This window comes from Pelophylax lessonae (genome assembly GCF_965119305.1).
Source record: "Pelophylax lessonae genome assembly, chromosome: 9".
NCBI classification, from domain to species: domain Eukaryota; kingdom Metazoa; phylum Chordata; class Amphibia; order Anura; family Ranidae; genus Pelophylax; species Pelophylax lessonae.
This window is the reverse complement of record NC_138776.1, coordinates 127,584,350-127,713,718: the sequence shown is the minus strand read 5'-3', so window position 1 is coordinate 127,713,718 and position 129,369 is coordinate 127,584,350. Positions and strand designations below refer to the sequence as shown.

General features: G+C 43.8%; 1 protein-coding gene across 2 annotated transcripts; it reads left to right on the top strand.

Moving 5' to 3' along the window:
• Positions 1-46,758: 46,758 nt before the first annotated feature.
• On the top strand, positions 46,759-128,634 carry PANK1 (pantothenate kinase 1). 2 transcript variants are annotated; one of them, XM_082269140.1, is made up of 7 exons: positions 46,759-47,000; positions 91,898-92,250; positions 107,332-107,585; positions 112,155-112,331; positions 116,925-117,048; positions 125,187-125,312; positions 128,375-128,634. In XM_082269140.1, exons 1-7 carry the CDS (start codon positions 46,787-46,789, stop codon positions 128,432-128,434), a joined length of 1,308 nt encoding a protein of 435 aa, XP_082125266.1. In that variant the 5' UTR covers positions 46,759-46,786; the 3' UTR covers positions 128,435-128,634. The 2 variants fall into 2 exon arrangements, with proteins under 2 accessions (XP_082125266.1, XP_082125267.1); XM_082269141.1 differs by lacking the exon at positions 46,759-47,000 and adding an exon at positions 61,383-61,594.
• The last annotated feature ends 735 nt before the right edge of the window (positions 128,635-129,369 follow it).

Here is a 129,369-nt window from a genome sequence, read left to right as displayed (position 1 = left end):
AGACTATCCCCCAATTTAACTGATCCCCAAAGGTTTTTGATTAAATAGCGGAATAGAAAATATGATCCAAAAAAAGTGTATGTATATCACACGTACACAACCACACTAGGCCCCAATTACTATTGTTTGTACCCCTAAAAGGCTAGATGAGGAGTAGGGGGAGTATGGAACAGGCAGCACCCTCAAACCTTCAGAAGTATGAGATGAACCCCAACAACTTGGAAAGGTGGATCTCTCTCACACGTACCAACACAGACTATCCCCCAATTTAACTGATCCCCAAAGGTTTTTGATTAAATAGCGGAATAGAAAATATGATCCAAAAAAAGTGTATGTATATCACACGTACACAACCACACTGGGCCCCAATTACTATTGTTTGTACCCCTAAAAGGCTAGATGAGGAGTAGGGGGAGTATGGAACAGGCAGCACCCTCAAACCTTCAGAAGTATGAGATGAACCCCAACAACTTGGAAAGGTGGATCTCTCTCACACGTACCAACACAGACTATCCCCCAATTTAACTGATCCCCAAAGGTTTTTGATTAAATAGCGGAATAGAAAATATGATCCAAAAAAAGTGTATGTATATCACACGTACACAACCACACTAGGCCCCAATTACTATTGTTTGTACCCCTAAAAGGCTAGATGAGGAGTAGGGGGGGTATGGAACAGGCAGCACCCTCAAACCTTCAGAAGTATGAGATGAACCCCAACAACTTGGAAAGGTGGATCTCTCTCACACGTACCAACACAGACTATCCCCCAATTTAACTGATCCCCAAAGGTTTTTGATTAAATAGCGGAATAGAAAATATGATCCAAAAAAAGTGTATGTATATCACACGTACACAACCACACTAGGCCCCAATTACTATTGTTTGTACCCCTAAAAGGCTAGGAGTAGGGGGAGTATGGAACAGGCAGCACCCTCAAACCTTCAGAAGTATGAGATGAACCCCAACAACTTGGAAAGGTGGATCTCTCTCACACGTACCAACACAGACTATCCCCCAATTTAACTGATCCCCAAAGGTTTTTGATTAAATAGCGGAATAGAAAATATGATCCAAAAAAAGTGTATGTATATCACACGTACACAACCACACTAGGCCCCAATTACTATTGTTTGTACCCCTAAAAGGCTAGATGAGGAGTAGGGGGGGTATGGAACAGGCAGCACCCTCAAACCTTCAGAAGTATGAGATGAACCCCAACAACTTGGAAAGGTGGATCTCTCTCACACGTACCAACACAGACTATCCCCCAATTTAACTGATCCCCAAAGGTTTTTGATTAAATAGCGGAATAGAAAATATGATCCAAAAAAAGTGTATGTATATCACACGTACACAACCACACTAGGCCCCAATTACTATTGTTTGTACCCCTAAAAGGCTAGGAGTAGGGGGAGTATGGAACAGGCAGCACCCTCAAACCTTCAGAAGTATGAGATGAACCCCAACAACTTGGAAAGGTGGATCTCTCTCACACGTACCAACACAGACTATCCCCCAATTTAACTGATCCCCAAAGGTTTTTGATTAAATAGCGGAATAGAAAATATGATCCAAAAAAAGTGTATGTATATCACACGTACACAACCACACTAGGCCCCAATTACTATTGTTTGTACCCCTAAAAGGCTAGATGAGGAGTAGGGGGAGTATGGAACAGGCAGCACCCTCAAACCTTCAGAAGTATGAGATGAACCCCAACAACTTGGAAAGGTGGATCTCTCTCACACGTACCAACACAGACTATCCCCCAATTTAACTGATCCCCAAAGGTTTTTGATTAAATAGCGGAATAGAAAATATGATCCAAAAAAAGTGTATGTATATCACACGTACACAACCACACTAGGCCCCAATTACTATTGTTTGTACCCCTAAAAGGCTAGATGAGGAGTAGGGGGGGTATGGAACAGGCAGCACCCTCAAACCTTCAGAAGTATGAGATGAACCCCAACAACTTGGAAAGGTGGATCTCTCTCACACGTACCAACACAGACTATCCCCCAATTTAACTGATCCCCAAAGGTTTTTGATTAAATAGCAGAATAGAAAATATGATCCAAAAAAAGTGTATGTATATCACACGTACACAACCACACTAGGCCCCAATTACTATTGTTTGTACCCCTAAAAGGCTAGGAGTAGGGGGAGTATGGAACAGGCAGCACCCTCAAACCTTCAGAAGTATGAGATGAACCCCAACAACTTGGAAAGGTGGATCTCTCTCACACGTACCAACACAGACTATCCCCCAATTTAACTGATCCCCAAAGGTTTTTGATTAAATAGCGGAATAGAAAATATGATCCAAAAAAAGTGTATGTATATCACACGTACACAACCACACTAGGCCCCAATTACTATTGTTTGTACCCCTAAAAGGCTAGGAGTAGGGGGAGTATGGAACAGGCAGCACCCTCAAACCTTCAGAAGTATGAGATGAACCCCAACAACTTGGAAAGGTGGATCTCTCTCACACGTACCAACACAGACTATCCCCCAATTTAACTGATCCCCAAAGGTTTTTGATTAAATAGCGGAATAGAAAATATGATCCAAAAAAAGTGTATGTATATCACACGTACACAACCACACTAGGCCCCAATTACTATTGTTTGTACCCCTAAAAGGCTAGGAGTAGGGGGAGTATGGAACAGGCAGCACCCTCAAACCTTCAGAAGTATGAGATGAACCCCAACAACTTGGAAAGGTGGATCTCTCTCACACGTACCAACACAGACTATCCCCCAATTTAACTGATCCCCAAAGGTTTTTGATTAAATAGCGGAATAGAAAATATGATCCAAAAAAAGTGTATGTATATCACACGTACACAACCACACTAGGCCCCAATTACTATTGTTTGTACCCCTAAAAGGCTAGATGAGGAGTAGGGGGGGTATGGAACAGGCAGCACCCTCAAACCTTCAGAAGTATGAGATGAACCCCAACAACTTGGAAAGGTGGATCTCTCTCACACGTACCAACACAGACTATCCCCCAATTTAACTGATCCCCAAAGGTTTTTGATTAAATAGCGGAATAGAAAATATGATCCAAAAAAAGTGTATGTATATCACACGTACACAACCACACTAGGCCCCAATTACTATTGTTTGTACCCCTAAAAGGCTAGGAGTAGGGGGAGTATGGAACAGGCAGCACCCTCAAACCTTCAGAAGTATGAGATGAACCCCAACAACTTGGAAAGGTGGATCTCTCTCACACGTACCAACACAGACTATCCCCCAATTTAACTGCTCCCCAAAGGTTTTTGATTAAATAGCGGAATAGAAAATATGATCCAAAAAAAGTGTATGTATATCACACGTACACAACCACACTAGGCCCCAATTACTATTGTTTGTACCCCTAAAAGGCTAGGAGTAGGGGGAGTATGGAACAGGCAGCACCCTCAAACCTTCAGAAGTATGAGATGAACCCCAACAACTTGGAAAGGTGGATCTCTCTCACACGTACCAACACAGACTATCCCCCAATTTAACTGATCCCCAAAGGTTTTTGATTAAATAGCGGAATAGAAAATATGATCCAAAAAAAGTGTATGTATATCACACGTACACAACCACACTAGGCCCCAATTACTATTGTTTGTACCCCTAAAAGGCTAGGAGTAGGGGGAGTATGGAACAGGCAGCACCCTCAAACCTTCAGAAGTATGAGATGAACCCCAACAACTTGGAAAGGTGGATCTCTCTCACACGTACCAACACAGACTATCCCCCAATTTAACTGATCCCCAAAGGTTTTTGATTAAATAGCGGAATAGAAAATATGATCCAAAAAAAGTGTATGTATATCACACGTACACAACCACACTAGGCCCCAATTACTATTGTTTGTACCCCTAAAAGGCTAGATGAGGAGTAGGGGGAGTATGGAACAGGCAGCACCCTCAAACCTTCAGAAGTATGAGATGAACCCCAACAACTTGGAAAGGTGGATCTCTCTCACACGTACCAACACAGACTATCCCCCAATTTAACTGATCCCCAAAGGTTTTTGATTAAATAGCGGAATAGAAAATATGATCCAAAAAAAGTGTATGTATATCACACGTACACAACCACACTAGGCCCCAATTACTATTGTTTGTACCCCTAAAAGGCTAGATGAGGAGTAGGGGGGGTATGGAACAGGCAGCACCCTCAAATCTTCAGAAGTATGAGATGAACCCCAAAAACTTGGAAAGGTGGATCTCTCTCACACGTACCAACACAGACTATCCCCCAATTTAACTGATCCCCAAAGGTTTTTGATTAAATAGCGGAATAGAAAATATGATCCAAAAAAAGTGTATGTATATCACACGTACACAACCACACTAGGCCCCAATTACTATTGTTTGTACCCCTAAAAGGCTAGATGAGGAGTAGGGGGAGTATGGAACAGGCAGCACCCTCAAACCTTCAGAAGTATGAGATGAACCCCAACAACTTGGAAAGGTGGATCTCTCTCACACGTACCAACACAGACTATCCCCCAATTTAACTGATCCCCAAAGGTTTTTGATTAAATAGCGGAATAGAAAATATGATCCAAAAAAAGTGTATGTATATCACACGTACACAACCACACTAGGCCCCAATTACTATTGTTTGTACCCCTAAAAGGCTAGGAGTAGGGGGAGTATGGAACAGGCAGCACCCTCAAACCTTCAGAAGTATGAGATGAACCCCAACAACTTGGAAAGGTGGATCTCTCTCACACGTACCAACACAGACTATCCCCCAATTTAACTGATCCCCAAAGGTTTTTGATTAAATAGCGGAATAGAAAATATGATCCAAAAAAAGTGTATGTATATCACACGTACACAACCACACTAGGCCCCAATTACTATTGTTTGTACCCCTAAAAGGCTAGGAGTAGGGGGAGTATGGAACAGGCAGCACCCTCAAACCTTCAGAAGTATGAGATGAACCCCAACAACTTGGAAAGGTGGATCTCTCTCACACGTACCAACACAGACTATCCCCCAATTTAACTGATCCCCAAAGGTTTTTGATTAAATAGCGGAATAGAAAATATGATCCAAAAAAAGTGTATGTATATCACACGTACACAACCACACTAGGCCCCAATTACTATTGTTTGTACCCCTAAAAGGCTAGATGAGGAGTAGGGGGAGTATGGAACAGGCAGCACCCTCAAATCTTCAGAAGTATGAGATTGTGTTCACTGTACCCCACAAAGATTGAGTTCACTGCACCCCACAATGATTGTGTTCACTGCACCCCACAAAGATTGTGTTCACTGCACCTCACAAAGATTGTGTTCACTGTACCCCCCAAAGATTGTGTTCACTGCACCCCACAAAGATTCTGTTCACTGTACCCCACAAAGATTGTGTTCACTGCACCCTAAAAGGATGTTGTTCACTGCACCCCACAAAGATTGTGTTCACTGCACCCTAAAAGGATGTTGTTCACTGCACCCCAAAAAGATTGTGTTCACTGTACCCCCCCAAAGATTGTGTTCACTGCACCCCACAAAGATTGTGTTCACTGCACCCCAAAAAGATTGTGTTCACTGTACCCCCCAAAGATTGTGTTCACTGCACCCCAAAAAGATTGTGTTCACTGTACCCCCCAAAGATTGTGTTCACTGCACCCCACAAAGATTCTGTTCACTGTACCCCACAAAGATTGTGTTCACTGCACCCCAAAAAGATTGTGTTCACTGTACCCCCCCAAAGATTGTGTTCACTGCACCCCACAAAGATTCTGTTCACTGCACCCCACAAAGGATTGTGTTCACTGCAGCCCAAAAAGATTGTGTTCACTGCACCCCAAAAAGGATTTTGATCACTGCACCCCAAAAAGGATGTTGTTCACTGCACCCCAAAAATGATTTTGTTCACTCCACCCCAAAAAGATTGTGTTCACTGCACCCCACAAAGATTGTGTTCACTGCACCCCAAAAAGATTGTGTTCACTGTACCCCCCAAAGATTGTGTTCACTGCACCCCACAAAGATTCTGTTCACTGTACCCCACAAAGATTGTGTTCACTGCACCCCAAAAAGATTGTGTTCACTGCACCCCAAAAAGGATGTTGTTCACTGCACCCCAAAAAGGATGTTGTTCACTCCACCCCAAAAAGATTGTGTTCACTGCACCCCACAAAGATTGTGTTCACTGCACCCCAAAAAGATTGTGTTCACTGCACCCCAAAAATGATTTTGTTCACTGCACCCCAAAAAGGATTTTGTTCACTGCACCCCAAAAAGGATGTTGTTCACTCCACCCCAAAAAGATTGTGTTCACTGCACCCCAAAAAGATTGTGTTCACTGCACCCCACAAAGGATTTTGTTCACTGCACCCCAAAAAGATTGTGTTCACTGCACCCCAAAAAGGATGTTGTTCACTGCACCCCAAAAAGGATTTTGTTCACTGCACCCCAAAAAGATTGTGTTCACTGCACCCCACAAAGGATTTTGTTCACTGCACCCCACAAAGATTGTGTTCACTGCACACCAAAAAGGATTGTGTTCACTGCACCCCAAAAAGATTTTTTTCACTGCACCCCAAAAAGATTGTGTTCACTGCAGCCCAAAAAGATTGTGTTCACTGCAGCCCAAAAAGATTGTGTTCACTGCAGCCCAAAAAGATTGTGTTCACTGCAGCCCAAAAAGATTGTGTTCACTGCAGCTCACACACAGAAAAATGGATGTGGATCACTGACACCTGCCTATCTCCAATCCCACACCACACAGCAATATCGATTGTAGTTTGTAGAACACAGTTTCCCTAAAATTCAGCAGACTCTGTCCCTAACAGGATTGAGAAGAGATCGTAGATCAGGATTGAGTGCAGATTCACCCCACCCCCCACACAGCAATATCGATTGTAGTTTGTAGAAGACACTGACCCTATAATTCAGCAGACTCTATCCCTAAAATGCCTACAACTCGCCCTGCCTAAACACTCCGACCTGTCCCTCAATTCTATCCGGACACAAATGGTTTTTTCCTGCCTATCTTTCCCTAATCAGCAGCCAGCACATTGATGTGTGCTCTGTCCCTTAGCTAAGCAGCAGAATGACGCTGCTGCGGCGGCTGCCTCGAACTTATAAAGACTTGGTCACATGCTTCAGACGGCCAATCACAGCTACTAAGACATTTGCAGGCATGGCTGGGATGGCTTAAGGCACACCAGTTAAACGATTGTTGATTGGCTGTTGAAAGCCCGCCATGAAAAGAGCGCCAAAGCATGCAAAACCCGGAAATAAAACGACCGAACACGGATTTTTACCCGAACATACAGTAAAGTGTCCGTGTCCGTGTTCGGGTAAAAAAAATCCAATTATTCGGTACGAACACGAATAATACAGTCCGTGTTCGCTCAACACTAATATCTGGCCAGCACAATTCACATGTGAAGTGATTTTCTCAAACAGCAACCCCAAATTATAACTGAGAATTACCTTGAATATTTACTTGTTTTTTAGCATTGATAAACCCAACCCATATCAGTTAATTCTGACCTCTCATAAAATCAATAACTTGTTCCAACCTGAATTATTTCTGTCCCATCTGCTTTTGTGTCTTGGTGCAAAACAATTGTGCCTTCGTGGTGATACCTCACACGTGTGGGATGATCACTGTTTGCGTGCAGAACCAAAGCGTTTTTTTTGTTTTTTTTTAAGTATTTATCTATTTATTTTACACTGTTGCTTTATTTATTTATTTATTTTGATCACTTTTATTGCTTTTACAAGGAATGTAGACATCCCTGAACAAGCAATAGGAATGTGACAGGTTATCTTTATAGAGAGATCTAGGGACTTTAGGACCTCAAATCCGTCCTCTACACTTAAAAGCATTTAAAATACCAAGAACTGTGTTTCTTAATGCTTTTCATTTTTAAAAAATGGTGCCGATTGTTTCCGAGTAAACTGGAAATTATTTCATGTCGCTTCCAGTTTACTGTTGCAATTATGTTTTATTTAAATGTTATATAGTCATGCTTAATTGAATGATTGGAGTTATGCTTTAACTTTTACATTTTAATGAAAATCTCTCTCTTTGTAACATTTTTGCTGTTGAGGATGTTTTTTGTTTTTTAGTTGTGAGAATATTTTTTGGTTGCACAGTATTTTGCTATTTGGAGATGTTTCTTTCCTGAGTTTGCTTTCCTGTTTTGTATACATCTGTTTCCTACTATGTATAAGTTATGTCCATTGTGCTTAAATATTATATGTATATTGGTCTGGGAAAATAATGTTGTCTCCCCTTTATGAACTCTATATAAGCTGTCCTGATCTGAATCCAGTCAAATACAGACTGAAAGATCATACCTGTCTTGATGTCTTATTTCCGAGTGCTTGTACTTTACAGGTTGAAGGGAGGCTGGCCAGCAGAAGTGTACCTACCATGGAATATTACCTTTCAGTTACTGTTACGAACCTCATCAAATAAGATACCAGCTTTGCTTGGCTAATCAGCCAGCTGGCAGATGCGCCGGCTGGTCGCTCGGGTCTCAAGGTAGGACAGAAGAGCCTGAGAGAGCAGCGGAAGGCGGTGGGAGGGGGAGAAACGTCCCCTTGCTGCTTGTAATAGCAATCCGCTGGCTAATTAGTTGCCCTGATTGCTATTACAAGAGAGCTGACCGCCAGCTCCAAAAAATAACCACTGTAAGTCCAGTGATATACAGGTACATCGCTGGATGGGAAGTGGTTAAAGCAGTTGTAAAGATTCTTTTTTTTTCCTGAAAATAATTAACATGTTATACTTTCTGCTCTGTTCAGCTGTGCTGTGCTATAGCTATGCAAAGAGCGTCCCCGAACCTCCTCCTCTCTGGGGTCCTCTGCCAGTGCTGTCCACTCCTTTTCTTCTCTGAGTGCCCCCATAGCAAGCCAGCTGCTATGGGGGGCGCTCATGTGGGCACGCACCTGAGCCGGGCTGTGTGCAACTATAGGGGAAACACAGACAGCACTGGATCGCGATTGTTCTCAGGTAAGTGATTAAGTGGAGCAGAGCTGCTGTAATATATCACAGGGCCCTATTACAGCCTACCTGACAAGCCCCCCCCCCCCCCCAATAATATCCAAACAATATTTTCACCATAAATTTCACTAAAATCGTTATTTAGCAGACACAAACATTACATGCCTTTTGGCATTTTTTGCCATAACCAAGGATTGTAAGTCACATTTTCTCACTGTTTTTCATACTTTTTTCCATTTAGATTCTACTGGGCTCTCATTCATTCTCTCCTTACTCTTTGTTTCTGCACATTTTAACCACTTGCCGACCACCGCACGACTATCTACGTCGGCGGTCAGCCCCTCACAGGCAAACTAACGTAGGGCTACGTTGCTTGCTTGTGAGGGTCTAGGGAGCGAGCGCGCGCCGCCGGAGGCGCGCTCCCGCTCCCGTGTGGTCACGGACCCCCCCGCGCGTGTGACCAGCGGACCCGATGTCCGCCGGCCACTCGGCGATCGGCGGGGGAGAGGGAGAATGTCAGGCAGCTTGTGTAAACAAGCCACCTGTCATTCTCCTCGCTGTAAAGACACTGATCACATGGATCTACTATGTAGATCCATTGATCAGTGTCCTTACAGCTCAAGCCACAGCCAATCACAGTAGAAAGCACGCCCCTAGGGACACACACAGCCCCTCCCTCCCAAATAAAGTTAACCCCTTCACTACCAGTGTATTTTTACAGTAACAGTGCATATATATAGCACTGATTACTGTAGAAATGTCACTGGTAACCCCAAAAGTGTCAAAAATGTCAGTCAAGGGTCCGATCTGTCCGCTGCAATGTCGCAGTACCGCAAAAAAAATCGCAGATCGCCGCCATTACGCGTTAAAAAAAAAACCAACAAAAATGACAAAAATCTTTCCCTTTGTTAGTAAACGCGATAACTTTTGCGCAAACCAATCAAAATACGATTTTTGCAATTTTTTTTACCAAACATAGGTAACATAAAACAAATTGGCCGAAAATGTTAAAAAATTTTGATTTTTACTTTTTTTTGGGGGGAATTTCATATAAAAAAATGTGAAAAATATTGCTATTTTTGCAAAATTGACGCTCTTTTTTTGTTTATAGCACGTGATCAAAAAATCGCACAGGTGATCAAATACCACCAAAAGAAAGCTCTGTTTGTGGGAAAAAAAGGACGCCAAATTCGTTTAGGTACATCGTCGCACGACCGCGCAATTGTCCGTTAAAGTCACGCAGTGCCGAATCGCAAAATACCCCCTGGTCGGAATGGGGGTAAAATCTTCCGGGGCTTAAGTGGTTAACTTAGTTAGGCTCAATCCTTATTGCATGTGCCCTAGCACCTTTTGTACCATCATACTCCTTTACTTATTTTTGGGACCTCACATACAAGCAGCACTATGCACTATATTTAAGCCTATACCACTGCTAATTCCTAAGGTAAGCTTGTATGCTGCTGAGCTTATCATTAATGATCACCACCTTTTATCTTTTCTCCCAGTTGTGCCATGCCCGTACCCTTGCTCGCCCGCTTTTTTGCGCCCCCACAGCTCCTGGGTGGGATGTATCTTCGGCCGTGTCCAGCATTTATGTCAGCATGTTTTGCAGGAGTTGAGCTATGTTGTAAGTTGATTGGAGTTGTTTTTTCCCCTCTCCTTTAACCAGTATACCACATTGGTATTTCTTTGATATACATGTTTTTTGCAGATACGCATCATATACTTTCTCCTGATGAAGTGGAATACAGTCCACAGAAACGCGTTGGGCCTATTTTGATGCAGTTCTATGATATATATGTATCTACAGTCATACTACTTTATTACTGTGCGCAACAATGTTTGTATTTGTGATTCTGGAAAATGTATACTAGCTCATATCTTTCAATTTATTACCAAGATTTTTATATTGATTATATGTCATATGTATTACTATTGCAACAATAAACATGCCATACTCCGTATCACACGCCTAATTTAAAGTCTCAAATTTTTCTTGTTTTCAAACATTACATAACTTACAAAAATCCTGCTAAATCTAAAGGATAAAATTGTATTAAGTTAATAAAGTTATGTGTGTAAAGTTATGTGTGTAAATGAGGTTTTTACATTCACATGTGTGCTGTGGCCTGTACAGTGTGAATCTGCTTTTTTTTTTTTTATGTGACTATTGTTTTGTGCAGACAACCTATGTTACGCTATTGGGATGCAGCAGCTGTATGCTGTCTAATTTGACAGTATGCATTCGGGGCTACTCACCCATACCTGGACACCTATTAAATTAGAGTTCATGTTGCCGCTGCATTCACATAGAGTAACAGGCGGCAACAAACCACTCGATCAACCTGTGTGAATAAGCCCTTCATTTTTTTAATGATTCTCTACAATTTAAAAAATATATATTTTTTACTACCGTATTTGTTTTTTTTTTTTTTTCTTTTTACTTTTTTAAATTATTTTTTACATGTTTTTTCAAGGCTGTTGGGGGAGGGGGGCTTGGGCAAAATATCAGGCAATATACAGACCCCTGACATCTCACCTTTGAGACAGAGAAAGGAATTAAGGACACAGATTCTTCAATTCCTTTCTCAGCAGCATCAGCATTGAAGATGAATGAACAGGAGACAGAGGCTCCAGTTCATTCATAAACGGAAGCATAGTAAACACAGGAAGGGGCATCAGTAAATTACAAATATACCGGCCCCTTTCCCTGCTCTCAGTTATAACAGCCGACATTTCACCATGTGTACTCGCAGCAGCCAGCGGGAGAGGAAAGCAAGCAGTGCTGTGAGGAGGGCACAGGAACATGGGGGGATGATGATCAGATGTGGGCAGGACAAGGAGGAGGATCGGTGTGGCCAATTACAGCTGGCTGATAGCTGGCAGGAAGAAAAAGGGGGAGAAACCGGCTTTCAGCTGCTGCAGGGAAAGATACAGTGCATCATTCCTGTAATTGGCCGCACCAATCCTCCTCCCTGTCCAGGCCCCCCTGTGTGCCTGGGCCACATACAGTAGGAGCCGTGGTCCCCCCCATTTGTGGCCCTGAAGGGGGGGCTGGAGGGAGCAACTATGAGACTGCATTGAAGGTTAAAACCTTTTGCCTTTAAAGTGTTTCTAAACCCAAAACGGTAAAATCAGTCTGTATATGCAGTAAAGAAGGCTTGTTATACTCACTGTGGAACCCAAGGGATTAATCCTCTGCATTATGTAAAAAGGCACAGATCCTTCCCTTCTTGCATTGTCCCCATAACATGTCTGGATAAGACAGAGTTACTGGAGTCAGGCTGCACATGCTCAGTTTGGTGTGTATTGCTACAGAGTTTTTTTTTCTTGGGAGAATGCATATGATCAGCACAGGGCCAATCAGCACTGTTCAGACAGAGGGCCAGGGGTCAAGTGCAGTATGAAAACTCCTCCTACAAGCTTTAACCAGGCACTGATAGAAGTGACAAGACTGCTACTGTATATACTGCTGTTGAGAAAAGGTATTTAGAAGTTTAAATTTACTAAAATGATTGTATTTCCATGTTCTGTGTAATGTGGGAGAACAGATAATGTGAATGCAGGGTCCTGGGTTTAGTAACATTTCAAACCACTTTAATTGTCCCCCCCTTTCTTCACAACGGTGTGTCTCCATGTTTTCACTGAAGGGCATTACAGTAGACACGCTTCCTGTCTGCACATAGTCAGCCTCCCACATGACCCACTAACTGTCTTAGATACACCCCTTGGGGTGTCAGTCACTTTTGCTGTGTGCCATGCAGTATATACAACTTCCACAGAGTAGGTTTCATCTGGATGAATAAGAGATACTGCGGAGCCTTATGTACACTTAGGTGCAAGCTTTCATTTCTAACCTCAATGAGGTTTTCAGGATGGCCTCCATGGGCTAATACAAGTTGCACTGCCTTTACCAAATAGACAAATGGGTATTGTCAATAGAACATTTGAAGCTGACACTTCAAACCTCATCCAATTCTGTTCCTGGCCCTGCAGTTGAAGGAGAAAATGATGTCATCCCAAGAAACAGCATTGTATGTGGGGGACCTGTCCTAGGTAGGGGCACCGCCAGCTTTATTATCATACCCAATCTTCCACTTGGTTCTGGTTCTCTTATTTACCTACAGATTTATCACAATATCTTGTTTGGGGTGGCCATTTATCATAACTCCCCCAAAAGAGGGCTGCACTAGAAAGAATGAATTCACAAAAAAATATAAAGGTAAGGGAAAGAAAACTTCTTACATAAGTCAAGGTGGACTTTTGCACCACTGAACCACTGCCTATCTCACTTAGCCTGCTAGCCTAGGAATTATGCGGTGCCTTCATTAGGACAATGCAAGCATCTGGGATGCTGATACAATCATTAACAGAGAGAAGAAAAAAAATACTGCTATGCATTGGGCTTGATTTACTAAAACTGGAAAGTGCAAAAACTGGCCCAGCTCTGCACAGAAACCAATCAGCTTCCATGTTTTTTTTTTGTTTGTCAAAGCTTAATTGAACAAGCTGAAATTAGAAGCTGATTGGCTACCATGCACAGTTTCACCAGATTTTGCCGTTTACAAAATAAATACATATATAGGTGTGTAGAGGAGAAAGGGTTAACAACTCTTCATTGCTATACCAGCCTAAATACTGGCAGGTCACCCGCCCACAACAAGGTAATAGAACCAATATATAGAAATGAACAGGGCATATACAAAATGCGTATGATAGCACTGCAATCAGATTTACTATATATACAGTACTAATGTCAGAAGTATGGGTTGGGAGCAATTCCAAGTCATAGGGTATCATATATGTTCCAATCCAAACTACTATACAGCAAGTGAAAAGTACATTTCATACATCTAATTCTATCACAGGAATATTTTATTAGCACTGGAAACCAAGCAAAAGAAAAGGAAGATTGCTGATGACTAGCCTAGTCTCACACCAACAAAAGGCAAAAGCCAGAGCCAACACTAACTTATATAATTTCCAAGGTACATGAGATAGATTTACCCATAGAACTCAACAATAAAGTGATATTAAAGGCAAAAGAAAAAAAAATTACAAACGTCATACCTACCTGCTCTGTGCAGTGGTTTTGCACAGAGGAGCCCTGATCCTCCTCTTCTGGGGTCCCCCGTCAGTGCTCCTGGCCCATCCTGTTGAGTGCCCCCAAAGCAAACAGCTTGCAATGAGGCACCAAAGCAGGTGCGCTCCTGAGCCACTGCTGTCCATTCAGACACGGAGCCAAAGCTTGGCCCCGCCCTGCCCCCTCTCCCTCCTCATTGGCTCACTGGCTGTGATTGAAAGCAGCGGGAGCCAATGAGTCCCTGGAGAACCGAGCCTCTGGTGCACATCGAAAGGGAGTTCAGGTAAATATTAGGGGGGGGGGGGGGGGCTTCTGCACACTGAAGATTTTTTACCTTTATGCATAGAATGCATGAAGGTAAAAAACCTTCAGCCTTCAGAACCACTTTAGTATAAGAAACTATAATACCATCCATCCGTGTATGCAGAGTCACCACATACCTCCAAGCTCTCGACACATGCTGGTTTTGTACTCGAACAGGGAGGCAGAATGGCGGTCTGCCTACAGGGAAGCCATCAGAAATGTTGAGGCCCCTTACACACCACCAGGTTATATCCTCCTCCTCCTCTGCGGGGGCCTGTGAATGCATATGATTGGCTGCTAGGATGCCAGGAGGTCCTAGAAACCAATCATTTTGACAGCGGTGGCCAGCGGCAGGATGGAAGTCAGGAGCCAGTGCAGCGGGTGGCACCAGCAGGAGTCGGGACTGCCTGTCAGTGTAGGGGAGGTAAGGAATAAAAGAGGAGGTGCTAACTTGGAGCCCGGGGCATCCCTCGGGAGTGGGCCCCTCGGGACACCCGGGCCTCTTACATCTATATGGACTGTACCCCCCTGATGGCGGTCCTGTCTGCCTATGTAAACAAGGAAGATCGCTGTTCTGACAGGAGAGAAGGCATGAATTCTGTGTCTCTCAAAAGCAGGGACTAGGATCCATATCTTCCCTTAGTAAAAGCACCTCCCACAGTTTAGTAAAACACATGTTAGGCACACAGTTAACCCTTTGGTTGTCCCTGATGTTAACCCCTTCCCAGCCAGTGTCATTAGTACAGTGACAAAGCATATTTTTAGCATGATCATTGTATTAATGTCATTGGTCCCCAAAAAATGTCAGTTAGTGTCAGAATTTCCCCTGCAATATCACAGTCCTGCTATAAGTCGCTGATCGCCGCCATTACTAGTAAAAAAATAAATAAAAATATCCCATAGTTTCTAGATGCTAAAACTTTTGCACAAACCATTCAATATACACTTATTGGGATTTTCTTTACCAAAAATATGTAGCAGAATACATACTGGCCTAAATTTGTACAGAAATTAGATTTTTTTTCTATTTTCTTTTAGATATGTTTTATAGTAGAAAGTGAAAAATATATATATACTTTTTTTAAATTGTCAATCTTTTTTTGTTTATAGCGCAAAAAAAAAAAGCAGGGGTGATCAAATACCAACTCGCATGACCGCACATTTGTCAGTTAAAGTAATGCAGTGCCGTAGCGTAAAAAATGGTTAGGTCACAATGGGGGGTAAATCTTCCAGAAGTCAAGTGGTTGAACTGTTCACTGTTCTATGCTGTGCTGCGTGTGACATCACATCCCTGCCTCCTTACTTCTGGAGATCAGAAATGCTGTGTAAACTCTGTACTTTAAATGGCTGTGGGGAAGAGAAGACTGCAGATCAGTGGCGGCCGGTATATAGGGGGCGCAGGGGCGCCGCCCCCCCCCCCCCAATCTGTTGGCAAATAAAAAAAAAGAAAACAAAAAAAAAAATCCCATCTTCAGCCCACTAGGGGCGCCGGACTGACTGGTGGCTATGGGGGGGCTTGCACCCCACGTGAGTGCAGCAGAGGCGCCAATTGGCGGCCCTCTGGGGGTCATCGGGGCGCAGAGCAATGTGCCCCGACACTCCCCTCTTTAGTGAAGTCCTGGCTGTGACCAATCATAGAGGACATCCCGGGTGACGTCGCGTGGGGGGTGGTGCGTGCGTTAGTAAGAGGAGGGCAGTGGCGCGCATGCGGAGGTCGAGGAGGAAGCAGACGTCCGAGTCCGACCGAGTCTCCGAGGAGCGGAAGAAGAAGACATCCGAGACCCACCGAGTCTCCGAGGAGCGGAGGAAGAAGACATCCGAGTCCGACTGAGTCTCTGAGGAGGAAGAAGACGTCCGAGTCCGACCGAGTCTCCGAGGAGGAAGAAGACGTCCGAGGCCCGACTGAGTCCCGAGCAGCACGCCAGGCATGGTGACGGCACCAGTGTGAGGTAAGTGAAGTGATGCCTCAGGGGGGGTCACACACTGCTTTGAAGGGGGCACGCACGCACGCTGGTCTCTGCATTGAAAGGGGACATGTATACTGGTCACTACATTGAAAGGGGCATGTATACCGGTCACTACATTGAAAGGGGCATGTATACTGGTCACTACATTGAAGGGGGCATGTATACCGGTCACTACATTGAAAGGGGCATGTATACTGGTCACTGCATTGAAAGGGGGCCTGTACTGTGGGGTTTGTGCTAGGGGGCCTGTACTGTGGGGTTTGTGCTAGGGGGCCTGTACTGTGGGGTTTGTGCTAGGGGATCTGTACTGTGGGATTAGTGCTAGGGGGCCTGTACTGTGGGGTTTGTGCTAGGGGGCCTGCACTGTTAGATTAGTGCTAGGGGGTCTGTACTGTGGGATTAGTGCTAGGGGGCCTGTACTGTGGGGTTTGTGCTAGGGGGCCTGTACTTTGGGGTTTGTGCTAGGGGGCCTGCACTGTTAGATTAGTGCTAGGGGGTCTGTACTGTGGGGGTTGTGCTAGGGGGCCTGTACTGTGGGGTTTGTGCTAGGGGGCCTGTACTGTGGGGTTTGTGCTAGGGGATCTGTACTGTGGGATTAGTGCTAGGGGGCCTGTACTGTGGGGTTTGTGCTAGGGGGCCTGCACTGTTAGATTAGTGCTAGGGGGTCTGTACTGTGGGATTAGTGCTAGGGGGCCTGTACTGTGGGGTTTGTGCTAGGGGGCCTGTACTTTGGGGTTTGTGCTAGGGGGCCTGCACTGTTAGATTAGTGCTAGGGGGTCTGTACTGTGGGGGTTGTGCTAGGAGGCCTGTACTGTGGGGTTTGTGCTAGGGGGCCTGTACTGTGGGGTTTGTGCTAGGGGGTCTGTACTGTGGGATTAGTGCTAGGGGGGCTGTACTGTGGGGTTTGTGCTAGGGGGGCCTGTACTGTGGGATTAGTGCTAGGGGGTCTGTACTGTGGGGTTTGTGCTAGGGGGTCTTTACTGTGGGGTTTGTGCTAGGGGGTCTTTACTGTGGGGTTTGTGCTAGGGGGCCTGTACTGTGGGGTTTGTGCTAGGGGGCCTGCACTGTTGGATTAGTGCTAGGGGGTCTGTACTGTAGGGTTTGTGCTAGGGGGTCTGTACTGTGGTATTAGTGCTAAGGGGCCTGTACTGTGGGGTTTGTGCTAGGGGGCCTGCACTGTTGGATTAGTGCTAGGGGGTCTGTACTGTAGGGTTTGTGCTAGGGAACCTGTACTGTGGGATTAGTGCTAGGGGGTCTGTACTGTGGGGTTTGTGCTAGGGGGCCTGTACTGTGGGGTTTGTGCTAGGGGGCCTGTACTGTGGGGTTTGTGCTAGGGGGCCTGTACTGTGGGGTTCTTGCTAGGGGGCCTGTACTGTGTGGTTTGTGCTAGGGGGTTTGTGCTTGAGGGGTTTGTGCAGGGTTTGTGCTTGAGGAGTTTGTGCTGGGGGGGTCTGTACTGTGGGGTTTGTGCTAGGGGGTTTGTGCTTGAGAGGTTTGTGCTGGGGGGTCTGTACTGTGGGGTTTGTGCCACTCTCAGTCAGTGTATCCCATAATAGGGTGTCTCTCACAGTATATCCCATAATGGGGTGTGATATATTGGGAGAATTTGTTCACGCAAGCAAAATACAGGGGACAAAATGGGTGGAGTCTAAGGGGTGGGGCTTCTGAGAAATGGGAGGGGTCAAAATGGAAGGACGGGGTCTTGCGCCCCACCATCTTAAAACTTCACCAGCCGCCACTGCTGCAGATAATTAGGTACAGCTTATGTAGGAGGATTTGTTTCATCTCTGTGTATCACCTGAGGCTACTCACGTCATAGGGTATATGCGTAGCAATGTTTCCAGGCCTGTGGCCTGATGTGGGTCTGCCATTAGTACCGGTACTCTCTCCAGCCCATGTGAGCTGTGACCCTGGGTGTGACAACTGAAGCAGCGACAACTCCGGCATCTTTGTTTGTGGTTTTTTTTTTTTTTTGATTAAAGGGGATGGGAGAAGTACTCACGTCCTGTGTAAGCTTTCCTGGGACTGGACCCCTCTCTCTCTCCGCAGGCTCTCGGCACACCGGATCCCCTCAGCTCACTCAGCATCCTCTGGACACTCAGACGACACCCCAAGACATCCACCTTCCTCAGACAGGAGGAGAGACAGCCACACTCTCCTTCCTGGGACTCTGCTCCCGCCAAAGACATTGTGTCATGTGCCACCCCCAAACTTATACCCACTCCCAGAATCCTTTGCAGCACAATCTGCCTCCTGGGGTAGTTACAAGTCTGGATGTGTCCCCTGATTGGGTTTCCTCCACCGCCCTATGAGAAGCCTCTCACAGGAGCCAGTGGGGAGACTCCCCCTTCAGCAGGCACACGTGGAAACCATGACACCCTGACTATTAAATCACAGCCCTGCTGTTAAGCAGACAAGGCCCACTATACATTTACCTAGCACCTACCTGTAGGGTGCTACATATGTGTGGGTTTACAACCACTTCAATCTAGGATGCAGTAAATGGCCTTACATGACGTACATGCTTCCTTAGACTCTGGTTCTTAAGACTCTGCATTGCTTTTCTGAAAAGAAAGGAGAGCTTACATTCTGGGACACCCTAAATACTCTTTATAACAGCTGATTTGTTTGTTTTTTTTCCATTTGTTCCCACAGTATATATGTGGGTTTCCTCCAGGCAGTCTGCATTCTTTCTACATTCTTTATACTGGTAGGTAAGGGATAAGTCTACCCAGCAATGTGGCCACACCGGCTTGCTCTTGTATATAAAATATCAGATTTTGACTAGCATAGCAGAGACTTCTAGCAAGATGAAGAATGCCTGGCAAATTAGATTATGTGTAGACATTTGACAGTTCCTACCGCCCTCTGAAAATGGATCTACATTGGTGAAAAGAAGAGCAGAAAAGATTTGTCATTAGTGAGTCCTACGGTAGAGTAAGAAACTGTACATTACTTACATCATCTGGCCCCCATACTTCTGTCTGGGAACCTGCAAGCGTCCTGCTATGAAGGCAATGGCAATTCTCTGCTAGTCTTTTAGAAGATTAAGGCCCCTTTTACACAATCGGTTCCGCCTGCATGTGCAGTGTTGCTACCACAGCTGCAAAAGTTTCATCAATCACCTTTGGCTTGTTTACTATGCTTCTGTTTGATCCTTACCTGCTAAATGTGCTACTGGACTCCAGCTTGCTAACCTCCTAGTGGGGCAATCCTGAGGGCCCCGACCTGGTACTAACACACAGCTAAACCCATCTCCACCATCAGACGCTCTGGTGAAAAGAGGTTAGTACATAGACTTCGGACCTCAGGTGAGCCTTTGTTATATGCCAGGGTGACCTGCTTGTATATCAATCATGCTGGTTGGTGGGAGTCCTCCTACTGCTATAGCTACTGGTCTCCAAGCCTGACCACAGACTATGACACTTATTTTTCTCTTATTTTTCCTATTAACCAACATAGCCTCCCTATTTTTAGATCCAATATGGGAAATATCCAACTCCAAATGCTCCTCTTGGCTTGGACATCAAAATCCTTCACCCGAGAGCACTTACGTCTACGCATAAATTGGCTATTGTGTACTGATTGCAGCCAAGACCAGTTATAGCAACTATCCATGAAGCTGACAGAGTTGCAATCTGTGAATTAAAAAAAAGTGCTGGTAACTAGATTGTTATTCGTCACCCTTAGTTTAAGATCTAGAAAAAAAATCTCCTCTAAACGCACCTCATATGAGAGGAAAATACCATGATTGTTCAAATTCAACTCTCATTCACATCTCCAGGGATTCCTCATCACCTTTAAAGAGGATGAGGATGTCGTCTATAAACCTAGCCCTTCGGTTGTCTTGATTGGCCGGTTTAGGATGACGTCACTACTGCAGGAGTCCAGACCATCCCACCAAACAGGCAGTGTATTGGATTGTGTTGTAGATTTTTTTGGAAGTACAGGTACAGCTACCTGTCCCTAGTTAGTCAGTGAGGCCAAATTGGAAGACATATCCTACACTATGGTAGATCAGACACAGAAATCCAATATATGCTGGAACTGTCTTGGTTTATTACAGATTTGACATGTGTATTTTTGACAGAAAAGATGCAAGTCATGCACTCTTTGGTAATTAGTCAGATGTTTGATCGGATACTGCTGATTATAATCAGGTGTTGGTGACGATTGGTCATCATTTTAAATGACTTCATGAATGATTTTCCGCTGGACTTTCCCCCCCACTGTTTGGATATATTTTAAGTATATGTTTATGATGTAATATCACCCGATTTTGCACTGATCCCTTGTGGTTACGGGTTACGACACTCAAATGTTTATGTACAATAAACAGAAGAAGAAGTAAAAGCAGACTTTAGTTTCAGTAACTATCTTAAAAAATCATCAGTAGTTATTTTTAAGTTTAAGTAAAGGCAATTTTTTTTTCTTTTTTAATTTTGAATAAAGTGGAGAGGGATTAGAACACTTGTCAGATTTTATTAATCTCCATGCAACGATCAGGAAGATTCACCCTCTTAAATCTCACATTTTGGGTTGACATCAGAACAATAATAGAGGGGAAATCATCCAATGGGGACACCAGTTCTGGTGATCCTGGTAACATGCCAGGATTCCTTCTCCCTGCTTTGGCTATGAGACCAGTATCAAAGGGAAATCTCTCTAGTGGGACACAGATGGCAAAAAAAAAAAAAAAAAAAAACTAACAGGGTTTATATCCCTTCCTTTCTTTATTCAAAACATAAAAAAAAGAAAAGTTTTACTTTTAGTTACACTTTAAGGGTATACAACGATATATCAAGGTATGTAAAGGTATATCCTGCCACAACACCTTCTGTTCTGGACATTTTATAGACAGGCATTTCCTATCCTCACATTGATCTGTTTTATTTGATGCAATTGAAGGCTTTTATACACATGATTACATAGGTATCATAATAATATTACAATTGTACTTTTATGGTTACAAGGGGCATAACATACGCAGTCTAAATCTAATCGGGACTCGAAAAAAATGCAAACATTTACAGGGAGTGCAGAATTATTAGGCAAATGAGTATTTTTGAGGATTAATTTTATTATTGAACAACAACCATGTTCTCAATGAACCCAAAAAAACTCATTAATATCAAAGCTGACTATTTTTGGAAGTAGTTTTTAGTTTGTTTTTAGTTTTAGCTATTTTAGGGGGATATCTGTATGTGCAGGTGACTATTACTGTGCATAATTATTAGGCAACTTAACAAAAATCAAAGATACAGTATACCCATTTCAATTATTTATTTTTACCAGTGAAACCAATATAACATCTCAACATTCACAAATATACATTTCTGACATTCAAAAACAAAACAAAAACAAATCAGTGACCAATATAGCCACCCATCTTTGCAAGGACACTCAAAAGCCTGCCATCCACGGATTCTGTCAGTGTTTTGATCTGTTCACCATCAACATTGCGTGCAGCAGCAACCACAGCCTCCCAGACACTGTTCAGAGAGGTGTACTGTTTTCCCTCCTTGTAAATCTCACATTTGATGATGGACCACAGGTTCTCAATGGATCAGGTGAACAAGGAGGCCATGTCATTAGCTTTTCTTCTTTTATACCCTTTCTTGCCAGCCACGCTGTGGAGTACTTGGACACGTGTGATGGAGCATTGTCCTGCATGAAAATCATGTTTTTCTTGAAGGATGCAGACTTCTTCCTGTACCACTGCTGGAAGAAGGTGTCTTCCAGAAACTGGCAGTAGGACTGGGAGTTGAGCTTGACTCCATCCTCAACCCGAAAAGGCCCCACAAGCTCATCTTTGATGATACCAGCCCAAACCAGTACTCCACCTCCACCTTGCTGGCGTCTGAGTCGGACTGGAGCTCTCTGCCCTTTACCAATCCAGCCACGGGCCCATCCATCTGGCCCATCAAGACTCACTCTCATTTCATCAGTCCATAAAACCTTTGAAAAATCAGTCTTGAGATATTTCTTGGCCCAGTCTTGACGTTTCAGCTTGTGTGTCTTGTTCAGTGGTGGTCGTCTTTCAGCCTTTCTTACCTTGGCCATGTCTCTGAGTATTGCACACCTTGTGCTTTTGGGCACTCCAGTGATGTTGCAGCTCTGAAATATGGCCAAACTGGTGGCAAGTGGCATCTTGGCAGCTGCACGCTTGACTTTTCTCAGTTCATGGGCTGTTATTTTGCGACCCTGTTGATAATTTTGAATGAAATGCTTGATTGTTCGATGATCACGCTTCAGAAGCTTTGCAATTTTAAGAGTGCTGCATCCCTCTGCAAGATATCTCACTATTTTTGACTTTCTGAGCCTGTCAAGTCCTTCTTTTGACCCATTTTGCCCAAGGAAAGGAAGTTGCCTAATAATTATGCACACCTGATATAGGGTGTTGATGTCATTAGACCACACCCCTTCTCATTACAGAGATGCACATCACCTAATATGCTTAATTGGTAGTAGGCTTTCGAGCCTATACAGCTTGGAGTAAGACAACATGCATAAAGAGGATGATGTGGTCAAAATACTAATTTGCCTAATAATTCTGCACTCCCTGTAATGAAAACATTATTAGGGCCGTTTGCACAATTATTGCAGTGTGCAATACATACAAAATAAAATACAATAATATACAGGATGTACAAAGTTCCTTTACAATCTCTCCTCTTTTGATCAATATTTTGATCAATATTTTGATCACTAACCATACCTACTATCACCTTTAACCTGGAACCTCCACACGCTTAGGTGGAAGTAATCTTGGCCAAAGAGGCAAACTCCATTGTGGAGAATAATAGCTGAGAGCAGCTTTTTCATTACAAAATGACTTCTCATTGTAAAAAACGATTGATAAAAAATATTTACAGAGTAATTGGCTGTACACTCCTGTGGCCAGAATGGCTTTCTAGCTTAACTGTGGACATGCTGACTTATTAGCATAGGTAAACACAGACAATTCTACAGAAAATGGAAGACGTATAGAAGACAATATGACTTCAGCATGACTGAACAACTTTTCAAATCACATTAAATATACTGTATATATTTATATTACTTACAATCAAAGCATTTGAATAAATAGTACCCCAAACTGTGATTCCAAGAGGAAAACAAATCAAACACAGAAATACTTTCATTCAGTCATTTTTGGAGTGGCTCCAGGTGACTTTTCCTTCAAGTTTTGTAAACTTTACTTGAAATAGACGCTGTATTGTGTCTCAACACATTTTCTTATATATAAATGTCTCTTAACAATCCACAAGTCACCTGGCTTTAGTTTATGAGATCCTTCCAAACTTTCAAGGATCTGGAATTGGGGAGAAAACACATAAATGAGTTTGTCAAAATCTTAAACGATTAGCAACATTCTCGGTGAGATCTGAGTGGTGGCCTTCAGCTGCTGAGACAAATACAGTGCCTTGCGAAAGTATTCGGCCCCCTTGAACTTTGCGACCTTTTGCCACATTTCAGGCTTCAAACATAAATATATAAAACTGCAATTTTCTGTGAAGAATCAACAACAAGTGGGACACAATCATGAAGTGGAACGAAATTTATTGGATATTTTAAACTTTGTTAACAAATAAAAAACTGAAAAATTGGGCGTGCAAAATTATTCAGCCCCTTTACTTTCAGTGCAGCAAACTCTCTCCAGAAGTTCAGTGAGGATCTCTGAATGATCCAATGTTGACCTAAATGACTAATGATGATAAATAGAATCCACCTGTGTGTAATCAAGTCTCCGTATAAATGCACCTGCACTGTGATAGTCTCAGAGGTCCGTTTAAAGAGCAGAGAGCATCATGAAGAACAAGGAACACACCAGGCAGGTCCGAGATACTGTTGTGGAGAAGTTTAAAGCCGGATTTGGATACAAAAAGATTTACCAAGCTTTAAACATCCCAAGGAGCACTGTGTAAGCGATAATATTGAAATGGAAGGAGTATCAGCCCACTGCAAATCTACGAAGACCTGGCCGTCCCTCTAAACTTTCAGCTCATACAAGGAGAAGACTGTTCAGAGATGCAGCCAAGAGGCCCATGATCACTCTGGATGAACTGCAGAGATCTACAGCTGAGGTGGGAGACTCTGTCCATGGGACAACAATCAGTCGTATACTGCACAAATCTGGCCTTTATGGAAGAGTGGCAAGAAGAAAGCCATTTCTTAAAGATATCCATAAAATGTGTTGTTTAAAGTTTGCCACAAGCCACCTGGGAGACACACCAAACATGTGTAAGAAGGTGCCCTGGTCAGATGAAACTAAAATTGAACTTTTTGGCAACAATGCAAAACGTTATGTTTGGCGTAAAAGCAACACAGCTCATCACCCTGAACACACCATCCCCACTGTCAAACATGGTGGTGGCAGCATCATGGTTTGGGCCTGCTTTTCTTCAGCAGGGACAGGGAAGATGGTTAAAATGATGTGAAGATGGATGGAGCCAAATACAGAACCATTCTGGAAGAAAACCTGATGGAGTCTGCAAAAGACCTGAGACTGGGACAGAGATTTCTCTTCCAACAAGACAATGATCCAAAACATAAAGCAAAATCTACAATGGAATGGTTCACAAATAAACATATCCAGATGTTAGAATGGCCAAGTCAAAGTCCAGACCTGAATCCAATCGAGAATCTTTGGAAAGAACTGAAAACTGCTGTTCACAAACGCTCTCCATCAAACCTCACTGAGCTTGAGCTGTTTTGCAAGGAGGAATGGGCAAAAATTTCAGTCTCTCGATCTGCAAAACTGATAGAGACATACCCCAAGCGACTTACAGCTGTAATCACAGCAAAAGGTGGCGCTACAAAGTATTAACTTAAGGCTGCTGAATAATTTGCACGCCCAATTTTTCAGTTTTTTATTTGTTAAAAAAGTTGGAAATATCCAATAAATTTCGTTCCACTTCAAGATTTGATTATGTCCCACTTGTTGTTGATTCTTCACAAAAAGTTAGTTTTATATCTTTATGTTTGAAGCCTGAAATGTGGCAAAAGGGCAAAAAGTTTAAGGGGGCCGAATACTTTCGCAAGGCACTGTATATGCGTGTGAGCAACACACTTCCTAACTAAATCTCATAGGGAGAGAGTTCAATATCCCCTTATGGGTAAAAAAAAAAAATATATAGACATTCAGGCAACAGTTTTCTATTCTCTTACTCTACTTTTTCCACTACATTGTAGATAGTAAGAGGTGTAAAATAAAACCTCAAAACCTTTTGTAAGGACTTTCCCATAAAAATAGTTCCTCTGTCACTCTCTCTAGCTTCTGGGGCTCTGTACATACAAACTACTGCTAAAAACACTTTGTACTGTGGCCTTTGCAATAGCATTTGCCATTGGCCAAAACTTCCTGCCATCCAGAAACTTCCATACAGATAAAATGCATACTTGTTAGATCCTGACTTAGGCATCTGGATATATATTTTTGTAATCTCTGGAAGGGATGTTCAGCTTTTGGTAACACCTTTGGTAATTGGTAAAACGAGAAATGGTCATTATAAAAACAACTGTGTTGAAATTTGGAACAATCCCACACTCATTTACTAACTGCCTTTGACTTATGACACCGTTGATGTGTCAAGCTGGAGGGAAATGAGTGGCAGGCAAACATGAAAGATCACTTTTTTCAAAGTCTTGTTTCATAAGAAGTTGCCCCCTGTGCACCACTTGTTCTTCTTGTTCTGGGGTCCTTAAAGTTAAAATATTATTCCCAGCTCTACTTGGCCAAAACTAGGGTGGAATCTGTAAGTTGCACAGACCCAGCAAGTGTCCGGGGCTGTAATGCAGCATTCTTAGTCGCCTGGTCTGCTTCCATGTGTGAGTTTTAATGTTAGTATGCCTACCTCAGCAAAAAGCTGGAAGGCTGAAGACAGCCAATCAATTAACCTAACATGTTTGATTGATTTACCTGCTGAAGTAAAAACAAACTTCTGGCCCTTCAAATGGAGCAAAAAGTTCTCTAAGGCTCCTTTCACGTGGTCCGCATTCCGTTGCGGACCGTTCTCTGCTCAGCGGGGATCGATCAGCCGATCCCCGCTGAGCAGGCAAGTGACATCTTCGTCTCCGCACTGTGTACGGGGAGGGAGGTGTCAGAGCCCCGCTGCTCTCTATGGGGAATCGGATGAGAGCGGACCGCCTGTACGATCCCCTGGACGGATGGAAAATAGGGTTTCCACATCCGAATTTCACGGACAGGATCAGATGCGGATGTTAGCAGGTGTCAGCGGACATGTCTCTGCTGACATCCGCTGCCCCATAGGGATGCATGGAGGATCCGATCAGATCCGCCTAAAAAACTGACAGGCGGATCTGATCGGATCGTTCGTGTGAAAGGACCCTTAATCTCTACTATCTATATAAATGTATACTCTTTTGCTAGGCAATAAGGTGGCTGGGTTCAAAGTACGCACTTTTCATTGTTTGATTTATACATAAACAATACAAATTCATATTTTGTAAATCTTTCATTAAACAAATATTTAGTTTGGCTGTTTGCAATATTTGTTGCACAAAATGTGGGACCTTAAAAGTTAAATAATTGACCAAAATAATGTCTGTAACTTTGTCCAGTAGAAATTTCTACTACTACTCTGATTTAGCTGGGTGAACCCTTCATTATTGGGTCCAGCTTGCGTGATATTACAGTGGCTTGTATTTTCTATCATGCTGTTTGTGTAAAAACTCCAGTTACATGTTTCAAAAATACAACCTTTTCCTGGCAATATTATAATTTCTCATTGCTTCTGCTTTTGTTAGTTTTAGCAAGATAACACAAGACCTTAGTTTCCATCTGACAACAATATAATATATTATATAACATAATAAATAATAACAATAGCGTGCAGTAATGCAGAAGCTTATCACTGCACTTACTAGGAAAAGGAACACATTTCACAATCCACACATTCTGCTTTGGAATTGTAAACAAATAAAAAAAAAAGTATACGAAAGAACAGAAAAATCATCAGCTAGATCAAAAACAATAAGGCCCCTTTCACACAGGCAGACCGTTCAGATCCGCCTGTCCGTTTTTTTGGCGGATCTGAACGGTCCCCCCATGCATCTCTATGGGGCATCGGATGTCAGCGGAGACATGTCCGCTGACACCCGATCCGATCCGTCAAATCTGGACGGATGGAAACCCTATTTTCCATCCGTCCAGCAGATCGGATCGGATGAGAACGGACCGACGGTCCGTTCTCATCCGATTCCCCCATAGAGATCTATGGGGCTGTGACAGCTGTGTCTCTGCACACAGCGCAGAGAACAGCTGTCATTCTCCTGCTCAGCGGGGGATCGATCCCCCCGTTGAGAAAAGCGGAGTCCATTTGACGGACTTACTGTGTGAAAGGAGCCTAAAAGAGCTTGGCTGCAGGTGGCATCTATCTGTAACGCTCATGCGTTTTTGTTAGTGGATGGATTTGCAGCTGCAGAATTGTCACACTCAGTAGTCGTGTAGAGATTCTGTTGAACAAACATATCCAACTCTCAGGACTTCATCACTGTGCACAGTCTGTTTATGCAATATACATACACTCAATCTGATGTTAATGGAGGGATAGTATATATGAGAGTATATAGGTGAGAGACAGGCTATAGTATGGTGAGCACCTAGGAGTAGTATTAGGAGAGTGTTTAGGTGATGGTAGTAAGCAGATAGGTTCTAATGTCAAGTATAGTGCAGATGGTAGGGGACAGCAGATGGAGTATACAAGACAGAGTAACCTAGTGCAAGGATAGTTGATGGTAGTCCCAAGAGCTAACAGTCTATGCAGATGATAGGAAATAGCTTAGATAGAGATAGTCCTGGTATATGCAGTAGATGACAGTAGAAGTGCAATCCCCCTGTGGGGTACTTATCACTAGATAGGTAGTAGTAACAAAGTTCAGTAGTGAGAGGTGATCCAGTAGCGAGATACGGATCGGCAGCGAGGTTCCGGTTCAGTTCAGGCAAAGGGAATAGCCAGCAGCTCCAGCTTCGCAAGAGAAGGTGCGGTGAACATGCGGTTTGAACGAGCAATGAGTGAGAGAAAGCCGGCGATTGAAATAGCCGCTCATAGCGGCGCTCGGCGATGATGTCATTGCCCTTAAAGGTGTATGCGTCCCATTTGGATAGCAAGATGGGACGCAATATTAAGAGAGAAATGTGGAAATAAGGGTACCAGAGGTACCAGAACATTACACTATCCTAACAGGGGGTGTGGACTTGATGTGATTGTTCTGTTATATTTTAAATGTTATTTTACTACTCTCACATCATGGACCACACATCAAGGTTGATCACACTTTAAAATGGATGGACTGATGTCTTTTTTCAACATCACAAGCTATGTAACTATCAACATACAGGGTTATACAATGTACGGTTAACAGCAAACACACACACATCACAGGTTGAACTGGATGGACTGATGTCTTTTTTCAACCTCACAAACTATGTAACTATGTAACTAAGTTATTATCAGACATTTGGATTTCATATTTTTTTTTAAATTCCAATGTATCCCATCCATCTTCGCTTTGTTCAGTATTATGGCAGCTGTATTATAATTATCAACCTCATCTTAATCTAAACTAACCCCATATTACAAGTTTTCCCAATAACCTGTATTTTATTTCAAACCAAAAGGTTGTCTAAATCAATTAAAATATATTTATAGCATTAATAAAATTGTTAGATTGCACCGCTATGAACACTGATTAATGCATCACAAAAAAGTGTCCAACGTGAGACAAACAAAAATATAAATGCAATAAAGTGTCCATTATTCATACACAAATGCTCCTAATGATGCGCTTGGCACGAAACGGCCATGGACCTTGGTGATATGCCTTAGGTCAAGCCGCCATTCTATGTTTAGATTGGCGGCATCAGATGGAAGTGTATTTTTGCACTGCCAAGTTCTCTATTGCACTTATTGGACCTTTTTGTTTTTACCATACTGCCAGTTTTTCCTGTTTGTTGTTTCTAGCATTTGGAGGATTGAGATTATGCTTTTTTTAGTTTGCTTTTAATTTTTGTTTTCCTAATAAATACTTGTAGTCATATCATGGGTGACCTTGCCACATATCACTAATATCTCATGCTAGTACATTCCTTTTATGAGAAAGAGTAAAGGGAGGGGGCAAGGGAGAGGATCACGTCTGCACAGAGTTAACATGACATACACACAAGATGTAGAACTAAGAGTTCCAGCATTCACACATATATGATTATCTCTCTAAAATTGCTTACATTTTTCCAATTTGTACACAACCCATGCATATCGTTTTTTCACTTTCTTTTAACTTATTTCCCTGCCTAAGTTAGTTTTACCTCCATAAAATCTGCTTTCCTTATTTTGTTCTCTGATATCCCTTGCATCCCATGTACTGTAATCCTGTACTTAACTTACCCTAGCTCCTATGATCAGAAGACGGGCAGCCATAATGCTCATCCCATGTTCCCTCTCTGACAACATATAAAGTATTTTGTTTTGAGCCAGGGCCAAAAATGATGTTATTCCTATACAGTTTGATTCTCATGTGTCTGTTTTGGGTTTTTCCCATGTTTTATAATTTACTAGTTGTAGTGCCTGATCCTAAATTCTTCACACAACTTACCATCAAAATTTTCCTTTATGTCGAGTGTTAGTTTGTCTGTCACCCTTCATCCATCCTGCTCAAATAGATAGCTGTCCTCTAGCTGTTTAATCTAAATGATGCTTAGTCCCCGTAGACTTTTTGGTAACCCTGTTACCCATTATGGATCCCTGTCCACTTTAACCATTTATCTAGGTGTCATGTACCTGATCCGAGGCCGAGATGCAGAGAGGGCTCCCCTCCCCGGCTGAGTGCGGCACACCCCTGGGGTTGAGACAGAGGGTGTAGCGCCCACAGAAGCACTGGTTGCCGGCAGGGTCCTGATGGTAGACAGGCGGTCTCTAGCAGAGTGCTGGGCAGGAGTACACCAGACAGTCCAAGGAGGAACCAGAAACAACCAGGCAGTGGGTGTAAGACCGGCTGGGGGTCAAACACAGGGCTCGGCAGGAATCTGCAACAGTTGCAAGCCAAAGGTATAGCAGGAAGGGCTGGAGCAGACAAATCCGTGGGAAAGCCGAGATCAAGTATTGGAGGGCAGGTAGACAGGAAGCAAGTCCGTGGGCCAAGCCGAGGTCAGATAACAGGAGAGCCAAACTGGAGCAGGGATGGTCAGATGAAGCCAAGGGCCAAAGCCAGGAGAGAGAGCAGACAGGTCAGGAACAAGCTGGGTCAAACTGGAATCCAGGAAGTAGCAAAAGCTCAGGACACAGGATGAGCTGAAGACAATCCAGCAATTTGATGGGCTGAGCAGAGTCCTTTTATAGGCCAGTGAATGAGTCCATGGCCTGAGTCCATTGCGGCCATGGGAAGTACTGGCGAAGTTGCCAGTTGTAGCACAGCCATTACTCTGACAATGAGTCTATGGCTTGAGTCCATTGTGGGCCATTGGAAGTACTGGCGAAGTTGCCAGTTGCAGCACGGCCATTTCTCTGACACTAGGGCTCAGTATAGGCGAAACCGCACCTTCAGTTCATATATTTTCTAGAGCTCCTCTTGCGCTGGGCTTTTTTGAGGGTCTCTTACCCTTCATTCCTTTACCTAATTAAATGCCCATAAAGACTGGACAGTCTTCTCTCTTCTCTCCTTGTGCCTATACCCTCTTGCCTCTAAACTACTATTACAGCAGATGCGTGCTTCCTATAACCTGTTAACAGCAATTTCCTTTACTCTATTCAAAACATAAAAAAAAGAAAAATGTTTTACTTTTAGTTACACTTTAAGGGTATACAACGATAAATCAAGGTATGTAAAGGTATATCCTGCCACAACAAGGTACTCCTTCCCACCACAGAATGTAAATGAAGCTGCACTTGCGCAGCTTAATGTAAATTTCAAAGAAGACTACGAACAGGCAGGTAGGTTTATTTTACAATACTTTAATGTACAAGGGGATTGCGAACAGGCAGATAAGTGTATTTCACTGCAGAAGAGAAATTCCATGTCTCTTCTACAATAAAGAGCCTACCTGTTCACAATTTTTAATTTTAACTCCACTTTAAGGTCCCAGCGGTTACATTTGGGAGGAATAATAATGCCAGGATAAACTGGAAGAAGAAACTGGATACTGGAAATGCAAAGGTCCAGTGAAGAAAGAATTGCAAGCTGATCTACTGAGAAAGGAACACAACTCTGAAGATTTATTTGGTCCCTATCTTTCTTTATATCTCTATATTTTTTCTTTGCCAGAATCTCTCTCTGCTAGATTCTTCAGTCTGTTCCTCCAACTCTTGTGGGGGAATAGACTGAACCCAAAAAAGGGGGTTAAATACCTTCAAGAAAGAGGTTGGGTTGGATATGATGAATTCTAGGGAGTTTTGGTTGCCTGGACTCCAATGTTGGTTCTCTGTGGGTAAGTATTATCGGGGCCTGGAGAGTGCAAGTTCTGGATTCGAGGTAGCTATCTAAGGAAGAAGAGGAGAACTCAGGGTTACTTCTCACCATTTCTGAACTCAGCTCTGAAGTCTCCAAAGAGTTAGGGTGTCAGGGCCCAGATCTGAACCTGCAACCTCTGATGTGTCTGGCAGTATCTCTTCTTGCTTAGCAACCTGAGATGCTGGACAGGTGAACCTTGAACCCTTTGCTCTTCCCATGAACCTCCTATTTAAGCCATGCCTTTGCACTTATTGTTTGCCAGATTATTGTACACTCTCCAGCCAATATCTCATTCTTGTCACTCCTTCTACTGTCTGTATCTGGGATGCACTCTCGTTCTGTAATGACGTCATATTACGGCACCCCAGAATCGCCACTCTCGCGCACCCGATAATGCAGCTCTTTACCCATGTGATCGGCTGTGTCCAATAACAGCCAGTCCCATGTAAACAAGGAAGTGCTGTTTATCGGCTCTCCTCTGCTCACACTGACAGAGTGTGTGGTGAGGAGAGCCAATCAGCGGCATCTCCTCGCAGGGGAGTCCTGTAAAGGTAATCAGGGCACTGATCATCAGTGCTCTGATTACAGTACAGCCCCAGCAGTGCCCATCAGTGACACCAATCAGTGCCCATTAGTGATGCCAGTCAGTGCTGCATTTCAGTGCCTGCTCTTTAGTGCCCATCAGTGCCGCCCATCAATGCCACCTATCCATGTGGCCTATCATTGCCCACCAGTGTCACCTATAAGCACCCATCAGTTCCATCTATCAGTGCCACCTATTAGTGCCTCCTCATCAGTGCCACTTAATCAGTGCCCTTCAGTGCCACCTCATTAGTGCCCCCTTATCAGTGCCCATCAGCGCAGCTAATCAGTGACCATCAGTGTCGCCTCATCAGCGCACATCAATGAAGGAGAAAAATTACTTTTTTACAAAATATAATGTCAGAAACTAAGAAAAACATTTTTTTTCAAACTTTTTGGTCTTTTTTAATTTTTTTAGCTAAAAATAAAAAAAACCCAGCAATGAATAAATACCATCAAAACAAAGCTCTATTTGTGTGAAAAAAATGATAAAAATTACATTTTGGTACAGTGTTGCATGACCGCTCAATTGTCATTCAAAGTGTGACAGCACTGAAAGCTGAAAATTGGCATGGGCAGGAAGGGGGAAAAAGTGCCCAGTAGGCCAGTAGTTAACCATTTTTTTTTTTGCTTTAAATACCTTTTTTCTCCTACACTTCCTGTTTTCACTTAAGGCAGTGGTGTTGTAGCCCGGGCCACACAAATGCCCCCCAGGAATGGAACTTCACCATTGCCTTTAGGTACATACTGTACAGAAACCTGTCAGTATTGTCATACTATGCATGCGCAAAATGAAGCGCATAGCATAGGCTAGAGCCAGGTAGTTAGAGGTCTGGTTGCATGTCAGAATAGAAAGACTAAGATGCAGAGTAGAATTCCAGTGCCATATGATGCTCTCTGCTGGTGAGAAGCTGTGTTCCAGGCTGGTTGGAAATCCCTTGGAGTATCTCCTCATCACCACTGACCTTGTGTTTAAGTCTCCGACACCGAGACAGACGCTGCATCACAATCATCCTCAGGGGACCCAGTAACTGGACTTTGCTGCAAAGGAGCAGCTCTATTAATATAAACTATATATAGTGTATCTGGGTATATGTGCACAATATCACCAGCACCCTTTGCTGATAATACTTGTTTGTACATTGTATGTACTGTATGTATTATTATTAAACTCTTTTTATATGAAACTTATATTCCTCCTATACTGGTGTGGATCTATTGTATACAGTGCATCCAGAAAGTATTCACAGTGCTTCACTTTTTCCACATTTTATGTTACAACCTTATTCCAAAATGGGTTAAATTATTTATTTTCCTTAGAATTCTACAAACAATACCCCATAATGGAAATGTGAAAGAAGTTTGTTTGAAATCTTTGCTAATTTATAAAATAAAAAATGTAAAAAAAAAAGCTAAAAAAAAATCACATGTACATAAGTATTCACGGCCTTTGCCATGACACTTAAAATTGAGCTCAGGTGCATCTTTTTTTCCACTAATCATCCTTGAGATGTTTAATTAAAAATGAAAAAACAAAAAATAAAAACCATGTATATAAGTATTCACAGCCTTTGCTCAATACTTTTTTGAAGCACCTTTGGCACCAATTGCAGCCTCAAGTCTTTTTGTAGAGATGGTATTGGCCAAGTGATGAGCGGTGCCTGGTTTCCTCCAGACATGGCGCTTGCCATTCAGGTCAAAGAGTTCAATCTTTGTTTCATCAGACCAGAGAATTTTGTTTCTCTTGGTCTGAGAGTCCTTCAGGTGCCTTTTGGCAAAAAGCAGGCTGACTGTCATGTGCCTTTTACTGAGGAGTGGCTTCCGTATGGCCACTCTACCTATACAGGCCTGATTGGTGGAGTTCTGCAGAGATGGTTGTTCTTCTGGAAGGTTCTCATCTCTCCACAGAGAAATACTGGAGCTCTCTCAGAGTGGCCATCAGAATCCCCCTGACTAAGGCTCTTATCCCCCAATCGCTCGGATTGGCGGCCCGCTCTAGGAAGAATCTTGGTGGTTCCAAACTTCTTCCATTTATGGATGATGGAGGCCACTGTGCTGATTGGGAACTTCAATGCTGCAAAAACATTTTTGTACCCTTCCCCAGATCTGTGCCTCAATACAATCCTGTTTCTGAGGTCTACAGACAATTCCTTGGACTTCATTGCTTGGTTTGTGCTCTGACATGCACTGTTAACTGTGGAACCTTATATAGACAGGTGTGTGCTTTTCCAAATCATGTCCAATCGACTGAATTTACCACAGGGGACCTCCAATCAAGTTGTAGAAACATCTCAAGGATGATTAGTGGAAACTGGATGCACCTGAGCTCAATTAAGTGTTATGGCAAAGGCTGTGAATGCTGGAATGGTGTAAAGAGTGATGGGCGCCTCCCTTTTAATTACAAACTGTGTTGAGCTGCTCTCAATTTAAGCGTGTGTTACTTAAATGAAAATCAGGTGGAGTGTGAGGCGCTAACACCTATAGTACATTATTCTAAAACACAACCTCAGTTAGTGAAGGAAACAATATGAATGGGGTGAGTATCACCAATGAAAAAGTGCTAAAGTGACTGTGCACAAATAAATTACCTATAAAGATAGGTGATAGTGCACATATGAGCAAATTGTAAACATATAATAAAGTGCTGGTGCTTAATCTTACACGGTTCACGTGTTGGGATTATAAGTGCTACAATAAATACATAATAATATAATTCATGCAATAAATAAACACCAATCCGTGACACACCATATAATGATTACACAATAATGCGTTTGCCAAGACAGTTCATAAAAAAATATATAATGTGAATATTCCCAAAAATGCGTAGTGCTTTGTTGTCCCTTTTTTTTTCTCTCTTTATTGGTGGGGTGCCAAAGTGACGCAATGGGTGTCTGATCCTTCATCTAGTGAGTAGTGATGTCGCGAACCTAAAATTCGCCGTTCGTGAACGGCGAACGCGAACATCGGCAAATGTTCGCGAACCGGCGAACCGGGCGAACCGCCATAGACTTCAATAGGCAGGCGAATTTTAAAACACACAGGGACTCTTTCTGGCCACAATAGTGATGGAAAAGTTGTTTCAAGGGGACTAACACCTGGACTGTGGCATGCCGGAGAGGGATCACGCAAAAAAAGGTTCTTAAAAATTATAATTTTTTGATAGAGAGCCAATTATTGGAAAAATTTAAAAAAATAAAAATAAAAAATTTCTTTGGATTTAGCATCTGGGGGGTCTAAAAAGTGTACCTGTCAAGTTTCAGCTCTGTAGCATGTCTAGAACCCCTAAAAAACAGCATTTTTCTTATATTTTCAGGAATACGGCTTCTCTGCGGCTGGCTTTTTCTCTTGCAGGCATTTAGCGGGCATTTTTTTAGGCAGGCATGTCATTTTTTGTATTTAGTGTCTGGGGGGTCTAAAAAGTGTACCTGTCAAGTTTCAGCTCTGTAGCATGTCCAGAACCCCTAAAAAACAGCATTTTTCTTATATTTTCAGGAATACGGCTTCTCTGCGGCTGGCTTTTTCTCTTGCAGGCATTTAGCGGGCATTTTTTTAGGCAGGCATGTCATTTTTTGTATTTAGTGTCTGGGGGGTCTAAAAAGTGTACCTGTCAAGTTTCAGCTCTGTAGCATGTCCAGAACCCCTAAAAAACAGCATTTTTCTTATATTTTCAGGAATATGGCTTCTCTGCGGCTGGCTTTTTTTCTTGCAGGCATTTAGCGGGCATTTTTTTAGGCAGGCATGTCATTTTTTGTATTCAGTGTCTGGGGGGTCTAAAAAGTGTACCTGTCAAGTTTCAGCTCTGTAGCATGTCCAGAACCCCTAAAAAACAGCATTTGTATTATATTTTTTAAGTAATACGGCTTCTCTGCGGCTGGCTTTTCCTCTTGCAGGCATTTATCGGGCATTTTTTTAGGCAGGCATGTCATTTTTTGTATTTAGTGTCTGGGGGGTCTAAAAAGTGTACCTGTCAAGTTTCAGCTCTGTAGCATGTCCAGAACCCCTAAAAAACAGCATTTTTCTTATATTTTCAGGAATACGGCTTCTCTGCGGCTGGCTTTTTCTCTTGCAGGCATTTAGCAGGCATTTTTTTAGGCAGGCATGTCATTTTTTGTATTTAGTGTCTGGCGGGTCTAAAAAGTGTACCTGTCAAGTTTCAGCTCTGTAGCATGTCCAGAACCCCTAAAAAACAGCATTTTTATTATATTTTTTAAGTAATACGGCTTCTCTGCGGCTGGCTTTTCCTCTTGCAGGCATTTATCGGGCATTTTTTTAGGCAGGCATGTCATTTTTTGTATTTAGTGTCTGGGGGGTCTAAAAAGTGTACCTGTCAAGTTTCAGCTCTGTAGCATGTCCAGAACCCCTAAAAAACAGCATTTTTCTTATATTTTCAGGAATACGGCTTCTCTGCGGCTGGCTTTTTCTCTTGCAGGCATTTAGCGGGCATTTTTTTAGGCAGGCATGTCATTTTTTGTATTTAGTGTCTGGGGGGTCTAAAAAGTGTACCTGTCAAGTTTCAGCTCTGTAGCATGTCCAGAACCCCTAAAAAACAGCATTTTTCTTATATTTTCAGGAATATGGCTTCTCTGCGGCTGGCTTTTTTTCTTGCAGGCATTTATCGGGCATTTTTTTAGGCAGGCATGTCATTTTTTGTATTTAGTGTCTGGGGGGTCTAAAAAGTGTACCTGTCAAGTTTCAGCTCTGTAGTATGTCCAGAACCCCAAAAAAACAGCATTTTTCTTATAATTTTTAGTAGAAAACTAATGCAGTGTCTTTCCAGCTGTCTTTTTTTCTTTCTGGCAAGCTGAAATATGATATGCCAAGGCAAACATGCCTATCAGTTGAGCTATGACACAGACAACACTGCACACATGGGGAAATATGTAAAACAAAAAACAGGAAAAGGAAATTAGGTGACGGTCACAAAACATGATATTGTGATTGGCCAAATAAAAAGTCGCCTCGCGATGAGGTCGCGCCAAAGTCGCGCTAAGTCGCGCCAAAGTCGCACTGGAAGCGACGCTACTTTAGTGGTAGCGGCAGTGTAAACCAGCACTAAAACATCCAGTGTGTGAATACGATCAGGTATGATGTTTTATCGGTCAAGTAGTGTAAGGGTTACGCCCGTCGCCCGCTTCACAGTGACAGACCAAACTCTGACAGACCAAACTCCCCGTTTAACAGTCAGTCAGTCCATTTGCACAACCGCAAACTCCCCATTTGCACAAGGTTGGATACCAAGCTAGCCATGTCCCGTTCCTTGTCCTCACTGACATCATTGAAGGTCTCTTCCTCCACCCAGCCACGTACAACACCAAGGGTCCCCGAAAGGTGACAACAAGCCCCCTGGGACGCCTGCTGTGGCTGGTATTCCACCTCCTCAAAGCCAACATCCTCCTCTGACTTCTCTTCTTCAGACTCCTCTCTCTGCGTTGCCACAGGTCCAGCAATTGACAACGACAAGGCTGCTTTTGGTGGTGATGGGGACCACAACTCTTCCTCTTCATGCTCATCTACAGCCTGATCCAGTACTCTTCGCAGGGCACGCTCCAGAAAAAACGCATATGGGAAGAGGTCGATGATGTTGCCTTGGGTTCGACTGACCACCAGGGTTGTCACCTCCGCAAAAGGACGCATGAGCCTACAGCCATTGTTCATGAGCATTCAGTAACGCGGCCAAAAAATACCCAGCTCCGCAGAAAGAATGAAAGAAAATGAATGTTTTTTTCTATGAAAAATTATCCTGCGGATCGCTTTTGGTCTGTACACAATGAAGCAACGACCTTATCATCTGGGGTGTGCCAACACAATCCTAGAGGTGATCGCTTCATTGTGATATGCAAGCCCCTTCTCCACGACAAGGTAACGATCACGAAGGGGAATTGACACATGTATGTGCCTTTTTTTTTTTGTTTTTTGTTTTTTTGCAGCCACAGTGTAGCACCAGAGGCCAGAAAAATTAGGCATGTACACATGCATGAAAAAGCAGGTATTGTTGCAGCCGCTGCTGTAGCAGCGGCCTGAAAAATTGAGGTTTTAAGGCAGAAAGTGCACTAAAAAATTGCGGCTTGAACCGTAGTTGGTGGCGGAGACGTCACGTAAGTCATCCGGCATGCAGAGAATGATTATATACAGCAGCGTGTGGACCATTTTTAGGCCAAGGCATCTCAGTCATCACCAGGCCTTTTTTAGTCAAATGCATCCCCCACTGTCAGTCCCTTCGGGATCCATGCCTCATTCATCTTAATAAACGTGAGGTAATCAAGACTTTTTTGACCTAGGCGACTTCTCTTCTCAGTGACAATACCTCCTGCTGCGCTGAAGGTCCTTTCTGACAGCACACTTGAAGCGGGGCAGGCCAGAAGTTCAATGGCAAATTGGGATAGCTCAGGCCACAGGTCAAGCCTGCACACCCAGTAGTCAAGGGGTTCATCGCTCCTCAGAGTGTCGATATCTGCAGTTAAGGCAAGGTAGTCTGCTACCTGTCGGTCGAGTCGTTCTCTGAGGGTGGACCCCGAAGGGCTGTGGCGATGCATAGGACTAAAAAAGCTCCGCATGTCCTCCATCAACAAGACGTCTGTAAAGCGTCCTGTCCTTGCCGGCGTGGTTGTGGTGGTAGGAGGAGGATTACTTTCACCTCTTCCCCTGTTGGATTCCCGTTGTGCTGTGACATCACCCTTATATGCTGTGTAAAGCATACTTTTTAACTTATTTTGTAGCTGCTGCATCCTTTGCGACTGCCGGTAATTGGGTAACATATCACAGACTTTCTGCTTATACCGGGGGTCTAGTAGCATGGCCACCCAGTACAGGTCGTTCTCCTTCAGCCTTTTTATACGAGGGTCCCTCAACAGGCATGACAGCATGAAAGACCCCATTTGCACAAGGTTGGATGCCGAGCTACTCATGTCCAATTCCTCGTCCTCACTGATGTCATTGAAGGTGTGTTCTTCCCCCCAGCCACGTACAACACCACGGGTACCAGATAGGTGACAACGAGCACCCTGGGATGCCTGCTGTGGTTGGTGTTCCTCCTCCTCAAAGCCACATTCCTCCTCTGACTCCTCTTCCTCACACTCCTCTTCCAGTGTTGCCGCAGGTCCAGCAATCGATGGTAAGGCTGTTTCTGGTGGTGGTGATGGTGACCACAACTCTTCCTCTTCCTCTTCACGCTCATCTACGGCCTGATCCAGCACTCTTCGCAGGGCACGCTCCAGGAAAAAAACATATGGGATGATGTCGCTGATGGTGCCTTCGGTGCGACTCACTAGGTTTGTCACCTCCTCAAAAGAACGCATGAGCCTACAGGCATTGCGCATGAGCGTCCAGTAACGTGGCAAAAAAATACCCAGCTCCGCAGAGGCTGTCCTAGCACCCCGGTCATACAAATACTCGTTGACCGCTTTTTCTTGTTGGAGCAGGCGGTCGAACATTAGCAGTGTTGAATTCCAACGTGTCGGGCTGTCGCAAATCAAGCGCCTCACTGGCATGTTGTTTCGCCGCTGAATATCTGCAAAGTGCGCCATGGCCGTGTAGGAACGCCTGAAATGGCCACACACCTTCCTGGCCTGCTTGAGGACGTCCTGTAAGCCTGGGTACTTCTGCACAAAACGTTGCACAATCAGATTCAACACATGTGCCATGCACGGCACATGTGTCAACTTGCCCAAATTCAATGCCGCCAACAAATTGCTGCCGTTGTCACACACCACTTTGCCGATCTCCAGTTGGTGCGGGGTCAGCCACTGATCCACCTGTGCGTTCAGGGCGGACAGTAGTGCTGGTCCGGTGTGACTCTCTGCTTTCAGGCAAGTCAACCCCAAGACAGCGTGACACTGTCGTATCCGGCATGTGGAATAGCCCCTGGGGAGCTGGGGGGGTGCAGTTGGTGTGGAGCAAGACGCAACAGCAGAAGAGGACTCAGCTGAGGAGGTTAGCAAAGAGGATGGAGTAGGAGGAGTAGAGGAGGTGGCAACAGGCCTGCCTGCAAGTCGTGGCGGTGTCACCAACTCCTCTGCAGCAGAGCCACGCATTCCATGCTTGGCAGCCGCCAGCAGGTTTACCCAATGCGCAGTGTAAGTTATATACCTGCCCTGACCGTGCTTTGCAGACCAGCTATCAGTGGTCAGATGGACCCTTGCCCCAACACTGTGTGCCAGACGGGACATGATTTCCTTTTCCACAATAGAGTACAGGTTGGGGATTGCCTTTTGTGAAAAATAATTTCGGCCGGGTACCTTCCACTGCGGTGTCCCAATAGCGACAAATTTTTTGAAGGCCTCAGACTCCACCAGCTTGTATGGTAAAATCTGGTGGGCTAAGAGTTCCGACAAGCCAGCTGTCAGACGCCGGGCAAGGGGGTGACTCTGTGAGATTGGCTTCTTACGCTCAAACATTTCCTTGACAGACACCTGACTGTGGGCAGGTGAGCAGGAACTGCTGAAGGTGAGAGGCGGAGGGGCGGGTTGTTGATAGGGGGCATGGAGGACAGCAGTGGTTGACGTGGCTGAAGATGCTGGACCAGGAGGAGGATGGTGGCTTTCAGTTTGTGTGCTGCTTTTACTCATGTGTTGATCCCATAGGCGTTTGTGATGTGAGATCATGTGCCTTCGCAAAGCAGTTGTACCTAGGTGGGTGTTGGACTTCCCACGACTCAGTTTCTTTTGGCACAGCTTACAAATGGCATCGCTGATATCAGAGGCAGACACACAAAAAAAATGCCACACTGCTGAGCTTTGCAAGGACGGCATTCTGGTGGTGGCAACAGCTTGCGTTGATTGGCGTGCTGTCTGGCTGACCCCGGGTGCCGAATCTACATGCTGTCTGACTGCGCCACTAGCTCCTTGCGATGACCTCCTCCCCCTGCTTCCAACTCGTCTCCTCCTCCTCCTCTCTGTCTCCCCATCTGAACTTTCCCCCTCTTCTTCTGCTCTTCGAGCAGGCACCCAGGTGACATCCACAGACACATCGTCATCATCAGCCGCTTCACTTGACAACTCAGCAAAGGCAGCAGCAGGTACAACATCATCATCATCACAATGTACGTCCATGTGTATAATGCTGCCTGACTGAGACATATCCCCGTTATCTACATCCTCTGGCACTAATAGTTGCGCATCACTTATTTCTTCCAACTGATGTGAAAATAACTCCTCTGATGGATCAAGTGAAGCGGCTGTGGTGCTAGTGTTGGTGGTGGTGCCGGCGGGCTGGCGAGTGGTAAATTGAGAGGTGCCCGAAGCTGAGCTGGAGGAGGATGGTACATTAAGGTTCCGAGCGGAAGCTGTAGATGATTGGGTGTCCTGTGTAAGCCAGTCAACTATGGCCTCAGAATTTTTTGAGTTCAGGGTCTGTGGTGGCCTCTGAACACTGGGCATTATTCTAGGGCCTAAGGAAATCACAGCACCACGACCACGACGGCCCTTGTGGGGTGGCCTGCCTCTGCCTGTCATTTTTTTTAATGTGTTGTTACTGTTGTACTATGAGTGCAAGCTGCTGTGCCACCTTATATATCAGTGGTGGGTGGGCAGTGGCACAGTACACTCTCTGTGGACCTGACAGCAGTCACTGGCACCCAGGCAACTGCAATTTAAAAAATATATATATTTTTTTTTTACTTTGCAAGCTGCTGTGCCACCTTATATATCAGTGGTGGGTGGGCAGTGGCACAGTACACTCTCTGTGGACCTGACAGCAGTCACTGGCACCCAGGCAACTGCAATTTAAAAAATATATATATATTTTTTTACTTTGCAAGCTGCTGTGCCACCTTATATATCAGTGGTGGGTGGGCAGTGGCACAGTACACTCTCTGTGGACCTGACAGCAGTCACTGGCACCCAGGCAACTGCAATTTAAAAAAATATATATATTTTTTTACTTTGCAAGCTGCTGTGCCACCTTATATATCAGTGGTGGGTGGGCAGTGGCACAGTACACTCTCTGTGGACCTGACAGCAGTCACTGGCACCCAGGCAACTGCAATTTAAAAAAAATATATATATTTTTTTTACTTTGCAAGCTGCTGTGCCACCTTATATATCAGTGGTGGGTGGGCACACAGTGGCACTGCAGTGGGCACAGTACACTCTGTGGACCTGACAGTCACTGGCAGCCCAGGCAACTGCAATAATAAAATTTTTTTTTTTTTTTCAATTTATTGCAACAAGATGCTGTGCCACCGTATATATATCAGTGGTAGGCAGTGCACTGCAGTGGGTACAGTGCACTCTGTGGACCTGACACAGCACTCACTGCAATTATGACAGAGGAAAAAAAAAATATTTTTTAAAATGCCAGGTACTGTGCCTGTGCCACCCGAAATGAGTGTGGTGTGCACACAGTACAGTCTGTGGTAGGTCTGTGGCCTCTCACACACAGCGGGCAGGCAACTGCAGTCACAGTGTACAATATATATATATATATATATATATATATATATAGAGAAAAAACTCTATTACCTTACCAGCCCTTAAAAGGGCTTTTGGGGACGCTAAATATATATATATGTATATATATAAATAAAAATAAAAAAAACCTCAATTACCAGCCCTTAAAAGGGCTTTTGGGGACACTAGATAGATAGATAGATAGATAGATAGATATATATAAGAAGAAACAACTCAATTACCAGCCCTTAAAAGGGCTTTTGGGGACGCTAGATATATATATATATATATATATATATATATATATATATATATATATATATAAAAATTACACAAATACCAGCCCTTAGAAGGGCTTTTTGGGGTGCTGTCCTTACAGCAGTATTGGACCAAGAACACTGCAAGACCAGGAACACTGACTAACTGTCCCTAGCTTAACAGCAGCAGCAGCAGCAGCAGCTCTCTCCCTACTCTCACTACACACACTGCTTCAGAATGGTCTAAGATGGATGCTGCCCTTGCTTATTTATAGGAGGTGGGAGGGTGTGGGAGGGAGGTATGCTGATTGGCTGGAAATGTGTCTGCTGACTGTGAGGTTCAGGGTCAAAGTTTGCCTCAATGATGTATTATGGGGGGCGGACTGAACATCGCATATGTTCGCCCGCAGCGGCGAACGCGAACATGCGAAGTTCGCCGGGAACTGTTCGCCGGCGAACAGTTCTATACATCTCTACCAGTGAGCCAGGGTCACTTACCAGATGCACCCAGGCCTCAAAGGACCTATGGTGCAGGTAGAGCTCTTTAAAGGATCTTTCAGAGACACCCTCTTCCTAATTGGGGATTCAGGGGTGATTTTCCCTCAGAATGGATGGCTCAAAACTCCTGTTTAAGTGGCTCAGATTCCAAGTGGCTCAAGAAAATGACAGGGAGAAAACCTCATGGTGCAGTATGTATTTATTAAGTGAAAGTATGCAGAAGAAAACAACTCACATTTTCTGGTGCCACACAGGCACTTGACATAGGCAGTATAAAAATGCAGGCAGGGGAGCCGCTATGCTGTAATTACCGCAAACCGGATGTGACGTCGCACGTCCGACGTCACATCCGGTTTGCGGTAATAACAGCTTGGAACACGGAAGTAAGGAGCGGCTTCCTGGTGATCAGCATAGTGGCTCCCCTGCCTGCATTTTTATACTGCTTATGTCAAGTGCCTGTGTGGCACCAGAAAACGTGAGTTGTTTTCTTCTGCTTACTTTCACTTAATAAATACATACTGCACCATGAGCAGATAATATTGCTCGAAACACTTCAGAATTCATCCTGCTGCTTTTGTCAGCAGTCACATCAACAATAAATACAAGAGAACCAGTTTGATTGGCAGCCATACATGCCCACACCATGACACTACCACCACCATGCTTCACTGATGAGGTGGTATGCTTTGGATCATGAGCAGTTCCTTTCCTTCTCCATACTCTTCTCTTCCCATCACTCTGGTACAAGTTGATCTTGGTCTCATCTGTCCATAGGATGTTGTTCCAGAACTGTGAAGGCTTTTTTAGATGTTGTTTGGCAAACTCTAATCTGGCCTTCCTGTTTTTGAGGCTCACCAATGGTTTACATCTTGTGGTGAACCCTCTGTATTCACTCTGGTGAAGTCTTCTCTTGATTGTGGACCTTCACACACATACACCTACCTCCTGGAGAGTGTTCTTGATCTGGCCAACTGTTGTGAAGGGTGTTTTCTTCACCAGGGAAAGAATTCTTCGGTCATCCACCACAGTTGTTTTCTGTGGTCTTCCGGGTCTTTTGGTGTTGCTAAGCTCACCGGTGCGTTCTTTATTTTTAAGGACGTTCCAAACAGTTGATTTGGCCACACCTAATGTTTTTGCTATCTCTCTGATGGGTTTGTTTTGTTTTTTCAGCCTAATGATGGCTTGCTTCACTGATAGTGACAGCTCTTTGGATCTTGTATTGAGAGTTGACAGCAACAGATTCCAAATGCAGATAGCACACTTGAAATGAACTCTGGACCTTTTATCTGCTCCTTGTAAATGGGATAATGAGGGAATAACACACACCTGGCCATGGAACAGCTGAGCAGCCGATTGTCCCATTACTTTTGGTCCCTTAAAAAGTGGGAGGCACGTATACAAACTGTTGTAATTCCTACACCTTTCACCTGATTTGGATGTAAATACCCTCAAATTAAAGCTGCAAGTCTGCAGTTAAAGCACATCTTGTTTGTTTAACCACTTAAGCCCCGGAGGATTTTCCTGCTAAACGACCAGGGGGTATTTTGCGATTCGGCACTGCGTGACTTTAACGGACAATTGCGCGGTCGTGCGACGCTGTACCTAAACGAATTTGACGTTATTTTTTTCCCACAAACAGAGCTTTCTTTTGGTGGTATTTGATCACCCGTGCGATTTTCACTTTTTGCGCTATAAACAAAAAAAGAGCGCACATTTTGCAAAAATAACAATATTTTTCACATTTTTTTATATGAAATTCCCCTAAAAAAAAATGTAAAAATCAAAATTTTTTAACATTTTCGGCCAATTTGTTTTATGCTACCTATGTTTGGTAAAAAAAATCGCAAAAAGCGTATTTTGATTGGTTTGCGCAAAAGTTATCGCGTTTACTAACAAAGGGAAAGATTTTTGTCATTTTTGTTGTTTTTTTTTTTAACGTGTAATGGCGGCGATCTGCGATTTTTTTTTTGCGGTACTGCGACATTGGGGCGGACAGATCAGACCCTTCACTGACATTTTTGGGGTTACCAGTGACATTTCTACAGTAATCAGTGCTATACATATGCACTGTTACTGTAAAAATACACTGGTAGTGAAGGGGTTAACTTTATTTGGGAAGGGAGGGGCTGTGTGTGTCCCTAGGGGCGTGCTTTCTACTGTGATTGGCTGTGGCTTGAGCTGTAAGGACACTGATCAACGGATCTACATAGTAGATCCGTGTCTTTACACCGAGGAGAATGACAGGTGGCTTGTTTACACAAGCTGCCTGACATTCTCCCTCTCCCCCGCCGATCGCCGAGTGACCGGCGGACATCGGGTCCGCTGGTCACACGCGCGGGGGGGGTCCGTAACCGCGCGGGAGCGCGCCTCCGCGGGCGCGCGCTCGCTCCCCAGAGCCTCACAGGCGAGCGACGTAGACCTACGTCACTATGCCTGTGAGGGGCTGACTGCCGCAGTAAATATACTGTGAGCAGTCGGCAAGCGGTTAATTTCAAATCCATTGTGGTGGTGTATAGAGCCAAAAAGATTAGAATTTGTGTCGATGTCCCAATATTTATGGACCTGACTGTATATATATATATATATGTTTTGAGTTCATGTTATATGCTGGTTGCAGTAGTTCCTCTCCTCCCAATGAGAATGACTTTGATCCCTGGTTCATTTTCCTGGAAGGAAACCCCCTCTGTCCTGGATGGATGCACTGCCAACATAATTCCCCTTAGTGAAGGCTCTGCTTGTCTTATTTACCTGCAGGTTTAGTGCAATATGTTATTCGGGGAGGCCATTTCTTATATCCCCCCACAGAGGGTTACACATGCATTAGACATCTCCCTATACAGGGGTACTGCAGTGCTCAGCACCTAGGAGGAGACTGGGAGAGCCACACACAACGCTCACCCTTCATAGGATACACACACTAACCTAGGGGTTTAGCACATGGGCGGAGCGACAGAAATCACGTGATGTGTCACACAGTAGGGTATAGCAATTACATCACAGCTAGTCTAGAGGTTACTCGGAGTCGGTACGCTTCACCTTGTCACTTTGCTCGCTCACGTGCGCGCCCCCGCCCGCAGCTTACGCGCCTGCGCAGTATGCACTCCCGGGCAGCGAGCTGATAGGCTGGCTCCCGTGAAAAGAACCAGCCTCAGCCAAGCCCCCGCTAACGTCACTCACCCTCCCTCCCTCCGTCCACGGGCTCCTGTGAGCACAGTGACGCCCCCTCCCGGCTCCCGCACATTGTAGTGATGGGGGATTCTGCGGAGCCCGAGGCGGCCTGTGCTCCCCGCCTGCACAATGGCTTTCATCCCCCGCCGCTGCTGGTGAACGGGGAGAACAGCCGGGTCCCGGGAGAGCATGGGCCGCTCCGAGCACACCCGGACACTGCGCACCACCAAGGCTCCCCGGCTAAGAAGAGCAGAATGAGGAGGAGGATGGACTCTGGGAGGAGGAGCAGACCCCGTGAGTGTGACAGCTGGGAGCCCCGGGGGATGATTGTTCCCTGTCATCTCATGTCATCATAGGGACATCTAATGGTGCATCGTGGTGTCATTCATTCATTCTCATGTCATCATAGGGACATCTAATGGTGCATCGTGGTGTCATTCATTCTCATGTCCTCATAGGGACATCCTAATGGTGCATTATGGAGTCCTTCATTCTCATGTCATCATAGGGACATCTAATGGTGCATTCTGGCATCATTCATTCTCATGTCCTCATAGGGACATCTAATGGTGCATTGTGGTGTCATTCATTCTCATGTCATCATAGGGACATCTAATGGTGCATTGTGGTGTCATTCATTCTCATGTCATCATAGGGACATCTAATGGTGCATTCTGGCATCATTCATTCTCATGTCCTCATAGGGACATCTAATGGTGCATTGTGGTGTCATTCATTCTCATGTCATCATAGGGACATCTAATGGTGCATTGTGGTGTCATTCATTCTCATGTCATCACAGGGACATCTAATGGTGCATTGTGGTGTCATTCATTCTCATGTCATCATAGGGACATCTAATGGTTCATTGTGGTGTCATTCATTCTCATGTCATCATAGGGACATCTAATGGTGCATTGTGGTGTCATTCATTCTCATGTCATCATAGGGTTTCTAATGGTTCATTGTGGCGTCATTCATTCTCATGTCATCATAGGGACATCTAATGGTGCATTGTAGTGTCATTCATTCTCATATCCTCATAGGGACATCTAATGGTGCATTCTGGCGTCATTCATTCTCATGTCGTCATAGGGACATCCTAACGGTGCATTATGGAGTCCTTCATTCTCATGTCATCATAGGGACATCTAATGGTGCATTGTGACGTCATTCATTCTCATATCCTCATAGGGACATCTAATGGTGCATTCTGGCATCATTCATTCTCATGTCCTCATAGGGACATCTAATGGTGCATTGTGGTGTCATTCATTCTCATGTCATCATAGGGTCGTCTGATGGTGCATTGTGGGGTCATCTGATGGTGCATTCTGGCATCATTCATTCTCATGTCCTCATAGGGACATCTAATGGTGCATTGTGGTGTCATTCGTTCTCATGTCATCATAGGGACAGCTAATGGTGCATATTGGTGTCATTCATTCTCATGTCATCATCATAGGGTCGTCTGATGGTGCATTGTGGTGTTATTCATTCTCATGTCATCAGTGGCGGCCGGTGCTCAAAAAATGTAATAGGCATTGCTTTGCGGCAAAAAACGCTGTAAAAAATAGCGTGACTTTGAGGTCACAAAAGTGTGAAAGGGGCCTTCAGTAAATAAATAAGGTATAGTGTGCCCCCTTTCAATGCACAGGGACCAGCGTGCCCCCTTTCAATGCACAGGGACCATCGTGCCCCCTTTCAATGCACAGGGACCAGCGTGCCCCCTTTCAATGCAGAGATGCCAGCGTGCCCCCTTTCAGTGCAGAGATGCCAGCGTGCCCCCTTTCAATGCAGAGTGACCAGCAAGTCCTCAGTCCTCCCGCCTCCTCCTCCGGCCAATGGCATGGGGTTTGCCTTTCGGCCAATCGGGAAGCGGGAGGACCCGCTTCCTGATTGGCCAGGAGGGAGGATCCGTGTGACAATAGCGAATTTTCATTCGCTATTGTCACACAATGGGTGGGCTCGGGCGCACTGCTCTGCGCCCCGGGTCTACCCTTTGCTGAAGCCTATTAGAGCCTCTGGCTCTAATCAGGTGATTAAAAAAAAAAAAGCCCCATTGAACTCCATACGTCCGGCGCCCCGCATGTAGATTAGGGGGCCGGACGCATGGATGGGGGGGCAGCGCCCCCAACGCACTGGCCGCCACTGCATGATGGGGTCGTCTCATGGTGCATTGTGGTGTCATTCATTCTCATGTCATCATCATAGGGATGTCTCATGGTGCATTGTGGTGTCGTTCATGTCATCGTAGGGGCATTTGATGATGGATTGTGGGTGTCATTCATTCTCATGTCATCATCATAGGGCCGTTTGGTGCATTGTGGTGTCATTTATTCTCATGTGATCATCGGGACATCTGATGGAAGAAACTCACCCCAGTGCATTGTGGTGTCATTCATTCTCAGATCATCATCATCGTAGGGGCATGTTATGGTGCATTGTGGTGTCATTTATTCTCATGTCGTCGTCATCCTAGGAGCATCTGATGGTGCATTGTGGTGTAATTCATTCTCATGTTATCCTCATAGAGACATCTAATGGTGCATTGTGGTGTCATTTATTCTCATGTCATCATAGGGACATCTAATGGTGGATTGTGGTGTCATTCATTCTCATGTCATCATAGGGACATCTAATGCTGCATTGTGGTGTCATTCATTCTCATGTCATCATAGGGTTTTCTAACGGTGCATTGTGGTGTCATTCATTCATTCTCATGTCATCATAGGGTTTTCTAATGGTGCATTGTGGTGTCATTCATTCTCATGTCATCATAGGGTTTTCTAACGGTGCATTGTGGTGTCATTCATTCATTCTCATGTCATCATAGGGTTTTCTAATGGTGCATTGTGGTGTCATTCATTCATTCATTCTCATGTCATCATAGGGACATCTAATGGTGCATTGTGGTGTCATTCATTCTCATGTCATCATAGGGTTTTCTAATGGTGCATTGTGGTGTCATTCATTCTCATGTCATAGGGTTTTCTAATGGTGGATTGTGGTGTCATTCATTCTCATGTCATCATAGGGTTTCTAATGGTTCATTGTGGCGTCATTCATTCTCATGTCCTCATAGGGACATCCTAATGGTGCATTATGGAGTCCTTCATTCTCATGTCATCATAGGGACATCTAATGGTGCATTCTGGCATCATTCATTCTCATGTCCTCATAGGGACATCTAATGGTGCATTGTGGTGTCATTCATTCTCATGTCATCATAGGGACATCTAATGGTGCATTCTGGCATCATTCATTCTCATGTCCTCATAGGGACGTCTGATGGTGCATTGTGGTGTCATTCATTCTCATGTCATCATAGGGTTTTCTAATGGTGCATTGTGGTGTCATTCATTCATTCATTCATTCTCATGTCATCATAGGGACATCTAATGGTGCATTGTGGTGTCATTCATTCTCATGTCATCATAGGGACATCTGATGGTGCATTGTGGTGTCATTCATTCTCATGTCATCAAAGGAACGTCTGATGGTGCATTGTGGTGTCATTCATTCTCATGTCATCATAGGGTTTTCTAATGGTGCATTGTGGTGTCATTCATTCATTCATTCATTCTCATGTAATCATAGGGACATCTAATGGTGCATTGTGGTGTCATTCATTCTCATGTCATCATAGGGTTTCTAATGGTTCATTGTGGTGTCATTCATTCTCATGTCATCATAGGGACATCTAATGGTGCATTGTGGTGTCATTCATTCTCATGTCATCATAGGGTTTTCTAATGGTGCATTGTGGTCTCATTCATTCTCATGTCATCATAGGGTTTTCTAATGGTGCATTGTGGCGTCATTCATTCTCATGTCATCATAGGGACATCTAATGGTGCATTGTGGTGTCATTCATTCTCATGTCATCATAGGGTTTCTAATGGTTCATCGTGGCGTCATTCATTCTCATGTCATCATAGGGACATCTAATGGTGCATTGTGGTGTCATTCATTCTCATGTCATCATAGGGTTTTCTAATGGTGCATTGTGGCGTCATTCATTCTCATGTCATCATAGGGTTTTCTAATGGTGCATTGTGGCGTCATTCATTCTCATGTCATCATAGGGTTTTCTAATGGTGCATTGTGGTGTCATTCATTCTCATGTCATCATAGGGTTTTCTAATGGTGCATTGTGGCGTCATTCATTCTCATGTCATCATAGGGACATCTAATGGTGGATTGTGGTGTCATTCATTCTCATGTCATCATAGGGTTTCTAATGGTTCATTGTGGCGTCATTCATTCTCATGTCATCATAGGGACATCCTAATGGTGCATTATGGAGTCCTTCATTCTCATGTCATCATAGGGACATCTAATGGTGCATTCTGGCATCATTCATTCTCATGTCCTCATAGGGACATCTAATGGTGCATTGTGGTGTCATTCATTCTCATTTCATCATAGGGACATCTAATGGTGCATTGTGGTGTCATTCATTCTCATGTCATCATAGGGACATCTAATGGTGCATTGTGGTGTCATTCATTCTCATGTCATCATAGGGACATCTAATGGTGCATTCTGGCATCATTCATTCTCATGTCCTCATAGGGACATCTAATGGTGCATTGTGGTGTCATTCATTCTCATGTCATCATAGGGACATCTAATGGTGCATTGTGGTGTCATTCATTCTCATGTCATCATAGGGACATCTAATGGTGCATTGTGGTGTCATTCATTCTCATGTCATCACAGGGACATCTAATGGTGCATTGTGGTGTCATTCATTCTCATGTCATCATAGGGACATCTAATGGTGCATTGTGGTGTCATTCATTCTCATGTCATCATAGGGTTTCTAATGGTTCATTGTGGCGTCATTCATTCTCATGTCATCATAGGGACATCTAATGGTGCATTGTAGTGTCATTCATTCTCATATCCTCATAGGGACATCTAATGGTGCATTGTGGTGTCATTCATTCTCATGTCGTCATAGGGACATCCTAATGGTGCATTATGGAGTCCTTCATTCTCATGTCATCATAGGGACATCTAATGGTGCATTGTGACGTCATTCATTCTCATATCCTCATAGGGACATCTAATGGTGCATTGTGGTGTCATTCATTCTCATGTCATCATAGGGTCGTCTGATGGTGCATTGTGGGGTCATCTGATGGTGCATTCTGGCATCATTCATTCTCATGTCATCATAGGGACAGCTAATGGTGCATATTGGTGTCATTCATTCTCATGTCGTCATCATCATAGGGTCGTCTGATGGTGCATTGTGGTGTTATTCATTCTCATGTCATCAGTGGCGGCCGGTGCTCAAAATTTTTTTGGGGGGGGGGGCGCAAACAGAAAAATGTAATAGGCATTGCTTTGCGGCAAAAAACGCTGTAAAAAATAGCGTGACTTTGAGGTCACAAAAGTGTGAAAGGGGCCTTCAGTAAATAAATAAGGTATAGTGTGCCCCCTTTCAATGCACAGGGACCATCGTGCCCCCTTTCAATGCACAGGGACCAGCGTGCCCCCTTTCAATGCAGAGATGCCAGCGTGCCCCCTTTCAATGCAGAGATGCCAGCGTGCCCTCTTTCAATGCAGAGATGCCAGCGTGCCCACTTTCAGTGCAGAGATGCCAGCGTGCCCCCTTTCAATGCAGAGTGACCAGCAAGTCCTCAGTCCTCCCGCCTCCTCCTCCGGCCAATGGCATGGGGTTTGCCTTTCGGCCAATCGGGAAGCGGGAGGACCCGCTTCCTGATTGGCCAGGAGGGAGGATCCGTGTGACAATAGCGAATTTTCATTCGCTATTGTCACACAATGGGTGGGCTCGGGCGCACTGCTCTGCGCCCCGGGTCTACCCTTTGCTGAAGCCTATTAGAGCCTCTGGCTCTAATCAGGTGATTAAAAAAAAAAAAAAAGCCCCATTGAACTCCATACGTCCGGCGCCCCGCATGTAGATTAGGGGGCCGGACGCATGGATGGGGGGGCAGCGCCCCCAACGCACTGGCCGCCACTGCATGATGGGGTCGTCTGATGGTGCATTGTGGTATCATTCATTCTCATGTCATCATAGGGACGTCTCATGGTGCATTGTGGTGTCATTCATTCTCATGTCATCATCATAGGGACGTCTCATGGTGCATTGTGGTGTCGTTCATGTCATCGTAGGGGCATTTGATGATGGATTGTGGGTGTCATTCATTCTCATGTCATCATCATAGGGCCGTTTGGTGCATTGTGGTGTCATTTATTCTCATGTGATCATCGGGACATCTGATGGAAGCAACTCACCCCAGTGCATTGTGGTGTCATTCATTCTCAGATCATCATCATCATCGTAGGGGCATGTTATGGTGCATTGTGGTGTCATTTATTCTCATGTCGTCGTCGTCATCCTAGGAGCATCTGATGGTGCATTGTGGTGTAATTCATTCTCATGTTATCCTCATAGAGACATCTAATGGTGCATTGTGGTGTCATTCATTCTCATGTCATCATAGGGGCATCTAATGGCCGGAATCTCTCCCGTATGCATTGTGGTGTTATTCGTTCTCCTGTCATTATGGGGCATCTGGTCGGCACACTCCCATTGTATTGTGGTGTCATTCATTAGGGCTGAAACAACGAATTAGTTGTCGATTTAATCAATCGATTATGAACATAGTTGTCAACTATTTTTAATAATCGATTAGTTGGTTACTCGATTAGTTGAACTGCATGCAGAATGCATTTGTTTACATATCAGGATATATAGTGCAGCACACATACTCCATTCATGTCAGTATACACAGTGCAGCACACATACAGCTCAATACACCATCAATGTATGTCAGTATGCACTGTGCAGCACACATACAGCTCAGTACACCCTCCCATATATGTCAGTATACACAGTGCAGCACACATACAGCTCAGTACACCCTCCATATATGTCAGTATACACAGTGCAGCACACATACAGCTCAGTACACCCTCCATACATGTCAGTATACACAGTGCAGCACACATACAGCTCAGTACACCCTCCATATATGTCAGTATACACAGTGCAGCACACATAAAGCTCAGTACACCCTCCATACATGTCAGTATACACAGTGCAGCACACATAAAGCTCAGTACACCCTCCATATATGTCAGTTTACACAGTGCAGCACACATAAAGTTCAGTACACCCTCCATATATGTCAGTATACACAGTGCAGCACACATAAAGCTCAGTACACCCTCCATATATGTCAGTATACACAGTGCAGCACACATAAAGCTCAGTACACCCTCCATATATGTCAGTATACACAGTGCAGCACACATACAGCTCAGTACACCCTCCATATATGTCAGTATACACAGTGCAGCACACATACAGCTCAGTACACCCTCCATATATGTCAGTATACACAGTGCAGCACACATAAAGCTCAGTACACCCTCCATATATGTCAGTATACACAGTGCAGCACACATACAGCTCAGTACACCCTCCATATATGTCAGTATACACAGTGCAGCACACATACAGCTCAGTACACCCTCCATACATGTCAGTAAGCTTGTAAATGTGTAAGGAGCAATGCCTCATGGGACATGTAGTCCTGGCAAGGAGAAGGAAGGGATTTAAAGTGATTCTAAAGGCAGATTTGTATTTATTTTTTTACCTTGCTATAGGGGAACTCCATAGTATACTTTGAGGCTTGTTGTTATAGGGGCACTCTTAAGGCAGGAGGAGCAAGAAGCGCCGACAGGGCACCCCAGAAGAGGAAGTATGAGTACTGATACTTTCTCAAGTACTCCCCGATATCAATTACTGATCCCTATTTTAATGTCGTGACAGGTTTTTTTTTAAAAATGATTACCGTTCTTTATAATTATGAAGAACAGTTCTTCTCTGGCTTTGAAATTGCGCTACTTCAGCGTGATTTCAAAGCTGCAGATCAGTGCAATTTGGACCTCTGATTTTTTTGCATCTTGCGACTTCATTTAACAGAACTCAATGCAAGTCAGTTGAATCGTAAAAAAGGAATCGGTTTTAGTATTGGAGCATTTGCTCGGCACCAATACCGATATCTGTGCAACACTAGTGTGTGTGTGTATGTATATGTGTGTGTATGTGTGTGTGTGTGTGTATATATATATATATATATATATATATATATATATATATATATTAATCTATATCTCTCTTCTGTCTGTTATTGGAGTAGATTCGATATTTTGTTCCCTCACCTTCTGCACACTACTACACCCTTTCCAGCAAACTATACAATGAAAGACAGGGATATTTAGTTTACATATAGCCCATCCAGATTTTGTAGTGTTAATATGTGGTCACACCCCTTTAGCACCTGATAGATTAAATACATGTACAAGCTTTTGGGATTTGCGCATAGTTATATCTTCTCTGTTGTAACGCAGGTCAGTGACCAGACCTGAACCTAGTAGATCTCCTTCATCTTGTGTCTCTATGCTCCATGTTGCCATGGTTTCCACTAGGGATTGACCGATTTTTGGCAATGCCGAAATATCGGGGGCCGATATGCACTTTCCCCGATAAATCGGAATCGGCCCCTGAGGTTGCCGATATTTCAGGAAAGTGCTGTACCGGAGTGATGCCTGCAGCTAGAGGCATCACCCCGGTACCGGCGTCCATAGCTGACGGTCGGCTGTCTTGTAATAACAACCGATGAGAAGCCACTCGCTGTCATTACAAGGAGCAGGAGGGGACTTCCCCACCCCCCCCCCTCGCTCCCCCCCCACCCGCCACCTTCCGCGGCTCGCCTGGGTCTCCCGTCCCACCGGGAGACCCGGGCATCCTACCTGCACGGCCGCCGAAGAGAAGACCCGATCAAAGCCACATTCGGCTCTGATTGGGTCTCCATGTAAAAAACCCGGAAGTGATGTCATGACAGGGTTCCGGGTACTCGGCTGCAAATTAAAAAAAAATGCCAGCATTCAAAACAGCCAAACTTGGCGTTTTGAATGCTTTTAAGTGCAGAGGAGGGGTTTGGGGTCTTTTGAAACCCCAGATCCCTCCACCAGAAGCTGTGCAGGAATGACGTGCCTGCACCGGACACGACGAGCGGGGAAGGTGCAGGGCATTCTGGGATGCGAAAGAGGACGCACTGGCTTCAGCTGCCCACACCTGAGATGGCAGCGCTGGACAAGACATTTTCAAGGTAAGCATTTCTTCTAAAAGGTAAATGCGACCTGGGACAGTTCAGAGGTTATCCATTGTGGAATGCACTAGCCCTGCCCTGACTGTCCCGGGGGTATTTTTAGTGAAAAATACTTTCCGAGGGTGGAACTCCGCTTTAAGGCAATGCAAAACATACTGGACAGATGTGAAAGGGCCTGTTTCTTCCAGTGCTGCACAATCACAGTAATGCATGTAACACACATTGGTGCGATGCAGCACTCTTCATTCTGAATGGCATCCCAGCGCACCTAGCCAACAAATGCCCCACATATATGAAAGGCTTTTGGCACATATAGCGGCTCCTTTGAATGTATCAGCTGACCTAAAGTGGTTGTGAACCTCAGACATGAAATATGAACAAAGCATATCCCTCTATAGTGTGTACTTGTCTCAATCCAGAGCAGTAAGTGTCTTTTCTGCTTTGTATCTCTACTTACAGCATGAATCACTTCTGACAAATTTTCCTGTCACCAAGAAAAAAGAGGTGACAGGAGAGGGAGCTCCAGCACACCGCCTGTGATTGACAGCCTCGGTTCTGTTCCTGTGTGGTGTGTGAAGGGGAGGGTGGCTGGGAATTTTCTTTTCTTTCTGGAAATGTTCTTTTCTTGCACTCATGCACTCACTTTACACTGCTCAGAAAATTGAAGTAACCCTTTTAAATCAGAGTATAGCATCGGATCAGTTAAACTTCTGAGATATTGATCTGGTCAGTTAAGTAGCAGAGGGGGTTGTTAATTTAATTAACACCAAAGCAGCTGAAACTGATTAACAGGTGCACTAGATGGGCAACAATGAGACGACCTCCAAAACAGGAATGGTTTTACAGGTGGAGGCCACTGACATTTTTTTCCCTACTCATCATTTCTGTTTTTCACTAGTTTTGCATTTGGCTAGGGTCAGTGTCACTACTGGTAGCATGAGGCAAAACCTGGACCCTATAGTGGTTGCACAGGCAGTCCAGCTCCTCCAGGATGGCACATCAATACGTGCCATTGCCAGAAGGTTTTCTGTGTCTCCCAGCACAGTCTCAAGAGCATGGAGGAGATTCCAGGAGACAGGCAGTTACTCTAGGAGAGCTGGACAGGGCCATAGAATATCCTTTACCCATCAGGGTGGCCTGAGGGCCTGACGTCCTGCCCGGCACAGTGGAGCTCAATTGGCATTTACCATTGAACACCAGAATTGGCAGGTCCGTCACTGGCGCCCTGTGGCGCCTGTGGAGAACATTTATGCTGCCTGGAACATCGTTCAGCATGATCTGTTTGGTGGTGGGTCAGTGACGGTCCGGGGAGGCATATCCATGAAGGGATACACAGACCTCTACAGGCTAGACAATGGCACCCTGACTGCCATTAAGTATCAGGATGAAATCCATTGTCAGACCCTACACTGGTGCAGTGGGTCCTGCATTCCTCCTGGTGCACAACAATGCCGGCCTCGTGGTGAAAGTATGCAGCCAGTTCCTGGAGGATGAAAGAATTTATACCATTAAATGGCCCCAATGCTCGCCTGACCTAAATCCAATAGAACCCCTCTGGTACATTATGTTTTGGTCCACCCGAAGCCGCTAGGTTGCGCCTCAGTCTGTTCAGGAGCTCAGTGATGCCCTGGTCCAGATCTTGGAGGAAATACCCCAGGGCACCTTCCGTCGTCTCATTATGAGCATGCCGACGTTGTCAGACATTCATACAAGCATGTGGGGGCCATACAAACTACCGAGTACCATTTTGAGTTGCTGCAGTAAAATTTCAGCAAAATGGACTAGCCTGCTGCGCTGCTGCATCGCTTTTTCACTTTGATTTTCGGGGTGTCTTTGAATTCAGCCCTCTAGGTTAATAATTTTCATTTCCATGAAACGATGTGGCATCCTTTCATTCCTAACACATTACCCAGTCCATTTCAGTATAGATATCCAGCATGATATTTTTCCCCTTTGAGATCTGATGTGTTTTTTAAAGTGTTCCTTTTATTTTATTTTGAGCAGTGTATTTGTCAGACGATTCTCCCATCATTGATTCGAAAATTGTTTTTTTTTTTTCAAAAAATTCCCAACATACCCAAACACTCAATTTCGATTGCCGCATGAAAATTGGCCATTGCTGCAGCCCACTAATGGTGTGACATTCGATTTAAAATTCTTAGATAAGATTTTGGAAAGAAAATTATTTTGGAATTGGACCCATGAATGAGCAGCATTAGGGTTCATGCACATGGCTGTACACTGCCCAGACCAGGGTTTGCATTTTTCCGGCAGTCAAAATGTTCCTATCTTTAATGCGAATCTTCTGCGTAGAAGCTCCTAAAATCTGGTAAAAGCCTATGTGTACATGGACACACGCTTTTATGGAGTTGAGTTTAGGACCTTTGCCAAAAGCTTCTAAAATCAAGTTAAGGAGCTGCCAGTGTACATGAAGCCTTAGACCGTTTGTCTGCTCTTCATCCATGACGGATGAAAAATGGACATCAATGCATCTCTATGGAAAAACAGATGTAAATGGATGATCATCCATTTACATCAGTTTACATCTGCTTCTGTCAACATCCATTTTTTTTTTTTTTTTTTCAACAAATCAATGCCCTATTTTTCTTCTGTTAAGAAAAACTAATCGGAAGAAAAACGTATGTAAACGGACAAACGGTGCAAAATTTTAAAGTAATTCCTCCCTCTGTCACTCAGCAACATGAGCATCTTGGCTTGGGGACAAATATAAACTCACAGGCCACTTTATTAGGTACACCCGTTCAATTACTTGGGAACACAAACTGCTATTCAGCCAATCACAGGGCAGCAACTCAATGCATTTAGGCATCTAAATGTAGTGAAGAGGACTTTCTTAAGTTCAAACCGAGCATCAGAATGGGGAAGAAAGGGGATTTAAGTGACTTTGAACATGCCATGGTTGTTGGTGCCAGATGGACTGGTCTGAGTATTTCAAAAACTGCTGATCTACTGGAATTTTCACACAACCATCTCTCGGGTTTACAGAGAATGGTCCGAAAAATAAAAAATATCCAGTGAGCGGCAGTTGTGTGGTTGAAAATGCCTTGTTGATGTCAAAGGAGAATGGATAGACTGGTTTAAAATTCTAGGCAATAGTAACTCAAATAACCACTTGGCACAACCAAAGTATGCAGAATACCATCTCTGAACTCGCAACACATTGAACCTTGAAGCCGATAGGCTACAGCAAACCACACCGGGTGCTATTCTTGTCAGCTAAGAACAGGAAACTAAAATTCACACAGGCTAACCAAAATTGGACAATAGAAGATTGGAAAAATGTTGCCTGGTCTGATGAGACTCGATTTCAGCTGCGACATTCAGATTGTAGGGTCAGAATTTGGCATAAACAACATGAAAGCATGGATCCATCCTGCTTTGTATCAACAATTCAGGCTGGTGGTGGTGGTGTGTGGGGGATATTTTTTTGGCACACTCTGGGCCCTTTAGTACCAAATAAACATTGTTTTAATGCCACAGCCTACCTGAATATGGTTGTCCATCCCTTTATGACTACACTGTACCCATCTTCTGATGGCTACTTGCTGCAGGATAACGCACCATGTCACAAAGCCCAGATCATCTCAAACTGGTCTCTTGAACATGACAATGAGGTCACTGTAATCCAATGGGCTTCATCAATCACCAGATCTCAATCCAATGCAGAACCTTTGGGATGTGGTGGAAAGGGAGATTTGCATCATGGATGTGCAGCCGACAAATCTGCAGCAACTGCGTGATGTCATCATGTCAATATGGACCAAAATCTCTGAGGAATGTTTCCAACTCCTTGCCACGATCTCTGCCACAAAGAATGAAGGCATTTCTGAAGGCAAAAGGGGGTCCAACCTGGTACTGGCAAGGTGTACCCAATAAAGTGAGTGCATATCATTTTTTGTAGGCCTCGTGTACACTGCTGCTGATAAACGAACGTTTAGGAGCAGTTGGCTGAACTCTCCTCTGTTATCTTATCTGCCCATGGACACTGAGATGTTTTATAGTAGGGATCGTCTGATATCGTTTTTTCATTGCCAATACCGATACTGATATTTTGGCCATCGCGAATTGGTATCGGCCGATATTTCTTTTTTTTTTTTTTTTTTGGACAGGTACTCTTGTGGAGGGATCTGGGGGTCTAAAAGACCTCAAACCCCTCCTCTGCACTTAAAAGCATTGGAAACGCCAAGTTTGGCTGTTTTGAATGCTGTCATTTTTTTAAATCTGATGCCAGTACCCGGAAGTGATGTCATGACATCACTTCTGGGTTTTTGCATGGAGACCCGATAAGAGCTGAATGTGGCTTTGATCGGGTCTTCAGCGACCGTGCAGGCTGGTTGCCCGGGTCTCCCTGTGGGACGGGAGACCCCGGCGAGCCGTGGAAGGCGGCGGGGGTAGGGGGCGTCCCTTCCCGCTCCTTGTAATGACAGCCGAGCGGCTTCTCAGCTCCTCTAGCTGCAGGCATCACTCTGGTACAAGCACTTTCCGAAATAGCGGTAATATTGGTCATCTTGGTGGCCGATTCCAATATATCGAGGGAAAGTGCATATCTTCCCTTGATATATTGGCTTTGCCAGTAATCGGTCGATCTCTAGTTTATAGTCCTTTTAGAGGCAGTGGAGTTTAACTGAAAGCAAAAAAATGCTTTCAGGCTGAAGTTTATTGGCATTTGAAGCGCCAAATGCTTGTAGCTGCGTGCAAACGCAACTAAACGTAGTAACTCACGTTCATAAGCATTTCGCTTATTGGTGTTTTCAATGGGGATACATTTCTGACCATTTTACAATGTAAAAACGATTCTAAATGCAAACGCCATAAACGCACGTTTTTAACCGTTGGTTACTGGCTGTCAAGTTCCAGCGTTCAGGAGAGGTTTTTTAACATCCCGTGCACATGAGGCCCTACGGAGTTACTTTTATTTGCAGTGCGTTCATGTTCTTCCATTATGTGCAAAAAAAAAAATATAGCACGTTTTTACTTCCTTTTTTTTATTTATTTTGTAGCACTTATTGGTGCATATGTGTTCATTCTGTGTTTTAGAACTGCATCTTGTGTACAGGAGCCCTTCGTTGTCACCCATAAACCTCAGGTTTATTAATAAGCAGAGTGATCTAGGATTGTGTTTGTAGAATATACAATGCAGATGACATGATTGCTATGCAGTGATCCAGTGTGCTAGCTGTGTACAGGGAAGCCTAGACATCCCAGATAAAAGCACATCATCCAGGCTGGCAGAGCTCCCCCCTCTCCCTGTGTATTGGGTGCTCCCCCCCTTCTCACTGTGCATTGGGTGCTCCAGCCTTCCCATCAGCAGCATACAAGCCGGGGGTGGATTGGTGAGAAGACAGTCAGTAGACTGCTTAAAATCAATGTGCTGTTAAATGCCAGACTGGTGCAGCCAATGAGGCAAGCAGAAAGCCGAACACACCTACTGACACCATGGGAGGCCGGGCTGCTAATCAGCCAATCAGCAGGCAGGAAGCATGGCTTTTGTGACTGCATTGTAAATAGCATGTAGAGAAGGCACAGTTCACCGGGCGTTTCACAATTTCTATGCAGGAAAAAAACCTGTGACCTTGTTCCTAGTGATTTCACAGCAGACAGTCTTGAAATGCGAAGGTCCTGGTCACATCTCTCCGGAATCTGAAGGCTTGGAAGAGAAAAGCTGCTACATCATACATATAACAATGAAGCTCATTGATGGCAAGAAGCATTGTAAGTACAGATGTGAATGCAGGCGACCGATTGCCCATGCCTGATGAGATTTGTAGGATTTCCAATAAGAGAGTCGCTATTTGTGTATGTATGTATGTATGTATGTATGTATATATATATGTGTGTGTGTGTGTGTGTCTGTGATGATGTATGGTAAAAGACATAGCCAGGGCGATGGCAGGAGAATGCATGACAACACCGGGATCTGATATGGTCAGCTGACACTTGTTGTAACATGGCAGGATGTGTATATACATATGTCTGTCTATACATGGCATGATGTGTACATACATGTCTGTCTATACATGGCAGGATGTGTACATATGTCTGTCTATACATGGCAGGATGTGTACATGCATTTGTCTGTCTATATACATGGCAGGATGTGTACATACATATGTCTGTCTATATACATGGCAGGATGTGTACATACATATGTCTGTCTATACATGGCAGGATGTGTACATACATGTCTGTCTATACATGGCAGGATGTGTACATACATGTCTGTCTATATACATGGCAGGATGTGTACATACATATGTCTGTCTATATACATGGCAGGATGTGTACATGCATTTGTCTGTCTATATACATGGCAGGATGTGTACATACATATGTCTGTCTATACATGGCAGGATGTGTACATACATATGTCTGTCTATACATGGCAGGATGTGTACATACATGTCTGTCTATACATGGCAGGATGTGTACATACATATGTCTGTCTATACATGGCAGGATGTGTACATACATATGTCTGTCTATACATGGCAGGATGTGTACATACATGTCTGTCTATACATGGCAGGATGTGTACATACATGTCTGTCTATATACATGGCAGGATGTGTACATGCATATGTCTGTCTATACATGGCAGGATGTGTACATGCATATCTGTCTATACATGGCATGATGTGTACATACATATACATGTCTGTCTATATACATGGCAGGATGTGTACATGCATATGTCTGTCTATACATGCAGTGATCCATCTTATATGTGTACGGTATTCTTCCTTTTATTTCTCATTTCACTTTATTTTATATGATTATTATAATAATAGTCTGCTCACATTTGCACCTAGGACTATGTAAATCTGCTGTAATAGGCAGTCACTCAGATTGTACATTTTGGCAGATGGCAATCTTGCTAACTAGAATTCTAGTAATTGTTAAGAAATGTTTACAGCGACGTAAGCCGCACTGCATACTGGACATTTGCCTTTTTTTTTTTTTTTCCCCCAAACAGGATTTATTGAAAAAATAATTTTCTGACCATACAGTACAGGAATATGTCAAGCATATTTTTATACATTTAATGTATTGCACTGCCTTTTTTATCTGTGTAAAAATAGCCTTAATTACAAGGGTGACAACAGATTCCCCTGCAGTGAAATCACCGCAGCGTTGTCACCTTTTTCAGTGCTGTTTCACCACACAAGTAGAGGAGGGGGGATCCCAGTGTTGTCACTGCTGAAAATCCTGCTATGCAAGGCCAGTTAGCATTGGCCATGTCTGTCTTCTACCTTGGCATTATATATCACCTGGAGAGAGAAGGGGCATAAGTGACACAGAGTAGTGGGCTTTGTCACGCGTTATGCGGTGATCAACATTTTCCCACACCGGATGGGTCACCACTGGGGCACATAGAAAATAAGTGTTTTCTATGTGCCCTGTTCATACCACAACGCTGGTGTGATGTGCATTGCAGTGCAGGAAAAATGCAACACGTCTGCACTTTTCAGCACCACACTAGATGGCGCCGCGTGTCACAACATGCTGCAGTCCAGTGACATGTGTGAAGTGTCACTACATGACAGTTCAAATAAAGCTGAAAGAAAAAACAAGCAGTGCGCCGAGACTCTCATCACACCGCTCTTTGCTGGGGCAATACTCTAGCCTGCATGGTAAAATGCGGCCTTGTACTGTGCAGGCCAATGTGAACCTAGCTTTAACCCTGGTACGCACTATTCATTTTTTTCTTTTCTTTTCATTCAACCCAGCGGGTTGAGTGAAAAAAAACTGTCAGGTCCGGAACGCACTATGCATAGTAAGTACAGCAGTCTCCCCCGCTGAGCTCTTGTGTTCTGATAGGGGGACAGCCCCCTGCCAAATCACTCCGATCAGCGCTCTCTGCCATTGGTTGAGAGCGCTGATCAGGAGTCGGCTGCAGGGTTTCCAGCATGTTCGTCCGACAGAAGCTGGCCGAACAGACAGACTGACATACACAGGGGCCAAATGTCAGCCATCTTTTTTTCTGGAATCGGCAAATGTCTCCTGACATTCGGCCCGTGTGTATCCGGCTTTAGATTAGAGCATTGTAGCCTCTGTGTTGACATATGAAGTGGATTTCTTGTGCACCTGAAATGGGAAAGTAAAGAGAAACTGCAGTTATGAAAGTGGGCAGCAAGGTGGGCGGAATATTCAAACTTAAAGTGGTTCTAAACCCACAACAGTAAAATCAGTCTGTAAATGCAGTAAAGCATGCTTGTTACACTCCCTGTTGAACCTAAGGGGTTAATCCTCTGCATTGTGTAAAAAGGTTTTTTGATCCTGTCTTCTCTGCTTTTCCCTTTCTTCCACTGTCCCCAATCCATCGCCTGATAGAACAGAGCCTTGGGGACAAGCTGCACATGCTCAATTTGGTGTGTATTGCTAGAGAGTTTTTTTGGGAGATTGCATTTGATCAGCACAGGGCCAACCAACACTGTCCAGACAGAGGGTCAGAGGTCCTGCAGCCTCATAGGACTGTTAGGGGAGAATGAAAACTCCCCCTACAAACTTTAACCAGTCCTCTGCTGGACTCTGATAAAAGTCACTGCTATATACTGCTGATGAGAAAAGGAATTTAACAGTTTATATTTACTAAAATAATTGTTTTTCCATGTAAATATATATATATATATATATATATATATATATATATATATATATATATATATATACAGTATCTCACAAAAAAGTGAGTACACCCCTGACCTTTTTGTAAATATTTTATTATATCTTTTCATGTGACAACACTGAAGAAATTACACTTTGCTACAATGTAAAGTAGTGAGTGTACAGCTTGTATATCAGTGTAAATTTGCTGTCCCCCCCCTCAAAATAACTCAACACACTGCCATTACTGTCTTAACTGCTGACGACAAAAGTGAGTACACCCCTAAGTGAAAATGTCCAAAATGGGCCCAATTAGCAATTTTCCCTCCCCTGTGTCATATGACTCGTTAGTCTTACAAGCTCTCACTCTCTCATACTGGTCACTGGAAGTTCAACATGGCACCTCATGGCAAAGAACTCTGAGAATCTGAAAAAAAGAATTGTTGCTCTACATAAAGATGGCCTAGGCTAAGAAGATTGCCAAGACCCTGAAACTGAGCTGAAGCACGGTGGCCAAGACCATACAGTGGTTTAAAAGGACAGGTTCCACTCAGAACAGGCCTCGCCATGGTCGACCAAAGAAGTTGAGTGCACGTGCTCGGCGTCATATCGAGAGGTTGTCTTTAGGAAATAGACGTATAAGTGCTACCATCATTAATGCAGAGGTTGAAGGGGTGGGGGTCAGCCTGTCAGGGCTCAGACCATACGCCGCACATTGCATCAAATTGGCCTTCCTTGCTGTCGTCCCAGAAGGAAGCCTCTTCTAAAGATGATGCACAAGGAAGCCTGCAAACAGTTTGCTGAAGACAAGCAGACTAAGGACATGGATTACTGGAACCATGTCCTGTGGTCTGATGAGACCAATATAAACTTATTACAGTTACTCTTTGAGTACAAAGACAAGGGTGTCTTGCCTACAGTCAATCATGGTGTTGGGAGTGTCATGGTCTGGGACTGTATGAGTGCAGCCGGCACTTGGGAGCTTCAGTTCATTGAGGGAACAATGAATGCCAACATGTACTGTGACATACTGAAGCAGAGCATGATCTCCTCCCTTTAGAGACTGGGCCGCAGGGCAATATTCCAACAGGATAATGACCCCAAACACACCTTCTAGACCACTGCCTTGGTAAAGAAGCTGAGGGTAAAGGTGATGGACTGGACAAGCATGTCTCCAGACCTAAAGATCTCTAACATCCACCAGCTTTGGAGGAGTGGAAGAGGACTCCAGTGGCAACCTGTGTCACCTCTGGTGACATCCATGCCCAAGAGGGTTAAGGCAGTGCTGGAAAATAATGGTGGCCACATAAAATATTGGCCCCAATTTGGACATTTTCACTTAGGGATGTACTTACTTTTGTTGCCTGTGGTTTAGACATTAATGGCTGTGTGTTGTCACATGAAAATATTATAATAAAATATTTACAAAAATGTGAGGGTTGTACTTATATTTGTGAGATACTGTATATACAGGACCATATAATTAGCAACCTGGGAGAACCAGTTATCTTCTAGTGCATAATTATCAGGGAAAGGTTACTGTTGACGTGTACACAGAGATGTTGGATACCTATTGTCTTATACCTAGAGATATTTGGTAGCTTTTGTCACATATATATGTAGAGATATTCAATCACTGTTGTCACATTCGTAGAAATATTGAACCACTTTTGTATTCATAGAGATGTTGGATAGCGATTGTTGCATTGCTAGAGATGTTGGATCGCCATTGCCATATGGCTAGAGATGTTGGATCGCCATTGCCATATGGCTAGAGATGTTGGATTTCCATTGCCATATGGCTAGAGATGTTGGATCGCCATTGCCATATGGCTAGAGATGTTGGATTGCCATTGCCATATGGCTAGAGATGTTGGATTTCCATTGCCATATGGCTAGAGATGTTGGATTTCCATTGCCGTATGGGCAGAGATGTTGGAACATTTCTGTGCAAAGCTTTTATGTGGAAAGCAATAGTATTTTCACACAAGGTTTCTGCAGCTATATATACATAGTGATATCATGTCAACGAAGCTCATAACGGGTTCTCGGGGGGTTGGACATTTTTTTGATGATTCGCTGTTTAACTTAAACTTTAGTCAAGACTTCTTTTCCTTTTCTTTTTTTCTCAGCGGAGAAGTGCCGGAACCTCTGTTGCTTTTGGTTCTTAAAGGGAAGCTTTCCATTGCTTTTGAATTTGGCAGTTGATTGGATACCTGGGATGAGGGCGCTGTGCATGGCGTTTATTGGATAAATATCCATATTTGGGCAGTGGAGGAAGAGGGGAGGACTTTCGTCTCCCAAGAATGCTTGCTTTGGGTGTGACTGCCAGGGTCTCGGAGGGCCCACTAGTACAAGTTTATTTCTAAACTGATCGTTACTGGCATGATCAAGCGGACATTGTCTTCTGTCTATAGACACCTTTTTTAAAGAGCAACTCCAGAGAAAGTAAAAAATTCAAGTCAAGGATTAACTGGTCATGTAGGTCTAAGGGAAAGAAAGGGGAAGCCTTCCCAACTGGGGGAAGACAGTGATTATTGCTAGCGGCTCTAGCATCTGCTATCGATAATTGCAGGTAATACCTGACATGCTGGTTGTACCCAAGCTGATCGATCGATCAACTTGGTACATTGAGCCTGCCCATGCAGTTCCTGCTGCAAGATTTGAAGCATGTACAGTGCCTTGCAAAGTATTTGGCCCACTTGAACTTTTTGACCTTTTGCCACATTTCAGGCTTCAAACATAAAGATATAAAACTGTAATTTTTTGTGAAGAATCAACAAGTGGGACACAATCATGAAGTGGAATGAAATTTATTGGATATTTCAAACTTTTTTAACAAATAAAAACTGAAAAATTGGGCGTGCAAAATTATTCAGCCCCCTTAAGTTAATACTTTGTAGCGCCACCTTTTGCCTGTGATTACAGCTGTAAGTCACTTGGGGTATGTCTCTATCAGTTTTGCACATCGAGAGACTGAAATTTTTGCCCATTCCTCCTTGCAAAACAGCTCGAGCTCAGTGAGGTTGGATGGAGAGCGTTTGTGAACAGCAGTTTTCAGTTCTTTCCACAGATTCTCGATTGGATTCAGGTCTGGACTTTGACTTGGCCATTCTAACACCTGGATATGTTTATTTGTGAACCATTCCATTGTAGATTTTGCTTTATGTTTTGGATCATTCTCTTGTTGAAGACAAATCTCCGTCCCAGTCTCAGGTCTTTTGCAGACTCCATCAGGTTTTCTTCCAGAATGGTCCTGTATTTGGCTCCATCCATCTTCCCATCAATTTTAACCATCTTCCCTGTCCCTGCTAAAGAAAAGCAGGCCCAAACCATGATGCTGCCACCACCATGTTTGACAGTAGGGATGGTGTGTTCAGGGTGATGAGCTGTGATGCTTTTACACCAAACATAACGTTTTGCATTGTTGCCAAAAAGTTCGATTTTGGTTTCATCTGACCAGAGCACCTTCTTCCACATGTTTGGTGTGTCTCCCAGGTGGCTTGTGGCAAACTTTAAACGACACTTTTTATGAATATCTTTAAGAAATGGCTTTCTTCTTGCCACTCTTCCATAAAGGCCAGATTTGTGCAGTATACGAGTGATTGTTGTCCTATGGACAGAGTCTCCCACCTCAGCTGTAGATCTCTGCAGTTCATCCAGAGTGATCATGGGGCTCTTGGCTGCATCTCTGATCAGTCTTCTCCTTGTATGAGCTGAAAGTTTAGAAGGACGGCCAGGTCTTCGTAGATTTGCAGTGGTCTGATACTCCTTCCATTTCAATATTATCGCTTGCACAGTGCTCCTTGGGATGTTTAAAGCTTGGGAAATCTTTTTGTATCTGAATCCAGTTTTAAACTTCTCCACAACAGTATCTCGGACCTGCCTGGTGTGTTCCTTGTTCTTCATGATGCTCTCTGCGCTTTAAACGGACCTCCTGAAACTATCACAGTACAGGTGCATTTATACGGAGACTTGATTACACACAGGTGGATTCTATTTATCATCATTAGTCATTTAGGTCAACATTGGATCATTCAGAGATCCTCACTGAACTTCTGGAGAGAGTTTGCTGCACTGAAAGTAAAGGGGCTGAATAATTTTGCACGCCCAATTTTTCTGTTTTTATTTGTTATATCCAATGAATTTCGTTCCACTTCATGATTGTGTCCCACTTGTTGTTGATTCTTCACAAAACATTACAGTTTTATATCTTTATGTTTGAAGCCTGAAATGTGGCAAAAGGTTGAAAAGTTCAAGGGGGCCGAATACGTTCGCACGGCACTGTATGGCCTGCTTTACAGTGGTTGTAACGGCAGAAGGTTTTTTTATTTGAATGCATTAAGATCAAAAGCTTTCTGTTTGCAGCAGCCCCCCTAATACTTACCTGAGCCCCATCTCTATTCAAGAGGTTGTAAACCTTTTTTTTTTTTTTTTCCTTTTTACCCTGAAAGACAAACCCATAATGAGCTAGTATGCATCGCATACTAGCTCATTATGAAATACTTACCTTAGAACGTGCCGCCCGCTTACCTGTATGACGGGCGACATGTCCAGTCGCCCGTCTTCCGGGATCGCGGCATCCGGCCATCTGATTGGCCGGAGCCGCGGTGACGTCGCGCACGCGCGCGGGAGCCGACGGTCACGGCACGAGTGGCCGTTCCTTCAGAGCGCATGCGCCAGTGACGTCACTGGATGCATCGAAGGTAAATATCTCCTAAACGGTACATGTTTAGGAGATATTTACAGTACCTATAGGTAAGCCTTACCATAGGCTTGCCTATAGGTACAACTTGCCGAGGAGGGTTTACTTCCTCTTTCAGCGATATCCACGAGTGCCTCAGCCTTCCAGGACTCTCTCTCTCCTGATTGGCTGAGACACAGCAGCGGCGCCATTGGCTCCCGTTGCTGTCAATCAAACGCAGCCGATCAGGAAAGAGAGGGGGCGGGGCCGATCAGGAAAGAGAGGGGGCGGGGCCGATCAGCAAGTCTGTGTCTGAATGAATACACAGAGCTGCAGCTCGGCTTGGTGCCCCCATAGCAAGCTGCTTGCTGTGGGGGCACTTGACAGGAGTGAGGGGGCAGGAGCTTTAGCCAGGAACCCGAAAAGAGGAGGATCCGAGATGCCCTGTGCAAAACAAATCAACTGCACAGAGCAGGTAAGTTTATTATGTTTGTTATTTTAATAGCAGCGCGCCGCGACCTGTGAGGTCGCCCCGGGAAGTAGCGTCGCCCCAGTGTGAACGGGGCCTTATTGTTAGTGTAGTCTACATTTGTAAACAAGATGCTTGCTTGCTGTGTTGGTAAATACACGTCACTGGGAAGATATTCCTTGAATGTTGTTCCTTTTAATAACCATGATGTGAAAGCTAAGACCCAAATACCACGAACAATCTCATTCCTCCTTAATTATAATCCTATTATATACAGGAAATAAACATGCCTTAACACATTCTTTTCCTAAACGGTTGTACCAAACACTTCTTGGAAGCAAACCAAAAAAAAAAATAAAAAATCCAGAAGCTTGGACAATATTGGGCTTTCTGGACCGTAAACTGCTACTGTAATCATTGGTCAATCATTCTCTATAGAATAGGGGCCTTCTTAAAAAACAATACAGAGCATTGTACCACCAGAGGCCTTTCTACCACTAGTGCCCATCCTCCTTCCTTTTTCCTTAATTGTAAAAAAAATGAATCTGGCATGATCGGTATTGATGGGCCCCAATGTTTTTACATGTTAGTGAAGTATAGGGCGTTCCAAAGGTCAAGGTGTTCTAAATCACTGCAGTTGTAAATTAACGTTGATTTGAACCCACTAACAGAAAATGGAATGAACGTACTTCAAATAAACACTTTCAAAGAAAATCTTAATAGTGGCCAGCTTTACTGTTGGGGTGTCTTAAAGCGATTTGTATACCCAGAATAAAAAAAAACCCTGCAAGACAATGCAGCACATTATGAAATACCTTTGCATGACGTTCCCCCGGCGTTTCTTCCGGGATCGTGCCAGAGCCCTCGGTTCCGGCACAATATGCTGGACCTTCATTATAGGCTTACCTGTAGGTAAAAAATTAAATAAAGGGGGGTATACAACCGCTTTAATACTAACAGAACCAGTTTATAAAAACATTTGAACACCTGTAATCTTTTGCACAGCCATGGTCAAAAGTTTTGAGAACACAAATATTAATTTTTGCAAAGTCCGCCGCCTCAGTTTTTATGATGGCAATTTGCATAATGTGCATACAATTTGCATAGAATGTTATGAAGAGTGATAGAAGATTCGCAAATTGAATGCCTCTTTGCCATGACAATGAACGTAATTCCATAAGAAAAATACATTTCCATTGCATTTGTGAAGAAGGCTTCAGGGCGCCCAAGAAAGTCCAGCAAGTGCCAGGACCGCCTCCTACAGTTTATTCAGCTGCAGGGTCAGGGCACCACCAGTGCAGAGTTTGCTTAGGAATGGCAGCAGACAGGTGTGAGTACATCTGCACCCACAGTGAGGGGAAGACTTTTGGAGGATGCCATGGTGTCAGGAAGGGCAGTAAAGAAGCCACTTCTCTCCAGGAAAAACATCAGGGACACAATGATATTCTGCAAAAGGTACAAGGATTGGATTGCTGAGGACTGGGGTAAAGTCCTTTCCTCTGATGAGTCCCCTTTCCGATTGTTTGGGGCATCAAAAAAACCTTGTCCAGAGAAGAAAAGGTGAGCGCTACAGCCCGGTGTCATGCCAACAGTAAAGCATCCTGAGACCATTCATGTGTGGGGTTGCTTCTCGGCCAAGGGAGTGGGCTCACTCACAATTTTGCCTAAGAACACAGCCATGAATAAAGAATGGTACGAAAATATCCTCCGAGAACCATCCAAGAACAGTTTGGTGAGGAACAATGCCTTTTCCAGCATGATGGAGCACCTTACATAAGGTAAAAGTTATAACTAAGTGGCTTGGGGAACAAAACATCGAAATGTTGGGTCCAAGGCCAGGAAACTCCCCAGACCTTTAATCCCCTTGAGAACTTGTGGTCAATCCTAGAGGCAGGTGTACAAAAAACTGCACAAACTCCAAGCATTGATTAGCAAGAATGGGCTGCCATCAGCCCGGATGTGGCCCAGAAGTTGATTGACAGCATGCCAGGGCGAATTGCAGAGGTCTTGGAAAAAAAGAGTCAACATTGCAAATATTGACTCTTTGCATGAACTTAATGTAATTGTCAATCAAAGCCTTTGACCCTAATGAAAAGGTTGTAATGATACTTCAGAATACCATAGTAACATCTGACAAAAAGATCTAAAAACACTGAGGCAGCAGACTTTGAAAACCAATATTTGTGTCATTCTGAAAACTTTTGGCCACGGCTGTATATGAGCACGTAATTATCAATAATAAATTTATGATTTGCAATGTTCTGGCCTTTTTTTGGAAGAAATTCTGGCAAGCAAAGGCACACTTACAAAGATTTTGGAATTTGTGTGTAAAGCCCAGTCCTTTGCCATTGAGTAGAGTAGAGACCATGTTCCTAGCATGTCATGTGCACCTCTTTCATCATTTGGCCATGTAATATGGTGGGATATAGGGCTTTAGTGACTTGTATTAGGATGACTACCCCCAACATTCTTAAAGTGGAACTGTATCTTCAAAAAACAATTGCGGACAGGCAGGATTTTTAATGTAGACAAGATAGCCTATGTCTCTTCTACATTAAAGTTACTTGCCTGCCCCCACTTTACCCAAAGCTACAGTTTAGTGTAAGAATTTAGACAATGCTAAGATGACCAAACTCGAGCGCAGGAGTGAGGGTGGGGAGCTCCAGCACATTGCAGAGCTGGAGGAGATATCTCCACTTTAAAGCGGAGTTCCGGCCTATTTTGCAACTTTAGTGATTCCTGAAGTGCTCGCTATGCTAATCAGCAATTGGGCATTTTCAATTTTTTTCGGGTTGTCCCTTACCTTATTTTCAGGGCATTTTTGATTGTACTTCCTCCTTCTCCCCCCTCTGTGGCCGCGGCCACCGACATCACTTCCGCCTTTGCATTGCATCCTGGGAGCTGTTTGTCATCACTCCCAGGAGGCTGGAATCAGGAAGAGCTCCCAGAACACTCCCTGGAATCAGGAAGAAGGACACAGCAGATTACACTGCGGCTTCAGATGCCCACATCCAAGATGGCCGCGCCCAGACAGCGTTTTTAAAAGTAAGATTTTGACTAAAATCCAATACCGTACACCTTGTAAGTATGAGAATAGCGGTTCTGTAAAGGGCGATGGATTAGTATTATAGGGGCATTTTTAGTTAAAAAAGGTATTTGAGGCTGGAACTCCGCTTTAAGGTGATATCTGCCTATCTTTTGGTGGGCTGACATTTGAGGCAGACCATACATGGAGCGAATTCCTTTCCTGCAACCCCTCCTGCCGAGCCATTGTATTCTCCTAGCAGGGGAAGCAGTGCCTGCTGGGAAAAGACAGTGATTTTTTGCTAACGACTATACCAGCCACTAGCGATAATCGCATGTAACATCCGGCAGGCTAGTTGTACCCAAACTGATTGATCAATCAACTTGGGTACATTCAGCCTGCCAATACCTGGTTCAATTCTCAGCCAGTTCCTGCTGAACTGGCCAAGATTCAAACCATCTATGGCCGGCCTTAGGTTTGTGGAAGCATCATTTGGTTACATCACTTAAATTTCTCAGCACATCCATTCGCAGGATTTCCTGTAGTATTTGTGTCTTCTGCCAAAGTCCTAATGAAGGTGTAACCCGCACAGTTGGAACTCTGAGGGGATGGTGATGCCATCATTTTGCTCGATAACAGCCATAGCAGTTGATTACATCTGGAAATTCTTGCATATCTTGCTCCTGAAGTTAAAGTAATGAAAAGCCACAATTTTATCCAGAACTCCAGCTACCACACAACTTTTTTTATTTTTTTTAAGAAATTCCTTATTTATAATCGGCAATGCAATTCCAATCAAGATAGATCATTTCATGACATTTGTGTCAATGCCTCGTGTGATAGAAGTCCACACCAAGTTGATGGCTGCTGTAGCTGTGATCTTGCGTTTCACCTTTGAATACCAGGACATTTATGAATGGACGTTTGGTAGACAAGTGTAACGTAAAGTCGGCCATACACATAACATTTCTGATCTATTTAGGTATGAACAATCTCAAACAAGAAATTCACCATTGATTTATATACTGAAGGATGCAACATGCACAATATTGTTCCACACTTGGCTGAAAATATCAGTTGAAAACACGATTATTCAGTTATAAATGTAAATGAGCTATTAAATATAAAGGTTTAATCGATCTTAATTACACAGTGATTTTGTTCAAATGATCAGAATGATAGTGAAATGCATGTGGCCTGCATTAGATAGAGTGAAGAAGGGTTAGAATTTCTGGTGGTGGTTATTGCTGCTTGGGTCCTAGTTAGGAACTTTGCCTTCACTTCTTGTCCACTGGCTCTGTGACAAATCCTCCACAATGGGGGCATTGTAAAATAAAAATACAAGAGAGGTACTACGCCTTTCCAAGGCTAGCTAAAGGGTAGGAAGAAGGTTTTCATGGATTTCAGCTTTCCCACTACACATTTTTCTTCTCCACTGATGTACCCCTATGCAGTTTTCTTTCAAGCGTTTCTGCAGTGCTTTTTGCGTTTTTTTTTTTTTTTCTTTTGCCGCATTTTGCGGTTTTTATTCTTCTTTTTTTTTTTTTTTTTTTGAGGGGCTTTTTTTTTTTTTTTTTGGGCTAATTAAACGCAAAACGCGGTAAAACACACTACATGCTTTTCTGCAGCTTCTCTATTGAAGCCTATTAAAGCAAAAAAAAAGCACTGTTTTTTTTTTTCCACTTAAAGTCTCTGGCCCTTTCGAAAACGCAGAGGCACAAAAAATGCATTGATGTGAACGTTTTCCATGGGAACCCATGTTATAAATAATATCCTGCGTTTCTGCAGAAAGCATTAAATATTCATTGATGTGAACTGAGCCTTAGTCCCAGGTCACATGTGGTGAAGTGCGATGACAGAAATCGCATGTGATTCGGAGCTCACTGCTCTGCAAATCACATGCTATGTCTGTGTGATTCAAATTCAGCCATACAGATTGTGTTGCTGAATCTGCATCCCATTCAGACACGACGCACACAGGACCCTTTTTTGGGTCCACACCAGAATTGGATTGCATGGGTGCTCACACCTATGCGATCCGATTAATGCCCCGAACTGACAGTTTACACTGCAATATGCGAACTGATCTGGGGGTGTCGCTAACTTCTGTATTGACATCCCCAGCGATTCGCTTATGGCAGTGTGAATTTGCAGGGTTCCCGCATCGCATACTTGTGAACTGGCACTTAAGAGCTGCACTTTGCATTCCTTGGCAACCAGTCCATCACAGTGCTGAATGTTAAGGCCAGAAGGATATCTAAAACGACTTGTTACTAAATAACTTAGTAACTTTTAGTGTCCTAATGCGATTAACCTAGTGGAATATATATATATATATATATATATATATATATATATATATATATATATATATATATATATATTGATCCTGTTGATGGAGCCTAAACTGTCTTGTTTAAAGTCAGTGGTGCAAGGAACTCTGCTCCTCCATATAGTAATGTTTTTAGTAGGACTCCAGAACAGTAACTAACTTTAAATAACTTTCCCATGGAAATAACTTTGTCATGGAAAGTGCCTATAAATGATGCTTGTGATTTCATAGCATCACTCAGAACAGCACAGTACACAGATGGGATACTTTCAAAATACATTTAGTGCTGGTTCACACTGGTATGATGCGGGAACCCTACGAATCCACTGCGGGTTCCCACATCGCACCCGACTCGAAGGCAGTTCACACTGCCATATGCGAACTGCTGGGAGTGTCAATACAACGTTAACACCCCCAGATTAGTTTGCATATCCCAGTGTAAACTGTCAATTCGGACAGGAATCTGGTCGCACCAATGCGATTCGATTCTGGTGGGAACCAAAAAGAGTCCTGCATGACTTTGGGCCAAATGCGATGCAAATTCAGCCGCACAATCAATCGCACAGATATCGCATGTTATTTGCAGAGCAGTGGGCTCCGAATCATATGCGATGTCTGACATCTCTATAGTGAGAACCGGCACTAACACCTTTTATTATTTGAAGAGCTAAGCACAGTGTCTTCTTCCCTTACCCTCTGTATTCACAGCATTTGCTGACTCCTTCAGTACAGAAGTGCAATAAAGAGACGCTATTCTCTGGCCTCATGCACACTGGACATTTTTAACACTGCTGTTAGGGGCATTTTTTTTAATGCTTTCAAAAGCCCCTGCATGTTAGTCTGTGTCCATGCACACATAAGCATTTGGAGGCAGAAAAAAAACAACCCCACTACTCCAAGCACACCCAGGAGAAGCAGTGTTTCAGCGGAAAAAATGCTTGACACACTTAAATACATTTTAATGCTAGGTGCTTAAAGCCTTAAAGTGGTTCTAAAGGCAGAAGTTTTTTTTATCTTATTGCTTTTTATGCGTTAAGATAAAAAACCTTCTGTGTGCAGCAGGCCCCCCCTAATACTCACCTGAGCCCATCTCTATCCAGCGATTGAAGAAACAAGAACTCACTGCTCAAGGTGGTGTAATTGCCTGATGACTCACACCGGTGCATGCCCCGGCTCGCCTCCGTGAAAACTTGATAAAGGAAAAGGAATTGGCAGCACTCCAGGTTGAGTCAAAATCCAGATTTATTGACTGGACATCCAAATATGACAATCGTGACAAGGTAGACGCGTTTCACACACTAACTGTGTGCTTAATCATTATTCAGCACACAGTTAGTGTGTGAAACGCATCTACCTTGTCATGATTGTCATATTTGGATGTCCAGTCAATAAATCTGGATTTCGGCTAAACCTGGAGTGCTGCCAATTCCTTTTCCTTTATCCAGCGATGTTGCCCAAGAATCTCGGCTGTCCGGGACTCTCCCTCCTCCATTGGCTGAGACACAGCAGAGGGGGCCATTTGCTCCCGCTGCTGTTAATCAATGTCAGTGAGCCAATTAGGAAAGAGAGGGGGCGGGGCCAAGCTGTGGCTCCATGTCTGAATGGACACACAGAGCAGCGGCTCGGGTGCTTCTATAGCAGGCTGCTTGTTGTGAGGGCACGCGGTAGGAGGGAGGGGCCAGGAGTGCTGGCAAGGGACCCAAGAAGAGGAGGATCGGGGTTGCTCTGTGCAAGACCACTGGACAGAGGAGGTAAGTATAACAATGTTATTTTCTTAAGGAGAAAAAAATGAGACTTTAATATCACTTTAAAGCTTAACTCCATCTTTTGTTAGACTTTACATAGTTGGTTTGAGCCAGCTTGGCCCAAACAAACTATGTTCCTCACTAACCTAAGGCTGCTAGATGTGTGGTAAAAACTGTAGCTACACTATGTTACCAAAAGTATTGGACGCCTGTTGTTACACACACATGAACTTTAATGGCTTCTCAGTCTTAAGCCCCGTACACACCCAACGATTATCGGCCGACCGATCGTCCGTCTTTTGTCCAGAGTGGTGTGTTGTTGGTTGGAATGTGCCTAGACTGCACACGAATTTTCTCGCCCGACAAAATTCTACTTCAGAAGTGATGTCATGTGTTGGTTTGCTTTCTTTGTGTTCTTTCTTCACTGAGCATGCCCAGACTTGCTCATTAGATGTTTCCCTGTTGAAATCAGTACTGACTGCATGAAAATCGGCCGTGTTTTGACGGCATTAAAAATTTTATAGCCTGCACACCAGATTTTTTTCGGCCGAAAAGTCAGAGTCGGTTGTCGGAAGCATCATACTAACAAGCCGAAAATCAGCAGATCGGTCGTTGGACGAAAATTCCCTGCCAATTTTCGACGCGTGTGTACGAGGCTTTAGTCCGTAGGGTTCAATATTGAGTTGGCCCACCCAGCTATAACCGCTTCAACTGTTCTGGGAATGCTGTCCACAAGGTTTAGGAGTGTGTCTATTGGAAAGTCTAACCATTCTTCCAGAAGTGCATTTGTGAGGTCAGGCACTCATGTGGAAAAGAAGGCCTGGCTCGCAGTCTCCTCTCTTATTCATCCCAAAGGTGTTCTATTGGGTTGAGGTCAGGACTCCTGTGCAGGCCAGTCAAGTTCCTCCACCCTAAACTCACTCATCCATGTCTTTATGGGCCTTGATTTGTGCACTGATGCGCAGTCATGTTGGAACAGGAAGGGGCCATCCCCAAACTGTTCCCACAAAGTCAACAGCATGAAATTGTCCAAAATGTCTTGGTATGGTGACGCCTTAAAGAGGAGATCCAGCCACCTATCAAAAAATAAAAGTCAGCAGCTACAAAAAGTTTAGCTGCTAACTTTAAAAAAAAAAAACACCCACTCACCTGTCTCACAGTCCACCGGTGCACTCAGCCCAGCCGTCTTTATCCTCTGTCCTCCTTCGGCGGTGCTGGCATCTTCACTATGGGCACCTGGCTGTGACAGCTTGCAGCTTCACAGCTGGATGCCCACTGTGCTTGTGCAAGTCGTGCTGCGCATTGTGAATAGTGGATGCAGTCTTCTGGGACCTATCGGTGTCCGAGAAGACTGCAGAGGGAGGGAGAAAGGCAAACTGAAGTGGGAAGTAGGTACCTGTCAGAATCGGGTACCTGCTCCCCCCCCCCCCCCCCGCTCCTCAAAAGTGCCAATTGTGCAAGAGGAGTGGGGGACTAGTCCTTAAAGTGGAACTTCCCCTTTTTGGTGGAGTTCTGCTTTAGGAGTTCCCTTCACTGGAACTAAGGGGCCAAGCCCAACCCTTGAAGAACGACCCCACACCATTATCCCCGCTCCACCAAATGATTTGGACCAGTGCACAAAGCAAGGTCTATAAAGACATGAATGAGCCAGTTTGTGGGGTTCAAGGGCGCCCTGACTGGAAAAAGGTTGGCAAACACAGCTTTATAGAATATGACTGTTTTAGCAGTGATCAGGCATATATGTAGGGCAAATTTGAAAGTGATTTTAAACCTTTTCTTTTTAAATACCAAACATGTCATACTTACCGGCTCTGTGTAATGGTTTTGCCTAGAACAGCCCCGATTCCCCTCTTCTCCGGTAACCGGTGGCATTCCTGGTGCCCCCCCAAGTGCCCACTGTAGCAAGCTGCTTACTATGGGGGGGGGGGGGGGCACTCGTGGGCTCACTTCTGAGCCAGCTCTGTGTGTCTATTCCTTTTCAATGGCACCTAAATGTGATGCCGTTTTTCCGTGATTATCAGTGTTAACTGCAACCGGAAGCTTGTCGGTCAAAAAGGAGCAGGAGCTTCTTTTGGGTGCAAAGCTTTGCGCTTTGCAGTTTGCCGCACGATTTATCACATGATCACAGCAAAACTGCACCGAGTTTAAGTGGCATTGAAAGAATGCCACCCAAACATTTTGTTTTGCAATTGCCATGTGGTTTTAGATCGTGGGCAGAATCGCAGCGATTCTGCCTAAGATCCCAAAACAACGAATGTGAACAGAGCCGTATGCTTGGCCATATACTAGCCTAAAAACCGTTCGAAAATCAGTCATTTGGACCGTTCATCCAATTATTGGGCACAAATAGAAAATTTGTTCTAATTTTTCAGAGCTGAAAAATCGAAGGAACAGGTTGTAAAGTTCTACCAAACGAACGATAAACTGAAAGTTCAACGTTTCCCACCAGAACTGTTTGCACTAAGCATATGTGACAAAACCAACGAAAAACGGATTCATTTACATCCATTGAACAATTTACCAATCAAAATTTGGTCATTACATGATGGCTGAATCATTTGCTCTCATGGCAGAGTGTTCGTTATTCGAAAATAAGTTTTGAACAATTTTTCGTATAGGCCAGTGTTAGAACCACTTTAATGTATGAATATACTGCCAACATTTTCCAGACATGGAATTTTTGCAGTTGCTGCATAGCATATTGCCTAAAACATTTTGTTTATAAATTCATTTTAAAATTTGACCTTTGCCTACTTGGCATTGTTCAGAACTGGGTGACCCAAGTCACCTTCTAGTTTTGGCATCTAATTTATGTCTGATGGGAAAGCTTGGCTGTATGGAGCTCTGACACGTGAGCTGCTTGTGTGCAGGTAAAGGCACAATAACTGCATATCACAGGTGTGTGGACAAGTCACCAGTTTAGTTAACCAGTTCAGCTTTTTGGACATACTATGTACGTCCAAAGAGTGAACCTTTAGTCACAAGCTGATGGCTGCAGCCATCAACCTGTGTGTTTTTGTTCAGCCGACTCCATAGCTGCCGATGACTTTCACACAGCTAGCAGCGCGCTGCCTCCCCCTTCTCCCGCTGGCAGCCCCCCTCCTCCTATGGTTTCCGGGCTCTCCTCCTTTCCTGGCCAGGGGACACATGGAACTAAACCACCAGTACAGCCAGGGGACACATGGAACTAAACCACCAGTACAGCCAGGGGACACATGGAACTAAACCACCAGTACAGCCAGGGGACACATGGAACTAAACCACCAGTACAGCCAGGGGACACATGGAACTAAACCACCAGTACAGCCAGGGGACACATGGAACTAAACCAATCTATGCTTGGTTAGATGGTGTAGAGGGCAGGGGAGACAATGGAGTCTATTGGGCACCTAATGTCTCCATAAAGGGTACCTGTCATCTGCCCAATGCATTCACATACATGTGATAGCAATCAAGTAAAAATAAAAAGTAAAAAAATTATAAATTAGGAAACATATTAAAAAATAAAAAAATTGCCAAAAGCCCCACACACCTGCGCAAAAGCAAATGCAAGCCCAAGGTGTCCACCTGCATGTAAACTGCAGTCGCACCACACGTGTGACATATCGCTGTGAACGTCAAGAGTGAGAACAATAATTCTAGCACTAGAGCTCCTAGTTACCGCTTAATGAATGAGCTGTAAATGATTTTATAGCATTACCTTTGGTGTTTTTTGGGTACCATAGTTTTTGGCGATATTGCGGGTGCACGCAATTTTAAGACATGGAATGTTTGATATCTATTTAGTCGAAGCAACCTTATCTTTTTATATTTTAAACAAAAATCGGTATTAAATTGTGTGCTTTTGCGCTAAAATTCATTTTATTATGTTTTTTTTTTTTTTTTCCTGAAAATTTACATTTAATAAACAGTTGCGCAAATATGTGAAAGAAAAGTTGGCAACTATCACTTTTTTTTCTTTTTCTACAGGGCCTCTGTTTTCAGAAAATGATTTAATGTTCTGAAGGTTTATTGTAACCAATTAGGATTTTTACATGTATGAGAAAAATGATTGCTCCTCAGGTATATGGATTTCACTACTAGACCTCATTTAAAAGAGAAGTATGGGGTTTGTTTGTTATCAGATTCATACTTACCCCGCTGGATGCGGCAACAGTCCCCTGCTGGCTCTAACACCAAGAACCAAGCGATCAGACACTACTAATCGCTCAGTTCTCACAGATCCTTGAGCAGAGAGCTGGTTACTTCTCCTGTGATCCACAGAAGAAGAAGAAGTACAGAACAACGAGCTTTGGCTGTACTTCTTTACGTTACTAGCGTCATCTGCTTAGTGAAAATATTGTACTTTACCATTGTTAAAGCGACCATACTTGGATTAAAATTTGTCTGGTTCAGCAGGGACCGGACACATTTTGAGCCAAGTGTGGGCAGACTGGTTGTACACAAGTCGATATATAGATCAAATGCTGTACGATCAGCCAAGTTGGGTTTTATTCCTGAATGATCAGTGCTGCCGGCTATAGCCAACAATCATCAGTGTGATGGTGGGGAAGTCTCCCCGCTGTCAGAATACAATGGCAATTTCCACCACCACCTCAAATCTGTAGATGAAGGAATCTGGTCTTTTTTTTTTTTTTTTTTTTTTTTTTTTATTCAACCCAGTGGTTGAGCAAAAAAAAAAAAATGTTAATGTATGGTCAGCTATAAAATATAATTGATACAGTATCATTCCTGCATATGGCCATTGTATGTTCCAAGCTACTTCTATTTTGTTAGACTGGTGGTAGGATTCTGCAGTGTTTGTTACATTTTATCTGTTTGTCTCTCCTAAAGACAATCAGTACAAAACATTCCGTTTTATAAAAACAGGTTGAACTTTACCTCTTTGCCTGAGACAGATGAGATACGTAGAGTATGTAAACTATGCATATGCTGTTATTAACTAGGACTGGCTAGGTCTGAAGCTATTCCATTTTGATGGAACATTACTGTGTATTCAGCTGACAGATGTCCATTCTTTTTGGCTGGCATGATCTGAATGGCACAGAATAGCAGCCCAGTCTTTGAAATTTGTCCATAAGGTGTATGGCTAATGCTGACAAAGATCTGACCTCATCCACTGGTTTGGATGAGTAACCAGATTTGTATGTGTATAGTGCGCTTAATTGCCTACAATTACCACTGCTTAACACAAAATCTGTTGCTGAATGTGGGTTATGCTGTATAGATCAAGAGGGATCCGTGACAAATGATCATAATTGTACACAATTATTACATCCTTCTAGGACTAGGTCACCAATAGCAGATTACTGGTCACACCAACTAGTCATCAGTGTAGTAGTGTATTCTTTATTCCTAGATGTATATCTGTTCACAAGGTGATCCTTGAATGGCATGTCATAGTCATTGTATTTTTTTGTATTTAAATACTTTGTATTTTATTTGTGGATTAAGGGTATACCGATTGCAATTTTAGATTGTATTTGCTTTTAATGCAAATAGACAGTTTATACTACTATTTTTGTGAACCGTTTTAGATCCTGTTCTCATCTACAGTGCATCCGGAAAGTATTCACAGCACTTCACTTTTCCACATTTTGTTTGGTTCCAGCCTTATTCCAAAATTGATTAAATTCATTGTTTTCCGCCAACATTCTACAAACAGTACCCCATAATGACAACTTGAAAGAAGTTTGTTTGAAATCTTTGCAAATTTAGGGCTCTTTCACACGGGCGTTCCGTATGTCCGTTTTTCATCCCATCCGTTTGCGGATGAAAAATGAACATAATGTATCTCTATGTAAATACGGATGTCATCGGATGATCATCCTCTGACATCCGTTTTTTGTCAGTTCAGTTCAGTTTTTTTGAACGGAGGAGAACCCTATTTTTTCTTCCTTTCAAAAAACGGAACGGAAGCAAAAACGGATGTCAGTGGTGTCATCCGCTGACATCCGTATTTACATAGACATGCATTATGTCAGTTTTTCATCCGCAAACGGATGGGATGAAAAACGGACATACGGACCGGATGACACAAGTGTCATCCGTGTCCGTTACGGAAAAAAAAAAAAAAGGACCTGATCGGGCAAAAAAAAAGGAACGCCCGTGTGAAAGAGCCCTTATTGAAAATAAAAAAAGGAAAAAAATCACATTAGTATTATCACAGCATTTTCCATGACACTCAAAATTGAGCTCAGGTGCATCCTGTTTCCACTGATCATCCTTGAGATGTTTCTATCAACTTGAATGGAGTCCACCTGTGGCAAATTCAGTTGATTGGACATGATTTAGAAAGGCACACACCTGTCTATATCCGGTCCCAAAGCATGTCAGTGCACAAACCAAGCCATGAAGTCCAAGGAATTGTCTGCCGATCTGTCCCTCCGAGACAGGATTGTTTTGAGGCACAGATCTGGGGAAGGGTACAAAAAATATTCTACAGCATTGAAGGTCCCAATGAGCACAATGGCCTCCTCCATCTGTAAATGGGAGAAGTTTGGAACCACCGGGACAGCCTGAGCAGGCTGCCCAGCTAAACTGAGCGATTGGGGGGAGAAGGGTTTTAGCCAGGGAGGTGACCAAGAACCTGATGGTCACTCTGACATAGCTCCAGCGTTTCCCTGTGGAGAGAGGAGAACCTTTCTAGAAGAACAACCATCTCTGCAGCATTCCACCAATCAGGCCTGTATGGTAGAGTGGCCAGACAGAAGCCACTCCTCCCATAAAAGGCACAAGACAGCCCATTTGGAGTTTGTCAACAGGCACCTGAAGGAGACCCAGACCATAAGAAACAATTCTCTGGTATAATCTTGCAAAGATTGAACTCTTTAGTCTGAATGGCAAGCGTCATTTGTCTGGAGGAAATCAGGCACCGCTCATCACCTGGCCAATACCATCCCTACAGTGAAGCATGGTGGTGGCAGCATCATGCTGTGGGGATGTTTTTCTGGGAGCTGGAACTGGGAGACTAGTCAGGATCAAGGGGAAGAATGAATGCAGCAATGTACAAAGACATCTTTGATGAAAACTTGCTCCAGAGCGCTCTGGACCTCAGACTGGGGTGAAGGTTCATCTTCAAACAGGACCATGACCCTAAGCACACAGCCAAGATAACAAAGGAGTGGCTACAGGATAACTTCCTTTCCTTGAGTGGCCCAGCCAGAGCCCAGACTTGAGCCTGATTGAACATCTCCTGGAGAGATCTGAAAATGGCTGTGCACAGACGCTCCCCATCCAACCTGATGGAGCTTGAGAGGTACTAAAAAGAAGAATGTGAGCAACAGCCCAAAAATAGGTGTGCCAAGCTTGTAGCATCATACCTTTAAAAGACTTGAGGCAGTAATTGGTGCCAAAGGTGCTTCACCTTTGGCACCAATTATTCACAGCAAAGGCTGTAAATGCGTACATGTGAATTTTTTTTTTTTTTTAAATTTGCAAAGATTTCAAACAAACTTCTTTCACATTGTCATTATGGGGTATTGTTTGTAGAATTTTTAGGAAAATAATGAATTTAATCTATTTTAGAATAAGGCTGTAACATAGCAAAATATGGAAAAAGTGTAGTACTGTGAATACTTTTCTGGATGCACTGTATGCATAGGCTATAATAAGTCTGAATGTGCCCTGGCAGGCATTGCTCATTTGTGCTTTGCAAGCATTTTGGGGGGGGGGGGTGCCTATTCATTCAGTGGGACCACAGTGCTTATGACACGCTAAGCAATGTATACACCAGTAGAATCTTGCATTGACATGGAAAAAGGGATCATGTGCATCTTTTTGGTGCATGGACCTGTGTTGAGGCCCCATAGTTAGTGGATGAGAACATACAACAATGTGCATTGATGCATCAAGAAACATGTTGCAGTATACGCTGTATAACACGCATTGGTGTATATGGTGTCTTAGGGTACATTGGGAAAACAATTGTGGGGGGCTGTACATTTTCTTTGACTAATGCTACAAAATTTTGTGCCTCAGTAGCTTATTTTCAGGTGTTAAGCCAGCTAAACATGGGTCGAAATTTGGCCGGGTCAGCAGGGACTGGATGAATTTTGACCCATGCATGGGCACTGAGGTTCTACAGAAGTTGATTACCAATCTACCTTTGTACAACTGCCCTGTCCCGACTCCGTCTGATTAGTGCTGCCGGCTATAGCCAGGAGCACTAATCCTTTTTGACGATGGGGGAAGTCTCCCCACTATCCAATTACGATGGGGGCTATTTACTAAACCTGCATGGGGCAAAATCTGGTGCAGCTCTGCAAAGAAACCAATCAGCTTCCAAGTTTTATTGTCAAAGCTTAACTGAAGAAGCTGAAGTTGAGAGCTGATTGGCCTCCATGCACAGCTGCACCAAATTCTGAGTGCACCAGTTTTAGTAAACCAACCCCAATAGCTCTGTGGGGTTGGGGCTGCTTTAGTCATCCTACATGAACCTATTATTTCAAGCGATTATGGAATTGTATTGCTTTGGCATTAACCATCCAACATACATTTATCTCTTTTAAATTAGCAATTGATAACCTATAAAGAAATAAATGTATATTTTAAGACCTTCTCAGAATTGAGACAAGTGTTACTGTGATGAAAGGTTGATTCGCATGCATGGTTTACTGTCTAATAAATTCAGTGGAGGACACCAAAGTTATTCCTTTCCCTGCCCAAGAGGCACCTTCATGTAAAACACATGAATATAGGAGGGAGGGAGAAAATTATTTTAAATGTCAATTAAGGCAAGTGGTTTTAGTTTTTTTTTTTTTTTTTTTAAGCTTGTAAGCTTTATTTTTATTTTCTTTAGTTTTACACTTGATCTAATTTTATTACTGTACTTCTTGTGTTGACATTTAGATTATTTGTCTTGTGGCACTGCTGATAATAGTTGAATTTATTAGGCTGTACCTGATATTGTGTCTCTTATATACTTGAGACCTTTCCCCTAGATAGTTATCGGCTAAAGAGGAGATCAGATTTCACCCTTTCAGAGAGCACCTGCTGGCTTGGCCATGTGATTGCGGAGTGCAAGCGAAGCGAGGTATGTAGAGCAAAGTTTGGTTTGTAGAAAAGGAAGGTTAGGCTTGTTTTTCTTCTAAATTTTCTGTTGTGGAATGGCTGTATGGTGACCTACTTTTAGTGCTAAGCTTAATAAAATATACTCCAAATTTTAGTCTTTTCAGTATAACATTGTGTTAAAGTGGTTGTTACGCCACTGTGTGATCCATACAGCGCCCCCTCTGTTAGATTACAAACTGCATCCTAGTGCCTGTGCTTTATTAAAAGAAAAGGCCGATTTCTACCTGTTTTTCACAGCTCCTATCGGTGATCACGTGACTCCCGGCTCTCTCCTCTCCCCAGGGGGCGGGGCCAAGAACTCCCTCTGACGTCAGCTGGGGAGGCGGGGAGGAAAGGAGGAGAGAGCCGGGAGTCACGTGACGGGCGAGCGGCGCTGTGAAAAATGGTAGGAATCTGCTGCTTTTCTTTTTTTTTTTTTTTTTTTTTTTTTTTGTTTTTTTAATAAAGCACAGGCACTAGGATACAATTTGTAATCTAAACGAGGGGATGATGTAAAGATCATAGTTTTGTAGCAGCGAGGAGGGGAGCAGAGCGGCGCTAGTGAGCTGACAGGCAGAGGGGGAGGAGGACAGAGGGAGACAGAGGAGAGCTGCAGATGACGGAGACACGTACACTGACCATGGTATCAGGGCTCAGCAGCCATGATACACCATGGTCAGTATACAGGGGGAAGGATAGAAACTAGCAGGATAAGGTGATACAGGGAGCCAGATTACACAGCACTGTGCTCTATTAAATGCTTAGGGGAACAGGATCTGTTTGTTACCCTAAAAAAAAAAAAAAAAAAAACGCTTTAACCACTTGCCGACCGCCGCACGACTATCTACGTCGGCGGTCAGCCCCTCACAGGCAAAGTGACGTAGGGCTACGTCACTAGCTTGTGAGGATCTAGGGAGCGAGCGCGCGCCGCCGGAGGCGCGCTCCCGCGTGGTCACGGACCCGATGCGTGTGACCGGCGGACCCGATGTCCGCCGGCCACTCTGTGCGATCGGCGGGGGAGAGGGAGAAAGTCAGGCAGCTTGTGTAAACAAGCTGCCTGTCATTCTCCCCTCTGTATGAGAGATGATCATATGGATCTACTATGTAGATCCGTTGATCACTCTGCATACAGCTGAAGCCACAGCCAATCACAGTAAGAATCACGCCCCTAGGGACACACACAGACCCTCCCTCTCAAATAAAGTTAACCCCTTCACTACCAGTGTTTTTTTACAGTAACAGTGCATATATATAGCACTGATTACTGTAGAAATGTCACTGGTAACCCCAAAAGTGTCAAAAATGTCAGTCAAGGGTCCGATCTGTCCGCCGCAATGTCGCAGTACCGCAAAAAAAATCGCAGATGTCCGCCATTACGCGTTAAAAAAAAAAAACAACAAAAATGACATAAATCTTTCCCGTAGTTAGTAAACGCAATAACTTTTGCGCAAACCAATCAAAATACGCTTTTTGCGATTTTTTTTTTTTTTTTACCAAACATAGGTAGCATAAAACAAATTGGCCGAAAATGTTAAAAAATTTTGATTTTTACATTTTTTTTTTGGGGGGAGTTTCATATAAAAAAAAGTGAAAAATATTGTTATTTTTGCAAAATTTACGCTCTTTTTTTGTTTATAGCGCGTGATCAAAAAATCGCACAGGTGATCAAATACCGCCAAAAGAAAGCTCTGTTTGTGGGAAAAAAAGGACGCCAAATTCGTTTAGGTACAGCGTCGCACGACCGCGCAATTGTCCGTTAAAGTCACGCAGTGCCGAATCGCAAAATACCCCCTGGTCGTTTAGCAGCCAAATCCTCCGGGGCTTAAGTGGTTAAGTCCTGCTAACTGGCTAAAGTATGGTGATGATGTTATTGCAGTTGGACTGTGTGACTGATCATTCCAAACTTGTTGGACATCACACACAAGCAGCACTGACATTTGTAGCTCTTTCCTACATATGGGGAGATACATTTATAATCCCAGTTTGTAGCACGGTGCATAGAGGCCTATGAACCATGCTGCTAAGACTCGCAGACCCCCCCACCTTCATTGGGAGTTGAGGCAGATACATTTTCTTAAAGCAGAGTTCCAGCCTTTTTTTTAAAAAAAAAGTAAAAGTCTGCAGCTACAAATAATGTAGCTGCTGATTTTTAATATAGGGACACTTGCCTGTCCAGGAATCCAGCGATGTTGGCCCCCCGAAGCTGATTCCTTCATCGGCTTCCGGTGCAGGCGCCAACATTGCAACTAAGGGAAACCGGCAATGAAGCCTTCAGGCCTTACAGCCGATTTCTTACTGCGCATACGCGAGTCGCGCTACGCTTTCTGGTCTTCTGGAACACACACGTCCCAGAAGGCAGAGGAGGGGCCAATGCGGAAATGACGTACCTTTGGCGAGGTTGGAGGGAAGTTCAGCCGGAGAACAACAAAAAAGGTACAAAACGACAAAAAAAAAATAAATAAATAATAATAGTAAAAAAAAAAAAAAAAGGATATCCAAAACGTGAGGGGGGTGCTCGATTTGTTCTAGATCTAGTTACATTTTAGCCTGGAACTCTGCTTTAAGCAAATATATATTTGTGATTTTTGTATGACAATTTAAAACCGTTTATTTATATTTATTTATTTTTACTCTGTATTTCAAAGGCTGTTTTTTTTATTTTGATCATGTGACTACCAGCACAGGACTAGAAGCTCCTGCTTATGTTTCCCTGCAGGCAGGTTGGGAAAGAGCTGGGTCATGTGACCACTGTATATTAATTAGGACAATGGTACTTAGATTTTTCTTTTTATAATTACAGTGCCGTCATTTACATACAGAAATGGAAGGGAAGGGACAGTGTAAATTAAACAGTGTGTTTATCACTTTAACTTTGTTTCTGCTCTGAGGAAACCTTTTACCTGACAGGAAGTGAGGGAAAATCTGCACCAGGGACACAGACAATGATAAAAAGCTGACAGAGCTTTCACTATTCACATGCTAAACGTACTAAAAACTTAGAAAAAACATTCTAAAGCGTTTTTTAATTCTGTCTGCGTTGTTGTTGTTCGAGAGATTTTCTCTCGCTTCTCTGACTTCTCTCCAACAGCGCCTTTGATGGCGGTAAAACCTGACGGGGTTCTAATCCTTCGCCACTCTATCAAAAACAAAAAAAGGTTTGGTCATAGATCTACTTTAACCTCTGCCTGGCCCTGCTCATTTGCATTGTTGGCACGTATCTGGACATGTATGGCCACCTTTAGATTTGCTCCCAGTGTCTTTTATTATTGTGTGCTGCTCTGATGGTTGGACATAAAGTCATCATGAGCTTAGAGAGAGAAGAGCTCCATGTGGTGATTATACCGTCAGCCTATATTTAGGATCACATCAAAACACTTGGCTGTTTTGTTGTAGTTGCCAAGTTAGCTGGGCATTGAGCGGCAGGGTGGGCTCGTTCAACATTTTTTTGAGCTGGTTGGCTCCTTTACAAACTGTGGAGCTCAGACCATGACTATTATGCTGCCAGTAGAGGTAGTGGAAACGGATTTGTCTGCACATGGGACAGTTATGCTTTTTCGTCTAATGCACTGTTATTTAAATGTAGTCAGAAATGGTTGTATCCATAGGTTTATTTGAGTAAGGCCGGCCATACACAGCCTGAGTAAGGCCGGCCATACACAGCCCAAGTGGTTGCTGGAACAAAATTTGCACGATTCCTCCACCAACACAGACATTGCTGACAGGGGAATCCTCCTGCTGAGCAATTGTCTGCTCCCGGTGGGAGATAATCGCAAGAGAATCCAGCAGGCTGGTTGTACCAAAGTTGGTTGATTGATCACCTTGGTACATTCAGATTGCTCATTAATGGTTGAAATCTCAGCTGGTTCCTGCTGAACCAGCCGACTTTCGAACCGTGTATGGCCGACCTTAAGCTGGTTACACACTATACAATTTTCATTAGATTTTTTCCTTCAGATTTATCAAAACTATATAATATGAGGTCAAACCTAAAGACTTTTAAATTTGTATGCAATCAGGTAGGCCCTTGCACTGCATAGTTGAAGGTAAATCTAAAGGAAATCTACCATCAAAGGTGGATAGTGTGTATCCAGCTTTAGTCAGTAAATTCCCATTACCAATTCTTTCTGGAACTTACAACCCTGTACAGGGCTTTCGAAGCTGAGAGGGTAATTTAAATAACCCAAAACTTTAATGAATATTCCTGTTATTTTACGTTTCCTAACTCTAAAGCATACCCTATTCTATAAACCCTTGCCCTACCTAAATACTTAGGCCTAAGGGCTACTAATTTATTTCATTACCAGCATATTGGGTTCATAGAGTGGCTAAATCTCCTAGTGGACTTACACTTTACCTACATTTACCTTTTGGAAAAAAAAAAAAAAAGCCCTTAAAATGGTTGTAAACCCTTACATATACCCAGTGAAGGAACTATCCTCTGGTGATACACAGAGATGAAACAAATCCTCCTGCACAAGTTGTACCTGTGTAACTACAGCCATCTTTGCCCTACATCTATTTAAAGTGCAGATTTTACACGGGGTCCCTCAGCTCTGAAAAGCAGGGGGTGGAAATATGAAGTTACATCAGTTAGAATTTTCTTGGTGTCAGGAAAACTTGTCAGAAATACAGATAGCAGAGGAACGAAGCAATGGACAGAAAATACACTTGGTGCTCTGTATTGGGACAAGCACACACTATACAGGGATATGTTTTTTGTTCATTTTTTTATGTCCGCTGTGTTCAACCAATTTAATGTGTGTGTGTGTGTGTGTGTGTGTGTGTGTATATATATATGTATATATATAATTATATTATATCAGTATGTGTTGTATCATGCCTCACCATATACAGTTGGAGCCTCTTCAGTTAGCCATTGGGCTGTCTATTTGATAGATTTGATCTATCAATTAATAGATTAATCCTCCCCATAAAGCCAGCCATAGATGGATCGAAATTTGTCTGGTTCCTGTTGAATCGGATGAATTTTGATCCATGTATAGACAGGCTGGATGTTCTGAAGTCGATCCATCGATTGACTAAAGTACAACCAGCCTGTTGGATTTTTTACATGCCGGCGGCTTTAGCCACAACACTCCTGCTGTCAGAATACAACAACTCAGTGGTTCAAAAAAAATCAAGAGATTTTTTTCCCTTTTTAACCTGTGGTTGCGGGAAAGAAAACTGGTTAATATATGGCCAGCCTTACAAACCAATGAACCATACTCCTTAAATTAAGCACCTTTTTAAAGGATAAGTTCACTTTTTAGAAAAAAAATAATAAATGCATAATTTTTTGCAGGTAAAAAAATGTGCTATTATTATTGTTTATTTTGGAGCCTGTAAAGCATTGCCACAGCAATCAGCAGATCTCCTTCAGATCTGTCAGTTTATCTGTGTGCCCATACGGACAAGCAGATCCAATCTGACAGGAAGAGTTAATGCACTAGAGAACTACAAGCCGACAACTGCAAAGGATCTTGAGGCTTGTAGTTCATTCATACTCAGAGCTGTGTAGATGAATGATGCGGCAGTGTGTGCGGAACCCGCGCGGCCGTGCTGATTTTAGGAAGTGACAGCTAGTACAGGGAACTTCTCCTTGTAATGCTGTCACAGGGGGTGCAGGGATTGGGCAGCAGCTGCGGCATTGGGAAAATGTTTCATGTTCTATCCTAAAAACAGGTGGAACGTAACATGTTCCCAAAGGTGAAGTTAACCTTTAACCCCTATCCTAAAACTAGTATCTCCTATCCTGAAAGATGAGAGTTCCATGCTGACAATTATCAAAAGAATGGTCCACCTAAGCACATGTCAGTAGGGGCTCTCAGAAAAATGACTCGGATTCATAATGAGCGCATTGGATGGGGCGAGGTTGGGTATCATTCCTCTGAAACACAACCATGAATACATTCTTCTTTTTGGTTGATTTTATTTGCTGTAAAAGTAGCTAGAGGGTTGTGTTCTATTCCACAGAGAAGTGAGAGTGATCCATATCTGGAGTAAGAGAGGGGAATTCACTATATCTTTAGGCTGAAAGTACGTGTTTAGGTAATGTGTGTGTCAAAGGTTTGATTTGTTTTTTTTTTTCTCCTTTCCTTTTTATAGCCTTCCCGTGGTTTGGTATGGATATTGGTGGCACTCTGGTTAAACTTGTCTACTTTGAGCCTAAGGACATCACAGCAGAGGAAGAACAAGAAGAGGTTGAAAACTTAAAAAGCATAAGAAAATACTTGACTTCAAATACAGCCTATGGTAAAACTGGAATCCGAGATGTCCATTTGGAACTGAAAAATCTGACCATGTGTGGTCGTAAAGGCAATTTGCACTTTATCCGCTTTCCCACCTGTGGTATGCACAGGTTCATTCAGATGGGAAGTGAGAAGAACTTCTCTAGCTTACACACTACACTATGTGCCACAGGAGGTGGGGCGTACAAGTTTGAAGAAGACTTTAGGACGGTACGTAGGGCGCAGTTTTTTGTTTTTTTTTCTATGTAGTCTGTTAACTCCGTCTCATAGTCCAGTTCAGGTAATACAATGCATACAAACAAGTGTGTGTGTGTGTATGTATGTATGTATGTATGTATGTATGTATGTATGTGTGTGTAATATATGGAAAGCTTGATAGTATGCTAACAAATGAGCGAATGCGCTTTAACCTGACGTTATTTTAAAAGTAAAGTGGGAAATAACAGTTCATGTCTGTCAATCTTTGTCCATCATAGGCTACATCTGTTAGTTTGTACATATCCTTTATAATTCTTATCAAGCAGTGTCTGTCAGTGCATGTCCTTCACTGTGTCTATCCGTCTTTGTTTCTGTTAGTGTGCTAGTTGTAGTGTTTTATAATGTCAACCTTAATTTATTTTAGGGGTGTGTTATATAAATCATGCAATAAATTAAGACTGCATCATGCATTTAAATGGCCGCTGACCTCCTCACATCTTTATCATTTATAGCAAAGGGTAGAAATTCCAAAATATAACTGGTTGACTATTGGCCTGGTGCTTCCCACTTTGATTTTTTTCTTCTTTTTTTTTTTTTTTTTCTTTAATGGAGGTGAAAGGAAAAAAAATGTACATAGGCCCTGTGGTCAATAGAAGGAGGAATAGTGTCCAATTATTTGTATTATTGAGAGGAACAGTGCCCCATCATTGGAGGAACAGTGCCCCATCATTGGAGGAACAGTGCCCCATCATTGGAGGAATAGTGCCCCATCATTGGAGGAACAGTGCCCCATCATTGGTATAATTTGGAGGAATAGTGCCTCATCCTTGGTATTAGTGGGGGGAATAGTTCCCCCATTGTTGGTATCAGTGAAAGGAATAGTGCTTTATCATTTTTGTCAGTGAAAGGAATAGTGTCCCATTATTGGTGTCAGTGGAAGGAATAGTGTCCCATCATTGGTGTCAGTGGAAGGAATAGTGTCCCATCATTGGTGTCAGTGGAAGGAGAAGGGTCCCATCATTTGTGTCAGTGGAAGGAATAGTGTCCAATCATTGGTGTCAGTGGAAGGAATAGTGTCCCCTCATTGGTGTCAGTGAAAGGAATAGTGTCCCATCATTGGTGTCAGTGGAAGGAATAGTGTCCCATCATTGGTGTCATGCCCCAGGATTGATGCCAGTGGAAAGAATAGTACCCCGTTGTTGGTATTATTGGGAGGAATAGTGCCCCATCATTGGTGTCAGTGGAAGGAACAGTGTCCCATCTATTGTCAGTGGGAGTGATCATGCCCCATGGTTGGTGTTAGTGAAATAACTAGTGCCACGTCATTGGTGTTAGTGGAAAAAATAGTGCACAATCTTGGTGTCAGTGAGAGGAACAGTGCCCCATTGTTGTGCCAATGGGAGGAAAAATGCCCCATCTTTGGTGTCAGTGGAAGGAATAATGCCTCATTGGTGGTATCAGTGGTAGGAAAAGTGTTCCAACATTTATATTGGTGGAAGGAAGTATGCCCCATTGTTGGTGTTGGTAGAAGCAAAAGGGACTCACCGTCTGTGTCAGTGAACAGAAATATGCCGCCTCAAGTAGATCACGCGGTGGGCGATTTTAAATAAATCCACTGCGATATCTGCTGAGGATACCCCGGTGTTCCGGGACCCGACGGACAGGAGATTGGAGTCTCTGGCCCGTCATGCTTATACGGTTGCTGGTTCTATGCTGAAGCCTATTTTTGCTTCCATTATGGCAGCCCAAGCTATTGCGGATTGGACGCAGGTGCTCAGGCGCACCCTGGTGGCTGGCTCTGCTCCGCCGACAACTTTGGCTATGGTGGATCAAATTCATCAGGGTGTCATGTATTTGTGTGATGCAGACTTAGATATGGTCCCTTTTGGCTGCGCGTCTTTCAGGTGTGGCGGTATTGAACAGTCGCCTGATATGGCTGAAATGTTGGTCTGTTGACCAGTCTTCTCGCAAGACTTTGGCTAATTTGCCGTACGCGGGATCTCGCCTTTTTGGCGAATCCTTGGATACTCTGATAAAGGGGATTTCTGGGGGTAAGAGCACTCTCTTGCCCCAAACTCACAAGAATAAGTTTGTTCGTGGTAAGAAGAATACCTCGTTTAGGGCCTCTCAGGGGTCCTTTCGTGCCTTTCGGTCGCACTATAAGGGCAAGCCCTTCAAGGGGCAAGGCTCCCAGAAGAAGCCGTGGGTGGGTAAGCAGAAATCCGGCCAGTCCGGGTCTGCTGCCCATAACAATACGGCCTGAAGGGGCGCCCTCACCCGGTTCTGGGGTGGGGGGACGTTTGCTCGGTTTTCTTCAACCCTGGCTGGACCGCATTCGGGACAGGTGGGTTCAGGAAATCGTTCGATCTGGATACAAGATCGAGTTTCTCTCTCGGCCAGTGGGCAGATTTTTCCCCTCAAACCTTCAGCTGACTCCGGAGCGATTGCAAGATCTGCACCTGGCGGTGCGGGACCTGCGGGCCCAGGGAGTGGTGGTCCCGGTGCCTCATCGGGACAGATTTGTCTAAACCAGTTACTAGATTGGATAACAGAGCTCACCACTGGGTATGGTTCCATTGTTCTTTTTCTTATTCACACGGTTATTTCTACTACTCAGATATCAGGTTTTAAGAATGATCATCCTTCTTCAAGGCCATACCTGAATATGTAGCCTATTGGCAGAGTATATGTGTGATATTAGTGAATTTGTTTGTAATCAATATAGGTATGGCTAGGTGAGATAAAGGAGATGGGGAAAGGGTATCACAGAACTAATGAGTTTGTTTATCAAGTGTACATAGCTGTAAAAGACAAGTGCATGTAAAATATCACACTTACAGATAAGCATTTGAAAGGTGTTTGACCTCAACACTTTTAAACATTACTATTGAAGTAGGTTTGTGAAGGATTAGAAATGAGATCACTACAGCATATACACTGATCAGTCATAACATTATCAACCCTGACAGCTAAAGTAAATAATATTGATTATGTCATTACAAGGGCATCTTAAAGTGGGTGGTATATATTAGGCAGTAATTGAACATGTTGTCCCTGAAGTTGATGTGTTGAAAACAGAAAAAATGGGCAAGCGTAAGGATTTGAGTGACTTTCGCAAAGGCCAAATTGTAATGTCTGGACAACTGGGTCAGAGCAACTCCAAAACTGCAGCTCTTGTGGGATGTTCCCAGTCAGAACCTACCAAAAGTGGTCCAAGGAAGGAAAACCAGAGAACCAGCAAAAGAGTCATGAGTGGCCAAGGCTCATTGATACACGTGGGGAGCGAAGGTTGGTCATAACTAATAAAAGAGTTACTGTAGCTCGAACGTTTTCATAGAAAGGGTTCAGAACACACAATGCATCTCAGTTTGTTGTGTATGGGGCTGCAAAGCTGCAGGTCGGTAGGGTGCCCATGCTGACCCTTGTCCGCAACCAAAAGCTCCTACAATGGACACATGGGCATCAGAAATGTACCATGGAGTAATGGTAGAAGGTGTCTTTGAGGTGTTGACTTGGCCTCAATTCTATAGATCCCTATCAAATCAAGCATCTGTGGGATTGGCTAGAAATACAAGTTTGATCCATGGATGCCCCAACTTGCAATTTAGAGGGTTTAAAGGACCTACTACTAATGGCTTGTTGCCAAATACCACAGCAAACCTTCAGACATGAGTGAAGTCCATGCTTTAAAGCGGAGTTCCACCCTAGAAAATCGAATGTAGCCATCACACCTAAGAGTTGGTAAACTGCAATATAATTTCTCTTACGTCCTCCGACAGTCGCCGCCTCTTCATATTCGTCACTAATGGGGTTATTGACCTTTGCTCCGTAGGAGTAGCTAGGCAACAGAATATATTAATATCAAAGCTTTTAGCATATCCCACCCCCAGGGGGTGGTCCCCTCAGTCAATACCTCCCTGCTTCCTGCATTTCCAACTCAGTTTCTAATGCCTAGCTCAGGAGTAGGTTGGGCTGTTCCTGTGCTGGGGCTCTTAGTCTCAGCTTCTTTTCTCTTTTTGATATTATATGAAGTTTTTTTTTCTCTTTCTTTTACCTAGCTGTTTATTTTCAGCGTTAGTTAGCTTCTTCTGATGAAGATGATCGTGCGGAGCTGGGTCTCAGTCTGGCCACCCTGGATCCCAGGGCTCAGGGCCAGGGGCTTCCCAGCCTGCCATCCAGCGTTCAGCTTAGGTTTTACCCTGGCACATTGAACGACCCATCCCTGTTCGCTGCAGGGATGCTATCGGTGAGGTGGCTACCTCACTGGACGCCATTGCGGTTTCGCACCGCAGTTCCACTGCGTCATGCTTGCAACACTCCCTGTCCTCAGTGCAGCGGTTTGGTCGCTGGAGCAGGCTCCCCACGCCATCCGGACTGGTAAGTGTAACTCTATGTGGGGACCTGTCTATTTGGGTGTCAGTCTGGGACTGTGTGACCCTGCATGTCTGTGTGGCTGCTGTGCTCCCTGTCAGTTCCTGTGTGGACTTGCTGTGAGGGGGGGGCTCTCCCGCTCTGCTGGGTGTAAGCATGAAGCAGTCAGATTTTGGGCATGCTGTGCGGCGATCGCTGCCGCGATCCGCCATTTTCTTGCGGCAAAATCATGGTGGCCGGTCCTGTGTGGTAATGCACGGCGTTTTGGCGCCAAACGCCGCCATTTTGGCGGCGATCGATCAGGCCACATGTCGGCGCCATTTTCTATTTGCCCAAGGAATCCTCAGCCGAGCGGCCATGTTTGTGTAGCCTTGCATAGGCTTCATAGGGGCGGTCAGTCTTGCATCACTTCCTTTTGCTCTGGGACAGCGATCGGTGGCAGCAGCCTGTGTGATTTCTCCAGGTTTTTATCTTCCCCTTTTTCCTGTATTACTTGCCCAGTTTCTTGTCCCTGTGGGGGTCGGTGTATTCAGTGGGTGCGGTGGGCTACGCTCGCCGCGATCTTAAAGGGGCAGTACCCCTTTCTTCCTTATCTGACTGGGGCATGGATTCTCAGGATTGCAAGTTTCCTCCCACCTTGGTGGGGGGCCAAGGGGCTGCTGCTTCCCCCGAGGGCAAACTTAGCTGCTCAGGTGCAGATGCTGGTGGCTGATCGATCCACAAAACGGCCCAGAGTGTCTATTTCCTCTGATTCAGAGGGCGATGGGGCTGCTATGGCTGGAGTGCCCTTCTCAGGGTCTCACTCATCTCTAGACCTTGTGGGGTCTGACGGGGAGGCTGAGGTGGAAGGGGTTGATAATTCTCCCCCGGGCTCGTCTGAAGAGCTTGCACTCATGGATGAGTTGGTTGCTTCTATCAAGCAAACGCTGCATTTACAGGATGAACCATGTCCTCCAGTTTTGATGTCCTCTTACGGGACGCAAAGAAAGCGCAAAACATCACAGGTTTTTCCTTGCTCTACGGAATTTCAGCGCGCTGTTGATGAGCAATGGCGCAATTTAAAGAAGCCTTTCGCTGTGCCGAGTAGGTTCAAGCTGCGGTATCCATTTACTCCCGCCACTGATGAGCGTTGGTGTGTGCCGCCTCAAGTAGATCACGCGGTGGCGATTTTGAATAAATCCACTGCGATATCTGCTGAGGATACCCCGGTGTTCCGGGACCCGACGGACAGGAGATTGGAGTCTCTGGCCCGTCATGCTTATACGGTTGCTGGTTCTATGCTGAAGCCTATTTTTGCTTCCATTATGGCAGCCCAAGCTATTGCGGATTGGACGCAGGTGCTCAGGCGCACCCTGGTGGCTGGCTCTGCCCCGCCGACAACTTTGGCTATGGTGGATCAAATTCATCAGGGTGTCATGTATTTGTGTGATGCGGACTTAGATATGGTCCCTTTTGGCTGCGCGTCTTTCAGGTGTGGCGGTATTGAACAGTCGCCTGATATGGCTGAAATGTTGGTCTGTTGACCAGTCTTCTCGCAAGACTTTGGCTAATTTGCCGTACGCGGGATCTCGCCTTTTTGGCGAATCCTTGGATACTCTGATAAAGGGAATTTCTGGGGGTAAGAGCACTCTCTTGCCCCAAACTCACAAGAATAAGTTTGTTCGTGGTAAGAAGAATACCTTGTTTAGGGCCTCTCAGGGGTCCTTTCGTGCCTTTCGGTCGCACTATAAGGGCAAGCCCTTCAAGGGGCAAGGCTCCCAGAAGAAGCCGTGGGCGGGTAAGCAGAAATCCGGCCAGTCCGGGTCTGCTGCCCATAACAATACGGCCTGAGGGGACGCCCTCACCCGGTTCTGGGGTGGGGGGACGTTTGCTCGGTTTTCTTCAACCCTGGCTGGACCGCATTCGGGACAGGTGGGTTCAGGAAATCGTTCGATCTGGATACAAGATCGAGTTTCTCTCTCGGCCGGTGGGCAGATTTTTCCCCTCAAACCTTCAGCTGACTCCGGAGCGATTGCAAGATCTGCACCTGGCGGTGCGGGACCTGCGGGCCCAGGGAGTGGTGGTCCCGGTGCCTCATCGGGACAGATTTCGGGGGTTCTATTCCAATCTGTTCACTGTGCCCAGAAAGGAGGGCAAGGTACGTCCGATTCTGGACTTGAAAGCTCTGAACCGCTTTGTGCGGGTTCGCAAGTTCCGCATGGAATCCCTACGATCAGTGGTGGCTGCCCTGGTTCCGGGGGAATTCATGGCCTCCGTCGACTTGAAGGATGCATACCTTCACATCCCCATTTTCGAGGGTCACCAGAGGTACCTTCGATTCGCCATTGCGGAGGATCATTATCAATTCGTGGCGTTGCCCTTTGGTCTCGCTTCGGCTCCGCGGGTTTTCACCAAGGTGCTTGCGCCGGTTCTGGCTTTATTGAGGGCCCAGGGCATTTCTGTCCTGGGGTATCTGGACGATATCCTGATTCGGTCCGCGACCAGTCAGGGCCTGGTGAACGACCTGTCCATCATGCTGCAGACTCTGCAGGAATTCGGTTGGACGATCAATTTTCCAAAGTCAACGTTGTGTCCGTCGGTTCGTCTTCCCTACCTGGGGATGATACTGGACTCTGTTCAAGCGAAGGTCTTCCTGCCGGAAGACAAGCTTCGGACACTTCAGTGCGAAGTTAGGTCCCTCGGGGACAATCAGTGCTCGTCCCTCCGGACGTGTATGAGGTGTCTGGGATTGATGGTTTCGGCCTTCGAGGCGATTCCCTTCGCCCAGTTTCACACACGGGAGCTTCAGGCGGAGGTCCTGGCCAAGTGGGACGGGCGTCCGCAATCTCTGGATCTGCGGCTGTCGTTGAGCCATCTCACCCGCAGGGGTCTTTTGTGGTGGCTCCAGTCCCCGGCGGTGTCGGGGGGCAAGTCCTTTCGTCCTTTGTCGTGGACGGTGATCACCACGGATGCCAGCCTGTCGGGCTGGGGTGGTGTTCTGGGCGTTCTGTCCGCCCAGGGAACTTGGTCGGAGGAGGAATCCTCCCTTCTGATCAACATTCTGGAATTGCGAGCGATAAATCTCTGTCTTCTGCTTTGGACGGACAGGCTTCAGGGCCATCCTGTCCGGGTACAAATGGACAATGCCACAGCGGTGGCCTACATCAACCACCAAGGGGGCACCAGGAGTGCCCGAGCGGCGCGGGAAGTAGCCGACATTCTGTCTTGGGCCGAGACGCACGTCCCGGCGATATCTGCAGTTCACATTCCGGGGGTGGAGAACTGGTAGGCGGATTATCTAAGTCGCCAGACCCTGGACCAGGGAGAATGGTCCCTTCACCCGGATGTCTTCCAGATGTTGTGCGCAAAGTGGGGGTCCCCAGGTGTGGACCTGTTCGCGTCTCGTCTAAACAACAAGGTGGAAAGGTTCGTGGCAAGGACGCGTGGTCCTCGGGCAGATGCCTCAGGCGCGTTAGTGGCGCCCTGGCATCAGTATCGCCTGATGTATGCCTTTCCACCGATTCAGCTGCTGTCCAGGCTCCTTCGCAGGTTAGCCTCGGAACCGCACACGGTGATTCTGGTGGCACCGGACTGGCCTCGCCGGTCTTGGTACGCAGACCTCGTGAATCTGGCGGTCGACGCTCTGTGGCGTCTGCCACTTCGAGAAGATCTCCTGTCTCAAGGACCGATATTCCATCCTGCTTTACAGTCGCTGGCTTTAACGGCCTGGCTGTTGAAAGCCAGGTCCTGAAGGATAGGGGTCTTTCCCCTGAGGTCATTCCCACTTTGATCAAGGCTAGGAAGGCCTCTTCGGGGAAGATTTACTACCGTACTTGGAAGGCTTACTTTGCCTGGTGTGAGTCCAGGGGGTATTCCCCTCACTCGTACTCGGTGTCGAGAGTGTTAGCTTTCCTTCAAACGGGCGTGAACCAGCGTTTGGCGTTGGCCACGATTAAGGGTCAGATTTCTGCGCTGACCGTTTTCTTTCAACGCCCTGTGGCGTCTAACTCTTTGGTTAGCACCTTTGTTCAAGGGGTGCGACATTTGGTCCCTCCTAGGAGGGAGCCTTTGCCTCCATGGGATTTGAACCTTGTTCTGTCCGTGTTGCAACATGCTCCTTTTGAAAAGATCAGGGAGATCTCGTTGCCTCTGTTGTCCAAGAAGGTTGCCTTCTTGGTGGCGATCACTTCGGCTCGCAGGGTGTCGGAGCTGGCGGCCTTGTCCTGCAAATCTCCGTATTTGGTGATTCACTTGGATAAGGTGGTCTTGCGACCAAACCCGTCTTTTCTTCCGAGGAGGATCTCTGAATTTCACCTCAATGAGGATATTGTTCTGCCTTTGCTTTGCGTGAAGCCTAAACATCCGAAGGAGGTGGCTTTGCATTCCTTGGATGTTGTTAGGGCGATCAGGGTTTACCTGTCATCGACTAAATCCTTTCGCAAGTCGGATTCTCTCTTTGTCCTTCCTGAGGGACCTCGGTAGGGCATGGCGGCGTCGGCGTCGGCTGCGACCATCGCCAAATGGATCAGACAGACCATCGTGCAAGCCTATGCTTTGAGGGGGAAGGTTCCTCCTTTTCCTGTGAAGGCGCACTCTACCAGGTCTCTGAGTATGTCTTGGGCCTATCGTCATCAGGCTTCTGTGGCCCAGGTGTGTAAGGCGTCGACTTGGTCGTCCGTTCACACCTTCTCCAAATTTTACAAAGTGGATGTTCAGGCATCGGCAGATGCTTCCTTTGGCCGTAAAGTTCTTAGTGCGGCAGTGCCTTAGGGTCCCTTGTTTGGGCCCTTGGCTGTTGGGGGTGTTTTTACCCCTAGGTTACTTGTTCTTTCCTGGGTTGTTGCTCCTGTTGAGCACATTTTTCCTGTTGCCAGGTTGGTTCTCTTACTTTGGTAAGGTTCCTTTCTCTGATGTGGGTACTGCGTTGCTTTAGGCGTGGCTGTTTTTTTCCCACCCCTCATGTCTACACTGCTATGGGACGTCCCCATTAGTGACGAATATGAAGAGGCGGCGACTGTCGGAGGACGTAAGAGAAAACGGAATTTTTGTAAAATCTTACCTGTAAAATTCCTTTCTCTGAGTCCTCCGACAGTCGCCGCCCCCGCCCCTCTTTTGGGGTTTATGTACTCTACTGCTATGCTACTGAAACTGAGTTGGAAATGCAGGAAGCAGGGAGGTATTGACTGAGGGGACCACCCCCTGGGGGTGGGATATGCTAAAAGCTTTGATATTAATATATTCTGTTGCCTAGCTACTCCTACGGAGAAAAGGTCAATAACCCCATTAGTGACGAATATGAAGAGGCGGCGACTGTCGGAGGACTCAGAGAAAGGAATTTTACAGGTAAGATTTTACAAAAATTCCGTTATTTGCTTTTGGGTGGAGTACTGCTTTTAATCTCCGCTTTAGATGCCATTCATACCTGTGCATTTTAGGTGCGGTCTGTTAAACAAAAATACTCTGCCTGTGGCATCTTTGACACGCTTTCATGAAAATGCACCTTTTATAGGGCTCAATGGTCACACACAGCACAGATGTGAACTGGACTGGCTTAGAGGATAGGTTTACCTTTTGGGAATAAATTTATAAGTGCACAATTTTTTGCAGGGAAAAAAAAGTGTATTTATTATTTTTTTCCCCTAAGAGGCAAGCATTACACCTGTGATCAGTGGAACAAGGGTGCAATACCAGACTACTGCAGACCAGCCCTACAGCTTTCAGCCCGTACCTGCATAGGGGGTGGCTGTTTACAAGCTGCAGGGCTTGTGAATGAACTACAAGGCTGCTCATCAGTGACCTCGCAGTCCATTCAGAACTACAAGCCGTCAGCTGCAAAGGCTGATGGCACGTGTAGTTCAAGTCATTCAAAGGAAACTGTGAATGAATGACGTGGCCATGTGGGCAGAGTGACAGCAGGTGCCAGGAAATGTTCAATGCCCACTGTCACTGGGAGGGGGAGGCTGCAGCTACTAGAACATGTTACATGTTCTTACCCTAAATATGGATGGAACATGCAACATGTTCCAAAAGGTGAACTTCTCCTTAAAAGCTCCATTCACATACTGGCGTATCAGAATCCGAGCAGAATTACCACAATTCTGCCCACAATCCTAAATCATTAGGTAGGTGTATAGATGAGCTAAACCCAGATAGTAAAAGCAGCACCTGAGTTCCTGAACCTATCGAATAAAAAATAAACTGATATGTGGAGGTGCGCTAATGAAAAAGGTGATTAAATACATAAACTATATAGTGACCCAAAAATGAATCATAGATTGCTACAATTAATAATTTTGTATTTTGCTTTGCAGCAATCTTTAATTCATTTTTGTGCCACTATATAATTTATATATTTGATCACCTTTTTCATTAGCGCACCTCCACATATCAATCCTAAATCATTGCAAATCGCGGGACGCTCGTGCCATTCCCATGACCTACAATTGCACCTGATTGCCATGGTTATCGCTCGTTGAATCACGGTAAAATCCCCTAAACAGAATCACAGGATGCTTGTCGCCCAAAAAATGTTCAAAAGCTTCTTTTGGGCGATGGGCATCCTGTGATTCTGTTTGCGCGATTTTACTGTGATTCTTAAGGCGACAATCGCTGCAAAATCTCGCCGCGCTTGGGGTGCCATTGCAAGTCTCAGGAATCGCACCGGTGTCCCATGATTTGCAATTATTCGGGATCGCAAGCAGAATTGCATCGATTGTACCCACGATCAGATACGCCAGTATGTAAACTGAGCCTTAGGGATTTCAGGGGGAAAAGATTTGCTTCCACCACCTTCATTAGCTTGCCTAGGTCCTTGTTTATTTACAGTTGTCATTGTCACTGAAGACAAGTGGACCCGAATATTTAGTAAACGTGGAACTACTGGTGATTGGCTATTCATAGAGGGGAAGAAAGAATACAGTGTTCATTGTTATTGTGCGTTATTGAGAATGACGCATCCACAATGTCGGGGTGTTGTCTACATTCATTAGAATAATCCTTTGCTTCTTATTGAAGACAGCAGTTCTCGCAGAAGCTTGTTGCATAGCAACAAAAAGAGCATGAAGGGCAAGTGAAACCGGCCTAGCTGGTTGATTGTATTTTTCTCAAGAATGACAAAGGAACCGTTTGGAACAGATCTAAATGGCAGCACAGTGAAGTACCAGAATTTAAAATAAAATGCAGCCACATTGCCTACAGTGATGAAGAGACATGGAATCCACTTTGACACCTTTTTATATTGGGTAGAAAAACCTGGATTAGAGCAAGACTTTTTCAACTGATGCCAATTGCCTTTATTAATAATGTAATTCATTAGCTATCCTCTGTCATTGACGGACCTCTCCGACGAAGGTGAACTTTGCTAGGTGGGAATGTCAGTAGGTCAGTGTTCCTTGTACTGTTTTGTTAAATGTCAGGAATCCCAAAAAATGTTTTCGTTTTCATTGCATTTAAAACTATTATGTCTGCCTGTATGCATCAACTTTCCTTCCTTATTTACAGTACATAGCTAGTAAATACCAGTTAATCTGCCATTTTCCTGGTCTTCCTTCTAATTGGCAATGCATCTAATCTTCTACAGCAGGGATCCTTAAACTACAGCCCTCCAACTGTTGTGGAACTACGCATCCCATGAGGCATTGTAAAACTCTGACATTCTCAGACATGACTAGACATGATGGGAGTTGTAGTTCCTGAACAACTGGAGGGCCATAGTTTGAAGATCCCTGTTCTACAGTATCTCTTGCATTGCCACTATCATTGTGCATGCTCAGGTTACCCTTTATGAGAAAGCTGTTAACTTCATTTCTCTCCTGGAAACTGCCCACAGATTCTTCTTCTTCCCAGCCAGCTGCCCATTGTGACTTTCTTCAGCAGCTTGTGGAAGATTGGCTGTGGCTCCTCCATGAGCCACCCTGTCATTTTTTTTATGTGACCATGGTAGCAGCATGCTCAGTAGGTAGACACGGGTTTACAAAGTTACTGATCACTATGTAGTACATGAAATATCTGTTTTTGATGGATGCTTCAGGGGATGTGGACAACGTTGAGATGAGATCCATATCTGGTGGTCTTGCCCACGTTTGTTGGGATTCTGGGTCTACGGCCTCCTCAACACTTTTTTTCATGTACCCTTCCACAAAGATGCCCGGCATGCACTTATCCACTGCCCCCTCCCAGGCCTCTTCTCATACCACCAAAAGCTGGCCACCTACCTCTTTATTACCGCAATGCGTGCTATTGCTAGAGCTTTGAGGAAGCCCTCAGTTGGGTTTGCAGAGGTGAAGAGCATTTTGACTACCCTCATTCTGCATGAGAAGATGACCAGTATACTTCATGACTCTCATGCTAAGTTCCTCAAAGTGTGGAATCCTTGGTGGTCCTATGCTCTCCCCACTCTGCCCCTGGGCAGCTTGGGCTAATATACTATCTAAGCCGCAGGTTCTGCGCTCTCTCTCCCCTTCTAAGCCTACATCTCCTTTTTTTTATTCTTGTCTTGACCATCTCCTCCTCTTCGTGCCTAGTTCTGCACCTTTTTTCTTTATACTACTCGGCTCTCCCCTTTTCTCCTCCTGCACCCTTCCACACCCTCTACTTCTCTATTCCACACCCCCCCATCTCTCCTTCACAATGGGATTATGGGATTACAACCGCCTTTGTCTCACCATGTCTTGGCCCCCCGTGCCTAGTTACTCATTACCACCTCCAACACTAGAGCCAGATTCTACTATTTGCTTTAAAATATTGGAAATGCGTTTTGTTGTATTCACAAGTACTTTAACCACTTCCAGAGTGCCTGCAGTATACAGACTGCGACAGGACGGCCTGGCCGCGCAAAATCACGTATATGACTTCAGGAGCGCGGCTTTCGCTATGATTGGACACAGCGGGAGCCAATCAGCGGGTCCGGCAGCCGCAATGGTTGCCGGGACCCGCCGATCGTTTGGTGGAATGCCAGAACTTTTGTTTACATAGGCAGACCGCTGTTCTGTCAGGGAAGTAAAGAGAGATCTTGTGTTTCAGCCAAGCTTTTTCTCTAGTACATCCATTGCCCCCACAGTTAGAAAGCACTACCTAGGAGCACACTTAACCCCTTTATTGCCCTTAGTGTTTACCCCTTCCCTGCCTGTGTCCTTTTATACAGTAACAGTGCATTTTTTTTAGCACTGATCACTGTATTGGTGTCACTGGTCCCCAAAAAGTGTCACTTAGTGCTAGATTTGTCCGCAGCAATGTTGCAGTCCTGCTAAAAATCGCTGATCACCGCCATTACTAGTAAAAACAATAAAAAAAAAAAATAAAGTCCATAAATGTATCCCATAGTTTGTAGACGCTATAACTTTTGTGCAAACCAATCAATATACACTTATTGGGATTTTATTTACCAAAAATATGTAGCAGAATACATATTTGCCTACTTGTATGTGGTGACAACACTCTGTTCATGTGTCCCAACTGTGCTCCTTTGTTGTCACTCTGTCACATGATGCATTTGAAGGAATGTAGATGTTGCCAAAGCGTTCATGTTCAGGCTGTGGAGGAGGAATTGAGACGTTTGGCTTTAGCGCCTGCGCACCCCAATCCCCCCAATGCAGGCTTATTTGGGGGAACACAATATTTATTAGACTAAATATTCTATTTTATTTAACAGAACAGTTCTGCTGGGCTGTATAAAGTTTCTCCAAATCAGAGAGAATGCTGCACAGACTCCTCAGAGGAGGAGCAAAGCTGTGATATAGGACACAGATAAAGTGTATTTGGGCTTTTCATGCCTATACAGGACTGCAAATGATAGTAAAGCTGCTCCATACACATTAAGGCCCCTTGCACACTATAAAATGCTGTTTATACATGGGTTTGGCATTTTTTTCTTTCAGCCTGTAGAAGCAACTCTGTTAGCCTATATGTCTATGCACATTTGGTCATTTACAGGCATATGCTGCAAAAAAATAAAACATCACAAGTGCTTGAGAGGAGCATTCAGGCAGAAAAACGTTTAACGCACCTAAACGCAGCGTTTTGGCGCGACAAGCGTTTTCAAGCGTAACTTTTTTTCTACCGTTTTGGAAAACAAAAGCTTATAAACACTATGCGCTTAAATGTATGCACAATAGGAACATTTTTTTCTGTCAGCAGTTCTAGCATTTTTCCTGCTGCCTAAGGTACATGGACCCTACATTACCCACTCCAGCCATTTTACTGTCTTCTAGGGGCATCAAAAGCTCAAATACACTTGATCTGTATCAAATTTTACAGCCTTGCACCACCCATAGGTAGCCTGTATAGCATTTTCTGTAGTTTAGAGTTTTCTGTCATTTAACAGAAATAATGAGGCCCTCTAAATGAAAATGGCTGGTGAGATAATATTGAGGTGTAGAGAACTTTCACCTGAAGTCCAAAGACTGGGGGAAGGAAAGATACATCAGCACTTACCAAGAACATGTTTATTGGGCCTACTAACCCTTTTTCTGGCACAACCGTCGGTTTTTGCACAATATTTTACATGCTAATTCAGAATCTGTTATGTTTATCTGTATTTGGCATTTCAGGATTTGCCAAGTGATAGATGCCCAAAGTGCAGAGCAGTCATCGTGTACTCTGTTTATATGTGTTATGCAATATCCAATATGTACAGGAGATCAAAGTGCTGTCAGATAGCTCTTTGCCCTTTATATTTGGAGAAATCGTCTCCTCTGCTCTACTTACACCTGCTTATTCATTAACTTTATGTTTCTCTCTGTCTAGATAGCTGACCTCCAGCTTCATAAACTGGATGAACTGGACTGCTTGATCCAGGGCCTTCTCTACATGGATTCAGTGGGATTTAATGGACGACCAGAGTGTTATTATTTTGAAAACCCAACCGATCCAGAGCAGTGTCTGAAGAAGCCATATTGCCTTGATAATCCTTACCCTATGTTGCTGGTTAATATAGGTTCAGGAGTCAGCATCCTTGCAGTGTATTCTAAAGACAACTATAAAAGAGTAACTGGGACCAGGTAATCTAATCTTTTATGAGCTATAACTTATTAGGATACTGTATATCAAAGCATACAAATTATTAGTAAAAAATAATGCCACACACCTCATTACACTCATCAGTTGCTTTATGACCAAGAGGATGTTGTACCCTAAGGATTCTGATCACATGGCGTTCATAGGGTTTTTGGTGTGACTCCCAGCTATATTACTATACACTGATCAGCCATGGCTTTATGACCACTGACAGGTTAAGTGAATAGCATTGATTATCTTGTTACAATGGCATCTGAAAGTTGGAGTGATATATTCGGCAGCAAGTAAACATGTTGCTCCTGAAGTTGATGTGTTGAAAGCAGAAAAAATTGGCATTACAATTTATTGTGTATGGGGCTGTTTAGCTGCAGAGCAGTCAGGGTGTCCAGGCTGATCTTTGTCCACAGTCCTACAATGGGCAGAGCTTTAGAACTGGACCACACAACAATGGAAGAAGGTGGACTGGTCTGATGAATCATGTTTTATTTTACATGGATTGCTTACCTGGAGAGGAGTTGGCACCAGGAGGTAGTATAGGAAGAAGGCCAGCTGGAGGAAGCTGTGTGATGCTTTGGGCAGTGTTCTGCTGGGAAACCTTGGGTCCTGCCATTCGTGTGGATGTTACTTGACACTTACCACCTACCTAAACATTGTTGCTGACCAAGAGCACCCCTTCATAGAGACAGTATTCCCTGATGGCAGGGGTCTCTTTCAGCAGGATAATGCGCCCTGCCAAACTGCTAAAATGGTTTGAGAATGGTTTGAGGTACACAACAAGTTTGAGGTATTGACTAGGCCACCAAATTTTTCAGATCTCAATCCAATTGGGCATTTGTGCAATGTGCTGGAAAAAACAAGTTCAATCTATGGAGGTCCTATCTCCCATATAACAGGACTTAAAATATCTGCTACTGATGGCTTGGTGCAAGATACCACAGCATACCTTTTGAGATCTATTGATGTTCATGCCTCAACAGGTTATGGCTGTTTTGGCTACAAAAGGGGGACCTATTCAGTATTGGGTGGGTGGTCAAAAATTATGGCTGACTGGTGTATACAGTCTAATGGAAGGACCAAACAAATGTATAAAGGTCCAACATTTTTAATGATAATGTTGGTTCAAGAAGAAAAAATCCAACACGTTTTGGGGGCCAACCAGACTCCTCCCTTTTATTGGGGCTGAGGAGATTTGACTGTGCCTAAATGGACTTGAGATAAATGGGATACCAAATTGATTTGCACTGTGGATTTCTGTTTGAATCTGTTTTGAAAGGCAAGTTATGGCAATATTAACAAGTGCAGCAAAGATGCCCTTTTTTTTATTAATAATTTTGGACTCTTGGACGTTTTTGTTTAACTCGCTCATTGGACCATGTATATGTGGATTCTCAATTCAAGGATTTCCCCCTGTTTATCAAGGGATGTTCCCCATTTCCTAGTTTCATAGTAGATGAGGTTGAATAAAGACACTGGTCCATCCAGTCCAACCTGTGTACTTGGTGTATGTGTGTCTATGTTGATAATAATTTCCCATATCCCTGTATAGTGTGTTCACTAAGATGCACGTCCAAGAGTCTTTGTATAACATTAGCATATCTCCTCTCAAGCATTTCTTCTCCAGAGAGAATAAGTTTAGTGCTTGTAGTCAAAATTGAGGTTCTCCAGTCGCCTTATTTATGTTGTTGCCCTTCTCTGGACTCCAGCTCCAGTACTTTGTGAAGTGCTGCTGAATATGTTTGGGGTTATTACTATTACTGTGGCTGTAAGTAAGACCATGAATAAATACTGAAAAAGTGTATACTAATAAAAACACTCATGGCATACTCCAACTTCTTTACACTATTGTGGGTAGTCGTTCTGTACATGGTCAGATATAGATCGATTTCCAAATGCTTTCAATGCCCACCTTATTGTAATATAGATCTTCTATCTGTGAACATTTTATAGGTATCTCTCAGTTCCAGACCTTAAGTCCCACTAAGGCCCCTTTCACATGGGTGTCCTGTTTGTTTCATGAGTTCAGTCATGTTTTTTCAAAGAAAAAAGGGATTCGGTTTACATCAGTATTTCATCAGTTTTCTTTTAACAGAAAAAAAAATAGGGCGTTGATCTGTTTCAAAAAACAGATGTTGACGGATGATCACCTGTTTACATCCGTTTTTCATAGAGATGCATTGATGTCCATTTTTTATCCATCTACAGATGGATGAAAGACTGACAAATGGAATACCTGTGTTCAAGGGGCCGTATGCTGGCCATACACGTGGGAAGCTTGTAGCAAGTTTTTCCTTGGCTTTTTGTTGAAGTTGAAATAAATGGTGCATGGCAATCTGCCACCCATTGTTTCAGTCAGTTTCAGACTTTGAGCATTCAAATGATCAACAACACAGATTAAAGTGATCAGAACAGATTTAATCCAGTCAAAGATAATTTGTTAATATTATCCACCTCAGTTGTTGGCCATTAAGTCTATTCAAACAGTGAAGGGGTGGCTGTGAACTACTGAGCTAACGTTTCCAAAGTGGCCTTAATATTAGGAGGCTTATGGCCAGAATAGTTTTCCTTCACAAATTCACAGGATCATAATTTCCTTGGCTGACTTTAAATTACTGTCCGGGTGCCAGGAAACCGGACCACATGGGGATGCAGGTAAAATAAAGCAGTTTATTGGAGCAAGAGTGGAAGCGAGATGAGGAGCAAGCCAGGGTCAAGTCCAGAAGCGGGTAGTCATCCAAGCCGGGGTCCAGTCTAGAAGAGGGTAGTGTGCCCATGCGGGTCATCTGCCGATGCGGGGTCGAGAGCCAGGAGAGTCGTCAGCCAAGCTGACACTGTGGAACACGGAGAACAGAAGACTGCTAGCAGAGATGCACCTTGGAGCACAAACGCAAAGGCGAGGACTGCAATCCACCAGGTGACTGATATAGTCAGGTGTGGAGCATCATCACTGTGTGACATCCAGGGAGCAGGCAAGTGATGGCACAATCAGAGTTTACAAGAAGCAGCAGTCTGCACATGTCCAAGATGGCTGCCAACAGGAGGGCAGAAGCTCATGATGTTGGCTGTGATCTTATGTGATCATTTGCTGAATGGCCAGCACAAGCACTGATTGTAAAAAGGGGTTTATCCCAATTAATTATAGCCATAATAAAGGGGTGTGTGTTAGTGTGTTAAAAAAATCTATCTCCTCTATGTGATTTAAAAGCCTGGTTTTGCCGTGAGGCCCAGCATGCAAAGTTACATTCCTGCATCTTCTCTTAAGAGTGGTCTCCAAACTGCTACCCTTTGCTTACCCTAATCTGGCCCTAGGGACACTCTTCCTCCCTCTGACATCAACAGTGGGGCACTATTCCTCCTACTGACACCAAAGATAGGGCACTATTCCTTACACTGACACCATTGATGGGGCACCATCCTTCTCACTGACACCAATGATGGGGTACTATCCCTCCCACTGACACCAATGATGGGGTACTATCCCTCCCACTGACACCAAAGATAGGGCACTATTCCTTCCAAGCACACCATTGATGGGACACTATCCTTCTCACGGACACCAATGATGGGGTATTATACCTCCCACTGACACAAATGGATGAGGCACTATTCCTCCCACTGTCACCAATGATGGGGCACTATCCCTCCCACTGTCACCAATGATGGGGCACTATCCCTCCCACTGTCACCAATGATGGGGCACTATCCCTCCCACTGTCACCAACGATGGGGCACTATCCCTCCCACTGTCACCAACGATGGGGCACTATCCCTCCCACTGACACCAATGACGGGGCACTATCCCTCCCACTGTCACCAATGACGGGGCACTATCCCTCCCACTGTCACCAATGACGGGGCACTATCCCTCCCACTGTCACCAACGATGGGGCACTATCCCTCCCACTGACACCAATGACGGGGCACTATCCCTCCCACTGTCACCAATGACGGGGCACTATCCCTCCCACTGTCACCAATGACGGGGCACTATCCCTCCCACTGTCACCAATGACGGGGCACTATCCCTCCCACTGTCACCAATGACGGGGCACTATCCCTCCCACTGTCACCAATGACGGGGCACTATCCCTCCCACTGTCACCAATGACGGGGCACTATCCCTCCCACTGTCACCAATGATGGGGCACTATCCCTCCCACTGACACCAATGGTGGGGCACTATTCCCCCTACAAATACAGATGATTGGGAACTAATACTCCTCCACCTAACCACAGCTGTGCTATGTAATTTTTTACTCCCACTGACAAACCTAAGGGGGTGCACGGTCCACAATCCGTGCACCCGTCCCCCCCAAAGTCTAAAGGACAGTAAACTGGCTCTTTGTTTACAAAGTTTGGAGACCCCTTTCTTAATGCATGATTTGCACCTGCATTGTTCTTTGTGTGTTTTTTGAAGCCCCCATAACCTTGAATTGGAACAGAAAGTTAGACAAGCATTTCTAGCCTATTGATATTTTTCATTTTGTTTTACTTGTACCAATACAGCTAGTATTCTATAATCCTTTAGTCACAGTTTTATTTCCTAATCTTTTCAGTCTGGGAGGAGGAACATTCCTTGGCCTATGCTGCTTGCTGACCGGTTGTGAAACATTCGAGGAGGCTTTGGAAATGGCTGCTAAAGGAGACAGCACAAATGTCGATAAACTTGTGAAGGACATCTATGGTGGGGACTATGAACGCTTCAGTCTTCAGGGCTCTGCTGTTGCCTCTAGGTAATAACTATACAGTAACACAAGTTGTTGATGCAAGAAATGTGTAGAAACATTTTAAGGCTAAGTTCACACTTGCTCATTCTCTGAAAGTCTCTCCATGGTGTGAACAGTAAACTTTTTTAAAGCATTTGCAGAGCTTTCAGCAAGTTTTGTTGAAGGTTTAAAAAGTACAATTCGCCTCCCTTTTTGAAATGGTAGATACAGAATACTAGGAGTACTTTCGCTTTAAACAAGTTATCAAGCAGACTTCAGTACTACTTGAGACTTGTTGGAAGCCTGCTAGCAGCTTGTTTAATGTGACAATCTGAACTCCCTTTAGGATCCGTGAATAATATTTCCAAACAGGAGATGAAGAGGCCCCTTACACATAGGGTGTGTAGCCACTGTGTGTCTAATCCCAGTGCCTTTGTGCAACAGGAATGCACATTTACAGCATCCAGCCTCACTGCCTGTCAAAGTCTGACCAGCTGAAATACACTGCAGCTCAACACTGTACTGAGTGGTGCTTGCACTTAGGGCCCCTATGTGTTAAAAGATGTTTGCCTGCAACAAAGGAATTCTGTGATCAGGGCATATGTCCCTTAATGCATACGGACCGAAACAGGAGTATCACTCTTTGTGCATGTGGCTGCTCGAAGTTTGCCAAAAGCTTCAAAAAGCTTGCTGTTTAGGAATGTCAGTGTGATGTAGGCCTAAAGGAGCTAACTTTTACAAATATGTTTGTAAGGGCTTGTTTACCCTTCTAGGCAGGTGAGCCACAGTTATACTGCCCCTCCTTAAGCTGCAAAGGCAGCTCAACAGTGTTGTACACATGCTGTGGGCATGGGAAAAATTCTACTACCTATTGTGTTCATTAGGCAGTACTGTTACCGAACACAACCCATTCAAGTGAATAGGGCCATGCCTCAACAGCGTTCAGTGCCTTTGATTAAAGAGGAAGTAAACTTCCATGAATTGTTTGTACCGTTAGGTAAGCCTATAATAAGGTACTGTAAATATCTCCTAAATGTGCATCGTTTAGGAGATATCCACTGTATATACCGATGACGTCATCGGCGCATGCGCTCCTAAGAGCCCTGTCCTGTGACCGCCGCCTCCTGCGGCCATGTGCAGGAGTGACGTCCCACAGCTGTGGCCAGGCACACACCTGCAGTCCATGGACCAGGAAGGAAGATGGGCGAAGATGCATGAGGCCTCCAGCAGTGAAAACGGGGGCTTCATTTGCAGGTAAGTTTCACATAATGTGTTAGAATGCGATGCATACTAACACATTATGCCTTTTACTTTACAGGTCAGGAAAAGGAAAAAAAATAGAGGCAATGTTTACTTCCTCTTTAAGGCACAGTGATGCTGGCTTTACAGGGTAAAACAGGTGGTGAGGAAGCAACATATCGCCTACTCACCGCCTGTCAGATGCCTCTGAAAAGCTATCTACAGCAAATGTCTTTTCAGAGGGGTGGCATGGTTCTACCACAAGTGTGCATACCACAGTGCAACCTAATGTAATTCATAACCACTGACGTGCAACATATGATGTGACTGATATGCCAGCTATATAAAATTGAACATTGTATGACATAGAACAGCTGCAACAAACTCGGTCACAGTGCTGCCAGTCTTAGCAGTCACTTAACTGCACACTGCTGTTCAATAGGGACAAAACCATACATTACATATATTTATTGAAATGTTAATGGAAACAATAGTTTACGAAATGCAAAAACCATTATATAACGTAGTCTACATAGCATCTTTGTGCTGTGGATAATAACCAAGAGGAGCATAAACTGTAGGTGTAAAATGCAGAAAAGAGGTTTCTCTGTGGGATTTCAGGGCTGATTCCTAATGATGTGATGAGGAACGTGGAGGACAGGGAAAATCTAAGCGAAGAGGGCATATACATTTTTATTTAAATAGGTCTGTTTTGGGCATCCTTATAAGGATGCATCCTGGGAACCAGGGACCTTGGAATTATAGGGTCCATACAAGTGGGAGGAGATCCTGGGGCAGATCCAAAAAGGCCTGTTGAGGTTGGAATGCCCAGGAAGATGCTGGAGTCTGTGGCTGGTGAAAAATAGTCCTGGGACAACCTGTTCAGTTTTCTTCAAAGATTAAGTAGTATGACGATGACAGGTTTTATGAGAAACACGGGTAACCAAACATATAAATTTGTCACAATGATATCAAGGTAGGTGCGGCCCAACAGTTACTTGGCCACTGCCAGAATACAGCTGCCTACGTCTAGGCAGGAAACCTCAGTTTGTCTTGTACTGTGCTGGAGAACGAAATTAATAGAGAAGTACAACCAAAGCTCATTTGGCTGTATTTCTTCTCTTGGATCACTGGAGTGCAGTTTGTTCTGTACTCCTGTGACCCGTTTTCAGCTGAAAGCGGGCTGAAACCGCTGTCGGCTGACGTCACAAAGCTGGTTCAGGCTTGGGAAAGATTGTGACCATGTGGTTGGGATCCACCTACAAACCTGGACCAGCAGCTGGCAGACAGCGGTAACTGACAGTCCCCACTCTCTGCTTACACAGCACTGAGAACAGAGCAATCAGCAGTCTTTAATCGCTCAGTTTTCTGTCTTGGTGGGGGACAGGTAAGTATGATTTAAAAAAAAATAATAATCCTAAAAGAGGTCTTAGGCCCCATTCAGATATTGTATTGTGGAAACAAGCGTTCCCGCTTGCGATTTTAAAAGTTGATTTACATGCTCTTCCCATTAACTTTAATGGGTGCCTTATGTGGGTTTGATGCCCAAAAGAAGCGCCTGCTCTTTTTTGGCGGACAAGCGTAGCATGATTTTTTAACACATTTTGCCACGATTGCCATGTGATTGTGTCATACGACAACCACAGCAGAATCGCACCTCATTTGGGGTCCCGTTAAGAATAATGGCACCCAAACTCACATTGCGTGTTTTGCTGCGATTTGGAAATGCAGGCAGAATCACAGCGATTCTGCCCGTGATTCCAAATCGACCTAATGTGAACGGAGCCTGAATCTCACATTAAGTACTTAACCGATACGTTAAGGGTCACATGACTTTCACATGTAAAAATGACATCCAGAGTTCTTCCCATGCATGGAAAAGCCAGCCAGGTGTCCAAATGCTTACTAATCACCCAACCATGCACAATAGCTAACAAGCGTCATCCCTAAACTTCTGACCCCACAATGCTTTTGCAGTGCAGGCTGTCATGTCTCCCCGATAATTAACAGCCCAAGAAGAGTATTTGACTCCACTGTTTACAACAAACAACACTATTCCTCAGAATACATACAAAGGTGTGTATTCCTCAGAATTGCCTGCTCGTCCCTTTATTACTGACTTATCTAAATTATTCAGGTTCCCTGATTATAGTAACCTCACCCTTTAGAAGATCTTGTGAAGGATTTCTGTGTAACCCTGGTGTAGCTAATCAATGAGAGGATAAGTGAAAAGGTGAATAGACACGGCTATAGACAATAAGAAAATGACAATAGTGTCAGGTAACCAAACAAACCATAACCAATGCAAACAATATACAAGGTGAGCGCATGGTAATTGAGGAAGATACAGGACTGGGACTAGCAGGACAGGGAAATAATAGGGATGAACAGGATTGGGACCAAGCATATCATAATACAAGCCTGGGAGAATAGATGTCCAGAATAACAAGGTAGTAGGCTGAAAACTGAGGCATCTGGGTGTTGAGGAGGGAGAATATAAAGTCTTCCAGTGGCCAGGCACAGTTGTTGATTTAATAAAGTAGGGTTATGTGTTGGGAGTAGTCACCTACTTGTGGCTACTGGAACCTCACAATATATAGAGACTGATATCCAGTGCCTTGAAAAAGTATTTACAACCAAAAACATCAATATATTTTATTGGGATTTTATGTGATAGACCAACACATAGAGGCACATAATTGTGAAGTGGAAGGACAATGATAAATAGTTTTCAAAATGTTTTAGAAATAAACATCTGAAAAGTGTGGCGTGCATTTGTATTCAGCCCCCCCGAATCAATACTTTTGTAGAACCACCTTTTGCTGCAATTACAGCTGGAAGTCTTTTTGGGGATGTCTCTACAAGCTTTTCACATCTAGAGAGTGACATTTTTGCCCGTGACCCGGGTGAGCCGCGGGGGGAGGAACGTCCCCTCCTGCTCCTTGTAATGACAGCCGAGCGGCTTCTCGGGCACATCGGTTGTCATTACAAGACAGACGCCCGTTGGCTATGAACGCCGGTACCGGGGTGATGCCTCTAGCTGCAGGCATCACTCGGGTACATGCAATTTCCCGAAATATCGGCCACCTTGGTGGCCAATTCCGATATATCGGGGAAAGTGCATATCGGCCCTCGATATATCGGCTTTGCCGATAATCGGTCGATCCCTACTTATAAGCAATTATTACTTTAAAGGGGTAGTAGAAAAGGTTTTATTTTCAAGTGATTTTTGCTCATCAATTATATGTAGTTAGTACCTAACACCCATTTATTAGCCACATAAATCCTATGCATTGGTGGATAAAATCATAAGTGAAGAACCATGGTATTTCTGATAGTTAATGCTTTTTATTGTCTCTAATTTTTCTCCTTTTAAAAAAGTTTTGGACATATGATGAGCAAAGAAAAAAGAGATACCATCAGTAAGGAGGACTTGGCAAGAGCGACACTGGTTACCATTACAAATAACATTGGGTCAATTGCCCGTATGTGTGCCCTTAATGAGGTAAGAATTATGGCTTGCAATGATTCATTTTAGTGACATTTAAAAGGTTAATGTTGATTGCACATAGCAATTTTAAGTTTATGCCGTCCTCAGTAACAACTATTACTGTGCAAGCATATACACTCACTGGCCACTTTTATTAGGTACACCTTGCGAATACCGGGTTGGACTCCTTTTGCCTTCAGAATTGCCTTAATTCTTCGTTGCATAGATTCAAAAAGGTGTTGGAAACAGTTCTCAGAGATTTTGGTCCATATTGACATGATAGTATCACATAGTTGCTGCAGATTTGTTGGCTGCACACCCATGATGCAAATCTCCCTTTCCACCACATCCTAAAGGTGCTCTTTTTGAGATCTGGTGACTGTGGAGGCCATTGGAGTACAGTGAACTCATTGTCATGTTCAAGAAACCAGTGGTGAGATGGTTTGAGCTTTGTGACATGGTGCATTATCCTGCTGGAAAGAGCCATCAGAAGATGGGTACACTGTAGTCATAAAGGGATGGACATGGTCAGCAACAATACTTAGGTAGACCGTGGCGTTTAAATGATGGTCAGTTGGTACTAAGGGACCCAAAGTGTGCTAACAAAATATGCCCCACACCATTACGCCACCACCAGCCTGAACTGTTAATACAAGGCAGGATGGATCCATGCTTTCATGTTATCTACGCCAAATTCTGACCCTACCATCTGAATGTCGCAGCTGAAATCGAGACTCTTCAGACCAGGCTACATTTTTCCAGTCTTCTATTGTCCAATTTTGGTGAGCCTGTGCCAGTTGTAGCCTCAGTTTCCTGTTCTTAGCTAACAGGAGTGGCACCCGGTGTGGTCTTCTGCTGCTTTAGTCCATCTGTTTTCAAGGTTCAATATTTTGTGCATTCAGAGATGGTATTCTGCATACCTTGGTTGTAACAAATGGTTATTTGAGTTACTGTTTCATTTCTATCATTTACAGCCAGTCTGCCTTTTCTCCTTTGGCCTCTGACATCAACAAGGCATTTTCCTCCACACATCTGCAGCTCATTGAATATTTTCTCTTTTTTGGACCATTCTCTGTAAATTTAAAGATGGTTGTGCGTGAAAATCCCAGTAGATCAGCAGTTTTTGGAATACTCAAACCAGCCTGTCTGGCACCAACAACCATGCCACATTCAGAATCCCTTAAATCCCCTTTCATCCCCATTCTGGTGCTCTTTTTGATCTTCAGCAAGCCGTCTTCACCAACGTCTAGATGCCTAAATGCATTGATTTGTTACCATGTGATTGGCTGATTAGCAATTTGTGTTACCAAGCAATTGAACAGATGTACCTAACAAAGTTACCAGTGAGTGTATATTGCCTTTGTCACAACTACATACCAGACAACACTACAGTGACTCAAGAATGCAATTCATGCTTTGCAACCAATCAGATACAGTATTTGTTTATACTATGTAAACTATATGTGAAAATGACAAGGTTGTGTCTGATTGGTTTCACTTTTCTTTGCATTCATGTACAAAAATAAGCTAAAATTGCTAAATTGTAAATAAAATGACATTAACGACAGCTCTCTTTACATGCTAGCATCAACTCTATGTATGCTGAAATCAGATGGGAAATTCGTTTTTAGTGGAAAGGTGTGTTTTGTCGAAGGTGCTTTTTCAATGCATAACATCTGTTTATAAAGCAAAATGCCTATATTTTTCATACCGTCCAATGGCACAGAATATATTAAGACATTAGCTGACTTCTTTTTAAGGCAGTAAAGAGTACATTGAAGATATGCAGGACTCCATAGCAGCCAGTCTGATTTCAGATTAGCTGTTTGTGTAGTCCGATAAGTTGATGATTACTGATTGGTTGCTATGGATGAAACACTTGTCTCTGCTGTCCTTTGATACATGAAGATTAATCACCACATTATGGACTATTTATTGTGATTCAGCCACTACTCCCCCCATACTTTATGTAGTCACTATTATTGGATCGGGATGTTCACCCACATTTGAGTATTTCCACCTGACTGTTTCCTTCAGTCATTGGATTTACTGCACTGGTCACTTTTATATATTTTGGTTTTTCGCACCATTGTGTCATGTTGGATTGTTTATTCTACTTTTGCAATTTGAACCATCTACTATTGTTTACCATACTAATGCACTTGGTCACTGTTACTGGGCTTTCATTCTGAGACCCAGATTGTTGCACTTTATCTTGCACAGTCACTTTATATCACACCTTCTTCTGATCGCCTTTTGTGCCAATCTTTGTCATCTAGTCACTTTACTGGGCACACACCCGGGTAGCCCAGACCGCTACACCAGACACTCTATTTATTAATTATTGTCATATATCTTTTTACCTGTTTTATGCTTATTTGCTGGGTTTGCACAGTCAAGGTTCATCTATATATGCTTACATGTTTATTATATACATAAGGCCTTTCATCTATTATTACTCTACTCCCACTCCAGTGAATATCTTCCCCTACATCCTTTTCCCGGCAGCGCCATATTCCCTCACCCCTTATTTTTATCACACTCTCTTAGATATAACCAATGAGGTTGCAGCTTCTTCCCTTCATCTGTAGCGCGGAACCCTTTCTCTATATTTTGCTGTCCTTTGCACTGAATTCCGAAGTCGGTCTTCTGGTATATAAGGCAAAACTCAGCGCTGCTGAAAGCAGTACAAGGCATCAGAATGCCTTAATGGATGAATGCCAGTCTGGTGAAGTGGTCAATCCTATTACACAAAGACTGTCCAAGGTAGCACCCACATGTAATGCTGAGCCTCCATGATTGGAACAACTGAAACTGAATAAAAGAAAGGGGCAAGCCAGTAAGGCCGGGGAGGAAGAGTTAGATTATGCTGGATGTCCTTCAGTCAGGAAATGTGGGCTTTATTTGATTTGCTGCAGCAGAAAATGTGGGCTTTATTTGATTTTCTGCAGCTTCTGATATACTCCTAGAAGCTCAGTGTGCTGTGAAATCAGAGTAAGCAACTTTAGTACAGAAGGGGTGCCTGCACAACTGAGCAAGACTGAAGGTAAGGCTGGAGCACAGCTTTAAATATGCTTGTACATGCCTCCGTGTAGCTTAGCTGTTCACTGCACTTGGAGGGTGTAGCAGGGTAAGGACTCTACAGTTAGGTCCCCAGTTTGCTGTACACATACAGGGACTTTGTTGGAGGACACACTGTACATTGGAGACCCTAGACAGATACATGCAGAAACGTTAGTGGTGGACATAATGGGGGAAGAAATATGCAGTGAGAATCCAGATTTGCCCTACTCACTGATGAAGGACTTCGTGGTGGAAGGACTGTACAGTGGGGTTCCAAGTGTGTTGTACACCTACAGGGACTTTGATGGGGACATAGTGGGGGAAGGTCTGTACTGTGAGAACCCAGTTTGTTGTACACATACAGGGAATTTAATGGGGACATAGTGGGGGAAGGTCTGTACTGTGAGAACCCAGTTTGCTGTAAACATACAGGGACCTTGATGGAGGACATGGTGGGGGAATGACTGTACAGTGAGGTTCCAAGTTTGTTGTACACCTACAGGGACGTTGATGGATGACATAGTGGGGTAAGGATTGTACAGTAAAGCTGGCCATAGATTATTAGAATTTTAAACAAAAGTTCCTAAGAAAAGTCGTTCAGAAATTTGTACAAAAATCATTTGAAATTCATTTCAAAGATTGTTTGCTTTTAACATTTGAATTTGGCATGAATGGAATTTACCAAACACAAACCACATGCACTGTGTGCGTACCTGAAAAACTTTCCATCTTGCTCCTTTTAATTTTCTCGTGACTGTGATTGAAAACGAACCCCAACCCACTAATGATTAGAAAAACGAACAACGTTTCTTAGAACATTTTTTTTTTCCTTAAGAATATTCTTTTAAAATTTTACCCATTTATGGCCAGTTTAAGGATCCCAGTTTGTTGTACATGCACAAGGACATTGATGGAGGACATCAGGCTGGAAGGACTGTAAAGTGTAAATCCTAGCTTTTCGTGAATGCACTAGGACATTGATGGAGGACATAGTGGTGGAAGGATTGTACAATTCACAGTTTACGCCTACATACACAGGGACTTTGATGGATCCTGAAGGAGTAAAGTAGAATAACAACGCACTGTGATAATTTTTACAAAATTACCATGTATGAAACTTTTTATAGGATTAATGTGTTTATATGAGTGGAAACCTTTTTTTGAAATATCTTCTTGTACGCAGATATTTTTGTTTCCGTTTAGAAGGTACATATTTTCATCGGCTGGGGAACATTTCGTGTAAACCACCAGAAATTTGATGGCCTCTTCCTGCTTTCAGCTTCTTTACAGTGTTGCCTTGTGGCATGGAGTTCAAGCAGCATTGTACAGGGCTATCAAAGCATGAAGAACTGCAGCAGAATACTGCAAGAGAACTCCTGTCTTTTTGCTTAGTGTTGTCTTATTTTACTCCTTTTTTTTGTAATACTTGTATTCCTCAAAGACTAATTTCGTACAATGCTGAGAATTCATTGTCGGTGCAATCTAGGCATACTGGAACCCCCTTTACTAAAGCCTTTACTTCAAGTAAAAGGCAATATTCAGCATTTGTCTTTTCATTGGACTGGAGCTTTTGATGTCCCCCCCCCAGGTTTTAACACTTTTTTAAGTAAATGCCATAATAATAATTTATTTTATACAAGTGAAGAAAAGCAAAAGTGGTTTATTGCCAATATCAACCAAAATCTTTTATCTTTCGGAATTGACATAGGAAAATAACACCCCAATTTGTGCCGTGGATTCAGAATACCTCAGTTAGAAACACTGTCAGGAGTGTGCCTATTTTGGCACAGGAGGGATTGGGAAGGTGTAACTAATATTCTCACATATGTAGACTAGTAGTTAGAACTTGTAACCCTTCATTTCTCCAAGACATGCTGGGAGCTTTGGACTTGTAGCTCCCTAATACCCCCAAGAATCATCCTGGGGCTTGTACCCACATACCGCTGTACAAACAGCCAGAGCAGCAGTTGGTGTAGCAAAGATTAATCTGCCTCCCCTTATTACAATGTCAACCCTCCCCACCTCTGGAATGCACTAGTTGGCACCAGTTGTACTAGTTTGCTAGTCTTATTACTACTTAACAAACACCTGTGGAGGCAAGAACAACTTATTGGCCACCTATACACATTTCCCTACTTTCTAATATTGCCAGATAGATTGTTTAGAACAGGACATGTGTAGGATTTCTTTTAGTACTTGGATGTTAATCATTTGTCTCAAACACCCTGTGAGTTTCATTTTTATTTATTCTTTTGCATGTTGGCATTGAAATTGAACAAGGGTTTTCTAGGCCAAAATGATCCTCCTATTACTTCATCATTTTAAACAGTACAATATATCTTCATAACTTTGATTATAAATGATCTAATGTAGGTCTATACAGCAATTAATTTTAGTTTTTTGAATAGATTTATTTTCCTGTGTCTAAAATAACTCTACTGGAATTCGGAGTCATATTCTGTTTAACACTTTTTTTTCCAGGGGGCATTGCCTTACTTCCCTGTACTTCTCCGCTTTGATTTTTTGTATTTAGCCTGTTGGACAGACTTGCCAACCCCATGCTGACAAGGAACAGGGAGGGATAGGAATTGCGCAAATTAGCAACAAAGTCAGGATGCCCATCAAATATCAAAGGTTCCTGCGAGCTACTACGGCCAATACTACTTAAATCAAGCCAGCTGTAAGCACTGATCACTTTCTCATTCTGAAGCGCATAGTGGCATAATAAAACAAACCTTGGTGCTGTGCTAAACAATATCATCTAAAACAATCTAAGAAATCTAAAAAAAAATGAATGATAACTGTTAGAACCTCAGTTGTGACAAATGTGCTATACTAGAGGTAACATGTGAATTAATAATACTTGTGATATAATCAGATACTTCTAACCTAAAGTCCACAACTATGCAAATTTTAAGCAAATATATTGTGTTGATCCTCCCCTCCATCGACATCCATATTGTGCAGGGTGCTCACTCTTCCTTCTCCTTTCGTGCAGTTAAATTAACACATCCATGTGCCACCAGGATGAGTGCCCCCCCCCCCATTGTTGGGTTCCCACCTCAAACACTGTGACCTTGCACCTAGGCTCAGTCTAATAACGCATTTTTGCCTCTCCCCAGTCCGGAGGATGAGTATCCGTTTAGCCCCAATACGTACTGCTTGTCGCCTCGCTCCACTCCTCCACAGTACCGTTGCAATGTCACATATGAAGAAGGAATTCAATAGTGCTTATACCCTTAAAAGCATATCTGTATTAAAAACAATAGTATGGGTACTCGCATTTTGCTGGTGCTTCCAGCGCACCAGACTAAACATACAAAATATCCTCCAACAGCGGTTTCATTTGTGCCTGCAAGCCATCAGTCCACACTCCTGGAAGCTGGTCCAAGCCGCCGGGTGCCGTCACTGTCCTTGCCCCTTCCCTACGCATATCGACACAGGGTGGTCACGTTTCTTAATCAGGGGAAAATTCTATTAGAATAGAAATAGAATTTTCCCCTGATGAAGACACATGACCCTGTGTCTATACGCGTAGGGGAGGGGCAAGAACAGTGACGGCACCCGGCGGCTAGGTAGAACCAGCTTCCAGGAGTGTGTACTGTGGGCTTGCAGGCACAAATGAAACAGCTGTTGGAGGATATTTTGTATGTTTAGTCTGGTGCGCTGGAAGCACCAGCAAAATAAGTACCCATACTATTGTTTTTAATAAAGATATGCTTTTAAGGGTATAAGCACTATTGAATTCTTTCTTCATATGTGACATTGCAATGGTACTGTGGAGGAGTGGGGTGAGGCGACAAGCCGTACGTATTGGGGCTAAACGGATACTCATCCTCGGGCCTGGGAAGAGGCAAAAAGGCATTATTAGACCTAGCCTAGGTGCGAGGTCACAGCGTTTGAGATAAGAACCCAACTATAAGGGAGGGAGCACTCATCGTGGTGGCACTTATGTGTTCATTTAACTGCATGGAAGAGTGAACACCCTGCACAATACAGATGTCGGTGGAGGGGAGGATCATCACAATATATTTGCTTAAAATTTGCATAGTTGTGGACTTTGTCTTTCAAAAGAAGCGTTTGATTATATCACAAGTATCATTAATTCACATGTTACCTCTAGTATAGCACACTTGTCACAACTGAGGTTCTAACAGTTGTTCTTTATTTATATATTTCTTTTATTGTTATATATGATATTGTTTAGTGCAGCACTAAGGTTTGTTTTATCCAGATGCCCATCAGTTAGCAAAATCTATGCAACACTTGGCTTCTATCACATTAGCAGTGCTGCTTAATGCCCTTTGAAACACTGTGCTACAACTATGAGCTGAGCTGACAGTGCATATTTTTAGCACTGATCACTGTATTAGTATGCACTGGTCCCCAAAAAGTGTCAAAAGTGTCCAATTTATCTGCTGCAACGTCGCAGTCCCACTATAAGTCGCTGATCGCAGCCATTACTAGTATAAAAATAAATAAATAAATCTATAAAAATTCCAAAAAATATCCCATAGTTTGTAGACACTAGAACTTTTGCACAAACCAATCAATATATGCTTATTGTTTTTACCAAGACTATGTAGCAGAACACATATTTGCCTAAATTGATTAAGAAATTAGATTTTTTACATTTCTTTATTGGGTATGTTTTATAGCAGAAAGTAAAAAATATTGTTCTTTTTTTGTTTATAGCAGAAAAAATAAAAACCACAGAGGTGATCAAATACCACCAAAAGAAAGCTCTATTTGTGGGGGGAAAAAAAGGACATAAATTCTATTCGGGTATAGCGTCATATGGCCACGCAATTGTCAGTTAAAGTAACGCAGTGCTGTATTGCCAAAAATGGCCTGGTCATGAAGGCGGTAAAACCTTCCCGGAGCTGAAGTGATTAAAAACATTACTCTCATCCATTGGTGCATCATTCCTGTTCTGTGTTTTTCTCACTATAAAGTCTGTATATATTTTTTCAGTATAAGTGTTTGTAATCATCCATGATAACAAGCATGCCTATGTTAAGTAGTCTATAAGGTTATATGGAATTAATAAGTTGTGTGTAATTAATGTCTGTGTTGCTCTGCACTTGTAGAACATTGACAGAGTATTATTTGTGGGGAACTTTCTACGAATTAACATGGTTTCAATGAAGCTGCTATCTTATGCCATGGATTACTGGTCAAAAGGACAGCTCAAAGCCCTTTTTCTGGAGCATGAGGTAAGAGACATTTTAACAATCTATTTAATCATGGATAATTTAAAATCATGTTATGATGTTTACTTAGGGCAGCCATTCATGGAGCGAAATTAGTCTGGTTCAATCAGCTTGTGTACAACCAGCCTGCAAGGTTTTACTTGAATGGCCAGTGCCGCCGGCCATAGCCGACAACACTGATCATTGTATTCTTGCAGCAGGGAAGCCTCCCCACTGTCAGAATACAATAGCACTGCGGGAGTGATCATTCGGATAATTTTTTTTTTTTTTAATTTGTTCAACCCACTGGTTTAACAAAAAAAAAAGATTTAATGTATGGCCAGCCTTAAGCCGGCCGTACATTAATCTTTTTCTTGTTCAACCAGCTGCCCATACATGGATCAAATTCAACCTGTTCAAAAAGGACGGGACGAATTGTGATCCATGTATGGGCTAGCTGGTTGTACACAAGTCAATCTATTCAGCCTATTGGGTTTTACCCAATGCATCAGTGTTGCCGGCTAAAGACATTAAAGCTAATCCTTATATTCTGCCAGCGGGGAAGGCTCCTTGGCAGCAGAATACAAAGGCTCAGCAGGAGTGGTTCCCCCATCTACATCAAATGTCTGTTAATGTTTTTGTTTTGTTTAACCAACTGGTTGAATAAAAAAATGAAACCTGTAAAAGACCTCAATGTGACATGGTGGTCATTCTCCTGATATTAAAACTAGTAGCTCAGAAAATATGGTTGGCAAAAGGCAGTGTGATGGAAGAATACAACTCGTAGCACCTATGCTTATCTTCTGCATGGACTAAGATCCCCAGTTAGTGATTGAACTTAAGGTACACAGTAATATGTTTTGGAGCAGGGATAACCATAGTGCTACCACATGCCACTAGCATTGGAACTCGCAGCTCTAGGAGCCCAAGTACAATCCAGCCTATTGGCACCTACAAATAGCTGCTCCCTTGCAAACTTTATGCACCTCTGCAGCTTAAGGAGCTGAGACCAAAAGGTCCAGAAATGTAGGGAAAGTAATTTTCCTGCAGCTCTATAAAACTGTCAGATGTAAATTAAAGCGATAAGTCCATAAGGTGGCATGCACCTCGTTGGACTTAACTCGTACTATGCCTGCACATTGTACAAAGTGGCTGAATTCCTGGAGTACAGCTTTAAAACGGAGTGGTCAAAAAAATGGATACCGTGAAATGTATGCCATCATCCCCAAGAAACTAGGACAAAAAACAAGGGGTAGTAGGGGCCAAGAGAGGACCCAAGAAAGCGTGACTATACCGGCATAACTGGTGGTTGCAGGAATACAAATACAACACTCATGTATGTATAAAAAATATATTCATTTTATTACAAAAGAATAAAAAACATGACAACAAGACATACAATACATAAAAGATACACCGGTCCGTGTGTGTATGATAACTGTGTACCAAAATACCACACTACTGGATCCTAATATATATTTTGCAGACTATTGGTCCCTGGATAAGCCTTTTTTTTTTTTTTTTTTTTACGCGTTTTGCTTTAATTGCTTCATCAGGGCATTGCCAAGATCAAATGGGTACTGCACTAAAGAGAATATAGTGAAAATACAAAAATTACAATCATTATAAACAAATATTTCATATTCATACATTGATACATATTGCATAATTTTTAACTATAATTATGCTAACCTCAAAATAGGACGGACAAGATGAAGGGATATCTCCCCTGCAGGCGCCGGGAGGCCAATATATGTGGATCATAAAGGTGGTGGTATAATACAGCCTTTTTCAACCAGGGTGCCGTGGCACCCTGGTGTGCCTCCTGGGTTCTTCAGGGGTGCCTTGGCAAAATGGCTAAAAATGGCAACAAGTTTTTACTTTGTAGAATTACAACCATGGGCATTGTGCGGGTCAAGCCACTGGCACCCTGACAACACTGGGCACTGTGCGGGTCAAGCCACTGGCACCCTGACAACACTGGGCACTGTGTGGTTCAAGCCACTGGCACCCTGACAACACTGGGCACTGTGCGGGTCAAGCCACTGGCACCCTGACAACACTGGGCACTGTGTGGTTCAAGCCACTGGCACCCTGACAACACTGGGCACTGTGTGGGTCAAGCCACTGGCACCCTGACAACACTGGGCACTGTGCGGGTCAAGCCACTGGCACCCTGACAACACTGGGCACTGTGCGGGTCAACCACTGGCACCCTGACAACCCTGGGCACTGAGTGGGTCAAGCCACTGGCACCCTGACAACCAGTGACATCACTGTTTGATAAGGAGAATGATGGGTGCTTGCACAGCATCCTTGTTTACTCCTCCTCATCCCCTCTCCATCAGCACTGGGGTCACATTAGAAGAGAAACTGGGGAGAAGAGAAACGCTAGAATACTAGTCTATACAAGTTTGCAATAGTGGAGGAATAAATCACGTCTAATGTTGGATAGCCCAGGTGTATGGATGTTGCTGCGTTATGTAAAACTATTATTTTAGTTTTTTTTTTTTTTTTTTACATTTTAGAACGGGATGCCTCGAGATTGTGCAGAATTTTAAAGGGTGCCGTAACTGAAAAAAGGTTGAGAAACACTGGTATAATATTAGCATAGGCACAAAAGCCTAGTATGGGTGATATTCTATATATATATATATATATATATATATAGATATATATATATATATATATATATATATATAGAGATGAAAATACCATATGGGATATAATAAAGGAAATATTAGGGAGAAGGGCTGGTAGCCTCAATTTTGACTTGAAACCCTCAAATGCAGATGTCAAAAAATACAATCCAACCAAGAAGGAAATTTGCCTGGAAAGAAAAATACCAGTATCACATATCTGTATTTGTCTGCATTTATCTGAGAACAAAATCCCCCTAAGGGGGAGGGAAAAAAGGGACAACTAGGTCCATAGATATATCTGGGAGAGGAGGGGGTACAGCAACCTCTCTCCCCACGAATTCCCATATAAAAGGTCCCCATATAGGTTTGGGTTTAAAACGGACTTGCATGTTTAATCGCACAAATAATTTCAATGGTCTTTCTGAATAACAAAATGTGTTTTAGGGTTATTTCGGAGCTGTTGGGGCCCTTCTGGAGCTACTGAAGATGAATGACGATCACTAGGAAGATTGTCGGTGCACGAATCGCACACCTCAAGGCTGCTGTCTAAGAGGATTCTTCCTTCCTAAGCTTCCAAGAGATGCATACAAAGCCATTTCCAACCTGTATGTCGTGTCTTGTACATAGAGCAGATTCCTTTCAACAGACACTGAAATCCTGTACATATTTGTATATTTTATTGTATAAACCAACTTTGCAACATTGCCAAATGTACTGTAGTGATTTTAGAACTAATTTTTATGCAGTAATTATTCATATTTATATTTCTTTTTTATGTAAATAGTCTTTTACTCTGCTGGTTATGCAGGGCTGCTGCTGTTTTAAAATAGAGATCTCAGTTTTATGTTTTTTGTCATAACATCTCTGTTAGTTGAACTTTAATGCTAAACCTCAGTAATACTGTTTGAGACTCTGAGGGCGGCTTTGCAAATTTTGTGGAGATTGGACCTTTGAAATCCTAGAACTACTTGTTGGGTCACTCACACCCTTCTAATGAGAGACGGTTAATGGAAAAACCCATCATTCACATTTGGACTAATTTTAGACTGGTATTTTATTTGAGGAAACAATATATCTGCTGAGTAGTGAAAAAAGGTTTAGCTTTCATTTCCTTTCTCTGTTGAAAGGCAAATTATCAATTTCATTTCATTTTTATTAAATGCTTCCATGTTTATAGGGTATCTCTTTATATAATTTCTATAATTACTTGTTTAACATTTTTATTTTTTAAATACATTTTTCATGCAAGGTGCTTCCAACATTTTAGGTTGCCCTTGTTCACTGAAAACACTAAAAATTCATATGTGTCTGTATGAGCAAGCAGACTTGGAAGCGGGTGTATCCCTCCTGTGAGTTTTGAATAGACCTGAATAGCAGGATATCAAACTATCTAGGCTATTCACAACATAAAAGTAAATCTCGGTGTAGCAAACCTACTT

Coding starts and splice junctions, on each gene's coding strand:
- PANK1 (XM_082269140.1), top strand. CDS start 46,787: ATGGGGGATTCTGCGGAGCCCGAGGCGGCCTGTGCTCCCCGCCTGCAC. Junction 92,251..107,331: donor TTGAAGAAGACTTTAGGACG/GTACGTAGGGCG, acceptor CTCTCTGTCTAG/ATAGCTGACCTCCAGCTTCA. Junction 112,332..116,924: donor GGCTCTGCTGTTGCCTCTAG/GTAATAACTATA, acceptor CTTTTAAAAAAG/TTTTGGACATATGATGAGCA.